The sequence below is a fragment of the Dermacentor variabilis genome, chromosome 1 (genome assembly GCF_050947875.1).
Source record: "Dermacentor variabilis isolate Ectoservices chromosome 1, ASM5094787v1, whole genome shotgun sequence".
Classification (NCBI taxonomy): domain Eukaryota; kingdom Metazoa; phylum Arthropoda; class Arachnida; order Ixodida; family Ixodidae; genus Dermacentor; species Dermacentor variabilis.
Genome location: NC_134568.1, coordinates 154,796,914 through 154,940,407, shown reverse-complemented (window position 1 = coordinate 154,940,407; position 143,494 = coordinate 154,796,914). Strand labels below are relative to the sequence as shown.

Sequence of the window (143,494 nt, the reverse complement as noted above, 5' to 3'; positions counted from 1 at the left end):
TGTCCTCTTTGGCCATTCTTATCGCTGCCCCAAAGAGTGCAATGAGTATTAAAATCTCCAACTAAAACAAAAGGCTCCGGCAACTGGCCAATTAAGTTTTCCAGGTCTCGAGTATGAATTGGGTATGGGAAGGAATGTACAATGAACATATGCTGACAGTCTTAAATGATAAAATCAGCCTCGTACAGACTATTTAATAGAATGTTCCGTTTGGGGATGCCACCTTGGACAACAATAGCGATGCCTCCTGATAGAGGGCTGGAGTGCTCGCGATCCATTCGTACGACAGTAAGCCTTTAAGAAAATATGTATTTTTGAGGCCTAAGTCCGTTTCTTGAAGACAGAATGCTACTGGCAATAACTTATTTATAATGTTTTTGATGTCACCTGGATAGTGGATTAGGCCTCTGCAATTCCAATGAATGATGAAAGCCATTTTCATAGAATTGAAAAAAATTATTTGTGTGTGAGTCGTAGGTGACATGTATTAAAGAGTTGATTACTCTCATCACATCACATCACTTTATTACCTTAAAGACCCCCTTTTAGGGGGTATTACATAAGGGATGGGCTAACAAATGAGGGCGGTAAGGGCGGTAACCGTTCAGGTTACCTGTCCCTTTTTCGGCGAGGTTACAAGAAGCGTGTCCTTCTTGGCGAGCTCCAAGGAGCGCGGATCTTTTGGTGTCAATGACGCCGGGGTTTTCGGGTCGACCTTCAACGCCTTGTCTGAGGCGCTGGAAGATCGAGAGTCAGGCTCCGAGACGTGCGTCTCGGGCCGTGGAGTTCGGTTCAACTTTGGGCCCTGCGGCACTCCGGTCTGCCGGCCCATCTTCGATGATGATGGAGCAACACTGGCTGCAGCCACCAAGGGGGCGGTTGGAGTTTCTACAGGAGTACCAGACGTGGACCCTGTAGACTCCTGAAACCGGCGTGGCGCTTCCCCCTGCCGCGTCACACTGGCATAGCTCACTTGAGGCAAGTGCCCTAGCCTTTTCCTTGCTTCATAGAATGAGATCTTATCATTTATAGTGATTGTGATTATTCCTTTTTTCTATTTTCCAGCATGGGAAGCTCCGTGAGTAAGCTGGATAATCGCTCTTTCAATTGACACATAGTGCGGGAGCATTGCAGTTATCAGACGGATGGTCATTGGCCCTACATTTCGCGCAGGTTTCTTTGCCTCTGCATGATTCTGGTGCATGCCCGAACTTCTGACACTTAAAACATCACCTCGAGTCCGGTATGTATGGTCTGACGTTGATTTTCAAACATCCTGCGTCAAGTGAACTAGCTACAGTGCTGCTACCAAATGTCAATATCACATGTTTCGTCGGGATCTGTTGGTCATTTCATCGTAGTGTGATTCTTTGTACCTTAATTACGTTTTGCTCCTGAAATCCTTCAAGGAGCTCTTCGTGACTCAGATTCAGGAAGTCTTCTTCTGATATAATTCCCCTGCTTGTGTTGAGTGAGCGATGTGGACAGATTGTCACTTTAATCCCACTGATACTGGTGAGTTCAGTGAGCTTTTCAAGTTGACCTTTCTTGGCCCGTTCAAGGAGGATGTATCCGCTAGCCATCTTTAAGACTATAACCAGGTCCAATCGTGTTTGCTAGGCATGTAGAAACTAGGAAAAGTGACAGTTTTCTTTCGGATGTGTTCTTTCGGCCTTCAACATTTTTTTATGCTGTCCATGCAACGCCGACCAAAACAACACCCGGCGCCGGAAATCATTCTCGATTTTGTCTAGAATGTCTTTTTCACGCACGAAAAGACATCGCAGCACGTACATTGCGAATTCGGGCTGGACTTCGCGGCAACGCCCACGCACCGGGAGTCACATAATGCAAGGAGCCCCATCCGAGCACAAAGTTTCAAGTGTGTTTTGATGGCGAGAGAGCTCGTCCCGGCACTTCGCGGAGGCCGCGGAATCTACGGAGCTCATATGGAGTTCAATTCCGAAGCTATATGGATATAAAGTGCTCATAAACTTTTGATGAGAAAGATGCATTGACATTTCTGAAGTCGTGCTTTACATTTTCGGTTACGGAATTTTGTGGGTTTAATGTTGTTATAAACATTTGACGCCAAAGGTGCATTGACTTTTCAACAGTCGTACATCGGAACATGCAACGAGACCAGCCAAATCAACACACTATCAGTCAAGTTGACAAAGCACGCAGCCAAGTCGGATGAGATGAAGCGTTGTCGCGGTTAATTTGTGACGTCATATGTCAGAGCGGGCTGCAGCGGTGGCGTAGAGGTAGAGTATCCGCCTCGCGTGCAAGAGGACCGTGGTTCGAATCCTGGTGCCGCGCAATCTTATACTGATGGGCGACTTCAATGCCAGGGTAGGCAAGAAGCAGGCTGTAGGCAAGTTAGTGGCGGAATATGGCATATGTTATAGGAATAGCAGGGAAGAGTTATTAGTAGAGTTCGCAGAACAGAATACTATGCGGATAATGAATACCTTCTTCCGCAAGCGGGATAGCCGAAAGTGGACGTGGAGGAGCCCGAATGGCGGGACTAGAGATGAAATAGACCTTATACTCTGCGCTAACCCTAGCATCACACAAGATGTGGAAGTGCTCGGCAAGGTGCGCTGCCGTGACCGTAGGATGGTAAGAACTCGAGTTAGCCTAGACCAGAGGAGGGAACGGAAGAAACTGGTGCATAAGAAGCCGATCAATGAGTTAGCGGTAAGAGTGAAAATAGAGGAATTCCGGATCAAGCTATAGAAAAGGTATTCGGCTTTAACTCCGGAAGACAACCTTAGTGTTAAAGCAACGAACGACAATCATATGGGCATCATTAAGGAGTGTGCAACAGAAGTCGGCGGTAACTCCCTTAGACAGGATACCAGTAAGCTATCGCAGGAGACGAAAAATCTGATCAAGAAACGCCAACGTATGAAAGCCTCTAACCCTACAGCTAGAATAGAACTGGCAGAATTTTCCAAGTTAATCAACAAGCGTAAGACAGATGACATAAGGAAGCATAACATGGATAGAATTGAACATGCTCTCAGGAACAGAGGAAGCCTAAAAGCAGTGCAGAAGAAACTAGGAATAGGCAAGAATCAGATGTATGCGTTAAGAGACAAAGCCGGCAATATCATTACTGATATGGATAAGATACTTCAAGTGGCTGAGGAGATCTATAGGGATTTATACAGTACCAGTGGCACCCAAGACGATAATGGCAGAGAGAATAGTCTAGAAGAATTCGAAATCCCACAAGTAACGCCTAAAGAAGTAAAGAAAGCCTTGGGAGCTATGCAAAGAGGGAAGGCAGTTGGGGAGGATCACGTAACAGCAGATTTGTCGAAGCATGGTGGGCACATTGTTCTAAAAAAACTGGCAACCCTGTATACGCAATGCCTCATGACCTCGAGCGTACCGGAATCTTGGAAGAACGCCAACATAATTTTAATCCATAAGAAAGGGGACGCCAAAGACTTGAAAAATTATAGACCGATCAGCTTACTGTCCGTTGTCTACAACGTATTTACTAAGGTAATCGCAAATAGAATCAGGAACACCTTAGACTTCTGTCAACAGAAGGACCAGGCAGGATTTCGTAAAGGCTACTCGACAATAGACCATATTCACGCTATCAATCTGGTGATAGAGAAATGTGTCGAATATAACCAACCTTTATATATAGCGTTCATTGATTACGAGAAAGCGTTCGATTCAGTCGAGACCTCGGCAGTGATGCAGGCATTACCGAATAAGGGTGTAGACGAGCCGTATGTAAAAGTACTGAAATATATCTATAGCGGCTCCACAGCTACCGTAGTCCTCCATAAAGAAAGCAACAAAATCCCAATAAAGAAGGGCGTCAGGCAGGGAGATACGATCTCTCCAATGCTGTTCACAGCGTGTTTACAGGAGGTATTCAGAGACCTGGATTGGGAAGAATTGGGGATAAGAGTTAACGGGGAATACCTTAGTAATTTGCGATTCGCTGATGATATTGCCTTGCTTAGTAACACTGGGGACCAGATGCAGTGCATGCTCACTGACTTGGGCAGGCAAAGCAAAAGGGTGGGTCTAAAAATTAATCTGTACAAAACTAAAGTAATGTTTAACAGTCTCGGAAGAGAACAGCAGTTTACGATAGGTAGCGAGGCACGGGAAGTCGTAAGGGAATACGTCTACTTAGGGCAGGTAGTGACCGCGGATCCGGATCGTGAGACTGAAATGAACAGAAGAATAAAAATGGGCTAGGGTGCGTTTGGCAAGCATTCTCAGATCATGAACAGCACGTTGTCATTATCCCTCAAGAGAAAAGTGTATAACAGCTGTGTCTTACCTGTACTCACCTAAGGGGCAGAAACCTGGGGGTTTACGAAAAGGGTTCTACCTAAATTGAGTACAACGCAACAAGCTATGGAAAGAAGAATGATGGGTGTAACGTTAAGGGATAAGAGGAGAGCAGATTTGGTGAGGGAACAAACGCGAGTTAATGGCATCTTAGCTGAAATCAAGAAAAGAAATGGGCATGTAATGAGGAGGGAAGATAACCGGTGGTCATTAAGGGTTACGGACAGGATCCCAAGAGAATGGAAGCGTAGCAGGGGGCGGCAGAAAGTTAGGTGGACGGATGAAATTAAGAAATTTGCAGGGACAACATGGCCACAATTAACATATGACCGGGGTAGTTGGAGAAGTATCGCAGAGGCCTTTTCCCTGCAGTGGGCGTAGCCAGGCTGATGATGACGTCACAGAAAAAATATCAACATTTTTTTCACCTGCGCCAAAGCATCCATGTGTAGACACTAAAGCCAGCAAAGGTAACTACGTTCTTATTTATTTTGCTACTTTGACTTTTATTCGCGAGGATACATTGAGCCTCTTCGATTTTCCTGTTCTCTCTACCCGCGGGCTGCCAGAGCCAGCCAGCGCGCATGCGTTTTTCTCGTGTTGCCCCGACCACTGCATGGCGCACTTCGGTGCGTGTTCGTTTTTCTCTGGCCGAATGGCTTTTGTTAGATACGGACCGTTTTCCTGGCATCACTCGAGTTCACCAGACCACATCGAATCGCCATCGCACCCAATTAAGATGCGCAGAAGCGCGTCTAACACGTCCCCAGACCTGTCAAACAAGTTGGCGACCCCCACCCGAGGCGCCGCACGTCCAGACAAGTTGGCGACCCCCACCTCGTGCGCCGCACGTGGAGCTATTGTCCCACTGCTTGACTCTTTCCGAAAGTGCAACGGGAGCCTGACACGGTTCCAGGTAATCTGGGTCCCGAGCGAAGTTGTTTTGCAGCTCTCAAAGGCCGCTCGAAAACAATCCCCATCAGCCGATTGTGACGGCACTTGCAAGCCATGAGGCGACGCCGGTGGCAAGTCACCCTTCCTACAGTGGAGCTCTCGAGCAACCCCCATCCGCCGATTGTGACGGCATTTGCAAGCCATGAGGCAACGCCGGTGGCAAGTCACCCGTCCTACAGTGGAGCCCTTGGAGCAACCCTCATCCGCCGATTGTGACGGCACTTGCATGGGCGCTTACCATTGGAGGAAAATGACGACACCTGAGCGGGCTCGACGACTGGCCAAAAATGACGTGATCCCGAGACACCGAAGGGGTTAAAAGCGAGACAGGGGGCCAAGAGAATCATTACTTCATTCATCTCTTTCGGGCTTCTTGTCACGGGCCCCAGCGTCCGATTTGCTGCCGGCCATCAATGACCTTATGACTGTTAATTACTTCATGTTTTTACTGTAAATAACGTAAATAAACCTTTCGTTTCATCTCAAAATCCTCCTCAACGTCGGCCAACTACCGCACACAACCGCAAGATCCAATAACTGGTGGCAGCGATAAGGATGAACCTTCGTCCAAAGAAGCCCTGAGGAACTGGAAACAACGAAGAAGATAGAGCCTTCGACCCAGGGAGTCCTGAGGAACCGGGAACAGCAAAGAAGAAAGCCTTCGTCCAAAGAAGTCCTGAGGAACTGGGAACAGTGAAGATGAACGAACCTTCGACACAGGGAGTCCTGAGGAACCGGGAACAGCGAAGAAAGAGCCTTCGTCCAAAGAAGTCCTGAGGAACTGGGAACAGCGAAGAACAACGAACCCTCGACACGTGGAGTCCTGAGGAACCGGGAACAGCGGACCGATGAACCAGATGGCATGGTGCTGCATCCGTAAGTGAGCGCGTGGTTTTTTTCCTTTTGATTCACCAGACTTCAAATTTTTGCGTGTTTATTTTGATAGTTCTAGGAATCGGGAATTTGGTGCGTATTGTGTGTTTGCACAAATTATTTAAGGAAAACAGTCCTAACCACAGTCGGGGCAGCGGCCATGGATCTTAGAAGGTTGACGAAGTCAGACTTGTTGTTGCGCCACGAGTTGGGAGTTGAGGCGGACGAACAGATGAAAAAGCCAGCTGTCATAAAGGCAATTCAAGATAGTGGCAATGATTATGAAAGCATTAAGATTGCTTGGGAGGTGATACAAGAGATACGGGAGCGTGAGCGTCAAGAACGTGAGCGTGAGCGTCAAGAACGTGAGAGTGCGCTTGAGCGTGAGCGAGGACGGGAGAAGTGAGCGAGGAAAGGACGAGAAAGAGATGGCAGAGCTACAGGTTGGACTTCAGCAATCGCGTCCAGTGGCGGGCAGTGAAGGGGACAACCGTAGCAGATAAAGTGAGGTCGAGCCATGTCGAATGGACCAGTGGATGAAACCGCACAAGGTTGGAGAGGACATTACCTTATTCTTGGTTCATTTCGAGAGAACTTGTGAAAGGTGTAATTTCGCTCAGGGCACCTGGTCATAGCGGTTGGTGACTTTACTGCCTTTTGAAGCAGCGAGCATAGTCGCAAAATTAACGGGAAGACTACGGGAAAGTAAAGGCAGCGCTATTGAGGAGGTACCGAATTTCCCCGGAAGCATTTAGGCAGCGATTCAGAGAAGCGAGCAAAAAGAGCGACGAGGGCTACTCAGAGTTCGGGTACGGTTTGAAAACAAACCTTGTTGAGTCGCTTAAGGGTGCCGAAGTCTACGAAACTAGAGACAAAATTATAAAATGTATTTGTCTCGAACAATTCTACCACAGCATTCCACAGTCAGTGAGCTTTTGGGTGCAGGATAGAGAGGCCGTAGACACGGTAGATAAGGCGGCTCGACTAACTGATGAGTACGTGATGCGATGAAAACTCACTACCGACGACGAGCGTTCAAATGGAAGGGATCATCCGAGAAGGTATACCCACCACAAAAAACAGACACAGGTAAAAGCTCAGGAAGGGAACAACCATAAAGGAGCTAGCAGTTCTCCGGAGGTGGAGACAAACAAGGTTGATGCGCGAGAGTTCGAGAAGAGGCGACCGGTTCGATGTTATCAGTGCTGTAGTGTCTATTAACAGCTTTTAGCCAAATGTGAGTACTCGGTTGGCAACCTGAAAAAAGAGCATGGGTCTTGAGCAATGAGTGCGTATCACCGTGTCACTCCAATTTAATCAATCAAACCGTATCCCGGTCTACGGGAACACTAAAATGGTGTCAGAACTGTTACTTGGTCTCATGTGAGTGCCAAACCAACAGTCATTCCGTCGTATCAGCCCTCAGCAGCAAGCGGCAACCGGCAATCGCAGCCATGGCACACGCGCTCCCTCCCTTCCCAAGTTTCGACCTTCGCGCCACAGACGCCAACAATACTGCTCACGAATGGACCAAGTGGATAGAAAGGTTCGAGAACTTTCTTTTAGCGTGTGATATCACGGCAGATGCACGCAAGAAAGCGCTCCTCCTGCACTACGTCGGCGAGGAAGTCTACGACATATTTCGCTCCCTCCCCGACAGCCCTACACAAGCTGCAACAGCTACAAGCACGACCCAGACCATACAGAGCCCATCGATGCCAGAATACGATGCCGCACGAGCGAAACAGAGTGCATACTTCGCCCCGCGAGTGAACTCGACATTTGCTATCTACAAATTTCGCCAAGCCCAGCAAAATGTTGGTGAGCCACTGGACTCCTTCTACGCGCGCCTCCGGCAGCTCTCTCGCCACTGTAACTTCGAGAACGTCGACGCTGCAGTTCAGAACCAAATAATCCTCGCCACAACGTCGTCTCGCCTTCGCAAATATGCAATTCACTTTACCAGACTTACTTAAACAGGGAAGAATGCTCGAGGATGTCGAACGGGATGTATCTGAAAACGAAAAGAACGTCGATAGCAATGCGGCGGTGCTCGCAGTGCACAAGGAAGGACTGCACCATGGCCAACACCAAAGAAACGGCCGAGAGATGCCACGACAAACCCATGAACCGCAACGACCTCGTGTCTCATCAGCAGACTGTCGCAACTGCGGCGGCAAGTGGCCTCACCAAGGCGGACGATCAAGTTGTGCTGCATGGGGCAATACATACAGGGCATGTAACAAGGTTGGTCACTTTGCACGATTCTGTCGTTCAACGAGACAAATGGTACAAGCAGTGGACTGTGACAATGGTCCAAACAGGAATTCACAGACAGTCTGCAGTAAGAAGAGTTTTAGTACCAAAGAATCTGCTGCCACCTGTGACACCAGTTCAAGCAGTGACGAGTATGTATTCGTTGCCATGACCTCACCTCAGGCAGGCCCATCTCCAAAAGTTATTGTCACTGTCAACAATGTGCCGGTCACTTTTATAATCGACCCAGGTGCAACAGTGTCAATTGTTGGCGAAAATAACTAAGAGCTATCGCCTAAAGGTGAAACTCCAGGAAACATCAATCAGAGTGTCCCCATACAAAGCAACATCTCCACTTGAACTTCTAGGCAAAGTCTCTGTTACAATGAGATACAAAGATAACTGCATTGAAGAGGACATCTTTGTCATTCGAGGAAACTGTGCACCACTCCTAAGCTTCACAGCAGCATCCAACCTGGGGCTTGTCCAGATCACATACCAAGTTAATGAGCATCATGGTGACAAGCTAATCGTTGAAGCATTCCCCAAGTTGTTTAGTGGAGTTGGAAAATTCAAACACCAACACATTCATCTTTTTGTGGACGACACTGTCTCACCTGTTGCACAACCACACAGCCGTATTCCGTTTGCCTTACGTGATGCCACAGAGAAATAACTTGAACGCCTCCTGTCAGAAGACATCATTGAGCCAGTCATAGGACCTACACCGTGGTTGTCCCCTGTGGTTATTGTGCCTAAACCGCATCAGCCTGATGAAATTCAAAGCGGCATTGACATGCGTGTTGTGAACACTGCCATTCAACGTGAACGACATTTGTGCCCAACAGTGGATGACATCATTGTTGCCTTAAATGGAGCGACAATGTTCTCCAATCTTGACTTAAAAAATGGATATCATCAGTTGGAACTTAACCCTTCATCAAGGCAACTCACCACATTCTCAACACATGTTGGCTTGTTTCGCTACAAACGACTGAACTTCGGCATCAGCAGTGCAGCTGAAATCTTTCATAACACCATACGCCAAGTGCTCAACGGCATCCCCAATGTACTGAATGTTAGTGATGATATTCTTGTTTTTTGGGCAAACAAAACAGGAGCACGACTTGTCCTTGGAAGCCGTTCTGCAGCGACTCCAAGAAGCTGGATTGACACTGAATGAAAAGAAGTGTCACTTTCATCAACGTGAACTGAACTTCTTTGAACTTAATTTTTCAGCTGATGGCGTTCGTCCTGATCCTAAGAAGATAGTAGCCTTCCTACAAATTAAAACACCGGAATCACCACAAGAAGTGAAGAGCCTGCTAGGAATGATCAACTATTCAGGCAGATTTCTGAGAAATCTTGTTGACCTCACACAGCCTTTACGTAAACTGACATTGAAGGATGTTGTATGGGAGCGGACAGAACGACAGCAAAATGCTCTTGAGAGCCTAAAGCAAGCCATGTCCAATGCCTCCACCCTTGCTTACTTTGACCCATCCAAACCGACAGAATTGGTGGTAGATGCAAGTCCACATGGACTGGGTGCTATCCTCACACAGCGTGACACTGCAGACATTGTAATGATAGCTTATGCAAGTAGACCGCTTACATCAGTTCAAAGTCGCTACTCCCAAATTGAACGTGAGATGCTCGCTGCTGTATGGGCCATGGAGCACTTCCGCCTCTACCTTTGTGGAGTCAACTTCCTTTTGCTGACTGATCACAAGCCTTTAATGAGCATACTGGGAAATCAAAGATCACCACCATCTGCCCGCATTGAGCGCCTTGCTCTACGCATTCAACAGTACAAGTTTGCTGTACAACACACTGCAGGAAGTAGTAACCCTTCCGATTACCTTTCCAGGCATCCGGTTCCTGAGACGAAAATGTGTTCCCGTATTTACAAGGTATGTCAACTTTATCCAGCGCCACAACATCCCAAAAGCCTTCTCGGTTCAAGAAGTCGCTGATGCAACGAAAGCAGACCAGCAGCTACAGTAACTTATCAGTGCTATCCAGCAGCCCACACTCACCAGCTGAGTCTCAGCTGAACTGAAGCCATTTGCATCTGTAAAGACAGAACTAACAACAACGCCAGAGTGCATCGTCCTTCGAGCAACAAGCCTCGTTCTTTCCGCTACCCTGCAGAAACAAGCAGTGTTGCTTGCCCACAAGGGCCATCAAGGGATTGTGAAAACAAAACAAATGTTAAGAGAAAAGGTGTGGTTCCCAGTCATGGATAAACTCGTGCACACTTTGATTAAAAGCTGTCTGCCATGTCAAGCAGCTGTTCCTCAAGCAAAGCAAGAACCTCTTGCCATGAAGGAACTACCCAGTGGTCCCTGGGAAGAAGTATCAGCCGACTTTTGTGGTCCCTTCCCAGATGGAAAGTACGCTATGGTGGTGTTAGATGACTTCTCACGATACCCAGTGACTTCTCACGATACCCAGTGGTACAAGTCATACACTCCACAAGTGCAAGCAATGTGCTTCCCTCCCTGCGACAAGTGTTTTGCCAGTTTGGAATCCCTGCACAGGTAAAAAGTGACAATGGACCACCATTCCAAGGCAAAGAGTTTGCTGCATTCGCAAACGAATTAGGATTTCGGCACCATCGGATCACACCTTTATGGCCTCAAGCTAATGGCGAAGCTGAACGGTTCATGAGAACATTGAAAAAGCATGTTAACACTAGTCAGCTTAAGAACACAGATTGGAATGTAGAGTTCACTTACCTGATGTCATACAGGTCTTCAAAACACTTGACTACAGGAAGATCACCGTATTAACTGCTGTTTGGCAGACCGATGAAAAATCTTCCGCCTTGCTACGTTGAAGCTGCTTCGGAAACGGAAGACGTAACAAAGTTGAAAACAACTGTGCTCGAGAAAAGGGCATACAACAGACAACATGCTGATGCACGAAGGCACGCTCAACCACATCGTTTCTGTGTTGGTCAACGAGTCTTGTGCGAGCAAAGACAGACACGACAAGTTCACTCCGTACTATGATCCAGACCCTTATACCATTGTCAGTGTTCATAGATCACAAATCAAGGCATCGAGAGGAAATAGAGTAATAACGCGCAACTCAAGTTTTTTTTTTTCAAATATGCCAAATATGGCTCGACGATTCACCAGAAATGATGTGACCCCGTGGCACCGAAGGGGTTAAAAGCGAGAGACAGGGAACCGAGAGGAGCATTCCTTCATTTTTCGGGCTTCTTGCCACGGGCAAGAAGCCCGAAGAAGCAAGAAGCCAAAGCCCTTCGGGCACAATTTTTGGGACATCAGGGCGTAATCCTTTATGAAAAAATATATATTTTACTTGTCTTGACAGTGCGTAGCGTTCAAGAATTCGTTTGCAGCATCTTTCGCCATGGCAAAATGCAGTTATTATTCATGTATTTGATCCCTCGACAAATTCCATAAGGAGGACGCCAAACTGCAACGTGAGCCCCCCTGAACGAAATTTCTGGCTACGTCACTGACCGCCTCTATAGCCTAATGTATATATACCCAAGGCTGAATGTATTAGACACGGTTAACCCTAGCCGCCCGGAAATTTGGAAGTAAGAATAAGTGAGTAGAAGAGATGAAAGATTGAAAGTGAGAAAGAAAAAGATTGAAGAAGGGTACAGGAAAAGGCGACTGCCGATTTTCCCCGGGCAGGTTAGTCCGGCGGTACCGTCCATGTGAAGCGGAGGCCAAAGAGGTGTGTTACTTTCGCCGGGTGGCCTTAAAGGTCAGAACACCCAGCATCAGCTCAACCCTCAGGATCCCCTTTGTCCCAGATACGGCTAAGCCACGCCCGGCGACACGCGGGAGGGGCCAATCCTCGTGTGCCCTGCTACGTGGTGTCGCAAGGCAACAAACGTCTGCTGACGCAGACGCCCCTGCGGGGGCGCGTACACAGGAGGTTTCTTTTCAACCCATGTGTTTCATGAAACTCTGTTGCTAGTCCCAGTGTGTTTGGTTGTGTAATTTCTCTCCTCTTGTGTACGCGTCTTCAAAGGCTGCGTTTTGCCGTTTTTCAAGCATTATAGGTTGTTTGCGAATGGCATGTAGCCAATTTCCACTCCGTCGTCCGTAGAAGCCGACTTTTGACCGCAAGACATTTCGAAGCGCTACCAAGTTTACTGCTCTTATAAAATATAGGTGTCCAGGCTGCCGGCCATATTTGCTACGGAATTACCCAGTGATAAAAACATATACCTAAATATTCTTATTGCTACAGATCTACGTCATCAAGAGCACAATTGCTTTAATAAAGCAAACCTTTCTATTAAATTTTCTAACAATTACGTAGGCACAAAACTGCAAAGTACGACCACAGCACAGTTTCAAGAACTACCAGGATGCCGGCTATTTTCTTTACAAAATTACTTAGTGACAAAACAAATGATACCTACTAAATATACTCATTGAAAAGTCATCAAAAGCACGATTCCTTTAATTAATAAAGCAAACTTTTCAAGCCTTTATGTGCCTATTTCCTTAACAATTACGTAAGCCCAAAATGGCAAAGTATCGCCATCTCGCGCATTTACGTGATGATGATGATCGCGTGGCGTACGTACGTTGGACAGATTATCGGTGGAGTTCGGCATAAAACAGTTTCGTGTTAAAAGTTAGAGATGGAGCAAGATGAAAGAGGGTTGAGAGAGATTGATTAACAGGCATTATGCGTGGCGTCTACGAAAATGGACAGTCACTTTCACTAGAAAACAACATCTGGAGGTAGTGGTAGAATGCAGAGCTAGCCAGGAGTTCGAGGGAATACGACTGCCGGCGGGTACAAAGCAGAGCTGCATAGAAAACATCTGGAGGTGAGTGGTAGCATGCAGAGCTAGCCAGATGTTTGAATGAATGCGAGTGCCTGCAGGTACAAAGCACAGTTGCATATAGAACACATCTGCAGGTGAGTGGTAGCATACAGAGCTAGCCAGAGGTTCGAAGGAATACGACTGCCTGCGGGTAAAAAGCAGAGCTGCATAGAAAACATCTGGAGGTGAGCGGTGTAAGATTTGGAGTCGGGCTTGTAGGACGATCGGAGGAACTTGGGGCGACAGGACTAGGCGAGCAGGATTTATTTACTTATTAACATTTTAAACATGGGATACATTTACACAGTCTAGCGTGACTCCCAAATGGAGCCCGCAAGACGAAGCATACAGCAAACGAGCACACAGCTCACGAGTACATTGACGAGCACAGAGCACGACGACGAGCACACACTAGCCGCCGACAACACCTGGTTATATCCACTTCGTGTTCCCTAGATCCCTAGGTGAGGCAAAACGTTCGACGTCATCGTAAACAAGCCGCCTCTCTGTGGGACGTTTTACAAAAACACACGCACACACAGGTTTCAGTGTCCCCTCCGCGGGCAGACGACCTTTGCAGCGCAGTCGTCGTGGTGTCCATTGTCCTGCGTCCCCGTAGCCAGGTGGTCACGCCCGACCCCAGCCGGCGCTTCTAAATTCCAGAGCGGACCTCGTACAGTGGCCTCCGCCGCGGTCCATTGTCTGGTGTCGAAAAGCGCATGGGGAGGTTCCGCCAATTACCTCCCCTCGAGAACTCCCCTGAGCTGACCCCCGCCGCGTGGCTGCCCGTTGTCCGCAGTTCTCTGAAGTAAGTTCATGGTTGGTTAGCGCTGTCCTCAGTGGTTCTCTGCAGGGCGCCACCACCCCGGATCGATCGAGGCACTTGTAGCGGGCTGAAATAGCTTTGAGAGCAGTACCCCTGCAGGCCGATCCTAACAGCGGTAGCATGCAGAGCTAGCCAGCTGTTTGAAGGAATACGACTGCATTCGGGTACAAAGCAGAGCTGCACAATGTGCTTTTGAAGTGTAACCGCACACAGCCAACCGACTAGTCAAATTATCCGCCCCCAGCGTGTAATACCATCCCGATAAAATCATATTTTCGGTGCTGAATAGTTTATCCTATTACTTTTAGAGGTGCTGATTCATGCACACTCTGGCGCCATTTTTCTGCGTGTGTGCATTTGTGCGTGCATGTGTCTCTATGTGTGCATGGAAAAATAAGTGCGCAGTGAACTTTCGCTGATGAGCAGGAAACACGGTGGACAACGTCGAACTGAGCTGGTTTTTTTTTTCTATTGAAGGTGTTGTTTGTTGTTCGATGTAGCCGAACGATGAATTACATCCCAGCTCTGGAAACGTTCTGCAGATTTGTTTCGTTGTTCCTCTAAGCCCTTTAAAGGGGCCCTGCAATGTCGTTTGTGGGTCACTATATTTGCTCTAAAGATATATATTCTCAGCTTGTCATAGAACACAGAGCAAAATGAATTATTAAAATTGATCGACACAAACCCAAGTTATCGGTATGAGAAAATTCAAAATAGAAACAAAATGGGATTCACCCTACACTCACTATTTGTCCATTTCACTCTCCTATGACGTCATGGTGCCGCCCGATGGCAGCAGGGTATTAGCCGAAGTCGGGGCGCCATGGCTTCCAAGCCTACACCAAGCGGCTGTTGATGGCGTTTCCTGTGGCCTCCGCGTTCGGGCGGCGCGCGGTCCAATCGTGGCTCAATCTCAGCGACCATGACGTCACTTTTATGGTTACAACAGATTCCGTGAGGCGGCCATAGCGCGCTAAAGTGTTTGGCATGTGATGCGTCATTTCTGTGGTTGCATCACATCATCCGTGGCTCTGCGATACTCAAAATGGTTGTAAAACGCAATTCGCAAGTTCCGTCGCCTATAGGTGGCGCGCAAGGGACTCAATATGGCGCCCACAGAGACTATAGGAATCCCTGAGCACACGGAGGAAGGAAACTAAGGAGACGCCCTGACGTCACTCTTTGTGAAGCTAAGGTGAAGCCGGAAGTTGGCGTTGCACATGGCGTTGCTCCGCCTATCGGGCCAGCTCTCCTCTCTTGTTTACATTTCCCGCGAAACCACGCCGCGCTGCGCGCAACCGTGCTGCTCGTACCCGCGCGCTCCGCAGCAATACTAAGCAATCGTTAGCACGTTAGCATGATTCCGCCAAAGAGGGCAAAATTTCCCGCGGATATTCCTTCGTCCGTAGCCATTCCCGTGGCGCGGTGCATTGCGTACAGCGTTGCATGCGCGCTCATTTCACGAACTTTAGTTCCTCCTGTCTCACCTGGCCACAGCAACATCCGGTAGAGCACGGTCCAGATAACGCAGCGCAACAAAACACAGAGACCAACGCGAACCTGCCCGCACGGCGCCTTTGCCAGGGTACGAAACCTACGGAGCAACACGTGTGAGCGCACAGAACCATAACAAAGCCGCCATTGTGGCCCGAAAGGCGTGGCCGCTACAGCAAAGAAATAAAAAAGCAGCAAAAAAGAGAACCTACTACGTCATTTCCTCCACACTTTTCTCCTAGCGCGCGGAGGGGGTAGGGCCTCTCCTCAGTTTCCTTCCTCCATGCCTGAGCACATGTGCGTCCTTCACCTCAGCTCGTATTTGGCTTAGCGCTTCAAGATGGCCTTGCCTTTTTCACAATCACTGTCGCTAAGTGACATCATGCGCAACATATATGCCTCAGAAACGCGGATACGGTGCCTCATTGGAGGGGAAGAAGTCACAAACGCCAAGCGCATTATTTGTTGCGGCGTGAAGGCCTGCAGTGCATCGTCTGTCGCTTTCCAAGGGCTTCGCCTGCAGGCGTCACATGTCCCGCAGAAGCCGCAGGGGCTGGAATTTATTTGTAACCGCGAAGGTTCTGTCAAGGTGCATTAGCTTGTCTTTCACCTTTTTCTTCGTGCTAATCGCTACGGCCCGCAAAACCTACCTTTGGCGCACTGCCGTTTCTCGACAAAGAGCAATTTTACTGCTCTGCGATGTTCTCGAGCTCCTTTCACGTAGTGAGTTGTTATGAGCAGGTATTTATATTCGATAATTAGAGGGAGGATATCACTAAGGTTATCACAACTGCGGTTTTTCAGACGTCTTTATTGAACGTCGCCATGCTAGCGCATACAGATGTAAAGAAAGCTGTGCCGGTTGTTTTATTTTTCGCTCGTGCAGTTGTGTTATCGTTCGAGTGAGGAAGAGTCACGACAAGCTTTTTGTGCTCACGTCGCGAATTCAATGTCTTTTTTTTATGTTGTACCAATCTTGTTTTCGGGGCCACTGTAGCTGCAAAGCTTGGTAGCGTGTTGACGCACGGGGTGCAGCGACAACGAAAACATGTGTTTCTGGCGAAACGAAACACCGTGGCAACCACACCCTACAAGTTGATGCAGGTGAAACCTGAGCAAATGCTTCCGACGCTCGCCCACGTACTACATATACTCGGGATCAAAGCCACGTCGTTATTCGCAGTGCTGCAATACACTGTCGCAAGCTCTATTGTTATAACGCATCGATTCTCCGTAGAAAAACAAATAAAATAATGTACATCAGCAAAGAATTTTCGTTTTATTAACTACGTGGCTCCAGAAGAAGTCACAGCCGATGAAATGACTACTGCGCTTTCATCGGTGGTGTGACTGGCTTGCCAATCCGCAACTTGACAACCCAATCTTTCTTCTTTGTCGTATCTTTGGGGGGATGAATGAAGACTCACTTCAGACGCCACAGCTCTGTTGGCGTGTTGCAGCACAGCATATACGATCTTGCACAAAGGATGCGTAAAAACAAATAAAGCCTACTGGTTGCCGTGAAGAAAGCAAGCAAATGCGCTACCGCCGTGCCGCCTGCGGTTGCTCCAATACTCTTTGAAAAAAATTCGCCGATGGCCGCGGGGTGGCGTGACAGTCTACGGAACTTGCGAATACCGTAACTTTTTTGAAGTACTCGCGTGGGTACTCGCAATATGGTTATAGTGTACTAGAGTAGGCGTAGTGGGCCGAGGGGGAAACGCGGGCAACGCGCGCTTGAAGCAGAAAATCCGGAAAGCCTTTGCGTCCGCGAGGCGGCGCCATGAAGCCTTTCACCTTAAAACCACTTGAGAGAGAGAGAGAGAAGGGAAGACGGAAAGGCAGGGAGGTTAACCATACTGAGTCCAGTTTGCTACCCTACACGTGGGGAGGGGAATGGGGAGTGAAAGAGGGAGAGAGAGAACTTAGGTGTAGGATGTCTATAGTCGGGCACTCAAGTCTGTTGCCCTCAGGTAGCGAAAAAGCGCTCGAACTGCTTTCTGGGCCAATGAGCTGTGAGGCCAGGCTCCCAAGATCTTCGCTGATAATTTATTTCACCTGGGGCCCGCCGTGCTGCGGTGCTACAGCCGCGCTCGCACGTTGGCCTGTGGCCCGCACTCGTCTACGTATTTGTGTTGTTCTGTGTTTTGTGCGCGCATTTGCTATTTCGTGTGCAGTTTTCTTTTTCTCTCACTGATGAGATGACATGACGAAGCCTCGTCGGAAGAACTACTGATTCGCTCCCGGTTGCAGAAGTGGGTATAGCGGTGTGACGAACGCGCCGAAGTTGTTTGGTGTCCCCGAGGACGACGACAAGGCACTGTGTTTGGAATCGGAGCATTCACCGTGCTGATAAGCCCCTGGAGCTGACTGACGCTGTGTGTGAGCTACAGTTCGAGGAATAGTACGTATTTCGAGACTATGTTCACGTCATTGATGGAAACGCAGTGCAGATACCACGTGGAAAGCCCTCGCTTTCACCGGACGCAATACCGACCATTCTGCCGAAATTAAGTTCCCAAGTGCCTGTCGAAGGTGCCAGCATGCGAAAGACCTCCAAGAAAAAAAGGTGTGCGCAGAACCTGCAGTGTGTGGCTCGTGTAAGAAGCCGTGCTTGCAATTTGATGAGCTTCAAACGGATGGGCCGGCAAACGACGTGCAGTACATGCCATTTGACTTATGGAATGTGTCTCAATGGACAGAGCAGTGCGCTGCTCACAAATTTTGCAAATATAGTGGTGCTGCTTATGTTCACGCCTCTTTTAACAGTCAGTCTCACGCTGTCATGATCGAAAAGACTGTCTTTATAGACTCCGGAAGTACACAAGGCGACGTTGTCTGATGGACGTATGTTTGCCGTACGTTAATATCAGAACCACTCTCGCACACTATAGAAGAAGCAAAACAGGTGCTGCATGACGGTTTTCGTCCTGTTTTACAGCGAAGCTGGCTATGGCTAGCATCCCGGGATTTCTTCGTGGCGACGTAACGTCGACAGAAAACTATCATCATCTATGGCTCATACCTCCGTACGACAGAGGCTACAAGCACTTACCGAAGTGAAGCGAACAGTGCATACATTCTCTGGAATCACGCATACAACATACAGAACAGCATACCTTTTAACAGGGTGTCTACCAACCGGGAAAACCGGGAATTCTCAGGGATTTTCAGTAGTCTGGAAAAACTCAGGGAAAACTAAGGGAATTTGTGCCTCTATCAGGGAAAATTAGCTGTAATTTTATTGAAAGGGTCGAAAGTCGCGGTAATACTGGCTCGAGTAACATACAGGAATCTTAATTAATCGTCTTTGACGTTCTGTCGTCGGCCGGAGGAGTTGACAGTGTACAGTCAGCGACCGACTTTCTGGATTCCCGATAATTTTGACGGCTTCGCGGCACCACCACGTACCCCATAGAGTCAATGTATCAGAACGTCTGAAATTTCTGACGCAAGAACTCTTCGCCGTCCGATTTTCCGGGTGTTTTGCCGTGACCACAGGTCCGAAACGGCATTAATTAAAGCCACCACCGCTGCCATTTTGATTACCTCGCCGCCTCGAACCGGCGCTCTCGCACGCAGATCCGCTGGCAGCCGTAGCTACCACTGCGGCAATGCTAGGCCTAGCTGCTTCGACCTTCGCTATGAAGCTTCTTGCCGTTGGGTGCCGTGCTTTTTATTGAAAGAATTCGCCGCTGTCAGTAATGGCATGGACTCCGCCTTTGTGGTGGACTCCGCCTTTGGAAGCACGGTGCGTTGTATAATGCCTGTTCCCGAAAGTCAGCTTCGCCTCTGTACAGAAATATTACTTGTTAAAGCATACGCAAAAGCATTCCAGTGAAGCATAACAAGCCTGGGAAGGTGCTATTGCCACGTGACACAGCGTATTCCTTAATTGTACACACGTGCACCCGGTATTTCCTGTCACAGTACGAGCACCGATATGCCTATAATACGTGTACCGACCGGCCTTCAGAGTGTTTTCGAATGTGCCTGTGGCGGTTTGAGCCCTTAAGGGCAGGCAGTAAATGACATGCATTTATGTTTTCCAACTGGCCGATTTTTCGGACGTTTTCGCCTTCCCTAGGGAATTCCAAAATCAGACGTGGACTGTGCATCTGACCAAGAAGATGTTTCAAATGGTCCGTGGGACCAACGAGTGGGGGAAGGAGGACAAGAACAGAAAGGAGCTACGCATTAGGAATGAGCGGGAAAGGAAGCGTGCTGCCGCCGTTTTGAAGGAGCTTGAGCTCAAAAAACAAAGTGTTGGCTGATGCCTTGATGCAGGTGTCCCTCGTCCAAACCAAAATAAACTCTTAAAGCAGTGAAACACAACACTGAGGCGTCGTGCGCGGGCTAAGAGTTTGTCAGGACAGTTGAGGTTGACTTACGAGCTGTTGAGAGAGAATATCAATTGTGACAAAGTTCGGGCCTCATAGCACTGAGCTTGCTATAAGTTGATAGAAATAGCTCGTATTCGAAAATATTTGTTTCTGTATGCATCTCATTTTTATTCGTATTTGAGAATGTCCGACTCCATTTGCAATTTTTTTATACATTTTATTTGCTGTGCATTTTACTAACCCCTCCCTTCTATTCTCTTTTTGAATAACATAAACACTACGCCTTAGTATTCAAATTGGATTAAGTCGTTTTTTTATTTTTTATATGCTTACTAGAGAGTGACAGCACCAGGCGATATGGTTTCAGCCCGTCTTGACATAAAACAGAGTTCTGCATCACTCAGGGAATTTTTCAAAGGCACTCAGGGAAAACCTGGAAAACTCAGCTAAGGAATTTGGAAATGTCAACTTGCTAGACACCCTGTTTAATAAAGAACAAGCTTAAGAGGAAGCTTTAGCTCGATGCTCCTATTTCAATACATGTAAAAGGAGAATTCGTTTTTCTCGGCAACCATCGCACAAAATTTGACGAGTTGTGTTGCATTAAAAAGAAAAACTTAAAATCTAGTGACTGTTCATTTTGAATTTTCGATTTACGTCGTCAATTTTTTATTTAAAATTGGCAAAAATCGCAAATTTTCAGAAAACGAAACTATCAAGTTTACAACTCAGCAAGAAAAAAATGATATCACAATTCTGTGAATTGCACCTAATAGCACATCTAAAGCGGAAAAAGTTGATTTGTCACACATGATTCTAAAAAAAAGTAGCAATATGGAAATACAACTTGTGTAGAACCCTTGTACACAACGTAACGAATTCACGTAAGCTATAAATTGGCATATCAAATTTATCTGCTTTGAATGAGCTAATGGATGCCGTTTGCAGAACCGCGATGTCTGTTCTTGATGCAGAGCTATTAATTTGTAAATTTAGTGCTTCTATTTTTTCAAACTTTTCAATTTTTGAACATATTTTTTTTTTAATTCACACCCTAAATCGCTATTCTGCTTCCAACAGCCACTAGAATTTAGCTTTCTCTCTCAAGTGTAACAAATTTCATTAGAATCGGTCCAGCTGGAGGTTATCTCAGAAAAACGTTCTTAATTGCGTTTCACATAGGCCGCGTCGGAGTTGGGCCCGAACTAAAGCTTCCTCTTAAGGGGAAGCTTTGGAGAACGCGGTGGAGAGAATTCAAACACGTTTTTCCAGCCGGGAGATGAAGCCTCCCACGCGATGCATCATAGAGTTAAAATATATGCATATATAGATTTCATATAAGTAACCCTGTGTGGTATGCATGCATGAATGCATAGAGTTAATATAACCAATGAAGGGCCCGGGTGAAAGGCGCAGCAGCGCCACATGTACGTTTCTGGGAAAACTGCTTCACCGCGGAGCCTTCCCACGGTCCACTACTCCTAATCACTATAATATAGTGCGAACGTAAATCGTGCTATGGCTATAATCGTACATTACATTTATAACCAATCATCATAGCGGCGCTCTGCTTCGTCACATCCTGTCTATGAAGTACACAAAATCGCCGCATCGAGGCGAAGCCATCGGTGCCACTGCTACAGTGAACTACCACTGGTGCCACTCAGCAAGCTTTTCCTGGCGCGTTGCAGGGCCCCTTGCACCCGCATACTAAATGAACGCCACAGAAGATCTGTTCCGCTCTGGCGGCTTCACTGCGAGACCATATATTGGCCATATATTTTGCCGCGGGCGTTATCTGCAGGAAAACTGGTCACGTTTTAGACAAAGCGTAAGCGATAACACTGAATCAATTTTACAAAGGGGATCCTTGTCTTGTCGTCTGCTTGAGGCATGGCTTGAGGAATCCACAAAAATGACTGCCGTAGACTGCCAATCACTGCAGTGCGGGAAAGCAACTCTGAATCTATACTGTGAGTACTGTTCAGTTACTTCAACGATATGAATAATATACTTCATTATTTATTATCACAATAAGTTTTTCAAAATGTATCAAAGTTACAAATAAAAAATTCCTAGCTTCAACTTTGCGTGGCGACTAGCAGGAAGTTTTTCTAAAGTAGGCTGACCTAGCGGACGTCCGCCGGCACAGTGCTCAACCCTGTTATCGCATCAGATGCAATGGCGTCTGCCTATCAAGCAAAATCTTTGTACGATTTTGACAGCAAAGACAAGAGGCTGCTTAGCTTTAAACAGGACGAAAAATTTATTGTTATTGAGCAACTATGCAAGGATCCAAACTGGTATTATGCTGTGAGCGAGAAAGGGATAGCTGGATTTGTTCCGGTCACCTACATCCTCCGGGAAGAGGCGAGTGGCGTGAATTTCTTTTTTTTTTTTTTTTTTTTTTTGGCCGTATCTGTGAAAGGGGCACGTTTTGTTTTTTATTGAAGTGCTTCCAAATTGTGCGCGCTGTTTTGTTTTTTTGCGTGGTTTGTGCCCTGTGCAAAAATTGTCGCTCGCGTGACGGCAGTATGTTTCAAACTTTTCATGGGTGAGATGAGCCAGTGATGTCATCTCCTTTCCTTCGGATAGTGGTAGTTGACCACTGATTTCCTTGCAACTTTTGCACTACACAATCTGCAGAGCGAGCGAGAGGAGTTCCTGGAGCTTGTGGAGAAAGCACTCGAAGCGCTTCAAAACAGCACTTCGAGCCTAGACGAAGGAAACACCAGTTTCATGAGCTTGCAGAGAAAGGCCCTTAGGTACAGTAACGCTCTTTTGTAAGTTCCCTCTTCACACTTTTTACTTCTTGGCTATCACTTATTTTACGTGCTGATGTCACACGTTCGTGCTTGAGTTCTTCATTATCTTGTGTAGTTGTTTCATAATAATTCTGAGCGCATTCAGACTTCCAGCATGCACCCTGCCCTGCTAATTCAGTAAATTTTCCAGACAAATTAGATGAGATTCATAGCTACCTGCTTCCAAGATCACTGCGCAGTTATTAGTTATTTATCATTGCTATGTTATAAAGTAATTGTGGAAAATGCAGTGTGGAACGTTGTAACTTGGAAAGTAAGCAAATTCTTTGACAGCTTCTGAAAGTAATGACTATGCGAGTGACAGGGTACACAGTTGGGCTGCAGGTAAAGTTGCAGCTCATGTTTTACTGCAAGTGAAAAAGGCCCGTCTGTGTTACAAGCAATTTGTCTTTTTCAGACGACTGCATCACCTCAAAGAGAGTTTACGAAGTACATGTGAAGGTTGGTCATTGCTTTTTTCCTTAACTTAGTATCGCCTGCATGTGTACCTTTTCTCTGACACTTTACCTTCAGGCAAGGGCACTGCTAACTGCTGCTGTGCTGCACTTTTGCTCTGCTATGTTACATTGTTGCTTGTTTAAGGCTGTCTTGTGGTGCACTTGTGACTCAAACCACAAATGGATGCCTCTTTAGCCACTGCTGCATTTAGTGCCCACTAGCTGTCAGTGTAACTGAAGATATCATTCTGATTGCAAACAAATGCAGCTAAGCAGATTTGGTGTGGAGTTCAGCATTAACACCTGTTTGCTGTAACAGTAATAAGTTATGAACCCAAGAAGAGACTGATATGTGTCTAAAGACTTAGCTCTATGTAGTAATCACTTGTTACAACGAATGGTAGAACTTGTCAGTCATTCAAGCTGCAGGGTTCTACATACATTCATGTCCTGGCATGTCCATTGTGTGCCATTCGCTGCACAACTATGCATTTGCCACATGAGAAGCTTTGCTATGCAATATCCTTTCTTGATTCTCATATTGTAGATACTGAGCAAGTCTGCTGTTGAAATATATAAGTTGTGAGGAAATTGCAACAAAGAGAAAATAAAAATCTGAATGAAACTGGTGGCATAGACACCTGAAGGTGCTACTGTGGTTTTTACTGTGCACCACTGTTTCTGGGAAGTAGGATAAACACACCACAATACTTCTTTGCAGCTTTTGGAGGACATCAGTTATTTTTGTTCTGCTTTAGTATTTCAGTGATGAGGGAAGTGTCTGGTATCGGGGCTGCATGTTAATCTACAGCACATCACATTGATCACCAAGGTCAGGGCATTTGAGCTTAATGATTATGCTTGACATTTTTGGAAACACATGGGGTAACTGACTAAAGCTTGAAAGTAAAAAATAGTTTTTCTTTCTGTCGATTTTCTTCTCATTTCTGAATCACTTGATTTTTTTTTCTTGTGTAACATACACTCCATCCCACAAGTCATTTGCAGCACTACCAAAGGTACAAGGCACCAGAATATAGTTCCTGCCTTTATTGTCTGATTATTGGTGGTATAAGAGACTTTTATTTTTCCTTAGTATGTGATACGTGACCGCAGTACATGATACATGAAGTCCTTTGTGCTTGCACAATAAACAGACAATGTGGCACTGGTGAACACATCTCAAGGGGCATTCGGCCTTCCTAGTGGCTTAATAGTCCTGCAGCCTCTACAGTGCTGCAAATGACTTGTGAGATGCAGTATAGGTACAGTTGTTATATAGCCATGTTACAAAAGTAGCATTTGACTTCACATTTCATAAAATATGTCATTTTGTTGACAAGCATGGTGACCCCAAAGTTTTGCCATTAATTTTTGCTGGCCATTTGAAATCGCCTACACAGGTAGCTATAAGTACCTAGTTGTGCTTGCAACCTCTATTCATTAGTAATATTACATTTTGCAGCTGAATGCAGTTTTTGCAAAGTCAACGCGCATCCAAAAGAGTCGCTGCTACTGTGCTAACAAATTTAGATACAATAATCTGTAGGTATTGAAATGAGCTTCTGAAGAATGTACAAAAGTTAAGCTGTGGTAGCACAGCTGATTATACTGAACCATTACAGAATGACACCTGCTGCCTGCAAAAGTTAACCTAGCTGATGGCTACAGTCAAATAAAATCAGCAATCACAGTATACAATGCTCATGTAGGATGGTCATGTGGAATGTGCAATGTCTTTTGACTTAACACTACCTCAGTATATGCTGCTGTAAGCAGGTGCACGATAAGGTTAGAGAACAATTATGCCAGCACAGTCTCATCTAAAGCAACCTTTTTGCAATGTAGCAAATGGTTAGTGGAACTAAGTTGTGCAAGTTGCTCATTATGACTTATGGGAAGTGTGTATGTGCCCTAAAACACATCTGTAGGGGACCATTAAGTTGCAGCCAGTCGCAATGCATGCAGTACTTGGCCTGCAGACATTGCTTAAATCATGTCAGAGCAAAACGTGTAGCCACTGATCATATGCATTTACATACTATGTAAATATCTATTGATCGCGTTCAGTGCTTGAAGTCTCCCTGTGCTTAAGGGGAGCTACCATGCATACATGGGCTGTTTCTTTGTTCGTGCATGCATGTGTGTACAGCAGTAGTTCTTAAGATGTGCAGATTTTGTCGGTGTTTGAGTTACTTGAGTCACATTATCGTACTGTCAGTCAGTGCTTTATAATGGAAAAACCTCTTCAGAGTTCAAACATTGGCGTGTTTGTGCAGTGCACATTTTGCTACATGTTCATAACAGTGCAAACTGCTTTTGCATTGAAATAGACTTCATCTCATGCCTGACACCGCAGAAGCTTGTTTCGTCACTTTCTCTCAGCCTTCTGTTGTAAAAATTGTGACATACATCTGCAGGACACAGAAGAACCTACATCAACCTTCGGTATTGTTTCTCTATTGAAGCAATGTGACAATGTGGTTCAAGTAATTTATTCAAATCTGTCCCAAATGGAGTGCTTTCTATGTATCCATCCAGTTTATTGTCAGCTGCCTCAATTAATTTGCATCTGTTTATGGCCAAATGTGCTGGTAATATTTGGCACGGATCTGGCACTGATCTCTCTCTCTCTCCTCGGCGATCCAGATTTGATGGCCAGGTGAGAGTGCATCCCTCCCCCCAAGTTTCTACTGATGTTAAACACTGGTAGCATCCTTGTAGAGGTGATGCATCTGAAAGTTGCTTAACGGTAAACAAGTGGACATGTTTTGCAGTAACTGTTTGCAGTCCAAACTTTAGTGGCTAGCTGTACTCAGAAGTGGCAAAGCCTTATTTGCAAATTCTTATGCACCACTTACATACTTAGCACAGCAGTTTCCTTACTTTGCAAAGGGCAGACATGAGAAAAAGATTTCTATGCATTGAATTCTATGGTATTCACATTTCAGCACAAGCAGAAGGGAAAGGTGCATTCTGGCTTAGTGTGTCTTGCATTCTGTTCTATTTAGAACCAAAAAGATGTGGCATGGAGTGAACTGTTGACTGTCATTTTTACAGTGCCATTAGGCAGTGCAGCAGGGCTTTATGGATGAAGCATCTGAAAAACTTCACTTCCAATGTCAACATGGTTCAGGTTATCAAAAATTTGTTATGCTAAACTTTCTTAGTTTTGTTAATATTTGCTTAATGTGTCTTACACTGCCTTAAGCAGCTTGTTCTGAGAATAGACAGCTTTAGAATAGCGTTTGCAACCAAACGTAAACGCATTACGTATGCAACGAAATAGTGCGCTCCTCACTGCACATGCTCCGGACGTTATTGGGCTCCTGTGGTTTACGTGTGCTGTGATAGCATGCATTATTTGGCCAATTTATTGTTCATAATGTTTCCGGACGCTAAGAAATAGCATTGTCGAACATGGACGGCACCCATGACTCCCGCTTCAGCATGAATTCTCGTGATGGCTGCGCTTTGACTCGTGTTGATTGCCAGTAACTATTGAAGTGAGTTTTCGCTTTCTCTAAAATCACCTGAAACATTAGTTAGCGCATAGCACGTCCAATGTTTGAGATAGTTCGGCAATTCCGGCGCCCATAGGCCTAATGAGATGCATCAGCATAGCAACAACAGGATGGTTGCTAATGGATTGTCTTGGCTTAGATATGCTTGGTGTGAGGCACCAGACGGCACCCTGTTTTATAACCTCTTCCTTACATTTTGCATTCCTGTATGGTCAAACTAAATGTCTTGAAAGGACACGCACCGTAATGATCCGTAAAGGTGACTACGTTTCACATACATAAGGCGACAAACGCTATTCTAAAACTATTATCCTTTAGAATTGGTGTACCAACCATCTTCCGTGAAAGTTAATATGTATAGAAGGCTTAATATGCCTTGAGTTTAATTGTAAAAGCAAAGCTCCTTTCCTTGTTAATGAATTTTTGTCTCAAGGCATGTATTGTGGTATCTTTATAGCACAGTATTGTTGTAAAACTATGTGGGTTAATTTTTCTAACCTCTAAATCTCTGAATAAAGCAAATGGGTTCTGTAGGAATCCTCATTGTGGAGGAAATTTCATGGAAGAAATGTTGTTATCCACCTGAAAGTTACCCAAAGCTGCAAGGGTCCTCGGAATTGAAAGGAGCCTTGTAAGAGAACCTACATGGGCTTTTCTTGTAACTTAATACTACTTTCAGGTGGACAACTTTTGCTTCTGGATAGTTCTGTGGCACCCTTACTCAAGTTTAGTATAGCTTTCATGGTTAATCCTACAACTGTCACTTCTCTAAAGCTAACCAACCAAGACGTAACACTAATCATTTGTTTGGTCTTTCAACCACCTTTTATGCCAAATATTGACTGTCATATCCAAGCAGAACAGTTGTGGTAATCTATATGTTGTGGTGGCTTTGTGGCTGTGATATTCTGCAGCTGAGCAGAAGGTCATGGGATTTTGTTCCCAGCAGCAGTGATAACCACATACTGATGGGAACAGACTGCAAAATCACCTTGTCAAAATTATCAAAATTAATCTGAAGTCTTCCACTGAGTAATCTCTTATAGCCCACTGTGCAGCTTAAGGATGTGAAACTTCTAAATGTAATCTTACCAGTGGTAATCAAATGCTGTACACCATCCTTAGAATGCTAAACTGTTCTGGAGTGCAGGAGTTGGACCTTGACAATGTAGGCTTCCATGGACTATTGAGAATTGTATTTTTGAAACTTGACCTTTTAACTCCCAAGTTCTTTTCAAGGAAGTGTACTAGATGTACCAATTAATTTTTTTATTCCAAGAAATAATTGTTTGTTATATCCGTGTTTGAAAAATATATAGATGAATTGTTTCTCTTATACTTGTCTCAAATATCAATGAAAGACATCTGCTTCGAAAAAAAAAAAAACTTTCCCTTAGCAGACGTGTAAGGCTTGAGTGTAATTATCTGAGCAGATGATAACCAAAGGAATCAAAAGCATTGAAGAATATGTTCAAGTGCTGAAACTAAATTTGTGATACAAACTGGTTTGGCAAGCGCTACTCATCTCTAGCAAGCAAAGCAGAAGCATCTGTGGCCTGGACGGTTACAGCTCGTCTTTGGCGATATTGGTACAAATAGCTAGTACAGGTACAGCTCGGGATTAGTAGTTACAAGGGTTAAGGAAATCTGTTGCTGGATAGTTTGTTGAATGGATTTAATACAGTGGCACAAGCAAGAATTTGGTGAAGACCATTCACTTATTCTATCCTTAATGGATGTCTTTCTTATGCCATTGTCATCCCTGAAATTTGTAAACTTATTCATTGCCCAATGCTTTAGTCCTTGTGTTGCTGTCTCTTAGTTTGCATTGCTTGTGTTGTGTTATCGTCAGTTCTTTGTATGTGTGTGTGTACGTGTCTGTGTGTGTTTATGTGAAAAGTTGGTTTTTGTGTGCTGTAAACTTCATACGTGCATGCAATGTGTTATGTGAATGCATATCTGGTCTGCAGCACTATTACTTAACGGGGAGTGAAGACTTCTTCTCTACCATTGCTTTCTTTTCCTATTCATAAGTGAATGCCAAATGAATGGTGATCTAATTTTACCTTATCGAAAGTTGGATATGGTTGGTCCTGCATATTATATGGCTGCAGGAAGTGACGACTGACTGTGGTTACTATTCATTTGCATGTAATAGGCCGAGTTCTTGCTCAGGGATTTGTATGTTATACCGTAAGCTATTATGGGCTCATTCCAATAGCCATTCTGGCGGGTGATGGTGTCCGCCAGTGCCGCTGGTGTCCGTCACAGCTATCGCTGGGAATGAGAGAAAAAAATGCCCAGCTCTTGCCAGAATCGAACCCGTGCCGACTGCGCGGGAGTCAACTACTCTACCATTGAGCCATGCCAGCACTTGCTAGATTGCAGCACAAGCATGCCCTGTAAACGTGTCCTAGCGCGTGAGGAGACGCACGATGTGACATGTGCACTGCATAGCATCATTACGTGCTCATGTTGCATTGCAGTTGCATATTATTACATCAGGTGGCATGCCATGTAGCAGATGCAGAAGTAGCGGTAAAAGGTAGTTAGGGAAGGTTTAAAGAAAAAAAAGGTTATGGAGATGTATAAAAATTGCTATAATGAAAAAAATGTACGGCATACCTGATTAAATCAAGCTGGCTAGGTGGCTCTTTGTCACCGTCCTGTTTCAAAGAGATGCCAATAAATCATCTTCATTAACATTGTATCGTGCCACTTGTAATGCAATGTGAGATGTGCGCTGCATTGCGTCAATACATACACAATTTGTACTGCAGTTGCATATTATTACACCAGCTGGCACGCCATGTAGCATATGCATAGGTAGTGGTAGAAAGTAGATAGAGAAGGTTTGAGGAACAAAAGGAAGGTTAAGGAGATGTACACAAAAATGTTAGAATGAAAAACATGTATAGCATCCTTGATTAAATCAAGCAGGCTAGGTGACTGTTTCTCAGCACCACGTTTCAAAGGGAATCCCAATAAATCATTAGCATTATATTGTGCCATTTGTCAGGTGATGTGACATGCGCACCGCGTAGTGTCAATATGTGCACACTTTGCATTGCAGTTGCGTTGTATTCCACCAGGTGCCCGACATGTAGCGGTAGCATGCTGCATGTAGCTGGACCTGGTCAACTCAAGCAGGCTAGGTGACTATTTGTCACCACCCTATTTCGAACAAGGGTGCGATCGGAGATAGTTTTTCGGCGCGTTCGTTCGGTTACTGGCGTGCGCGATTGGCCTACTCCATGTTGACGTCGCCAGCCGCGGGGCGCGGCCGTGTTTTTGGTGACGTCAAAATGACGACACGCTCCTGTCAATCATCCTCCCACTGAGCATTTCGTCTGCTAGGCGCCGAACCCGACGGGAGCTGGGAAGTATGGAGCGATCATACGGCTTCGCATGGCACGTCTGGTGGATTGGATTGGATCCTACCGGCAGCTGTGGCATGGCACATTTGGATCTAATCCATAGTTTAATTTGAGAAAATGGCGCTTCCATTGGGAACTTAGGTTGTTGCGCTGGCGTTTCCAGAGGAAGGAGGAGAGCTTGTGGCGGTGCGAAACATGTTTGAAGAAATGGCAGAAAGTGAATTCCGGCATCATTTTTGTTTCTCGAAACAAATAATTTGTTGGTTGTACAGAGAAATCGACCCCATCATCGGTGCCAGCAAGCCACTGGAATGTTGTCGCTGCCTCTTGAAAAGTGCGCCACTCTTCCCGTCGTTTTTTTTTTTTTTCTATTTTCTTCTCGCTGTGCGCGACACCACCTAGGGACGACGCAAAGAAACTAATAGTTATAAATTGAAGTACTCACACATACTACTATTTGAAAGCTTGTTTAGGCTTGAGAAGAAAAAATGCATTTTTTTAGGTAAAGATTTCATCATTTATAAGACGAGACACATTTCATTGTGTAGTATAGTGTCTGCAAGCAGACGACAAACGACGGAAGTAAACCAAGTAAACTTCTGGGGAGGTCACCGCTTCCTGATTGGTTGCTCTCTCCGCCCCGCTGTCACAAATTTTGCATACTGCAACTTTGTGACGTTGCAGCAACCGAACAGAACGCGTATCGAACAAAATATCTCCGATCGCACCCCAAGATGCCAGTAAACCATTATCATCATCAACAGTATCATATCGTGCCATAGGTCAAGGGATGTGACATGTGCACCATATAGTCTGGATACCTTTGTTTACTCTTTGGTACGCGTTATGGCACCATCTCGCAAGTACAAACTGCTGCCGAAGAAGTGAATCGTAGAGCTAGTCGCGTGGCTGAAACCAGGCAGCGTCAGGCTCGGTAGACTGCTGTGCAGAGAGCAACACAAGCTGCAGCTCGCCATCGACGCAGGGAGCCAGTTCAGATAGTTCTTGTGAAAACAATGCGAAGAGACTTCGCTGCAGAGACCCTGTAATGCGTGGTTCCTAAAGTGAAGCTCCTATGAATCCGCTCCTCCAGCTTACGCTGTGACTGTGCTGCATGTGCCACGCAGGTCTGTGACATTTTTGGTCAAATAGCTTCATTTGTTCTTATTTTTACATTGTGCTTGTGTCTGTACAGGCATTTGTTTGCTAGTTTGTTTCATTGCATAGCACTGCTGCTTTCATGGCATATGACCGTTACTGAAGACATGATACAAGAGCTTGTGCCTTTGTGCTATTGAAGGTCATGATGGGGTGGAAAATAGTTCCAGGAATGTTCTTGCCAGGAATGATAAATTATGATTATTCCTGTCAGAAAATTATGCATTAAATAATTGTTTTTCCCTCAAAATTCAAAAGCTTTATCTCGTCTAAAAGACATGCTCTCACTGTCCTCTCAGTGAGAGACAGCTTTTATTGATTGTGAAATAAGGTGCGTAAATAGCACTAAAATAGTGGGTGTTATTCTCCTGCTGATAGGGCCACTGCGGGACACACCACGAGAGACTGCTTTGGGCCACCAGTCACCTAGTGACTTTCTACAGGAAGAATACTCGCGCATCAACTCAGACTGGATCTCTGAAAATCTTGCTGGTGCTGACCTTTGTTCTTTGGAACCAAGCCCACGGTCCCAGCCAAGCAAGCGATCTGCCTCATTAACTGCTGCTGTAGAGGATCCCCACCTGCCAACCCTAGCTGCCGAGCTGATTGAACAGGTAAACTGTTCAAACTAATAAGCAGAATGAATTATCTTGTCCATCAAACCTTTCACCCATGACTCGGGGCATTGTTCACTCATAGACTCGCGAAGCGTCATTTAAGAGCAAATGGTAACATGATGAAGCATCTCTAACATTAAGATTCAACATGAATAAGTTATTTTAGTGTGTTACCTCAAGCACAGCCTATTGCAAAAAAAGTAGACATTGTTGACAATAGAGAATACCCACAGAGATACATGGGGCTTCTTAGAAAACGCATGGGGAAGCTTATAGTAGGGATGAGTCAACTTGAAATTTGTGGGTGGGCCAACTTGAAATTTATGGGTGGGCCAACTTGAAATTTGGACATGGGCTCTGTTCCAATACTCGCCATAGACAGCAAAGTAGACAGCTAAGTGGACAGCATCCATCTTAAGTCTCGTTCCAATTCTCACAAAGATGTCTTGCAAAGAGAGCATCGAAGGCAAAAACGATGCAGGCTACTTGCCTGTCCAAACAAGATGGCGGCTGAGCAGGACGCTCGGAAAGCCGACAGGAAGGTTGTCTGCACACAAGAAAACGCAGGCATGCTATCATACACCCTAAATGTAAGCTACATTGTGTTTTCATAGGTTTGCAGGCGCAAGGACTTAAAATTCAGAACTAATGTGTGCTTTTCTCCACTTTTTCTTGTCGCTGCGAGGTGGTGTCACGTCGCAGAAGCATCTTCCACACGTCTTCCAGACAGCTAGAAATGCATTTCATTACACAGCCTCGAAGCTGTCTTGCCTGTTTCCTTAGCTGTCTATGTAGACTGTCTCTGACGTTGGCCAGAATTGGAACACACCCATGGGCAAAATTAAATTTGGGAAGGGTCCAGTTTGAAATTTGAATCTGGGCCAAGTTGAAATCTGGGGATGGGCCAACTTAAATTACGGGGTGGGCCAACCTGAAACTTGAAGGTGGCCCATATTGAATTTGGGTTCAAACGGTGATAGTGCGTGGCACGCGAGTATAGGAAAAACGACATAGTAAAGAGCGCTAATTTTCAACTAATCTTTATTTGCAGATGAGCATGATTTAATATGCACAGCAAACGGAAATAACACTGAAAAAGGTACACTACGTACTACTGCCGTTATTAACTATGACCAACTCACCCAAGCTTCTAACTTTGCATTTGGGAGTGGGCCAACTTGAAATCTGCGGGTGGACCAAGTTAAATTTGGGGATGGGCCAACTAGGGATATTAGGGTGGCCCAATGTCCAATTGAATGCTGCTGAGCATCATTCTAGTTATGAACACCTCACGGGCAAGCGAGTACGTTGAGATGCTTGGCGTGTTTTCATTGGGCCTTACTGAGGCACAGAATGCAGGCAAGAGCTTGCGTGGACAAGGAATGCACGTACAGCACAGGCTTGTGAGAGTGACAGCGAGGGTGAGATGGCATCGCAGTGATGCACTCTCCCCTCGCGCGCTACTGTGGCAGCTGGCATTCCCTTTCAACTGCTCTGCTCCGTCGAAGCGCGCTCGTGCCCTGCATTCCGGCTCAATTGGTACGATCGCATTGAATGGGCCGGATGTGGCGAGAAAAATCGGACATTTGTGCACTAGAGCCTAAGCATTCTTTGCCACTGGAAAGGCCATGAGTAGACAGGCATAAGGTAGGAAAAGCAAGAAAGAAAAACTAAGCAAAAACGAAGTCACAGCCGAGCCAAACAATGCTAATGCATTAGTAGACAATTTTCAGAATTTCTGTAGTTTTTGTGGTAGGATGTATCTTCTGTTACTCTAAGCAGCCATCTTCTATACATCTTAGCTGTACAGCCTAAATCAACCAATGCCATATTTTCCAAGCTGAGCTAAATGTCAAATTTGCTCGTACATGCCATAACAAGAGACTTTTGATTATCCTTGTTATGGGAGGCAAAAAGCAATAAAGAAACATTACACTCTAAGTGCAAACTGTAGCAATGGCCTATGGGCAGAGCTCTATGCACGATTTGCTACATCGTTGTGCAGAACCATCCACACACACATACGCACACATGTGCACACACAAAAATAAATAGCTTATATTTTTATCAATACAGTGTGTTTGTAAACAGCAGCATAGAAGATAGTTCAGGTGTTCTGCAACTAGATTCTTAATTTTTTTCTCTTACAGTCAGCATCATCAGTTAAGGGATTTATATTAAAGGGGTCCTGAACCACCCCTCAGGCTTGGTGAAAAAACAGTCTGTGGATAGCATACGCTGCTGTGAACATTTCTGCCAAGTGTTGCTGTTGTACGCAGCGCGTGGAGCTCTCGAGCACAGCGCGAAGTCACCTTTCTCTCAAACGCTCTTTGCATCGGAAGCTGGCTCCCTCGTTCTCTTCTGGACGCTGTATTTTGTAATAAGGCGGATTCCCAAATGTGGCTGCTATCGGCCAATAGCTGACGTCAGTCAAGAAAGGTGTTTAGATCGGTGTGCTTCTTCCTACCGTTACTGTGTATATATATTCATTGACGAAGTTCAATAAGCAGGCTGAAGTAAGCCAAAATGTGCTTTCGAATTTTGATAATTTAGTTACGTACTTCCAAAAGAAGCCGAATGTCGTCTGCTCACGCTTGGCGTCGGCCGCCCGTGTAGGAGTTAAACTATGGAAACCCTGCTTATTGGTGTCGTAGCCGTCGGGTCTCTCTAATTTAGACTTGTTTTGAACGCCCAACTTGACTCGAACCACGCGAAACTTGATGTTGAACCACACGTACGCTTGTCAGGACGCTCACTCCTGGCCACTCATGGTTAGGTTAGATGCCTTGCCAGACTAATTGATAGCGCTTCAAAAATGCGCAATTTGGTTGTGGCTACTATCCGTCAGTCAAGCTGGTGAAGGACAAAGGCAGTCTGCATCATGTAGCGTTGTCAAACTGTAGCATATGAGCACGAGCGTGCACTTAAGCCCTGTCGTGCACAAAGCAAACTCTGCGGTTGGCTGCATAGTGTAGATACCATGGCCGCCACGACGTGCTGCAACCAGTCCATTGGCTAAGTGCACTGCGGCTCGCTGAGGACAACCGTGTTTGGCTTACATTTGACGCATCTTGTGCGTCGAAATAGGAAGCAGTGGCATGTATGTTAACATCCAAAATCAAATTTGAACTGCACGCCGCAGTGACATTTAGAAGGCGGAGCATTGTAAGCACGCCCCGCTCCACCGTAGCCTTCGTAATGCAAGGTATTGAAGGAGTGGAGGCACCGGCATCGCTGTGTTTGATTGCCAATAACTCCGCTTCTGCGGAACACATTGAAGTACTTTTCGCAGCAAAGTATTTCTAAAATAGTCTATTTTAACTTCAGATGCATTTCTCCTCTTCGATAAGAAGTGGTTCAGGGCCCCTTTAAGTCCTTGTTACAAATTATGTACTGATTTTCTATAACATGCAATTCTTCAAGCATATTTTTAGATGCACTTTATGGAGCCTGGTGTTCTTGTACTGCTGCTAGATTGCAAGGATGCCTTACTTACAATTAGCAATAAAAAGATTTGTGTCCAGTCACTTTTGATCGCAGAGTAACCTTCGCAGTGTTATGTTTGTGTGCTTACAGGTTCGAAGCCAGACACAGCTAAGCCATAGCCTTTCACGAGTGGCCGTGTTGGCTGTGCTTCGCTGCCTTTCCACATCCTTGCCAGACTCAACCTGCCCTTGGGAAGCTCTTCTGGACAGTGTACTCAAGGCTGAGGTCTCTACTCTTTTTCCTATAGCTTCTCATTTTGGTGCTTGAACTAACCAGGCAGTGCTGAGTGAATAAATTTGGCATCTGTTTCTTATCCTAGGTTAGCATTGTTGATCAAGACGGCAAGTTGGGCCAGTTGGTGTCTTGTGTTGCACTGTAACGAACCTTACTATGAATAGCATTGTTGGGTTGAGCTGTGGTAGCTTTGCAGGCCAACAGAAACATGTTAAAGGTTTTGCAGCCATGCATAAGCTTGCTGTAATTGCCTTTTTTTATTCCCTTGAGCTGAGGCTTGTGTGATAATGCTACTACCTTACCTACCACAGGAGTGTGAAAAACCCTTGGTGGCCAGCCAGGATGGAGATAGGCTCCAGCTTATTTTTCGAAGGCTATGGAACTGTAAAAATGATGACCAGCAGCGCAGTTGGCCAATTCATGAGGATGAAGCACTCATCCTGGGTCTTCTAGAAGAGCTGTACACCATCTTGGTAAGCTTTGCACGCTAGTAGCACCACTTTTTGTTAGTCATGTTTACTTTCTTCAATAATATGTTACCTATGCTTAAGGCAGGTTTACATACTTATGTTTCTAATGTGCTGTACTGCAATGGCAGCAACTACATGGACATGCACTAAAGGAAAACTAAAGGGGAAATCGCATTCTGTGCTGAAAGGCAGGGATGGATGCTGTACATAAAAAATCATAAAACATTATATGAAATCAGTGGAAAGTGCAAGTAGGCTAGACAAACAGCAAACACAAGACTTAATTCATTGAAACATGCGTTTTTTGTCCTGGCACTGCTATCTGTTTTGATAATTTTTGCTTCCTGTCAATAAGACTGACTGCTTTGCTTTGCACTGCAGGGTGTCTACCAACCGGGAAAACCGGGAATTCTCAGGGATTTTGAGTAGTCTGGAAAAACGCAGGGAAAAATCACGGAATTTGTGCCTCTATCATGGAAAATTGGCTATAATTTTATTGAAAGGGTCGAAAGTCGCGGTAATGCTGGCTCGAGTACTGACAGGAATCGTAATGAATTGTCTTTGACACCCTGTCGTCAGCTGGAGGAGTTGCCAGTGTACAGTCAGTGACAGACTATCCAGATTCCTGATAATTTGGACGGCTTTGCGGCACCGCCACCACATACCCCACAGAGTTAATGTATCAGAACGTCTGAAATTTTCGGATGCAAGAACTTTTCGCCGTCCGATTTTCCGGACGTTTTGCCGTGACCGCAGATCCGAAACGACATTAATCAAAGCCACCACCGCTGCCATTTGATTACCTCACCGCCTCGAACCGGCGCTCTCGCACACAGATCCGCTGGCAGCCGTAGCCACTACTGCGGCAACGTTAGGCCTAACTGCTTCGACGTTCGCTATAAAGCTTCTTGACGTTGGGTGCCATGTTTTTTATTGAAAGAACTCGCTGCTGTCAGCAATAGCATGGACTCTTTGTGGTCCTCGCGATTGGCTTAGAAGCTTGGAAAGCACAGTGCGTTGCATAATGCCGGTTCCCGAAAGTCATCTTCGCCTCGCTACAGGAATGTTACTTGGTGAAGCATACGCAAAAGTATTGCAGTGAAGCATAACAAGCGTGGGAAGGGCCTATTGCCACGGGATACAGTATGTATTCCTTAATTATACACGCGTGCATCCGGTATTTCCTGTCACAGTATGAGCATCGATATGCCTAATACGTGTACCTGCAGGCCTTCTGAGCGTTTTCGAAATGTGCCTGTGGTGGTTTGAGCCCCTAAGGGCAGTAAATGACATGCATTTATTTTTTCCCACTCGCCGATTTTTCGGACATTTTTGCAGCCCCTAGGGAATATTAAAATCGGGCGTGGACTGTGCAACTGACCAAGAAGATGCTTCAAATTGTCCGTGGGACCAACGAGTGGCGGAAGGAGGACAAGAACCGAAAGGACCTACGCATTCAGGAATGAATAGGACAGGAAGCGTGCTGCCGCCGTTTTGAAGGAGCTTGAGCTCAAAAAACAGTGTTGGCTGATGCCGAGATGCAGGTGTCCCTTATCCAAACCAAAATAAACTCTTTAAAGCAGGGAAACACAGCACTAAGGCGTCGTGCCCGGGCTGCGAGTATGTCAGGACAGTTGAGGTTGACTTACGAGCTATTGAGAGAATCTCAATTGTGACAAAGTTTGGGCTTCATACCACTAAGCTTGCTATCAGTTGATAGAAATAGTTCGTATTCGAAAATATTTGCTTCTGTATGCATCTCCTTTTTATTCTGATTTGAGAATGTCCGACTCCATTTGCCATTTTTTTCGAAGACATTTTATCTGCTGTGCATTTTTTAACCCCTCCTTTCTATTCTCTTTTTTAATAACATAAGCACTACTCCTTAGTATTCAAATTGGATTAAATCATTCTTTTTTTTTCATATTCTTATTAGAGAGTGACAGCATCGGGCGATATGGTTTCAGGCCATCTTGACATAAAACATAGTTCTGCATCATTCAGGGAATTGTGCAAGGGCACCCAGGGAAAACCTGGAAAACTCAGGGAATTTGGAAATGTCAACTTGGTAGACACCCTGCACTGTCCAAATCTGCTGAACCACATGCTGTAAACTTTTATATCTTGTAGTCCAGTAAGGGCTACATCCATGTAAATGCCTCACCCATAAATTTGAATCTAAATATTTAAAAGAAAAAACAACTTTTATTTAGAAAATTACGCATGTATAAGTTGCACCTCCCTTTCCCAAGCGTGCACCACATTATCTTCCATTACATGGTATCGGTGTGATGCATGGACGTGTATCACACAACATACCGGGTTTATGTTTGGTTCATTTGTTGCTTCTACAATTGATAGTCTGTCAGTGGGAAGTACATCAGCATCGACGTCATCATGAAATTCTTATCCCAATGCCCTATGGCTCGTCCTGTCATACTTTCCCCCTGTGCACATACATTTGTGCAACATACACTGATTTCCATAGGCAGTACCTGGCCACTGTATGCCACCGATAATCATGCCACACATACTTTGTTACATCACCGATATATAAAAATTGTTGAGGGACATGTAGTTCTTATTTTTAATATTGATTGGCTTGTTCAAGATTGAAGAGGTAAGAATGCAAAAGATAACTCATACAATCAAAAAATTATCTCAAAAGTTTGTAGATTGTGAAAAGGAAGTAATTATTCTGCCTTCTTGTGGCTGCAACATCGGCCAGACAGGAAGTGTGCAGATGGAATGCCACGAGTACAGCTGCACATGCTAGCAACTGTAAGTCACAAGTAATCTGGTCAATCATTACAAGTGTTGCAACTCCTGAACACACTCTTGAATGCACCACCCTGATTGTTAACACCCTAGACAGATCGACAGGGGTTTCATAGAAGCTTTTAATACATTTTTAGGCAGATTTGGGCAGCAAGTGAAATTTCAGTCTTGTTGACAGGAAAGGAAGTCGCAATCGCACTGCTTTCTACTCGGTGATTTGTATCACCGAGTAGAATCTCGGTGATACAAATCTCAAGGGGAGGCGAAAATATTCGTATTACCATTTCGTATCCCCAAAAACGAGCGGAATCCGTTCCGAAACCATGAAACACTCACAAAAAAAACATTTATTTACGTGGAAAGAAGTCACGTATGTCCTTCTGAGTCTTCTTCTCCGCGAGGTTGGCCAGCAGAGAATTTTTGAAGCTGAAGAACTGGGCTGTAGGGTTCGCACGCACAGTCTCGGATGTCACAGCACGCCGCAGAATATCGAGAGCGTGCATAGTTTCGTCTGCCGACGGTGGTTGGTCATCACCATTTTGGCACTCATCTTCTTCATCGTCACTGGTCGAAATTCCAGGCTGCGACGATACATCCTCCACAATGTCTTCCACTGTGTGCAGACCACAGGTGACGAGATCGTCGTCCGCGGTGACGAAATCGTCGGCACTGCAGTCAACGCCAAGCTGGTTCCAGGCGCCAACCGGAATTGGATCTGGCACTTTCGAGGTGGTGGCCACTGTGGATTTAAAGATCCCACACTTTGCGAAACAATTCGCGATGGTTGCAGGGGAGACGCACTCCCAGGCCACTGCAATAAAATGCATTGCGTCCAAAAGGCCAATCTGCATATTTGTGTCCTTACGGTCAATCTTCGCAAGGAGGCGGCGCACCAACAAACCTTTGAAGTGGTGCTTTACGTTTCTGATAATGCCAGCATCCAGTGGCTGCAAATGACTAGTAGCGTTCGGGTGCAGGAATACCACTTTGATGCTCTGTAACGTCATGTGCTTTGGATGCGCCGCACACTGGTCCAGCAGCAAAACAATCTTTCTGTTCTTGCATGACATCCTATGGTCCAAGTATGTGACGAACTCCACAAACAGAGCCGACGTCATCCACGCCTTTTTATTGGCTCTATATGTGCAGGGCAAACTACTGGCGGCCTTGAAGCATCGGGGCTTTTGGTATTTTCCGATGACGGTCAGTTTCATTTTTTCTGACCCGTCAGCGTTGCATCAAAATAAAACCGTCACACACTGCTTACTTTTTTGTCCTCCCTGGCAGGCTTCGCCCTTGCAGCAGAGACTCTCTTCGGTCTGAATATTGTAAAACAGCCCTGCCTCGTCAATGTTAAAACATCGCGAGCATCATATCCCGCGATGAAAGACTGCAGCGTCGTTGCCATCCAATCTTCAACGACGGAGGCGTCAACCTTTTTCCGTTCGCCGCAAACGGTTTTGTAGGAGAGGTCATGCCGTGCCTTAAATTGGTAAATCCAGCCACCAGAGGCCTGAAAATTTTCAATTCCAAGCGTGAGTGCGATGTCCGCAGCCTTCTCACGCAGAACTTTTCCGTCAACGTTGACACCAGCCGCGGTGACCTCTTTAAACCATGTTAGGAGAACTTCTAACTTTACATGGTGAACAGTCTTCGCTTCTTTGGAAATTACGCCAGAGTGCTGCACATTCTGCATAATTTGGTCGCGCTGACCGACAGTCGTAGACAGTGTAGAAATTGGCAGGCCTTATTCCTTGGCCATGGCAATGCGCCTTTTCTTGGGCTCTTCGTCCACCTTCTTCAAAATATCCAGTTTGTCCTTCAAGGACAGTGCCTTCCACTTTCGCGACATCGTACTGATTGCAGTACCTTTCGGACTGACGCGATCAATTCTCGTAAAACGACACACGCAAACAACACGCTGCACTTCCGTAGTCGTCGCGCTCGAGGGAACAAAGAAGCAGGAGCTGCAGCTGGTATGACGATCTGCACGCTGGCTGTAGCAGAAAGACCGGCAGAACGGGCACGCAGGGTCGCGAGAAATGTGGAGAGGACAAGTCACGCCTGACCGGTTGGGTTGGCTGGTTCGCAGGGCGAACGGACCAATAAGCAGCGGCGCTAGCCTCGGGCAACAACAAAGTAAAAACGAAAAAGGTGAAGAGGCCGCCCCCAAAAACTAGAGAGAGAAAGCTTCGCTTGCCTCGTCAGCCTCCCTGCTGCCGCGGAATCCCAAGCCGGCACTGGCGCACGCTGCGTCGGTGGCGGCTCGACGGTCACGGTACCAAAGTTCGTATCACCCGGCGCGACGCGGAAAAGTGTTCGGAAGATGCGAATTTTGGCCCATTGTACAAAATGCTTTTGGGCGGGGGAATTTTACAAATTCGTATCACACTGAAATTCGTATCAGCCGGGTTCATATCGCTGAGATTCTACTGTACTACCGTGTTTGCGTGACGAAAAGCGGAAACACTACGTGTTAACCGATGCATACGCAGTAAGCTGGTATGGTTTATGCGGGCCAAAACAAATTATGTTCAATGGCCGCTGAGTTGGGGATTTGACTTAACTACTATTAAAAAGGAACTACTGTTTAACGGGGTACGGTTTAACGAGGTTTTTACTGAATAACAAACATACATATTAATGAAGTTTATGACCCACTTGGTGGCTTAGTGGCTGTGGCGTTGCGCTGCTAAGCACTAGGCTGCAGGATTAAACCTGGACACATTTCAATGGGGGAGAAATGCAAGAGTGCCCCGTGCACCCCAGGTGGTCAAAATCAATCTGGAAGCCTTCACTATGGCGGGCCTCGTGATCAAATCGTGGTTTTGGCATGTAAAATCCCAGAATTAAGTTTTTTTTTTTCATGAAGTTCACAAAATATTTATGTAACAGCAGCCTAGATTTCGGTTGCCATATAAATTTGTCTTATCAATTGGGTGGCAGTGCTCGGTGTAAATTTCAATGATAATGTGGGTCCAGAAAGTTAAGGCTCTGAAAAATTGGGCATTTTATGATAGATTCATAAAACAAGGCAGGTATGTAATATATATATATATATAGCAGCTGATACTCATTCCTGTCATTAGACAGCTTTAGTTTAGCATGTTTAGCGTAAATAGAAGGATTAAAATGTGCACATTCAGAACACTAAACGACCCATAGCGTTTAACATACGTATGCTATTGCTCACATTTAATGTTACTGTATTTGTGGGGTTTATGTAGTTTACGTAAAACATGGTGGCAGTCCAGGTCGGCCGCTTTGAACTCAGTTTGTTGTTGCTTTTTTAGAATTCACTTCATTCATAGCACATGGCTGTGTAAACAGCTTTCGCTTAGTCTCAGGCCACTTCGACGACAGAGTATTATGAATAACCTTTTGGAATTATTGAGATCACTCCTCATTTCAAATGCATCAAGGCCTAACGAGAGAAACCTCCGAGATGCCAGCGCCGCCGATCAGTAAAGTCAGGAGATAGGTGCAATGGCGTACCATATTTTTGTGTGTATAAGCCACCCCCACAATTACAACAGCCCGGAAAGAAAAAATATATATACTCGCGTTTAATCCGCAGAAAGAGCTGGATGCAACAACGGTCAAATTTTCGCAAAAGCAGTCTCCATTCGCGGATACACGACTCATCCACGTCGTATCTTCGGCCAACGGCTCAGTTCCCGAATCCTTTAACGATACTGTCAAAGGTGGATTCACACACACAGATGTTATCGCGGACGAACCAGTCACGTGATATGCGACGTGATTTGGAGCACTTCACCGCCAGCACTCGCACGCATTGCCCATGTGAGAACCCCTCACATGGGCAATGGCAATGGAGAAAATGCGACCAAGCCGAAAATCCCACCAGTGATTTGGCTCACTGCCGCTTCGCACAGACCGAGAGAGTGCCATGAGGACAGGTCACGTACGAGTTTTACAGCGCCGCATGTGTTATTCACTTATTAAATGCAGTATGGTTACCTGTAAAGAGAAGGAAAATTGGTGACCTTCAAAGAGGGGAGAAGGGAGCTTCAACAGGCAGGGGTGGGGGAGAGTGGGGTTCCCTAGGAGGTGACGAAACTGAATGGCAGAGAACCTTGCCTTGAGGTGTAGCTTCACGGCAGCGCGACGAGTGTTATTTAGTTATGGTTACGGTAACGCTATGAGTTCATGAGAGTGGCCTGTTGGGCTAGTTGGTACATGGTTATGCTAGGAGAATGCCAGCAAACTTGAGAGTAGGAAAAAATTGAGAGGCAGACATAGACAAAGTGACAGGAAGGTGGCTGGACTAACAACTGAACTTTATTCATGAAAACGACGTCCCCCAAGTCCGTACTGAACATGCGCAGGCACAACCAAACAAAAACACGGTCAACACCATATCTATACACGTCTACAGTTATCAAGAAATAATAGCTCTTTCTTGGTTAGGAACACAGATGGCGCGCTTACACACTTCTCGGGGCCAAGTTTATAGATGCGATAGGCTTCAATCAGTTCTCTTTCCTGCTGAGTCTTAGCCTTCGCCAAGATTGAAACGTCATTCAAGATAGGATTACAACCGCACTCCTTACAATGCAGCGGAAGATTACCTCCTGTGCCTGTGGGTACAGGAGGTAATCAGTTCAGTTCAGGAGGTAAGTTCAGTTGTTAGTCCAGCCACCTTCCTGTCACTTTGTCTATGTCTGCCTCTCAATTTTTTCCTACTCTCAAGTTTGCTGGCATTCTCCTAGCATAACGGTAACGCTAGTTTCATAAATCCCTCTATTGCGCTAACGTTAAACTGAAACTGTCTATTGTGCTTTTCTATGCATCCTTTGTGTAGGTCTTGCCATTGCAGCAAAACAAATTTTGTTCTGTTTTATGCTATTCTCAACCAAGCTGCCCGGTATGAAGCTTTTGCTAGTTCTGATGTTTTCTTTTCATTTTGTGCAGGTTGATGCTGATCCTCGAGTCTCCCGATCAGTTGTGCAAGCTGATGAATATGACTGTGTCTCAACACTAGCCCTTTACTATCAAATGGCAAGTATGCAGTTTTCTAGGTCTGCAGAATGTGTACTGCCGTGTGACAGCCTTGATTAAACTGGAATACTTTTGCGAGCAGTGCTTGCCATTGTTGTGCAAATTCTAGGCACTAACAGGTGCTTCGATTTCATGTAGCAGTGAGATTTGGCTGGCTAATGGATTATGCTTGGTGCTTGACAGGGCTTGTGTGATGTGTGTAGTTATGAGACTTGAGTCCTTCTCCATTGAACTGTTGTTGCTGTATTTTGGTTTGTGTGGCTGAATTGAACTGACAGGCAGATGTTTCCAGGAACCACGAGCCTCATTGCGTGTGTGGATGCTGCGAGTGTTCCTGACACTGTGCGAGCTGGACCTACAGGTGGTCTCACTGCTGTTACACTCAGTGCTACCTATGGAGCTGGCACGTGACCTCCAATCAAACACTGATGGTCAGAAAACAGCATCTTTGCTCTCTTATTAGCCACTCATATCTTACAGAATTGCACTATACCTCAAACACCATGTCAGGCATGTTGCCATTGTTAACTTATTACACCATGCATTTGGTACTTTCTGGCCAGAACGGCCCTTGTGCCATTAAAGCCCATTAATCACCACGTCAGGCATGGAGAGCTGCAAAACAGCACATTGTGTTGCTAATATGATGGTGGTGCAAGAATCGCCATAGACCAGCATTGGGTCTATGTGCAAAAGTTTGCCTTCCTAAGCCTAAAGCCTAATTCAGAGAATACAGTTGAACCTCATTATAACGAAGTCAAATCCAGCACAAAAATGCCTCCGTTATATCCAGGAGTGTGCAAATAGCAAATTTTGAGACTGAATCGAAGACAAATAGAATAGCACCAGAAGTCGGTCGGATCAGATATTGAATGCTTCTCTAATAATTTTTGAATAATCAACAGCCATTTTCACAGTTAATATAAAACAATGTTCACATCCTAGTATTCATAGCTCAAGCAAGCTTCTGTCATTGCATTGCATGTTATGAAGCATTCTTCATTAATTGCACAAATATAACATTAAGAACAAGTAAGCAGTTTGTTTGCATATACACAGGACTTTGGAAAGTATGAACGATTGCTGTATGTATGGTAGTCTGGCTCATTGAGCAATGTAGCGAGCTCACTACATAAGTGCTCATTTTTTCGCCCGTGTTGATGAAATTCATAGTACTTTTGCTCCAATTTTGTTTGTCAGTACACATCTGACATTTTAATATACAGTTAAACTGCGCTATAACGAAGTATTAAACTTTTCATAACTTCTTGTCCGTAGAACACTGTGTAATTAGAACCTCAGTATAACAAAGTGCATTTGTATGTAATTTCAATATAAAGAAATTTCGCTTCCGCAGCAAAGGCATGCCGAGATAATAAATGGCGACTTCTGTGGATGCAGATGGTCAAATGATGGAATTGCAAGCGGTTGTTTGCAAACGCACATCATAAATTGCGAGCTGTGCAACAAGAGTGACCGCCCAAGTGGAGCCACATCATGTTCCGTATAAAGTCCAGATGCGATAAGATCCTATTACTCCCCACACACTGTGTGCTTTAGGTACAACTGAAAGTGTGCAACGGAGTGGCACCTCCCCACGTGAGCAAAGGGAAAGAGGGGAGGGGAGCGAGTTCGCAGTAACGTGATCAAGCACATGTGCAAGAGAGGGTTGGGGCGGGGTGAATTGGCACGTGTCCATCGTGATTTCTGGCGAGTGTCTCGGCTGTGGCTGCACAAACTGTACACTGTAAGCTTGGCTGAGCTCGTATGCAGGCGCACACCCTACTTTAGAGGTAGATCTGCCACGTGTGCAAAGAATGGGGATTCCAAGACGCCATGGAATCACGTAAGCTGTCTTCCTGCGCATTTAGCATTGAAGATTGTGGGATCTTTAGTTTCGGTGACCTGTTGGAGCAAGAGGCAGATGAAGCATTTGCTCCCCGCTGCCGGCGCTTTTCATGATAGCGTCGTCCCAGTGCGGATGACACTATCAGCCACGGGGCCAGAGTGCACGTGAAAGCATGGCTGGCTTCGCTTAATTCATACCGCTGATGTGAAGATATCGTTGACGTGGCATCAAACCGAATTATTCGTTGCTGACTCCCAAATTCATCAAAATGAACTGTTTTCTCATTCAAGCTTGCTTTTTTCGATTGCCCAATCATTCAGAAAATTTTGCAGCCCCTTGTAAGAAAAATCGATCGGTGACTGTACTTGTTCACATAAAAGTACAGTACAGCAAAATTTCGATATAATGAAGCAAATTGCCGATTTTACCTACTTCGTTATATCGAGGTTTAACTGTATCTGAAAAATACAGTCGAACCCAGTTATATTGCACTCGCAAAAAACGCCTATCAGTTCGATATAAGGCATAATTTGATATAAGCCTGCTAAAGAATTGGAAGTCATATAAGCACATACCATTTATAAAAGCATTGTACTGATGAAACTAGCTTAGTTTCACATGAAATAGTCCTGTATCTTCTCCTTGGACAACTTCGCTGCCTGCAACAGCACACTTCTCCACATTGTCTAAAGAGTCAGTGCAGCTGAGGCCGCAACCTTCCACATTCGTGCAAAAGCGCCGAACTAGTGCGAGTGCACCAATCACCTCGGAGGATGTGGGCAAAGGATCGTCATTGCTTTCCTCATTGTGCCCGCTATCACTTGTGCTTGGCACGATGTCTGCGATGTAATCTTCGTTTTCGGGCTCTCCCATGGTCGCGACACCATCATCCACAATCATAATCTCGTCAACCGTTGATCCGTCAACAGCTTCCGGAAATTCTGACAGCTCGCTCCAAACTGTAGCGACACCGCCAATGACTTAGTTGCACTCATAAGCATTTTCAGTGTCATCACTGGGCACGCAGAAGCTGGCACGTCTAAAGCAGTTTCGGATGAACCACTTGTACACGGCCACCTCGACGTCTTATACACGGCCGTGCGTATGCGTTGGGTGCCACAGGCACCAGGTCATTTGTCTACTTTAGCCCTAATCTCCTTCTTATTCTTCAAGATCGTGCTGAGAGTGCACCTCGGAATCTTGCACGCTGTAGCGACATCCGACTTCTTACTGCGTTCAACACGATATATGATTTCGAGTTATGATTCTGCCGCTTCTTGCTAGCCATCACGGCAAAAGTGCGGGAGAAGGCCGACATGGCACAAACACAACGAACGAGAAAAGCAGCGAGGCAACTCGGACTTGCACCATCTTGCACAATGTGGGCGCAAGAGCCTCTGATTGGCTGTCTGAGCAAGCGCTGTGGATGGGCCAGGATCATTTTTTGCAGGGGGTGCCACCAACTCGCCCGATGCGGCGTGGTCACGGTGAGGAGAGCCAGGGAAGAGCGGGTGGATGGAGCCACGCCGCTAGGCTAAACCACTCTTGGGACGTGTTGGCGAGTTTCCTCGCCACTGCGAGGAAAAGCCAACTTCTGACCCCACTCTTGCACTGCTTGATATTCGATGTAACGGGAATCACTGCTATTTGTGTTTGATGAAAGCATAATTTTTGCTGTATATACTCATTGTAACTATATCGTGTTCAGAAATTGTTCAATATACAGGATAATTCTATGTAAACGGGTTCGGTATAGTCGGGTTCGACTGTATTCATATTTACATATAGTGACTATTTGATTTGTTATTAGAAAGTTTTGAATATTCACAAACGCCTAGTTATATCCAATTCAGTAGAACACCGTTGATACATTTTTAAAGGGACCATGAAAAAAACCCATACCAGCCAGGAAAACGTAACCGTGAGGAAGGACTCAAATCACCGCAGCACAACGTCAGAAACAGTCCAAGTGGCTGCCAGTGCACTTATTAGATGTTTCGGTGCTCGTTCTGTGATCGGGAACGGCACATGCAAACATTTATAATTGAGGGACATGTGCAGGTGTTCCGTGACAGTGGCCTTTACCGCAGTATTTTGTGTACGCTTCACCACATAACACTGTTCTACTGCGCCGAAGCTGACTAAAGAGAATCGGCAATTGTGAAATGCAAATAAGACCATTGCAGGCCCCAAAGTAAATGTAGCCTTGTAATTGGCATACTTGGCCCAGTGTGCGTGGTTCCCAGTAGGCTTTAATCGATGCGCACTTTTTCAGATGTTTTGCCAACTGCTGTGTGCATGCTTTCTCCCAATGTTTGGGCCACACCTGGCTTGTGCAACTTTGTTTGTTGCAAACTGTGGTCGCTTTTTGAAACAAATTGGTAGCTTGTTACAATGAATCGGTCGTTTGTTGCAGCATGCATGAGCCAATTTCTCCGTGCACTATTATATTTACGTGGCGGCCACATTGAAATGAGTATTTCGGTGTCCGTGTCTTGTTACATCAGAAACCTTTCTGTAATATGGGTGTCTTGTTGTTGGCCTATTTCACTAAGCTTACTCCTTAGCTTAATCAGTGTGCAGCATAATGCATTCACAAGGTGGGCTTCACTTGCTGTAATATAATGTTTATAACAGCAAAACCACTATTAAATTATATAATAAAGTAGAATATTGATGACAAAACTCACGGGGTTACTTAAGATGTTGATATCATACAAAGTACATATCATTAAGAAAGCTGAAATTTGTATGTTTAGCCAGCAGAAGGGCATTCACACAATCTTATTCACAGTTGAAAAGGTCCTGCATAGTAGGAACTTGAAGAGGAAGGAGCAGGAGGACTTCAATTGCCTTTCATAATACCATCATCACCAGAAAGAAAAGCTACCTAATAGATGTCACTCATTCTTGAACTTTGGTGCATTACGTACAAATTCCATTTTAGTCAGGCATGTTGTATTTGCCTGATTAATAATATGTATGTGTGTTGCATGTGATTGCGCAAAGCAGTTTAGATGTTTGGTGGTTTCTGCCTCTACACTATTACATTTCTCTGCTCTATTTAGTCGGCACTTGGACAAACTTAGTATAAAGGAGCAAAACGTACATGACCGATTGGCCTGAGCACCCATCCATATGTGCACGCACACAAACTCAGGTGAAAGTGTAGCAGAGTGGCAGCTGATCTATTAGCCCTCAAGAGAAAAAACTTAATTTCTGCTGACTTATCAAACTTGAATGCAACTGCCAGAAACCACAGCATAAAATGATGTCCTTCAGTAAAGCTTGAATTCCCACATACCTTTGAACGGCATAGGTCACTTTCAACTTCCTTCACCAGCTTGCCATTTCAGCTGTACTGTTTCTTCAGGGGCTTGCTGCCTTAGAGTTCAAGTCAGTAACACACCACACTCGGCTGCAAACAACCGCACATAATTCAGTCATTTGACTACTGGTGCCTGTGTAACCACTTCCACTAGAGGTGTGTGAACAGTAATTTTTGAGATTTAATCAAATACAAATCAAATATTGCCAGAAGCAAATTCAGTTGAATATTAAATACGTTTCAATAAGAAAATGGGCAATATCATTGTTAATATACACATTTATGAATATTTACTAGTAGTCGATTTAAAGACGAATCGAATAGGACAATACTTGATCTAATGTGAAATTATCAAGTAATTCTAGACCCCTAATTTCCACTTGCCTTGGTCTTTCTTCACCGCAGCATAAATTTTTTTTTCATTGAAATAAGGGTAAGCACACATTGGTTATATTGCGCCTAAAGATATGTGGAATTCTATGGACATCAAGTTATGAAAAATTAGACAATTTGTTACATTGAGAATTTAATTGCATTGAAGTTTATGTCAAGGTTTAAGTGTGATAGGGTTATAGTATAACACCACTATTTAATAGTATGTTTCAAGATGCATACATTAAAATGCTGTTTTAAATATACTCGCAGTCATTGTATAGTGTAAGTTTAAAGAATGCATTTTAATGTTTTCAATCTATTTCTGAGAAGCGTGCAATGATTTTCAGCAAACTCTGAACTAAAGATTATTTGCATTTTAAGTCTGAGCTTCCAAAAATGTTGGTTCATTTTCATAAACTGCCGAGGACATCTCTTTTATACTATGATTCTGAAGTGAATTGTGCACATTTATGTGCACTTTGCAAATATTCTGTAGTCTTGAAATTAAGTGAATCCTTTTCCTAACTTTAGCTCCATGGTTGCTGTGTTGCAGACATAGAGCGAATGAAGTATACAGCTCTTCTTCTGACCGTCATCTTCTCTACTGGAGAAAAGCCGCCGAATAATGTTTATGGTATGACCTGTTTTCTCTTATGTTCTTTTTCTACAGAGCTATAATGTATGCAAATTTATTAAAGACATTTAATTTCACAAGGACTTTACAACTTTGAAGCATATAGTAAAAACCTTCTATGTACCTGCATAAAAAGTACAAACTGTTAAAACATAGCTGCAACGAATCCTTGACCCAGTCTCTATAGAGCCTAATGTATTGGCCAACTGCTTATGCCATAGTGGCTCGTCATATGCCTGCCAGTTAGTGTAAACCACAATCCCTTTTTACCATGTAAAGGTTAACTGCACCGCCTTGACTCGTGGCATGGCTGGCGCCATGCTATGCTACAAAATGTCTTCCGCCTTTTCGGAAGGTGCAGAGACTAGTCTACCAATGATTCCGGCTTCGACCTCAGTGCATTGATGTCTGTATGGATAAGCATTGAAAGTACATAAGGTGTGGAAGCAACCTCGGCAAAGAATATAAGCATTGACAGGTGCAGCACTTCAGCTTAGTTGGGTTCCAACCAAGGAAAGCAGAGCTGTAATACTCCACCACCACATTGCATTGCCCGGAAAAAAAAAAAAAGAATGTGTTGTAATTTTACTTTTCTAGATCTCAAAATAGCTTTAACAGGTGACGTAGTATCAAAAGAAATGAATTTGCTTTCGTGATTGAAATTAAACTTGAAAAGCATTCTAAAATGAGCAAATGTGCTACGCTATAAAGCGGAGAGTGCAGAAGATTATTAGCTAACTCCATGGCTCTCTATATATACACCCACCATGGTGTCTTAGCAGCTGTGGTGTTGCACAGCTAAGCGCGAGATCGCAGGATGAAATACCAGCCGCCACGGCCGCATTTCGATGGGGACAAAATGCAAAAGCACCCGTGTCCCGTGCATTGGGGGCACATTAAAGATCCCCTAGTGGTCAAAATGAATCCGGAGTTCCGCAATATGGCATGCCTCATAATCAAATTGTGGTTTTGGCCCGTAACACCCCAGAATTCATTTCTCTGTATTTACAACACCGCACTGTAGATTGCCTCAATGCTCGCCTCCGAGCTCCAGTTTACCTGAAGCGTATACGCATTGTATGCCTCTGTTGAAGCTGAGGTCGCCACACTAAACTTCACGGCCGTCACAATTCTTCCTGTATGTTCTGTTGTTGAGGTTTACATCTTTGGAGGAATTGTTCGTGACTCATGCATATGATGGGCCAGGGTACTATAAGTTTCACCGTGTCATCGATAGCCTGAACCTCCGTATAGGATGAATTTGCCCTCATACAGAGGCACAAAGTGACCACAGTTACTGAGCAGTGCGCATTGGTGTTCAAGTGAAGACCACTGTACCATTGCTTGTGTAAACCTTTGTTTGATTATATGACTGAAAGGAGCACTGACACAAAAATTTGAAGTCGAGATAACTTATGAGATCGATTTAGTTGGTCACACACACATCGTCTATAAAATATCAGCGGCGAATATCGCTTAGAACATATTTAAAATCAATTTTAAAGTACGTGCGCCCAGCCAACCGCAAAACAGAGCACCTCGCGACATTGACATCAACCGGGATTGTAAATAGCCAAGAAAACGCTACGTCATGTGGCTACGTCACGAATTTTCGTTGGCTGCCATGCGGCTTACATGTGCTCTTCTCCTCTGTTGTTGCTTGTTCTAGCTGTTGTACTCGTAGTGGGACGCGCTCCATATCGCTGCAACTGCAGTTTTTGTCGTGTCCATCGGGATATTTCCCACACTATCAGCTTGACTGCGCTGCCACAACGTTCAACGCCGATTTGTTGTGTCTTACCATTGATTGTGGCCGATGCGAGGGTTTTGTTGAGGTTCGTCCTCGCCATCGCCGGCCGCAATATCTGAGTCGCTAAGTGATTGGCCACGTCTAAAGCGCGAGACACATGGCGCGATTTTCTGTGAGATCTGTAGTACGGCGCGTCGTGTGCGACTTGCCGCGTGCGGCGATTCGGGACACATGGTACAATTGAGCGAGCGGTGGCCCAGAACCGGCGTCCCTGTGTGGAAGTTCGGAATCCTGCGTAACTTCGAACAGAAAGTGAAAGCAACCGTATTTGCACAGCTATCTTGTTTGAAACAAACGTCTATGCGAGCACTGTAGACGTGTTTCCGCAAGGCCGCGTTAGCAGTATCGGATCCGTTGACAGCCGCCGATGGCCAAGAGCCGGCAGGCACAGCTCGCTGAGCCATCGAATCGGACACCGGTTGCGCTTGTGACACGATCGCTTGCAGCTCGTATAACGAAGCGCCTATGTTAGTCGGCACAACGTGTACACAGTTATGTCACGCTTAAATTGCAGCACATTTGATTTCTTTGGCGCCAACAGAAGCGAACGAGCATGCCAAGCAAGCTTGCGATCGCTGGGAGACGATGTAGGCCTAGCACGCCGGCCGTCTATCTGGGGCCGAGGGTACTTGCGATGCGTCCGCAGCTCGTAATAAAGCACCTAAATTCGTCAGCACAATCAATGCCTGAACATTTATGTTTCTCTTAAGTGAAAATACGGTTAGTTTTCCCGGAGCCGTTAGTAGCAATGAGTAAACAGGCCAGTCAGGCGAGCCGCTTCGTATACAGACGATTGCTGGCGCGTCTGCGCTTACCGCGTCCGAGTAGAAATCACGCCAACGATTTACTATTTCGCACAACGTTTTTTAACTCGCACTCTTTCGAGGTCACTTTATTCTAGGAGTTATTTCGTGTCAGAAACAAATTGTAGCCCATTTATGCGCCGTCGTCAGCGGCGAAAGAGGCCCGCGTTTCGACCAGAAAAGAAAGAGACATGATCGGAGCGGCGAGGCGCCCGCTCGCCGGCCCCGCCCCGCCGGGTCTACCACGTGGCCATGACGTTCACGCTACCGGCGCTGTCATTGGCTGCGGTCGTCCGACCGATGCGGCAGTCGCACGACAATACGTCATGGCTTTTTGCGAACACGTGACCACTTTGTTTACACTCCCGTTTGCCCCATCTTGTTGCTCTCTGGAACCGAAACTTCGACTGGTCGCTACAAAAAAGACTGCAAATAATTACCTGTCGCGCTCTGAAGTAAATGAGGTTTCGTGCCGTGATTATTGGTTCATTAACTACTTATTAAAGCAGAAAAAACCACGTGGATTTTTTTTGTGTCAGTACTCCTTGAAGTTGCTAGGTCATAAAAAGGGATACGTTCCAGTGGAGCTGCTTAGTGCAGTAGTTGACAGGCAGTACACTACAGGCATTGCTCTTTGAGGCCTCATGGCTTCAGTTTTGAGTGAAGAACTACCTACAAAAAGAAAACTGCAAAAAAGCATAGCAGGGATAACATTTAATTGATAACTCTGCTCAATGAGGCACATTCAAGAGCTCTTTGGGAAAGATTTGTGGAGATGACACCATTTAATGCAAGGCACATTCCACACCCATATTTAAAGTATAGTTCAGTGCAGTTTCAGTCCTCAAACAAAGATCTAGGATAAACCTAAATTGGACATGGGTATCAAATTCTTATTTCTAGGCTAAAGCAGATATGTTCCCAGTAAGGAGAAAAGGGCTGCTTACTAGGAAAGTATTGAGATCATGAGTGTGGAAACGATACTTGAGAACCTTGTAACGGTACTGCAAGGAGTGCACAGTACTGCCCGCTTGTGATGAGTTAATAAAGTTCAGTGCATTCGTGTTGTGAAATCTCTGCGAATATATGTCCTATTGATAATCTTGCTGATTTTCATGCAGAGCATGTGGGTGAGCAGTTTGTGACATTCCTGCTGGACACAATCGAATCTGTTGAAATGGAGGAAGAAGTTGCAGAGCTTTCACTGGGCTCACTTCTCTCTCTCAACCTGCACCTTCAGTCTGAAGCAGACAACTTTGTTCTTCAGACGCTAGCGACTCGCAAAGATGCCCGGGCACTTACCGAACGACTCATGCTACTTGTCAATCGAGAAGGTGGGTCCACCGTGCACTGCGGTTCTAGTGCTACAGTTCCTATTACCCTGACGCAGCTGGTGCATGTGAAAGGTATAGTGTCTGTACCCTTACGTTTCAGTGCACAAACTTCTAGCTTGTTTGTCTCTCGTATGGCAAGCCTAAAATCGCTGTACAGTAGACTCCCTTTAAGACGAACTCCAAGGGATCATGAAAAGTGTTCGTCTTATCAGAAGTTCGTTTAATCAGGAGTGCTTCTAAAAATGGTGTGTTGAGCATGCAGTGTGTGTCCAAATACCTCACATATATTAGAACAAATGAATGAAATGGCCTTTCAGGGAAAAATTAACTGCAATATGAGCATTTATTGCACTACTAGTGGTGTACTACACATTGCCCTAGTAAGGCATCAGGCACTGTTGACTGTTACCCAGTCTCTTTTACTTTTTTTTTTTTTTGTGCCTGTCGAGAAAATTGCCTGGCTGCTACAAATGCAGACATCTCACTTAATTTTCTAAGATATTCCTCAGTGCCCTCGCATTGTTCGAAAAACTCCACTAAAGTATCCAGGCAAGCGTCAGCTGCATTGCAGGTCACTTCTGCAGATTCAAGCACGACATCCATGCTGTCATCGTCAGCAGCAGTTTCTGATCGCAGGTCAAGCACTTCTTCAATTAAAGCTTCAGTGTGTCAGCCCTACATGTTCGCACACCTTCATCAATGCTGACATGCACACTCATGTCAATGGAGACACCCTTACTGCTCAGCATAGAAACAATGCTGCTCTCCTCCAAGTGCACAGTAGAGTCCTCATTCATAGTATTGCAGTCATTCTGCACTGAGCTGTCTCTAGGCACAATAAACCCTGCATGGTGGAAGGCATTGGCAATGGTCACTTCGGTAACCTGCCCCCAGGCACTTGTTAGTAAGTGGACAGCGCTTAACAGGTTCACTGTGTACTCTTTACCGCTCTCCATACAAATTAGCATCCTCTGCAACAGAGAGCGACGATAGTGCCTATTCAAGCTGCTGATTACTCCCTGGTCCATGGGCTGTAGCTTCGCAGTTGTATTTGCTGGTAGAAACTCCAGACGGATGGCAGAAAGTCCGACGACATGACCGTGCCCGGGACAGTTATCAACAACAAAGAGAACTTTTCTCTTCTCTCTGGAAGCGATAATCCATCTCCTGAAGCCACTGCTCGGAAAGTGCTTGCGTCATCCACGCTTTCAAATGAAGCATGTACGTGATCGGCAGCATTTTTATGCTTTTAAAGCAGCGTGGTGCTTCAGACTTCCCAATCACCAGCAACCTTAGTTTGTCAGTCCCAGTCATATTTGCACCCACGAGGACAGTCGCCCAAAGCTTGCTGTGCTTGCCCGCCATGCAGTTATCACCAGCAAATGCGAGCGTTTTGTTTGGAAGCAGCTGGTAGAAAAGGGCAGTTTCGTCCACGTTGTATATATCTTGAGGGTCATATTCTTCCATGAGGTCATTCAGTTTGTTCTGTCTCCAATCACTGCAGGCCATTTCGTCCACTGCAGCGGCCTCACCGACAACGCAATGAAAGGCCAGTCCATGCCTTCTTCAGAAACGGTCGAGCCACCCATCTCTGCATCTCCACATTCAGCCGCAGTGCAATTTCTTCTGCTTTCGCTTTCAATATGACTCCATTCACTGGCAAATTTGCACCGCACGCTCTCTTTACCCAAGCAAGAAGAACGTCTTCTCAGGTCTTCTCAGTCTTTGTGCATAGCTGTGCGCATCCTTTTACGCTTTGGCGCAAACTCACCATCTTGCAGAGCACTGGTAATCCACGCTTCGTCTTTCACAATACCACTCGCGGTACTTTTCGCGATGCCGAACTTGCGCGCAATTTCAGTCTTGAAAGCCGCCTGGTGCGAACTTCGGTCAAAACTTCTATCTTCTCGTGAAGTTCAAGCGGCTTTTTCCGAGCTGTTGGCTCTCTCTTTGATCACACATGCAGGTGGCACTCGTATGATCAAAGAGAAAGAGAAAGTGGCATCTTTTCTCACCCTCGCACACATTCACTTGCACCTAACGCACATAGTGCACGGCACGGGACGCGATAGGATCTTATTGGACTTTAAACAGAACATGATGCAGCTCCCCTTCACTGGTTGCTTTTGTGGTGCGGCACGGGATTTAAGAGGTTTGTTTGCAAGCAGCTGCTTGCAATTCAATCATTGGACCATCTGCGTCCTCGGAAGTTTCCATTTATTATCTCGGCATTTCTTTGTGGCAGAGGTGACTCGACTGGAAAACTTTATTATGGTCCTGCAGGACGCACTTAGCGCGTAGCGAGCATCTCCCACATAGGGACCAACAGGGAGTACCTGGCAGCCGCTTCGCAGGCCTGCTGGACGGCCCGTTGCTGGTTGGCAAGTAGTGAGGTTCTGAGGGACTTCTCCCACTTGTTTGAGGTAGAGTCGGGAAGAGCGCTTCTACACTTCCAGAGCATGTGTGCAAGTGTCGCCGTGTTTCCACATGAGGGGCACCTGTCACTGGGGTACGCGTCGAGATAGAAAATGCAATTTGGTGGGGTTTAGGTACATGTGCATCTGTAGTAAGCGCATAGTGTTAGCACCTGCGGCCTGTTAAGTTTCGGGTGTGGTGGCGGAAAGATGCAGCACCCCAGGTAGAAGCGTTTTGTGATTTTGCTGTACGTAACGAGCGCGTCTCAGTTGTCCTATAGCTCGACGAGATTGGGTTGCTCGAGAACGGCGCGGTCGGTATGCACGCACGCTGCGTCATGAGCAATCTCGTTGAGGTTGGGCGGGGGCACCTGGCACCCTCCCAAGATGGGCAGGAAACCAGATGACAGTGTGGTGCTTGAGGGTGCTCGGAACTGCGCTACGGGGAATGCGTAACGCCTGGTCCAGATGCCCCGTTTGTAGGCTTTGACAGCCAGTCTGGAGTCGCTATAAATCACTTCCCTTTGCCGTCGAGCATGACCTGGGCTATGGCTACTTGCTCTGCCACCTCAAAGTCACGGGTGAGGATCGTGGCAGAGTTGAGGGTCCACTGCATGGATGAGACCGCGACTGTGGCGAAGGCTCGGTTTTTGCAGTAGGCAGTGGCGTCCGCGAACGTGACGTCGTCCACTTTCATGTCTATGCGCTAGAGAAGGGCAGTTGCCCGGGCAAGGCGCCTGCTTCTGTTGTGGTCAGGATGCATGTTTCACGAAATAGGTGTGATCGTGATGAAGTCTCGGATCTCGCGGGGAACAGGCGTCAACTTCGGTGGATCCCTGGTCATCAAGGAGAAGAAGCGGAGCTTGCGCAGAATGTGGCAGCCTGCCTTGGTGATCGTGAGTCGGATCACTTGTGTTCGCTCCTGAGCCTCGGCGATCTCTTCTAGTGTGTTGTGCACGCCGAGCTCGAGGAGTTCCTGCGTGGAAGTTGTGATCGGAAGACCGCGGGCCTGTTTCACTGCCTTTCGAATGAGGGCGTTGAGTTTATTGCACTCAGCGCATATCCAATTGTGCATGGCAGTGACATAGGTGAAGTGGCAGAACAAACACATGTATGAGACGGAGCAGGCTGTCTTCTTTGAGGCCGTAGTGACAGTTGGCCACTCTGCGTACGAGTCGTATGGCATTCTCCGTCTTGACCGTGAACTTCCGCACCGTTTGGGTGTTGGTTCCGCGGGACTCAATGATCATGCCCAGCATCCTGATGGAGTCTGCCTTGGGTAACAGGTACGGCTGTCGCTGGTATAGAGAGTGGTGTTGCATTGAGCCAGGGGTTTCCACCCACTGCACCCTGGTGTTTGGACAAGTACAGCAACAGTTCCGACTTGGTGGGGAGACCACTGGAGACCAGTGTGTTCGAGGTAGGACTCGGCGGTTTCGACGACCTCCTGCAGGACGGATTCGATGAAGCCATCCAACTCTGCAGAGCTCCAGATAATTATGTTGTCCACATAAATGGTGTGGTTTAGCCCGTCGATTTTCGAGAGTCGTTTGGAGAGCCCAATCATCACGAGATTGAAAAGTGTCGGCGAGAGGACTGATCCCTGGGGGGGCGTGCCCCGCTGTCCAAACTCGACTGCTTCCGACACAAGGTCTCCTGCATGTAGGATAGCCTTGCGCCAGGTAAGGAAAGAACGGAAGTGTCATAGAGCCGACGTCCAAGCCCAAGGTCGCCTTCAGGATGGATGAATGTGCGATGTTATTAAGTGCCTTTTCTAAATCAAGGCCGAGTATGGTATGGGTTTCCTGAGTGTTTCCTCCGTCAGGCATCTGACGCTTGGGAGTAACATGGTGCCTTGTGTAGATAACTCGGGTTGCAAGCCGATCATGTGGTGTGGGAGGCACTCGTTGTCCTCGAGGTATCGACCAATCCTGTTGAGGACATTTTTGGCCACCTAAACCACGCACGACATGAGTGAGATGGGGCGGAGGTGATCTAGGCAAAGACGCCTTGCCCTCTTTGGGAATGAAAATCGCGTGGGCGAGTTTCCAGCCGTCAGGTAGCTTGCCTTTCTTCCACATTTCATTGATGGTGTCGGTGAGGAACTGCAAACTATATAATGTGGAAAAAAACTAATGTATCAAAAAATACAATTTTATTTGTTTTAAGGCCCCTGTGCAAGGAATAAGTGGTCGTTTTGTTGCTGCATGCACTCCCGCTTATGTGCAACTAAGTACGCCTGTATTTCTGCCAGTTTTTAGCTGTCGCTGTACGCCAATGTAAGGACTTCAAAGGCTCGTGTCAGATCCGCATGTGAACGCTCCGGGAGCACACGGCAAATCATCATCAGAGTCACTGTTTGATGGTGGGAGAACTTTCTCATTTATTTAACATCATCGTCCAGTTCGGCACACGACAACGCCTTGCTGTTGACACCTGCAACGTCTTCAAATGTAACGCCGGCAGAAATCGGCACACCGCAGCCTAGCAGGTCATCAATGATATCCGTATTTGAGCTCATTGTAGTAGGCGCCAGTTCAGGCTCTTCAGTTCCGGAGTCGGGCTCATTCGGACTGTGAGGGCATCATTGCTGCCGTTTGACACAGCCTGCCGATAAGTTCACGAGAAAGACTTCTTGGAGCCAGCAGGGCGCTGTATGGAATGCAAACTAAACAAAGAAGCACAGAATGGCGAGAGCAGGTCATGTGCGTGGTTGCCGGAATATGCCAGAATAGGATGGTGATGATCGCAATGTTGATGCGACCTATGATTTGGGCAAAGCCTTTAAGATTGGCATTTGCAGTTAAATCTCTGAGGCATAGTGCTGCGACCAAGGCAAAGCATCAGTCATCACCAACTAGTGTGTAATCTCTGAAGCCATACTTGAGGTCTCGCATCTCAGAGGCCATACTTGGTCTTGTCGAGGTTGCCAGGGCAGATAATGGCGGCAGAGTCAGCGTACGCTACAGCTAGAAGTCCGGATAATCAAAAGTGGAGCTGGCGGCTGTCCGAAATATCAGTTTTCATTGCACATTAAAGGGACCCTGAAACGATTTTGACGATTTTGTACAGTGTACTGAGTCGTTAGAGTAGGTCCTTCTGATAATTAATTGATGCATCTAAGTGCTCCACATAAAGCGTGTAATTTATTATAAAGTTTTAAAAATGTACATCGCTGCCGATCGCAGCACACTGCTCAGCGGAATTTTCAGCCGCCCTTACCCATATGACGTAAAGCACCCAATTGACGTCAGTAGGGCGAGCTATCCGATTGGCTGCCCAGGGCACGTCATCAATAATTTTTCACCTTTATAAGGAACAAATGATGTTCGTAATAGTTGGAATGTTAATTTGTTTCTATAAAAGAAAGTAACAGAAAGAGAATGCACAAGAACAATTTCTCGCTACACTTATCATATTTACACAATTGTAAGTCTACCTATTTTTTTAAATTTGAAAATCTGAAGGGGGGGGGGGGGGTCGACTTGCAATTGAAACCAAAACATGGCACTGCCAAAAAAAGGCGAGACCAACAAGATATCAGGGGAGCTACAACGTTGTTACTATTTTATGTTTGCTCTATGGCCCTACCCGTAGTTTGGCCCTATGGCCCTACCCGTAGTTCGGAAGGGTTTTTCAACATTCTTTAGGGTTTTACAGTGCATGCAACACTCATGGGGGGTGTCGATGGTCGATGGAACTGCCGCTGTTCCATTCACGGCGGCACTCCCAGAATGGCACCGCTTGTAGGGACCAATGCCTCCTTTACTAGATGCCTGCCGCGTCGCTAGTTTTCCCATTGGAGCGGAGGTTCCTGTAGTTAGGGGTAGTCGCGGAGAGACAGCGCTCGCTGCCATCCCTACTTCCTGTTGCAGAGGAAGTGACGATTACTAGGCTGACGCGCGCTCGACCAATGGCTTGACGAGAGACTGAGGGTCCTGCCTCCGGGATCACAACAGACGCCGCTAAAATCTTGGAGGCAGGAGAATGTGATTGAAGTTTGGAGCAGCCGCCGCAAATAGCGCTCGCAGCTGACCTGGGTGGAGAAAAGGAGAGAAGGAGAGAGGCCGGAACCAACTTCTCAGTTCACGCGGCAGGCATCTAGTAAAGGAGGCATTGGCAGGGACTATCGGTTCTTTATTCAATGGTCGATAGTTCACGGAAGAGCAGACGCCGCTCACATGTTTCTATTTCCCTGTAGCTTATATAGGTGTTCTATGGTAGCTTTTAGTTTGACGCGTTCGACTCGACTGCCGGCCACGTGCTACTTCCATGCTTCCTCAGTCGTCACGAGTGCTCCGAGCCCACTAGACATTTGGCCCTATTTCACAGCAGCGTTCAAGAGGGCTGCCATTTTTTACGCCGAAGAAACAAATCACTGCTCAGCGGGCCTAAAGTTCGATGTTTCCGAACGGTTGGTGCGACAGTGGCGACTGCAGCGAAGCAAAATTTTCACCTGTGACGGCAAGCGAAGAATTTCCCACGGGCCGAAGTCAGGATACTTTCCAGAGCTGTAGGCGAAGCTTGCGAGGCTCGTTGATGTAGGTGAAGCTTGTAGAGTACGTCGCTGAAATGCGTGATCGGTCTTTACCAGTGAAGTGCGACATGGTCATGAAACAAGCTCAGATCTTCGCCTTTGAGGACCTGCTCCACCGTGAGTACCGTATTTACACGATTGTAAGTCGACCACTTTTTTAAAATTTGAAAATATGAAGTGGGGGGTCGACTTACAATCGAAACCGAAACATGGCACCGCCAAAAATGCGACACCAACAGGAGCTACAACGTAGTTACAATTTTATATCTGCTCTATAGCCCTACCCGTATCTTTTCACTATCCCGCGTGTTTGTTTGCTTTCGTAAGGGTTTTTCAACATTTTTGAGAGTTTTACAGCACATGCAACACTCATGGGGGAGGGGGTGTCGATAGTTGATGGAAGCGCCGCTGTTCCCATTTGTGGCGGCACCCTCAGAACGGCGGCGCTTGCGCGGAGTATCGGTAGTTCATGGAAGAGCAGACACCGCTCGCAGGTTTCTCTTTCTCTGTTGAAAAGCATTGGCATTGGTTTGATGCGTTCCACTTGACTGCCGGCTACGTGCTACTTCTATGCTTCCCCAGTCATCATGAGTGCTCCAGGCCCACTAATTGTTCGGCACTCATTCACAGCAGCGTTCAAAAGGGCTGCCATCCTTTACGCCGAAGAAACAAATCACTGCGCAGCGGGCCGCAATTTCGATGTTTCTGAATGGGTGGTGCGAGAGTGGCGACTGCAGCGAAGTGAAATTTTCACCTGTGACGGCAAGTGAGAAATTTCCCACATGCCGAACTCTGGACGCTTTCCGGAGCTGTAGGCTAAGCTTGCGGCATACGTCGCTGAAATGCACGGTCGGTCCCTGCTAGTGAAGTGCGACATGGTCATGAAACAAGCCCGGACCTTCGCCTTAATTTTAAGGCCCTGCTCCGCCATGAGTACAACGAGTGGCTGGCGGCGGTAGACTGCGAAATTACGCCAACCGGACCTGTCAAAAGAGCCTCCCTGACGGCTGCGTGTGGTTGGGTGCATTCGGTGTGGGCTGCTGTTCCACAAGATGTCCTGGTGCGGTCGTTTGCCAAATGTGAAATTTCGCTGGACCACGACGCGCTGTGGGACCGCAGCAACGGTGACGATGGCAGCACTAGTGAAGACGAGTAGTCCAGTGACCATATCAGCTATTAATAAATTTTCATTATCGAATGTGCCCTCGGGTATGCTCTCTCTCTCTTTATTTTTTTTTCCTGTCACGTGATATGGGGGGTCGACTTACATTCGAGTCGACTTACAATCGTGTAAATACGGTACAACGAGTGGCTAGCGGCAGAAGACCGCAAACTTAAGCCGACCTGACCTGTCAAAAGAGCCTCCCTGACGGCTGCGTGTGGTTGGGTGCATTCGGCGTGGGCTGCTGTTCCACAAGATGTCGTAGTGCGGTCGTTTACCAAATGTGGAATTTTGCTGGACGACGACGCGCCGTGGGACAGTAGCAGCGATGACGATGGTATCACTGGTGAAGACGAGTGTTCCAGTGACCATGCCAGCTACTAATAAATTTTCGTTATGGAATGCGCCCTCGGGTATGCTCCTTTCTTTTTTTTTTTTTCCTGTCAAGCGATGTGGGGGGGTTGACTTACATTCTAGTCGACTTACAATCGTGTAAATACAGTAAGCACTTCCGGCTCACAGCAAGCGTCGTCTGCTTGTGTTACGTGCTCCATTTTGACGAGAGCTCCGCGGTCAGAGTCGGTCTCAGTCTTTTCGTGAGCACCATGAATTGTCTTTGTTGCGTTGTGGGCTGCAAGCGTAGCGACTCGCAATATGTCAAGCTGCAACATCGTGTCCCTCTGCAAGGCAGCAGACGAGCGGACTGGCTGCAGCGCATCGGACTGGCGTTATTCGATCGGCGCCAGGATTTGCGCGTTTGAGGCTGTCGCTTTACACCAGAAGATTACTAACGCAATAGCGTTTCGTGAGTCTGGTATTCAGGTAAACGCAAGCGAGGGGACAGGGCCTGGCCGCTTGACCTTGCCGTTTCACAAGATGAGCAGAAGCACAAGCATGAATGATCTGCACGGTGCAGCCACCTGGTGGCACAGAGCTCAACCAAACACAGTAGCAATAACGAAGTGTTTTCTTCTTTGCTGCTGGTGTAAATTTTTCGCAGGAGCGTAATCGTTAACATGCTGTTTTTGTAAATGTTTAAAATGTTTTACGCTTGGTTAGAGCAATATTAGCGCTTTGTTTGCCTGGTTAAGCTCTGTGCCAACAAGTTGGCTGGACCGTGCAGACCGATCAGGCCGCTCACGTATGTCTACGCTAAAGTTCCTTCATCAGCTTGAGTTTATGCCTCAAGCCATCTGCCGAAAGGCCCAGCCCGCCTGTGGTTACCGGAATACCACACACGTTCGGCGCTGCGACAGAATGCTCGCAACGCACGCTACTTCAATAGCTCTCGCTTGGGGTCGACTGCCAAGCAGCTGCCGGAGAGGTTGGAAAGGCTTTGCGCGCTCACTCCTAGAGAACTGGAAGTAGACGACACGACATGCCATCATGACGCATAGCCAGTAAAGGCGGAGCTTAGCCCCAATCACGCGACGAACGAGTTGAGGAGAAAATGCATGGCTATGGAGGAACGTAACTTGTAATCGTCCGTAGCTCTCCCAATATGAGACGCCTCACACAAGTTGTAGTGCAGATGATTAACTTTAGCTGTACCCTACGTGTCTGCAAAATTTGTCCGAACCGTTTCAGGGGCCTTTTGAAGGGACACTAAAGGCTAATACAAAGTCAGTGTGGACTGTTTAAATACTATCCCAGAAACCTCACAACGCTTGATTCATGCCAAGAAAAGACATCGTTTACGAGAAAATTGCATCTGAAGGGTCCGAATCCCTTTTACGAAGTTCAAATCTCCTGCGGAGTGGTGACGTTGCACACGCCATCACCACCTTTGCTGCCTGCCGTCGGTGAGTAAAACGGCACCCGACAGATGGCAGTACCGAGTCAAGACAAAGCGGTGAATTCACCGCTGCTGCTTTTTGGTCAAGTGGTGTTGAGCCTTCGGGTATCTCGCGACATCACATAGAAGTTGAATTCTCTGCTACTTGCAGTTCTTGCAAGTTTTGCGAACCAGCAAAACCAGGGCAGCACAACGCGATCAGGAAAGTGCTGAAACGCGAAAGCGTGGCCGGCGCACAGTCGCGTGCAAACGAAACCTTTCGACTGTGCACGTCATTGTCAACAGCAATTTCAATGAGTTCTTTTTTCTAAAAATGAAATAGAATTGGACAAGTAGCATTTTATTTCATTTTATAATACTTTAAAAGAATGTTTCTTACAACGAGTAGTTGAGCACTAGTAACAGAATTAAACTGAGCAGTGCTGTCGTCATCGGGCAAGTGCTTGAATGTATCGGAGGAGTCTCTAATCATGTCCTGCATTTGCCTCAATTCCTCGATTACTAAGCCTCTCTTCGCAATAATATTGACGTCTTAGAGATTCTCGAGCACTAATCTATCACTTTAGCTTGGTTCAGTATTCGCCTTTAGTGTCCCTTTAAGTCTATGGGACCACTGATGGTGCCGCAAAGCTGTCCAAGTTACCGAGCATGTCCGGATTATGGTTGTCCGATTTACCAGTCGGCGACTGTATATGGCGAATCAGTAAAACAGAACAAGGCCTGACCGGTCTAGGATGCAACCGGAAATGATCCCAATGCATAAGATAATGTACGTGGACAAGGGTTCGTAAGATAAGGAAGAGCATCACACTTCCTGCGAGGCATGCCCATTTGAACTACTTATTTCTACTTTTTTCCTCTGTTAAAAAAGTGCAAACAACAAGTAAAGAAGCAGTTGCCGAACCCATCTCTATTTGTTGTTTTTCTTTGTGATTGGTTCCCTACAATGAGGATTCGTAGATACAAGTTTGCCACATAATTTGTCAGTAGCTCTCTTTGGCATTACCTGTTCCTGTGGGTGATTTCGCATGCTTAAATGGGATGCTTTTGTCTAAAAGGGAGACCATTGTTTGTGCTCATCGTTTATAAATGTTACCAGGAAAATTGCAAACTTTGGGCTGGCCAGCCAACAAAACTCCCAATTTCTCCCCAACAACTGATTTTTAGGACTTGCTCAATAATTTGGACGCCTCCGCAGCACCGCCACGTACCCCATAGAGCTGATGTATAAGAACATCTGAAATTTCGGACACAAAAACTCTTCGCCATCCAATCGTCCGCACCTTTTACCATGACCACAGGTTCGTAAGGACATAAGTTAAAGCCACCACCACCACCATTTCAATTATCTCGCAGCCTCAAACCGGTGCTCTTGCACACCGGTCCGCTGGTAGCCATAGACACAACCTCGGCAAAACTAGGCCTAACTGCTTCAACGTACGCTGCCAACCTTCCAGCTGTTCGGTGCCATGTTTTTCATCGAAACAATTCACCTCTATCAGGAAGGGCACCAGCTCTGCCTTCGTAATCCTCGCCGATGGCTTCGACACGTGGAATGCACAAGTTGCATAATGCCTGTTCTCCAAAGTCAGCTTCGCCGCACTCACTTCTCGCCTTTTCCCACCTACCGCCTTACTCCCGTGACTGGCCGCTGGGTCCTCTTCGCTTCGGGGAGACACTTCACGGAACGGCCAGCGGCTCCGTAAAAACAACGCTTAGTGAATCTTCACCTAGTTTCATCAATCTTGCTGTACAGCTACCAAAAGGTGCGTGGAGGCCACTCTGCAAGTTTGGTGACCCTATCGCCGAGCAAACCCGACTTATCAGCCAGAGAAGACTGACACACCGTACAGGCCACGCCAAGCCAGGTGCCGAGAGCCCAGAATGACGGAAGTACACGTCGAAGGAACTACCCTCCCGGAGGAGGACTACATCCCAGCAGACTGGACCACTATCATCGGAACCTATGAAGGCAAGTCCCAGTCAAAATCCCCAAGGGAGGATATGACCGGGGTACACGGAAAACAGAACGCATGTGAGGAACAACACACCGAAACGCTCCCCGCGTCGACGTGGCGTCCGAGGTACCGCCCGGACCCGGCGCAGATGCATGCAATGCAATAAGTCACGCGTAGAAGTCGTCAAATGGCTCCATTGTCGCAACATGCGATAAAGGTAGTTTTCCACTCACAGGGAGGCCTCTTCTTACCCAAGATTCAGCCGCAGCTGCTGCTCCGCTGCCTCTGCGAAGCGGCTAAGATACCTATAGGAGCAGAAGTGCAACTACGCGTGCACCCAACGAACAACACGTGCACAGTGGCCACCACTAACCAGGAAATAGCCCTTAACCTGGTTAATGTCAGAAACATTACCCTAAACGCAAAAGCGTATGGGGTTGCAGTGTACATAGTCCCTGCGGCGGACACAGTACGAGGCGTGATTGCTAATGCTTTTTGGGATGAAACTGAAGAAGAGCTTCTACAAGATCTACAAGCGAGAAATCCAGAAGCAGACATCCTACTAGCAAGACACATGGGCAAGTCTTAAGTCCATCCTTATAACCTTTGCTCAGGGACCCATCCCCCGTAGAATTATTTACTTTGGGGGAGTGCACCTGTGCACGCCATATAGGGCGCGACCAGAGGCCTGCACGAACTGTCGCGCCCCAGGACACAGACATGATGTGTGCCCACAAGAGAAAATACCGAGATGTCCAAGATGCGGCGAAGATCACGGCGAAAACAGAAGGCGTCAGTGCGTGCCCCGATGCATCCTGTGCGGCGGCGAGCACCTTACAGGAACAGGATGGTGCAAAGCAACACAGCGACAACAAACAACGAAGCCTTCAGTTCACAAGAGCACAACCGGAAGATGGCAGCTACATCCCCAAGATTTCCCAGAGTGGAATCCATCAGCCCCTACGAAGGCCCCCGAGGAGCTCACATGGGCAGAACGAATCGCCCGTAAATCAGCCCCCCGGGACGAGGAGTTGGCCCGCCTTCGAGAGGAGGTAAGAGGCTTACGACAGGCCATCACCCAACCTAACCCCTCACCCATTACCCAAACTATCACCCAGCCCTTGCACCCACTTCCTGGTCACTCTTTATCCCTAGACACTCAGAGTTCATGTCCCGCAGAAACCTCAACCTCCACACCACATACAAAAAAGAAAAGTTCTTCCGTTGTCAGACGAAACAGCTGAGATTGACCCATCAGACAAAACAGCAGAGATGGAGGCTCAGTTTGAAGCCAAACTTGAGGCAAAATTAACAGCGAAACTAGCAGACTTACAACAGCAGATGCGCGATCAATTTCAGCAATTCCTAGAAAATCATCTACAAACACTCAAGGCTCGATTTCCAACACTCGAAACTCGTATGGACTGCCTCATTGACGAACGCTTCAAAATTTTAGAGAACTAGATACCTTCTGTACCCAGCTCAGCACACAAATGAGCTTAATGGTGGTGGAGGCAACCAACCAAATGCAGGCGGCGTCCCTACCCCAAATCACCCACCCCCCTTCCACTTGCAAAACTTCTGACCAGCAAAATGGTAGGTGATTCACCTAAATTGAAGACTGCTCCTCCCTTTTTAAACCTCTGGCATTGGAACTGTCGTAGCATACGTCGTAAACGACAAGCGCTAATCCAACTCATACTAAATTAGGGACACCCACCAGACCTAATTCTGCTACAGGACCCTAAAATTAGTGTTTCGCTCCCGGGATATACATCTTATCACTCACCAAATGATACTGCTCCAGTTGTGTCCACCTTTATCAAGCGATTCATAAGGCACACACAACTTACATTCCCACACAAAGTCCAAAACGTAGTCCTTGAAGTAATCCCAGTTGACATCCAACAGTATTCCTTACTCATCACCAATATCTATAATCCACCGAGCATGCCAACAATGCGCTTCGCTAACCTAATAGCGCAAATAACCGCAGCGGCAAATAAAACACCAATCATAGTGGCCGGAGACTTCAACTGTGCACACATCGACTGGGGATACCAGAAAACTTCCGGCAGAGGGGAGGTTCTTATGACACAAACTCAGCAGTCTCAGCTCACGGTGTACAATGATTTCGATTGCCCCACCAGACAAGGTACAACAGGAATGATGGACACAAGTCCAAACCTCACGATGGGCAGATGCATCAAGAATTTGGAATGGAATAGGACAACACATACTTTAGGCAGTGACCACTATATTATCGAAGTTCAAGTCTCAGGTCCCCAAGCGTCTCGTACAAGAATAAAGCATAAGCTAATCAACTGGGATAAATTCAGAAAACAAAGGGAAACAAACCAAGAAACTGGGCCGGTGGGCGCGCGAACCTGGACAGCACAGGTCTTCGAAGACCAAGCGGCGTGTACCAAGGAATATAGCCCAGAACAACAAGTCCCCGTTATGGACTCAAAATTCGCCCATATGATAGAAGCACATGAAAGTCTCATGAAACGATACGTTCAGCAAAAATGCAATAAGAAGCTCCAAAACAAGATATCTGAGCTTGCAAAACAATTTCAGAATTATAGCCAACAACTTTGTAGGCAGAATTGGCAGCTGATATGCGAAGGTCTCAGAGGATATCTCAGTACCGCTCGAGCATGGCATCTTTTAAAACATCTAATTGACCCCATGAAAGGTCAACAACATACTAGAAATATCGTCGCCCGACTAACACACAACCATAAATACGACACGCAGGTGCTACTAGACATATCATCAGAAGCCAACAAACACTGACACCAAGGACAACATAGGGGAAATTACTTGTGCTTAATAAATGAAATAAAGAAACGATAAATTAATGGAAATTAAAGTGGATGAAAGAAACAACTTGCCGCAGGTGGGAACCGAACCCACAACCTTTGCATTTCGCTGCTACTAGGTGCTACTAGAGACACTCAGGAGCCTACACACATCGCCGAGCCCTGCAAATCCCTTACCGGAGTTCGCCGGCCCACCTAATACTGAACTGGACAGAGACATAACTATACAAGAAGTCCGAGCAGCACTTCATAAACTCCGCAACACCACGCCAAGCGAAGATCGCATAACAAACGCCGCTCTTAGGAACCTCGATGACAACTCCCTGCGAGAACTTACCAGTATCTTCAACAAGCATTGGCAGAGTGGCACACTGCCAAAGGAGTGGACGCATGGAAGGGTTATTCTAATACCCAAACCCCACAAACCTCTTACACCAGAAAATATGCGCCCCATGTCCCTTACCTCTAGCTTAGGCAAACTCTTTGAGCAAGTCATCCTAGCTAGACTGCACAGCCACATGGAAGACACCGGTCAATACCCACACTCAATGATTGGATTCCGATCTGGCCTATCCACACAAGATGCCATGCTTCAACTCACGACAGCTATACTGGACCCCCTCATACCTACGCACACCAAAACGGTACTGGCGATTGACCTCAAGAAGGCCTTCGACAACGTCACCCACGAGGCTATCCTAAAAGCTATGTTATACCTAGGCGTTGGCCAACGAGCATACAACTACATAAGGGCTTTCCTGCAGAATCGAACGGCCAGCATGTGCGTAGATAACCTTCATACACGCCGCTACACTCTAACGAATGTAGGCACACTGCAACGCTCCGTGCTGTCCCCTTTCCTTTTCAATGCAGTACTTATTCGCTCGCACGGAAGCTGCAGCAAATTCCCCATCTTGACCATACTCTGTACGCGGATGATATCACCCTTTGGACTACGTATGGATCAGATGCCCAAATCGAAGAAACACTGCAAACAGCCGCAATGCTAATACAGGACGAAGTCACCAAGGTAGGCCTCACCTGCTCACCGGAAAAAGCTGAGCTTTTCTTGATCCCGCCAAAGGGTAAAACGTATCATACTCCTATCAGAATCTACGTGCACAATTGAGAGGTCTCACAGGCCCACACTATTTGAATCCTGGGCCTCTACCTGCAACAAGATGGCAGAAATACCGAAACAATCAAACGTTTAAAGAGCACACTAGCAGCCACCACGCAGCTAATACGCAGAGTAACAAATAAAGCTCACGGTCTGCATGAATCAGATACTCTGCAAGTGGTACAAGCTTTTACCATGAGTAAAGTATTGTATTCTGCCCCCTATCTTAGCCTCAATGCAACCGAAACCCAAACAATAAATTCTATAATCAGGCAAGCTACCAAGGCAGCGCTCCGTCTGCCCAAAAACACCAGTAACGAACGCCTGGCGGAGTTAGGTGGGCATAACACCATACAAGAACTAACCAAAGCACACCTACAGGCACAATATCTCCAATTAGCCAGCACCCCTACCGGAAGACATATACTTTCTAAACTTCAAATTAACATTCCTGCTAATCATAACTCCCTAAAAGCCCTTCCCATGGCAATTCGTCAAACGCTACGCATTCGACCGCTCCCCCGTAACATGCGTCCCGACCACGGTGTAAGAAGTATACAAAGAGGTGTTGACACTCTCCCCTCGCAGCGTGTGAGAGCGCCGCCCGCTCGCGGCCACAGTATGTTCGGGGGTAGCGAGCCAGGAGAGGGGGCGTGGTCACAGCCGACGTAGAGGGCGCTGTGAAATGCGGTCCCAAATCGTGGAGAGCTGCCAAGCGCGTGCTGCGCTACCTCGCAGTTTTTGCTGGTGCGGCTGCACTTCCTTGGTGTTTTGAACACGTTTTTTTATTCCCGTGTTTGATGGCCTTGTGTTTGGCTTTTCTCGCCATGGAGGCTCACCTCTGGTGGGCATTGTGCAGACGAAAGTAGCAGCGCTTTCTTTTTTTTTTTTTTTGAGACGTGTTTGCAATGGGAAGAAAGTGATCCATCCCGAACTGCAATTCGCGCTACCGGACTTGCACAGAGCGTGTGCCCCTATTCAAAGCTCCGTCCGACAATGTTCATTTGGAGCAGTGGCTTGTGCGATTCCGAGGGCAGACCGGACTTTGACACCTACCGACCATGTCTGCGCCAAGCATTTTTCAGAGGACGTGATATCCCGGACATATTACGCGAAGCTCAATGGAAAAGTGCTGCTTAACGCCGAAAAGAGGCCTGTACTCTCTAAAGACGCAGTTCCCACCTTATTTCCAAATTGCCCAAAGTACCTCACACGGCCAAACAGACCTCGAAAGAAGCCTTTTAAGAGGGAACCGCGTGGGCGAGCACCCAAGTGACGCCGGCCGAAAGTCGACAAGAATGCAACGCAGCGTCTGCAAGCTTCTTTGCCCGCTGCGACACCTGTGGACTCGGAAATAGCCTTGGAGCCAGCGGCTAAGCGACATCATCTTCAATATGCTGGGAGAAGGAACTTCAGTGTGGCTTGATAACAAAAGACATGTTCCTCACCAAGAGCACATCTGAGGACCTTCGAGTCACATCAAAATCCACAAAAGAACTTTGCAATGCTCTCCTGCACGATTACAATTTTAAATATGTCTTGACAAGCAAGATGAATAAAGATCCAATTGAATGTTTCTTTGGTAAGGTAAGATTGGCTGGAAGTCAGAATGACCATCCGTCAATGTCTACTTTCTTGCAGCTGTACCAGACATTATACATTTACACCCTCCTCAAGCCTCCTAAATTTGGCAACTGCAGAGTAGTTGAGGGAGAGAAGCCGCTTCTAGACATATCCGATTTCAGGGCCCTTATAAACCCGAACAATGTCACATCAGCAAATGACTTCGTAGATGTGGTGAAGCAGAAACTCGACAGCCTTATCTGTGTAGAGGACTGGGAATGACTGGGAATGAATGCGCCGGACATGCCCAACGTGTTTTCGAAGAGACCAAAACCCCGTGCACTTCAGCTGCTGCCACGCTGCTGCGCTACAGAACTTAGATGCGAAATCGCTGTGCTTCTTTGCCCGTTCCCACGGCCTGACACAGGCAACAAGCGACACCGCGTCTTGAGAAATGGCCTTTAAGTGCTTTGCGCTCTGCATGACATTAACTGCTGTACAGCTAGCAGATACTTTTGTATCAGTAAAGCATTAGGCCTGACACACGTATGATTTTATTACATGTAAAGCACTTTCTTAGCGCTTTCAGTTGTACTCACGCTACTAAACTCGAAAATCGAGCGTGGGCAGTGGAATCTCAAGGCGCCAGCCCACTGATCTGAGCCCGCTGGTCGCGGCGCCATCTGTCGTCTCGCAGTAGAACTACAGGGTGCGCCCCGCCGCGGCCGAACATACTATGGACGCGCCGGCGGGCGCAGTGTCAACACCTCAGTATATTCGTACACCGTGGCCCCAACCAAAACCGCGAGCGACGAAAAGCCAGAGCAGCAGCCCTTCATAAACGGTACGGCGATGAACAGAATGCAATATGGGTAGATGCTGCATGTGATCAGCACGGAGCCACAGCGGTTGCTTACACACCGAACACCCCTCCCTTAATACAGGAACTACCCCCGGGAACAGACTCAGAGGAAGCGGAAGAGATCGCTATAGCACTAGCGCTCGGCAGCTCCAATGCTACCTACATCCTGAGTGATTCTAAAACTGCACTGCTAAATTATGCTAGGGGCAGAGTTCACCCTGCCACCTTCCACATACTGACCCAGAACCCTCCCTTCTCCCGCAGCGCTGAGCTCATCTGGGTGCCCGCGCACTTGCGAAACCCTGGCAATGAGGCCGCCGATTCTTTAGCCCAAGGGTCGAGAAACCGGGCACAGGCGGACCTCATGGGGGGTTTCTCGAGGGAGCGTGCATGTACCTTCGCTGACTTCATCGCGAATGCTCGTGCCGAGAGGCAAATATACCCACCCCCCCACTCTTCCCTCACTACCAGGGAGCAACACTTATGGCGCCGCCTGCAAACGCGCACGCTACCTACTCCATCCCTCCTATCCCACTACCGACCTATCCCCCCTTCTTGCCCTCTGTGCAATGCGCCGAAAGCAAACCTCACCCATATACTCCTGGCCTGCCCGACTTCTCCTCCCCCTGGTGGGCCGGTACCACTCCAAACCTGGGAGGACTGGGAGACCTGACTACACTCCATGAACCTGGCAAAGCAGAAGATCGCCGCCAACCGGGCTGCCAACGTCATGGACATGTTAAACATGAACGTTTGAGTGCAGTGGGGTCGTGCGGGGACCCAGGGGGCCTGGGAGGACCCAAATACCTTTGCAAAATGAGGTTTTTTCCTCCTCCTCCTCACCGCACTCCAGCGGTGTTACACTGTGAAGAATACCAAGAGTGGAAAGCGGCAACTGTTGCAGGACACAGTAGATGTGCAGTCAAACCCACTTACCGTATAATGATGCTGTTTTCAACAATATATCGGATATAACAATGAGCAGCCCATGCACCGTCAACCTTTTCAGGTGTTTCTATGGTAAAATAAACCACTTGCTACAATGCTGCCATGCGGGTTATCGGTTATAACAATTTAATCTGGCTACAGGTGTGTTCTCCAAAAGGAAAAAGGGAAAAAAACGAGAGCCCCTTTGTCACATCCGCCTTTGTGCAGCGCATACTCCCTGGCACACCTTTGTCACATTGGCTTGAAATGCATGGTAACATTACCGTGTGATCACGTTAGCCGTGCAGAACATGTGTTAAAGTGATCGAGCATGTGCAAGGGGGGCAGAGGGTAGGGGGCAGGAGCGCATGCCAGTCTGTCCTCTCCCCCTAGCGTCCATCTCCTGCTTGTATGCAGGCCACGCACCGTATCTTGGAGGTAATCTGCGGCAAATGCAAAGCGCGAGCCGAGACAGTTCGTTCTTTAATGCACATATTGTTCCCGCGCATCTAGGGTTGGCGGTCGCATAATCTCAAGTTTCCGAGACATGGTGTGAAGCGTTCGCTCACATTGGGACAGCAAGTTTGTGGCCATCAAGTGATATCTGTTAATGCTTGCTGGTGCACGCATGACACTGATAAAACCAAGAACCTTACTTAGTGCAATTGTCTGTTTGCTGTCACCTTCAGTGCTCCACTTTGCTGGCAAAACTGACTGTTCTTTTTTTTCCTCTGGACGAATATTCAGATCTTTTTACACTATTGTTCTGGGTTTTACACTATTGTTTGTGGGTGCCGGCTGCAGGCACCAAGTGCTGTCAGCCCTGGTGTCCCAGATTTACGGCACCACGCAATGCAACACATGCAAATCTTGGACTCTGTGAGCCATATCGATGCATTGCTCTCAGTGTGATCTGCACCACACACACTGGCATTCATAACCAAACCACGCTTTTATGACCGCACCGACTTATGATTTGTTTATAAGTGCTTACTGACAAGATACAGTAAAAGCTTGTTAAATACACAACTCGTTATTTTGAAATTTTGGATATTTCAATGTAGCCGCCGCGGTCCGTTCGACAATATATTGAAAGCAATATGTGACTCATCGCGCTAATTCACACTAATATCCGCATCGCCACCAATAATTCAAACACCACATCATCGTGGATGGAGATAGTGCTAGTGCACAGGCACACGTTGGCGAGGCTGGTGGCGCTGCGTGGACCGCATAGCTTTGCTCTTTCCATCTGCGGCCCTTTGTTTAGGCCTAACTGGAGAGAGACGCATTTGCGCCTGGCCAAGCACGGCCAATGCCTCTGTTGCAGGTCGGTTCTCTCCCTCTCTCACAACCTCCAAGACAAAAATGCAAATGCGGCACTGCGCATTTTTTTCTTACTTTTTTTTTCTTTCATGTTACATATTGGAGGTTATGCGCTTTCTTTACGAGGTGTTCTGCCGAGAAGCGGCATCAGGTAATGTTTAAAACATGGCGGCCGTGACGTTTATCGCAGCTCGCAGTACCAAAAAGCATAGCCTTTGAGATTCGTGGTCGTTACTCAAAGGGAAGCTTCAGGATACGTGTTTGGACGCCACCTATACGTATAGGTTAATTCAGCGGCGTGCTGCCGGTACAGCTACAAGAGTACAACAGAGGCCAACATCACAGCAGGTTGTGCATTTCGCGAGTACATATTAGAGCACAGCTCTTGCTCCTGCGGCGAGTGGCGGCGGCAGTGCTTCTCCTCTCCTACCTCCCTTTCTCTTGCTTCTCCCTCCTTGTTGGCTCTGAGCCGTGCTTCCTCAAGGACTGCAGAAGACAGCGCTAACCTTTCCTTTCTCAACACAAACCACTTCTCTCAAGGAGGCTCGAAGGAGCGTTCATAGTCCGACGTTTTCGGTGCACGTCGCTTGCGGCCAGTCACACTACGCCGCTTGCGCTGCATCAGCCAAAATGCCGTCCCCTCTTCGGAGCATGCGCAGAACAATCCCCAACCCATGCGCCGCGTTGAACGGTTGTCTGTGACCGTCGGAAAAGCAGCCTGGGCACCCTTTTTTTTTCTCCGCGCCATGCATTGAGGGTCGGTACGACAAACGAGCAGATGGAGCAAGAGCCATCTCGACGTCGGGCACGTCGCACCACGTTGGCTGCATCCCGGTTACGTTGGCTGCGTCGGTGTGTCAAACTATAGACGTTGTTCCCGCCGACGTGTCATAGCGTGTGTGCGCTGATATATACATGCTTTAACCAAGCAATTTTTTTCTGACTTTCATTAGTTAGAATATTGTATAATTAGAATTTTCGTAGCATCTCCCTGGAATTCGAAAGGATGAACTTTATTGTACTATCCACCAGGAATGCTCTTGGAACTTATGAAGTTGTTTTTACTACTGAAGTTTTAAAACCTCGAATTAACAAAATTTGCAATTTAATAAAGTCTTTTGCTGCAAGTGCAACTTCGTTATATGGAGGGTTGTCTATATAACAATTATTCGTTACAACAATGGAATTTTCTTGGCACTTAAATTGTATTATAATTGGGTTCGACTGTATTCCTTTTAGCTGTTTCGTTACCGCAAAAAAATGGTCGTTTTTTATATGTCTCGGGAAAAATTTATTTACAACTACAAATAATATCCCAGCACACATTGCAGCATAGCATATTGTGCATAATGAAATGCTCTTTCGAAAAACATACATTGCTAAACGAAAAAAAATTATAAGGTAAAACATAAAAATTCTACAAGTGCCTGCCATTTTTGCTGCGAGTTGATAAAAACAATAATGAAACATGCTCTCTACAAAAACGTTAATATTAAAAGAAATTCAGTATATTCGAAAGATAAATAACCCAGGAATAGTGTCTAATTAAATGCTCAGTACACAGCCGTTCTTCGGATACAAAAAAGAAACTAAGATCAGTTCATCGCTCATGCCATGCAGTGAAGCAGTTCCTGGATTTTGTGAAGCATAGGTGCACTGTGCAATTTTCCCACAAAATGTCTGGTTTTTGTTGAGCTTTGCAATCGTCGTAACGCATTTTGCAGTTCCGCCTTATCGGCATCTTCTGAGGATGGTTCGATGAGAAGTCCAAGGAACATACTTCACCAATTCGTCTAGGGTCATGCACCCCTTCAAGGACAAATCGTTCACAGCATAGCTGGGCAACTACAAGATTATGCATCCAATCATATCTGTTTGCATTTTTGTAGCTTGTCTTTATCGCCTCTGCAGAGAAAAAAGAGTAGAGAGAAATCCCACGCCGGTTGTAAACTGTCTTGCACATATGGGTCGAGATGTGCGACGGGCGGCCTTCTTGGCCTGAACGGAAGTTTTTTTGCTGCCGATGGCAGCACATCATAACCAAGCGAAGTATGCACCATGTAGGTAATCAGTAGAGCGCTCATGTCGTGCAAAAAAATCGGCAGATAAGCACACACAAGGAAGGAGACCACTCAAGGCAGTAGAGAAAACTCGCCGGTGAACAGCTGCGGATGTTCCATACTGACTCAAAACATTGTCGCCGTCAGAGCTTGAATCTGCTTTCCTGTCATCTTCAGAATCATAACTCCAGCCCTCCTCACTAAATTGAAGTGCAGATGCAGCATAGTTTCTCGAGCACGACTCGTGACACAGCCGCGCGGGACGCCGCCATGGGAGCAACTTTCAGTAACAGCGCCTTGCCGGAGTTTTACGAGAGAAGCGAAACCTAAACTCTTGGAAACTGGTTGAAAATGCCAGGTCCACATGTTGGACATGCAGCAGACATTCGCAAATACACTTCGGCGGAACAAAACGACTCGGGACTCCAAACCAAAGCTCACTAATGAACAGCTGGCGTAATTTTCGATTAATTATCACCGCTCAGCACTTTTGGACTGCAAAGCTGGCGATATAATTAAATTCTTTACTTGATGGGAGTCATTTGATTACATAATTTGGATGCTAGTGCAAGGTAATCGTGAGCGGCGTGCTTTTTTCTCAAGTGCAGCAGAAGGATACAGCGACACCTCTTTTTGCTACAACATATGCACATTAGTTTGCAAAAAGGTCCGTCAGAAATCACAACATCGCCGGAGCACAAAATTTTAAATTGATTCTGAAAGTGCAGTGCCTGTATTAACTACTGGATGGCCTTAGGTGGATAAGAAACAGCTCTAACATGTCGAAATCGGCTATCTAAATCATCGATCACCGGTGATCGATTTGAATAGGCGTGGTAACAAAAGAGTTAAGGAGAGACCTTCCTCGAAACAGCTTTTTTTATCATTTGTACTAGACTTGAAGATATAGCTGCTTGGAGAGCTTTTTATGCCGATTTCAAATCTGCAATTAGGTTTTGTGTTGCCACTGTAGTTATGTTATACTCAATGACAAATTATAGCAATCTTTACAGACACTTTTTTATCTACTATACTCACAAAAAGTATCATGTTGTAGCTTGTTTAGCTACAGAGTGCCAGTATCTAGCCAAAAATTAAAGTTTGAAAATATAGTTCACTATCAATTTTTATACATTTGAAACTAAATAAAACAGATGTGAATGTAACAAATATGTTAGGAGTGTGCAAATAATTTAAAGGTTAAATAGCGACTATTCAATTTGAAGACCAAATTGAATTGTACAAGGCTGTATTTGTTATTCAAAAGTTTCGAATATTCGTACACCCCTATAATATATGCCTATAATGAATTTCGCATATACCATATTTACTCGCATAATGATCGCACGTTTTTGTAAAAAAAAATTGACGGAAATTCAGGGGTGCGATCATTACATGGGTTAAATTTTCCGCGAAAAAACCATTTTTTTTTTCATCCCGTGTTTGCTGTGGGATGACAACAGGTCAGCAAGCAGGCGGCTGCCGCTGTAACAGTGCAGGACAGCAAAACAAAAATGGCGGCCGGCGGAGCAAGGCGAACGTGCAGAACGCTATTTTTTTTCCTCTCGTGAGTACATTACGTGCATTGAAACAATTTCTTCTGTATCAGTAATGAATAATATCGTTAATATCGGCAAGTTTGCGACAATAGCGTAGCCATGTCCACTTTGGGGGGGGGGCAGAAACAGAGATGGGCGCGCTTAGCTGCCAGTGACAGAAACACATGGCAGAAAACTGTGGCATTTGTCTTCACTACTATCCTAATATAGAACGTTTCTGCTAAGTGTGGATGAATATCTTAGCTGTGTTACAAGCGTTGGCATATGAATAGGGTACACTTCTAACATATCAGCGTAAACGTGCCCACTATCATTGCCGCTCCCAATTTGTTGCGTGCCCACAGTTGCAGACGAGAAGAATCGAAAGGCGCCTTTTTTGTTGTTGTTGAAGAAAACCATTATGAAGCCTACAAATAATAAAGCCAAGGCAAGTTTGGTTGTAGCTTTTCTCATGGAAGTGCGGAAAGTAATGGAAGGAATAAAATAGGGCACCTGCTTAAGAATGTTTGGTGCGTGCAGACCGCTTAGTATGTCTTCAAGAGTCATTCGCATAGCATTCAACAGTATTCGACAGATGGTAAGTGCGATCATCATTAGCTAGACTTGGCACACGACATATCGCTGCGACGAGTTCGGGGTGCTATCATTACACGGGGGGAAAAAACATCGAATTTTGATGACAAATTCACGGGTGCGATCATTATGCAAGTGCAACCATTACGTGAGTAAATACAGTAATAAAGCTACTTTCATGTCAACTGTGACTTCGTTATGGCACAATTCAACTTCATATGAATTCCTGTGTGCCACTCATCATATCATCTCTGCCTAGCTCCTGCTTACCGTCTGTAAATGGTGTGATCAACATCCATAACGATCCTTACTCATTGAAGTTCTGGGCATCAGCCTATTTTTATGTCCACTGCGGGGTGAAGGCCTCTCCCTGCGATCTCCAATTACCTCTGTCTTGCGCTAGCCGATTCCAACTTGCACATGCAAATTTCCTCATTTCATCACCTCACCTAATTTTCTGTCGTCCTCGACTATGCTTCCCTTCCCTTGGCACCTATTCAGTAGCTCTAATGGTCCACCGGTTATCTACCCTATGTGTTACATGGCCTGCCCAGCTCCATTGTTTCTTTTAATGTCGACTAGAGTATCGGCTATCCTTGTTTACTCTCTGATCGACATCGCTCTCTTCCTGTCTCTTAAGGTTACACCTAACATTTTTCGTTCCATAACTCTTTGCACGGTCCTTAACTTGTTCTCGAGCTTCTTTGTTAACCTCCCAAGTTTCTACACACATTCTACACGTTGTTGGTCTTGTTGGTCTTGGTCTTGGAATTGTACTTACCAGTATTCAGTTGTTAATTACAAAAACTGTTGCGTGCAAACGATGGTTTTTCACAAGCTCAGTGTAGAAGTGAACAAAAATAAATGTATTATCTTTCATATTTCATTCGTCCAGTGTTGCCCTAAGCTGCTACCAGTGGGAGCAGCGCTTTAATATTTATTGCACTGGTGCCCACACTTTCTGATGGCCTCATTTCAGGTGTGCATGCTTACGCCACTGGCAGGTCAGGCAAGAGCTGAGCAGTTCTCCCAGATCTAGTCTTTAGTGCGGAATAAAGAATTCACAGCTATCAGAAAATGAAGATGGGTCTGTAGCTCTTTCACAGAAGTCTCAAGACCAGTTGTGTGTGGGGTGGGGGGTGGGGGGGGGGTGTTAGAGAAAGAGCAAGCATCCTGAGAAAGTGAAGTATGCTTCAAGTTGGAAGGAGTAGGCGGCAGTGCTGCCTATGGCAGAGTTGACCTCTCTTGATATTTTCTTTTTCTTGCTTGCTTTCCAGATCAAAAATTTGTAAAACAAACATATTGCATGGTTACATTTTTGTTGATTGTGAAGAAAAGCACTGTAATTCTCATCAAGCCAGCTTTGGCCTTGTGCATCTTTCACTCGCGTGCATTTTCTTGTTTTGCTTTGTTTGCCAGCATATTTCTGTGTTACAAATGTTCTTAAAGGGACACTAAAGCGAAACAATAAATTAGTTTAGACTAATGAAGCATTGTTTGAGAACCCTGCAGGCAGTGATTTCAAAAAAATTGTTTGGTTATTAGATGAGAAAATGAAGGTCCAAGTATCAGTATTTGAATTTCGCGCCGAAACTCCAGCGCCGGTACGTCAGCGTGACGTCAGGGATACCAAAGTATGTTTTCGCATTTGGGCTGCGTTGGCTGAATAAAGGTTCCAGAAACTTGCCAAGTTTAGTATTTGGTTCCTTTAGAAAACAATGTAGTCAATCTGTACCGCTCTATATATTTAGTAGGTCCTAGAAGATGCCATCAAAATCCAAGACGTCACAGCCCCCAGGGGCGGGAACATAAGTAGGCGTCGCCACCCGTATTTTGTTCTTGCGCTTTTTCTGGCTTACCAAACGTCTTATCGTTGCAAGAGTGGTGTTTTTGGTGTTGTAGTACGGTAATTTACTGATGCAGAAGAAATCATTTTTCACTTTAAAGTCAACTTGTTTCTAGTTAACAACTTGGCAACAAGTCTTTTTTTTTTCAACATTAAGGATATATTTTTCAATTTCTTTGCCAATGTAGGCCTCTTCATTTGAGTTTTATGTGCTTGTTAACAACTTGCTTTATTTCCCCTTCTCTCTAAATGCCATATGGCTTAAAGGTATTGTATATATCTATAAGAAATATATACATAAAAGATACACAAACTGCATGCTATTCCAACCAAAGTGAAAAAGTATCATGTCACATCCGTGTCAAAAATCACTGTTGCATGCTGTTAGTCAGCAAGGAAAACACATTTGTGGAACAGATTAAGACAAGTACTCTGATGTTAGCATTGTTTTTGGAGTTGAGGCATCTTGAAGACTCTAGTAACACTTGCGTCCCCCTTATCTATTACTCCTATCTATTAGCTCTCTATTAACTGTACTTCCAACTTGCATCATAGGGCCCCTTTAAGAAGAGGCCACCACTGATGCTCATTAGACCGATTTGACCTTCCTGATATATCTCCCGTGCAAAGAGCTTGACATGCTTCTCTCTTTGTTTTTTCTCCCTGCAGATGACCCTGCTCGAGTGCTAACCCATGAAGTTGCAGGAGTTCCCAACTCAGTGCTGAAGATGCTTGCTGAGCTCTTTTCAGACAGCACAACAGCTGAACTTTTCTACTTGAATGATGTTGCTGTCTTGGTGGACATTGTAGCCAGGCAGCTAAGTGACTTGCCACCTGGTGATAAGGTAAGCTGTAGATGGGCATTCTGCACTTATCAACTAGATCTACTTGTAGCAACCCTTACACAGAAGGCACAAAGCTAGAACAAACAGTACAAGACACGACAGTGCTTTTCGTATGTCTGATGTTGGCTGTTCTGTTCAGAAATTACTGGTTGTCATTTAGCTATGTCTCTGAGTCACCAGCTGCAAGTTTCTTTTCGACACATGTTTTAAGGTTGCACCTTGTGCAATTGTAGTGGTGATTTGTATTGGTGATGATGCCAAAAGTTAGTGCAGCCATTAGGCAATTCATTACTCCATTGGCAAGGTATCTTTTAGCTCATTCTTTAGTTCACAGGTTTCATGTTGAGACCTCAGACCTGTAACCTGTGAATTCACCTTGTCATTGCCTTCACTGGATACTATGCACACCTCATTGACCGTGGGGACAACTCAGTGTGAATAGTATATTGCCAGCTGCCTGAAACTCTGCAGCATGTCTCTTGTGACTGTCCTCCATATGTTAGAGAGACAGACATTGACCTCTGTACTGGCAGGCATATCAGAAGGCCTGCATTATCAGAAGCTTCTATTTTGAGTGTGTGATATGACCTCGTGGCAGCAAAAACACCAAGTGCTGTTGTGGATTATTTGCTGGATTTGAGGCTTAAAAGGACCACTTTGTTATGTGGCAGTTATATAATATGGATCCCTTCTTCCTGTCCTCCTCCTCATTCTTTTTGTTCCCTTTCCTCATTCCATATTGCAGACTGGAAGTCCAAAGCATTCTAGCTCAGGCCAAGAGCTCTGCTTTTCCTGTAAATTTTCTCTGCCCTAGCTGGTGTTGAGTAGTGTGGAAAGTGATGCAAAGAACATTCACTGACTGCATCATTATTTTGAGGCTGTTATATGAGACTGTTTCCAAATTGATAAGGATAAGGGATATGAAATGTCATGGCTGTATACAAGCAGGATGAAAGACAGAGTGAAGATGAAGCAGGAGAAAGCACCTTATACATAGGCTGAAGTTTACTAACGGATGTGAATTTAAGAGCTACTAGTGGTCTATGGACTGCTGACTTGTTATTTGCAACGTTTAGTGCACTTGCAGACCATTTTCATTCACCTATACTTCCTGAGTCAGTCTGAGGTGTTACACATATCCGTTGTTTCCACTTGTGCAGCATGCAGTGCCTCCGTGGCACCATTCATTTCATGTGAATGCGTCCTGTAATGTTTGGAGTCGGGCATGAAATAGATGGTAGCTGACCCATGCCGTCGTCCAACTTATCCACGCTGAGGGCATTGTTGAAGGGAAGGACTGCTTCTCATCGAGAACGAAGAATATGGGTTTATTTACAGTAATTACTTGAGAACATTACAGTTCATCAGTCTAACATGACTGAAAGAGGAATGCACACTTAGCAGCCGCACAACAGCTGCTTATAAACACTCTGCCCTCCCTAGATCCCTAGGTGAGGGAAAAACAACCGTTCAACCTGCTACCAATTCGGAGCGTTCAATGTCATCGTAGCCGACCCGCTTTTGAGGGGTGAGGGGTTTACACACACACTTCCGCACAGGTTTCACTGACCACGCTGAGGTGAACGGGTTCTCTCAGACACGTGCCTTGCCCCAAACAGGCGCCTCTTTATCCCAGTGTTGACTCCGCAGACACTGGCCGTGGCAGCTGTCCATTGTCTGGCATCTTCAAAGGCCCGTGAGAAGGCCCCGCAAAGCATCTCCTTCCAGGAATTCCCCCTGCTTCAGTGGAACCGTGACGGCGTTGGCAATTTTACTAGTTGGTCCGCCAACCGCATTTAGTCATAGCGGCGCCGAGGAGGAGGTGTGCGGCACACTGTCGTCCCTACAAAAGGAGTTGCCGCTGCAGGTGGGGAAGGCTTCCATGGTCACTTCGGGGAAGTTCGCCATGCTCACAGCTGCGGCTGGCTGGGAAAATTTTGTAGGTCGGTACCCTTGCAGGCCATTCGTTACAGCTCCTCCATGGCCTGGAAAATCTCAACTGGCCAGTGCTGATGACCGCTAGGCAGAAAGAGAATGGCTGGTGGCAAAGGGGGGGGGGTGCCTTGACTTGCAGGGACCAGCTGTGAAATGATGACACCACCCCAAAATATCCAACAAGGACAGGCAACTGCAGAACGAACCCCACAACACAGCTCTGCGCAGAGATGACGTATCTTAGATCTCACTTTAGGCTCACTAGGCTTCAAAGAAAACATAAGTGCAGAAACAAAAAATGCTGCATTTCGCTACTACAATTTGGAAGGAATTTCGTGCTGACAAAATGGGCAATCATGGAGGGAGTCCTGCTAAATGAGAGGGGATCTTCTTTGTTTAACAAAATTAACAATAACAACCCCAAAATTTAGGCGGGATCCCTAAACACAGAATTCAAATTAGCCTGCTCAAAACATCCGCATTGCTATGCAACTTTCCCTTATATCTAACGGAGAAGTTGCACTCTTGGAGAGTGAGGCTCCATCGGAGCAAGCGGCCATTTTTGTGTGACATTTGATTGAGCCACGTCAGAGGACAGTGGTCGGTCTCGAAGATGAACCTCGCTCCGTACAAGTAACACGACAGCTTCTGGGCTGCCCAAACTAAACAAGCACATTCCTTCTCTGAAGCGCTGTAGGCCTTCTCTCTTACAGTTAGTTTACGGCTGGCATAGAGGATGGGATGTTCCTCATTATCGTCGCCGACCTGACTAAGCGCCACGCCCATACCTCTGTCACTTCCATCATACTGAACTATGAATTCCTTTGCGTAGTCTGGCGCGCGAAGCACAGGACGAGAAACCAATAGCGTTTTCAAACTTTGGAAAGCATTCTCTTTGTCCTTATCTCAGTGCACGCTATTCGGTGCTCTTTTTCGGAGGACATCCGTTAAAGGACTTGCTATTTGCGAGTAATTCGGAATGTACCGTTGATAGTACCCCACAAGTCCCAAAAATGAACGAATGTCTGTTTTCGTGCGCGGCTGTGAAAATTCTCCAATCGTAGCTATTTTCAGCTCGGCCGGCCGTCTCGTGCCCTGGCCAACAACATGGCCCAGATAAGTAACCTGCGAACAGCCAAACCTACACTTTTCCACCTTTATTGTTAAGCCAGCTTCCCTCAACCGTGAGAACACCTGTTTGAGGTGCGATACGTGCTGTTCCCAGCTGTCCGAAAAAATTGCTACATCATCAAGATATGGCAAGGCGAACTCCTGCAAGTCTTTTAGGACAATATCCATTAACTTAGAGAAGCTAAACGGTGCATTCTAGAGCCCGAAGCTGACGGCGAGAGGGCGAAAAGTGCCTACAGGTGAGGTAAATGCGGCATAGCGGCTGGAACTTTCTGAAAGAGAAACTTGCCAGTATCCCCGCATGAGATCTATAGTTGAAATGTATTTAGCAGCGCTAACTCTTTCAATTCATTCCTCAGTGTTGGGTATCGGGTACAGCTTATCCCTAGTGATGGCATTTAACTTCCTGTAGTCAACACACGGACGAGGGTCCTTGTTAGGGGTTTCTACCAGTATTAGCGGTGACGTGTAGTCACTCTCAGCAGGCTCAATAACTCCCAACTCTGCCATGCGCTGTATCTCTGCCTCCATAATTTCTCTCTGTCATGGAGACACCCTGTAAGGCTTTGATCTTATGGGTTCGGTTGATGTCAGCTCTATTTCATGCTTCCAGAAGAGGGTTATAGCGCCGAAAAAACACAACACACAGCAAGCGAGACGGGACAGGCACAACTTCCAACTGTTTATTCACCGCGTATGCGAATGAATATAAGGACAAAAAAAGATTGGTAGCAAGAACCACACATGCGCACGAGGTTTTTACAAAAAGCAGATAAAGATAGGTGAGGTACACACGTAGCTTACGCACGTGTATCTAAAAAAGCAGTTTCATTCTTATAAATGGAGATAGATGGGGCGCTAACACAATCGCTACAGTTTCTTTCAATATAGAAGGCCTCCAACAGTTCACGGGCTGTCTGGGCCTTACTTCTGTTTAAAACCTTTGCTTCTTTCAGCCTTGCCACACACTTAATCTTCCTTTCTTCTCCGCAGGCTTTACAATGATGCGGCAGGTGAGAACCAGTGCCATTTATTAAATCCCGATTATGTTCCGCTAATCGGTCGTTAATACAATGGCCGGTTTGTCTGATGTACTTCTTTCCACATGTGAGAGGTATCTGATATACGACTCCCACGGCACATTTAACAAGCGGAGCTGCATGTCTCTTTTTACAGTCAGTTTTGTTTACCTTGTTGGGATCAGTTTTAAGCACAAGCCAGCCAGTTTCTTTGGGGCGAAAAAAACCACAGGAACCTTATATTTTGTCGCCACATGCTTCAAATTGTGCGCTACCTTATGGGTGTACGGGATGACAACCGGTCTACTTTTGCTTTTGGGGACGTCATCTTGGTCGCCCTTCTTTGTACTTTCTTTTTCAATTTTCGCAGCAAGGCTTCAGCTACTCCGGTTAAGACCGAGGTTGGAAAGCCTGCTTTTTCCAACTTCCGAATCTGGGTGTAAAAGCTTTCCTCTACCTTATGGCAACAAGATTTCTTCAGCGACGCTTCCAGGCACATCTGAGCAATAACCAATCTTAATAATCGATCTTAACCGGAGTAGCTGAAGCCTTGCTGCGAAAATTGAAAAAAGAAAGTACAAAGAAGGGCGACCAAGATGACGTCCCCAAAAGCAAAAGTAGACCGGCTGTCATCCCGTACACCCATAAGGTAGCACACAATTTGAAGCATGTAGCGACAAAATATAAGGTTCCTGTAGTTTTTTCCGCCCCAAAGAAACTGGCTGGCTTGTGCGTTAAAACTGATCCCAACAAGGTAAACAAAACTGACTGTAAAAAGAGACATGCAGCTCCGCTTGTAAAATGTGCCGTGGGAGTCGTATATCAGATACCTCTCACGTGCGGAAAGAAGTACATCGGACAAACCGGTCGTTGTATTAACGACCGATTAGCGGAACATAATCGGGATTTAATAAATGGCACTGGTTCTCATCTGCCGCATCATTGTAAAGCCTGCGGAGAAGAAAGGAAGATTAAGTGTGTGGCAAGGCTGAAAGAAGCAAAGGTTTTAAAGAGAAGTAAGGCCCAGACAGCCCGTGAACTGTTGGAGGCCTTCTATATTGAAAGAAACTGTAGCGATTGTGTTAGCGCCCGATCTATCTCCATTTATAAGAATGAAACTGCTTTTTTAGATACACGTGCGTAAGCTACGTGTGTACCTCACCTATCTTTATCTGCTTTTTGTAAAAACCTCGTGCGCATGTGTGGTTCTTGCTACCAATCTTTTATTGTCCTTATATTCATTCGCATACGCGGTGAATAAACAGTTGGAATTGCACCTGTCCCGTCTCGCTTGCTGTGTGTTGTGTTTTTTCGGCGCTATAACCCTCTTCTGGAAACATGCACCAACTAGCCCCCCAACAAGTATTACTCAGTTATCTATTTCATGCGTTATTAATTCGGTTCTACCTGGCCGATCGCTGAATCTGTCGAGATATTCCCCTAACATCCCTTTTAGCTCATCGAGGTGCTCGGGTCTAAGAGCGTGCGACCTTACCGACTGTTTTACTGACTTCTTCTAGGCTTATTTCAGAGTTGGAGGTCGCCTTATACTCATTAACTTGGTATTAGTGTCATACTGCTCTTTGATGGTACAGTTAACCCTTTGAGGGTCAATGACGTAAATATACGGCGCCGCGAACAATTCCAAAAATGGTCAATGCCGTATATTTATGGCGCCGTCTGTACGTTTAAAAAGCGCGCCAATTTCCTAACTTTTTCTTTTCTGTCATGTGCTGCCACTATGTGGGGATACAGGGAATTTTTTTCGCGTGCCTCCCTCTCTCGGTTTTCGTTGGATGGTTTGTTTTAGAGCTAGTTTGCTCCTGCGCGTCTATATACTACCGCTCGAGCATTTGCGCGCGCGCAGGCGGCGGCGGTTCGGGTTTTATACCGTGGGCGGTTTCGGCTTCTTGTGCTTGCAAAAATGATTGCTATCGCGTTACTAATCACTCAAAGCGCTACCGCCTCTTTCTGGCTCGCTTACTGCTCACAGGGGTGCACATAGGAAGGATGCCGCCTTGCATGCGTTTCCGTTGCTTTTGTTTTTTTTTACACTTGCGAAAACTAATTGCCTCTGGTTGGCGATAAGGTGAAGATTAGTGGAAGCTTGTCACATGTTGTGCTTTTTTGACGGGCACACAACCACACAGTTTTGAGTGTGTGCACCTACACAGTTCGATTACGCTATGGATGTACATATTAGATATTAGTGTAAGAGCAGGAACATTTGAGTCTTGCGAAATATTCTCGTGTGCGCATTTGCAAGGCCTTGAACTATGTGCATGAAGGTGCTTCAAATTTTTAATTCTTATAAGTTTATTTCCTTTATTGTTGTTATTCATGAATGAAGAGTACATATATACGAATGCATTATATTTTTTTCTTGCTTTATGGTCACCCTAGAAAAATTACAGTAAATTTTTTTCGAAATAAGTCCCTAAGAAGAATTGAAATCTGCAATAAAAAAAATCGGCCCTGGGCGGTCGCATATGGCAAAAAAAATCGACCCTCTAAGGGTTGACTCCGCTCCGCTCTACGTACGGCTTCATTAAATTGCAGTGGTATATCCTCGCCCCCTTCCTGCGGCCTGGTTTACCCGAGCACTGGCAGGCGTCGCATGATCTTAGAGTTTTCTACGTCTTTGCAACAGTCAGGCCAGTAGTATTCCATAAGCAACCTTTCCTTTGATTTGTTTATTCTTAGATGGCCTGACCACCCATTTCCATGACAGAGACTCAAAAGGTCCTCCCTGTACTTAGTAGGTACCAATAACTGATCTAAAATCCTACCCTTTCGGTCTCTGTAGTGCCGATACAACAATCCTCCTCTCTCTTGTATCATCACATTGCGCCTAGCAATGCCTTCTTTAGCTGTGTGATGCAATTTAGCTAAGCTGTCATCATTCTTTCGCTCAGCTTCCAGTGACTCTGTCCACGCGTAAGAGCTGATCAAAGTTCTTTGAGGCCGGAGATAGTAACGACCCTGTCTCGCTTGCGAGTGCGTCAGCTGGCTCTGCCTGCAGGCGTGAACTTTGACATCCTAGTGATCCGCTCTCATTGAGCTGGTCAGCTGGCAAGCTTTCCTCAACCATTTTTTTCGTCCCTCGAGCCTAGCTCGAATTCGGTTACTGAAGTTACCTCTTTTGCTGCTTCCGCTGGAGCAGCTTTTGCATTTTCAACCGAAAGCGACACGATTTTCCGAGCTTGGCATCGCATCAACGCCTGTACTACGCCCTCTCCCAGTTCAAGCCCTGTCCCGCAGTAACTGATCCAAACGATTTGAAAAAATGTAAGGGTACTGCAGCGACAAAAATTTGGAAACTGCAGCCTCGGTCACTAGCTCCCCGAACGGTCCACTGATTTTGACTTTGGCCATGGGCTGACACACGCTGTGTTCTTCTACAAGCTGTTTAATCCATGCCACTTCTCCAGTGAAGTCATCTACTGTCACCTAAGACGGATGGACAATGTCCATTGTGGTGGCACTGTCTCGCAGCACCCAGCATGGTTTTCCATTAACTTGCAGGTCGTGAAGATATGGGCTTAAAAGTTCTATATTCTCGTCTTTTTCATCCACGTAGGAGAAAACTACGCTAGGCTTCCTGCAGTTTACAGCGATATGTCCCAGTTTGTGGCATTTATAGCAGTGGATTGGTCTAAAAGATTCGAATTTTCTTTTCTGCTCTTTTTGTATGGTTTTCTCGTTGGACTTCTCCTCGCTCTTTTCTGAGGGCTTTTCCTCCACGGCTACAGGCTCCGGTCATCTAGTCTGCAAACCCTTTTTGAACGGAAATGGTTTCCGCAGTCCATTTCGACCGTCCCCATTTCCGTCCTCAGTGTTCAGCGTTGCGTACTCTTCGGCTAATTCAGCCGCCCTTCCCACAGTGTTTACATTTCCTCTGTCTTGCACCCACAGCTTCACAGATTGGGGGATGCTTCTGTAAAACTGCTCTAGACACATGCATTCAATAATCATGTCTTTGCTCTCGTACGCTTCCACGCTTTTCAACCATTCGACTAGGTTGGCCTTTAAGCTGTATGCGAACTCCAGATATCCCTCGCTGTCCTTCTTGCCTGTGCTTCTAAACCTTTGCCAAAAAGCTTCGGCTGAAAGGCGGTACTGCTTCAGAAGACTAGCCTTGACCTTCGCATAATCATATGCATCTTCCGCACTGAGTCTGGCGATTACTTCCGCAGCCTAACACGGCAACTTAGACAGCAACCACTGTGCCCAGGTACTCAGACCGAAGTTCATCTTCTCGCAAGTCCTTTCAAAATTTCCGAGGAACAAGCCTATGTCATTCCCGACCTCAAATGGCTTTAACAGCCTGTCCATGCGGTATGATTCTGCCTCACTTGATCGTTCCAGAGCCCCTTCACTTCCTTGAGACCTCTCCAAACGTTTGCTTTCAAGTTCAAGTTTCATTTTTCTTAACTCGTGATCTTTCTCGCGTTCCTCTCTGTCCCATTCTTCTCTCTATCTGTCCCGTTTCTCTCTTAAAAAGTTCCAACGTGATTTCAATGTCTTCCTCACTGGCCTGTTCGGAAATTAGCTGCAGTAATTCCAATTTTAGCATTTTCTTGCGTACCTCTAGGCCCAGTTCCTCACCAACAATCAACAATTCGTCTCTCAGCAGTGTCCTTAACTCCTTGATTGCTGCTTTACTGCCTTGGCGCTGCTCATTGTACCTACCTAGGAAAACACAACCTAGCTATCAACAATCTAGCTTCCCTACTGATCTAAACAGAACAACCACAAAATGAAGCCTAGAGAGTCAAAGCAAGGACCATGCACTCACCGCAGACACAGCACCACGTCGCGAAGTCCATCTCACCGCTGTCAGCCAGTTGTAATGTTTGGAGTTGCGCATGAAATAAATGGTAGCTGGCCCATGCCATTGTCCAACTTATCCACGCTGAGGACCCTGTTGAAGGGAAGGACTGCTTCTCATCCAGAACGAGGAATATGGGTTTATTTACAGTAATTACATGAGAATGTTACAGCTCAGTCTAACATGGCTGAAAGAGGAATGCACACTCAGCAGCCGCACAACAGCTGCTTATAAACATTCTGTCCTCCCTAGATCCCTAGGTGAGGGAAAAATGGCCGTTCAACCTCCTGCCAATTCAGAGCGTTCAATATCATCGTAGCCGACCCTCCTTTGAGGGGGGAGGGGTTTACACACACACACTTCCGCACAGGTTCTACTGACCACGCTGAGGTGAGCGGGTTCTCGCAGACCCAGTCTTGCCCCTAGCAGGCGCCCCTTTATCCCAGTGTTGACTCCGCAGACAATGGCCGCTGTGGCTGTCCATTGTCTGGCGTCTTCAAAGGCCCGTGAGAAGGCACCGCAAAGCATCTCCTTCCAGGAATTCCCCCTGCTTCAGTCAAACCGTGAAGGCATTGGTGATTTCACTAGTTGGTCCGCCAACCGCATTTAGTCATAGCGGCGCCGAGGAGGTGTTGTGCGGCACACTGTCGTCCCTACAAAAGGAGTTGCCGCTGCAGGTGGGGAAGGCTTCCATGGTCGCTTCGGGGAAGTTCGCCACGCTCACAGCTGCGGCTGGCTGGGAAAATTTTGTAGGTCGGTACCCTTGCAGGCCATTCGTAACAGCTCCTCCATGGTGTGTCTGCCCACACTCCCTGTATTAGTTGGGAGGTTAAGGAGAGGTGCACCTCAGAGATCTCTTTTCATTAATAATAAAGGTAATAGGATGGAATGTATGCATAATATAGAGCTTATTCTCTTAATTTTAATATTATTTTAGTTTCTCAATATCTTATTATTTTTCTGTGCCACCTGGAAATAGAAAAAGTAGTCTCTTGTGAGAGGTTTCAGCTTTGTAATTGGCCTAGAAGAATGGTGTAAAATGGGCTAATTACTACAGTAAAAGCTCGTTAATTCATTACTTGTTAATTTGAAATAGCCGCCGCGGTTCGTCCAGGAATGTATTGAAAGCAATATGTAACACATCCCACTAATTCACACTGAAAACTGCACCGCCACCGATAATTCAAACTACACACCATCGTGGATGGGGTTCCCGTGCTAGTGCACGGGAACACATTCGCGACGCTGGCGTTGACGCACGGGCTGCGCAGCTTTGCTTTTTCCATCTGCGGCCCTTAGTTTAGGCCTGACTGGAGAGCGACGCATTTGCGCCTGGCCAGGCATGGCCAACGCCTCTGTTGCATGTCGCTTCTCTCCCGTGAGGTCCCGTATAAAGCTCATGGGCAATAAAATCATTGCCGTGCGCCATATGCCGTATGTGTGAGCGAAAGCGTGCAAGGGTGAGTCAGCGAACGCGGCTCAATCTCGCATGCGCAAGCGAGAAAGGCGGGGCAGATGCGCACCCTCTCCTGTCGCGCGCGGAGGGAGGGAGGGAGGCACATTCTTCTCCGGCGGCTGCTGCTTACGGCGCGGCCATGCAGGCACCGTATCTTGAAAGCAATGTGCGACGTGGCCAAAGTGCACACCCATGTGGGCCTCATCTTCAACACGATCTGCAACGTTTGCAGAGTGTGCATAATGCCAGTAGCTTCGTATGCGATGTGCTTTCTAGGTTTCGTTCGCATTGAAGCGAGAGCTGTATGAAGGCCACTTCGCTCGCTGCTAGTGCCGCGAATTCCTCACTCCAGCGTTTTTCAGCGAATTTCCGCGGTCATTTGTTAATTTAGTTAGTAAGCAAATGTTTACAAATTTACACAACCGATAAAACTACTATCCTTATTTCGTATAGCGATCACAATCGATGCTTCACTTTTCAGGCGAAACTGCGACATTTTTTTTTTCTCTCCGTGCCAGTCGGCATGATGAATGCAGTGATGGAGCAAGAACCATCTTGACGTCAGGCACATCGGACCGCATTGGCCGCATCCAGTTACGTTGGCTGCACCAGTGCTTCGAAGTATTGACGTTGTTCACACCAACGCGACGCAGCGTGTGTGCGTGCGTGCTAACGCCATGTCAGACTATATATGCACCTTACCTGAGAGGCTTTTTCTCTTTCTTTAGTTCGAATTTGTATAATTCGAATTTTGATAGCATCTTCGTGGACTTTGAATTAACGAGCTTTTACTGTATCTATAAGCAAATAATTGGAAGCAAGCTGCAAAATTATTTTCTTTCAACTTTATTATTCAAGAAAAAAAGTGTGTCTGGACGATAGTTACCAAGAACATTCATGAATGGTTTCCTAAAATTAACATGACAAGGTTGCTGTATATTACAGTAAAGCACTAAAGACCGTATTTACTTGCATAATGATCACACTCGCATAATGATTGCATCTACAGCGGCTGCATTTCGATGGGGGCAAAATGCGAAAACACCCATGTGTTTAGATTTAGGGGCACCTTAAAGAACCTCAGGTGGTCCAAATTTCCGGAGTCCCCTACTACGGCGTGCCTCATAATCAGATTGTGGTTCTGGCGTGTAAAACCCCATAATTTAATTTTTTTTTTAATGATTGCACCCCTGAATGGGTCGAAATTCTTTTTTTTTTCTTTCCCGCGTAGTGATCGCACCCTGAACTTGCCGCAGCAATATGTCGTGTGCCAAGTCTAGCTGATCATTATCACGCTTACCATCTGTCAAATGCTGCGCGAACGACTGTTCAAGACATACCGAGCGGTCTGCACGCACCAAACAGATTCTTAAGCAGATGCCCCATTTCATTCCTTTCATCACTTTCTGCACTTGCAAGAAGAAAAAAAAATCTACAACCAAACTTGCTTTGACTTTATTGTTTATAGGCTTTATAATGGTTGTGGTCAACAACAACAAAAAAGGTGCCTCTTGATTCCTCTTGTCTGCACTCATAGGTACGCAACAAATCGCGAGTGGCAACCACAGTAGCCACGTTTACATTGACATACCTGCCAACCCTCCCGATTCGCCAGGGAGACTCCAGATTTTTTACTGAACTCTCCAATTGTACAATTGCTGTCTTATACCTCCCGAAAAGTGGTCTTTGTTCGCGCAATAATGGTTTTTGCGAAACCAGCACAGCTGAATCTACAGCCACATCGTAATTGTCAGCATCACCAACAACGGCCGCACTGGCACCATCGGTATCATCGACTAAGCATTTGACTACGGTGCCTAGTAAGCCAACCAAAGCCAGAGCCAATGTAGCTCTTGCATTTCAGGCATGCCTTCCAGCATGGTGCATCTTGTTGCTGCTCCTTGTGTATATGATTAGTGTTGGCTAGGCCGTCTGTGTATGGTGCACCGTGTAAAGTTTGAATTTTCGTGTGCTTGATGCCATGGCGCTATCAAAGCACAAGAAAAGGTATTTGCAGAAGTTTTTGCGATCTTATACTTCTGAATTTCCATGCTTTTTGACATCAAGAAAAGAACATTTTGCATATTGTACAACGTATGGATGCGACGTCAGCATGTCTCATGGTGTCAAAGGCGACTTGAAACTGCACGTTTCCATGGCGAAGCAGCAAGGCAACATAGTGAACCTTCTCCGGAACAAGTGCGACGACAGTGTCATACATGTGGAGTGCCTGTTTACGGGATTCCTCGTCAAGCACAACCTACTCCTTAATGTCAGCAACTACGTTGGGCCTCTTCTACGGAAAATATTCCCAAAATACGACGAGGCGAAGCGCTATGGATGTGGACACAACTTTGAAACACAACTCTGAAGAATGCGGAGGTGGCCAACCTGAAATTTATTTCACAGGCATCGCTCTCGAGTCTTCATTTCTTTATTCCGAGTTTCCCTCAGCTGCTGCCCCGAGATTCCAATGAATCTGCTGAAGACACTTTAGATGCTCTCGAGGCTGAGTATGCCACACTACAGGCGTACAGCCTTCCAGAGGACATTCTGAATGAAGAAAGGTGGGACGTGCAGTGGTCTATGGTTGAAAAAATGAAAAACACTGATGGAAAACATGTTTCACTGAGTTGCTAAGGTGATGCTGGATTACTTGTGATACCGCATAGCAGCGCAGAGTGTGAGAGGATTTTTAGCACGGAGCGAAAAAGTAGGACTGAGTTCCGCTCATCAATGTGCAACACAACCCTCCAACACCTGCTGCTAGTGAAGGACCGTCAGTCTGGACAATGTTTTGAGCAAAGCTACTCCGACAAATTTTTGAAGTGAACAAAGTCTGCTACTGCAAGGTCCTGCAAAAGTACTCATCGAACACTGCCTGAAAGTTTGAACGAAACCCCCTCCCACCGGAAGTTGAAACAGTGAATGCAACCCCCCCCTCCCCATTGGCGCAAATAGAAAGTATCCCAATTTTTTATCTCGCCAGGTTGGCAGGTATGCATTGATACGTTAGAAATGTACTCATTCATACGCCGACGCTTGTAAGACAGCTAAGATATTCGCCCACTCGTAGCGGAAACGTGCCATATTAGGATTATAGTGAAGACAAATGCCGCAGTTTTCACAACATGCCCGCCATGTGTTTCTGTCACTGGACTTCTTCTATTTTCCACTTCTGGCTACCCGCGGGCTGCCAGAGCCAGCCAGAGCGTCTTCGATTTTCTCGGGTTGCTCCGCCCACCGTGCTACCCACTTCCGCCAGGCGTTCGTTTTGTTCGGGCTGGACGGTTCTGATGTGATGGGCGCTTGCCACCATCTTTGCGGGGACTTCACGTATTGCAATGCGGGTGCTTGAGGACTTGAATTTACCTCGCCCAGCCAACTGTCTACGGTTATCTTTGGATTTCCTTACTTGTAGCGTTATCTTTTTAGGTGCTAACGCACCATTCTGCATTGCAAAGTGGTGTGATACAAGCAGTGGTGAACCGTTTGAAGCTTTTGTGTGTGTTTATGTGTGTCCCCAAGGCTTCTTTGCGGCGGTGATCAGCGCGCCGCGCTCTCATGCGGGCATGTTATCTGCATCGTGTTCCACGCAAGTTGTAGACGCTCATTCACACATATTGCGGTAAATTTTCGGTTCGTCTTTCTCTGGTGGTGTTCCTTTTCACATATCTCGCGTATGTATGCGGAGATATCTCCTTTTTCTGCAGTTAGCGAAGGCGTTGCAGCTAGCCCGTATTCGCTCCGTCTCTCCGTCGTATGCTTGGGTGGCATCTCGACACTGATATGTGTCCGAACTGCAGGCCGTTAATGTAAGAATGCACTGGTTAAGTAATAGGCACACGTACATTGGCTTATTGCTCTCATGATCACAACCAATGTTGTTTTTCGTGTGAAACTTTTCACTGGTCATAGGCGGCGTGCATTTTCACACGGCAGCCACGTCCCCAGCTCCTTAGGGTCAAAATGAGAAGCACCATCAGCCACGACAAACTTTCTGAAATCGAAGCCCAAGCAGGTCGGCACGAAATTTTATGCGTATAACACGTACCTGATATCCTGCTTCTTCATGTCTTGTGAAGTGATGACACAGCGCCAACTCATCAATGGCTCTGGTGGGTGACGTGATCGCTGCGAGCAGGGATCCTCGAGCTATCGCTTTCGAGGATACAATCACTTGCGCATAATTTTGCGTCTTGTCACCTGACGCGTCGGAGGCCATCTGTTGCGCTGCACAAGGTGATGTTTGCCCAGTGCGTATCCTGTGCTGAGTCGCACAAAAGTGATCGTATCCCTGAATGCAACTATATATTTTCAAGCTGGCAACGCATAAGTGGGCCGACTACGCCGAGCGTGCGCCGGCCTCGGTGTGTATTGCCATGCTGGTAGCATGTTTACATTTGGCCAGCTGTCCCGGCGTTCTACTTTGCAAACTTCGGGCAGGTTCAGGTTGTCTTGGGATCCCAGCCCACGTGACTTCCTATCAGGACTGGAACTAGCTGGCCACCATCTGGCTGCCAGCGGGCTGCCAGAACTCCAAAAATCGAAGAGGCCCACTGGCAGCTGAGCGCGCCCGTCTCTGTTTCTGTCCCCTCAAAGTGGACATGGCTGTATTATTGCTGCAGACTTGCTGATGTTCACGATATTATTCATTACTGATATGGAAGAAACTGTTTCATGCATGTACTGTACTCAGGGGAAGAAAAAAAAAATAGAGTTCGGCCAGTCCAGCTTGCTCCGCTGGCCGCCATTTTTGTTTTGATGTCCCGCACTGTTACAGCGGCAGTTGCCGGTTTGTGGACCTGTTTGTCCGCAGCAAATGCGGGATTAAAAAAAATTTTTTTTTTCTCTGAAAATTTACTTTGTGTAATGATGGCACCCCTGAATTTGCTTCAATTTTCTTTTTGAAAAAAAAAGTGTGATCATTATGCAAGTAAATACAGTACTTGCATTTTTCAGAACCTTGTCCCTAATGTACTCAGTTCCTGAGACATCTCTACAGGCACAGTAGAAGGCTGCAAGCAACCATGGTATTGATACGTGGGTCACATCAGCCCATACTTTGTATACCCATTGGCTTAGCAAGAGATGCCACTCTTTACAATAATAAATTAACCTTTCCCCCGGAATTAAATGTGATCTGCTTTCCTTATATGTTAGGTACAGCACACTTGATCAACTAGGCAACTGGTGTTCCATGGAGGCTGGGCATTATCCTATTCAGGCCCCTCATACATTATGTAGTTGAATCTCGTTAATTTGGACACACTAAATTCGAACTTCCGGTTTATTCGAACTGACGCTGTGGTCCCATCAAAGTTATGTGTATTCCAATGGGCGAAAACGCCTGGTAATTTTAACGCGCAAGCATTTGTGACGGTTAATTGGACTGCCCTCTGACAATGCTCTTAGCAACGCACAATATGCGGCGGCGCCCCCGACCAGCATTGCTCCTGACCGCAATTGAGGAAAAGCTTAGGAGACTCCTCAACACCGTGCGCGAGGTTCCGCATAAAGTCCAAGGGCAATAACACCGTCGCTGTGGGCCCTACGCTGTATGCATGAGTGAAAGCGTGCGAGAGGAGCCGACAATCGCGGCTCAGTCTCGCACTAGTGAAAGAGGCATAGCGAGGAGGAAGTGCACCATCTTCATTTTGTGCGCAAGGCACCCAACGTTGTGAGGCACCGGGGGAGGAGGACAGAGAGGGGGCGGCGTTTTACTCCGGCTGCAACTGCGCATGTGGCGGGCTGTGCAACCACGCGTGGCCGTATCTTGAGAGTGTTCTGCATAGGGGGCAAAGTCCAGGTGCGTCAGCAGCTCATAGCTTTGTGCATGCTGTGTGTTCTCAGCGCTCACTTTTCATTGAAGCGATAGACAGCATGAATGTCGCATTGCTCGCTGCTGGTGCGTTTCCTCATGCCAGCATTTTGACATTGAATTTCTGCCGTCATCAAGTGAGATGTGTTCATTTTTGCTTGTGCATATATGGCACCATGCTTGTTAGTTTTGTTAGTATGCATACGTTTACAAGTTCGTACAGCTGCTAAAACTACTATCCTTGCTTCATATACAGGGTGTCTACCAACCGGGAAAACCGGGAATTCTCGGGTATTTTGAGTAGTCTGGAAAAAGTCAGGGAAAACTCAGGGAATTTGGGCCTCTATCAGGGAAAATTAGCGCCAATTTTATTGAAAGGGTCGAAAGTCGCGGTAATGCTGGCTCGAGCAACAGACAGGAATCGTAATGAATCGTCTTTGACGCGCTGTCGTCGGCTGGAGGAGTTGCCACTGTGCAGTCAACGACCGACTTTCCGGATTCCAGATGATTCGGACGGCTTCGCGGCACCGCCACGTAACCCATAGAGTCAACGTATCAGAACGTCTGAAATTTCGGACGCAAGAACTCTTCGCCGTCCGATTTTCCGGACGTTTTGCCGTGACCGCGGGTCCGAAACGGCAATAATCAAAGGTACCACCGCTGTCGTTTTGATTACTTCGCCACCTCGAACCGGCACTCTCGCACGTAGATCCGCTGGCAGCCGTTGCCACCACTGCGGCAACGCTAGGCCTAGCTGCTTCGACGTTCGCTCTGAAGCTTCTTGCCGTTGGATGCCGAGTTTTTTATTGAAAGAATTAGCTGCTGTCAGCAATGGCACGGACTCCACCTTTGTGGTCCTCGCGATTGGCTTAGGAACTTAGAAAACATGGTGCGTTGCATAATGCCGGTTCCCGAAAGTCAGCTTCGCCTCTGTACAGAAATGTTACATGGTGAAGCATACGCAGAAGTATTGCAGTGAAGCATAACAAGCGTGGGAAGGGGTGCCTGTCGCGGTTTGAGCCCCTAAGGGCAGTAAATGACACGCATTTATTTTTTTCCAACTGGCCGATTTTTCGAACGCTTTCCCGACCCCTAGGGAGTTCTAAAAATGGGTCGTGGACTGTGCAACTGGCCAAGATGCTTCAAATGGCCCTTGGGGTGAACGAGTGGCAGAAGGAGGACAAGAACAGAAATGATGTATGCATTGAGGAATAAACGGGAAAGGAAGCTTGCTGCCACCGTTTTGAAGACGTTTGAGCTCAAAAAACAAAATTTTGGCTGATGCCGAGATGCCCGTGTCCCTCATCCAAACCAAAATAAACTCTTTAAAGCAGTGAAACACAACACTCGGGCGTCGTGCACGGGCTGAGAGTATGTCAGGACAGTTGAGGTTGACTTACGAGCTGTTGAGAGAAAATCTCAATTGTGACAGAGTTTGGGCCTCATACCACTGCATGAGCTTGCTATCAGTTGATAGAAATAGCTCATATTCGAATATATTTGCTTCTATGTGCATCTCCTTTTTATTCGTATTTGTGAATGTCCGACTTCATTTGCAATTTTTTTCGAAGACACTTTATTTGCTGTGCATTTTACTAACCCCTGCCTTCTATTCTCTTTTTGAATAACATAAACACTACTCCTTAGTATTCAAATTGGATTAAGTCGCTTTTTTTATTTTTTTCATGTGCTTACTATAGAGTGACAGCATCAGGCGATATGGTTTCAGCCCGTCTTGACATAAAACATAGTTTTGCGTCACTCAGGGAAGTGTGCAACGGCACTCAGGGAAAACCTGGAAAACTCAGGGAATTTGGAAATGTCAACTTGGTAGACACCCTGATATAGCTGTCCACTAATTTGTTATCGAAATCGGTGCTTCACCTTTTGAGTGAAACTGCAACTTTTTTTTTACAATGACAAGTCTGAACCGAAAGGTACCGATGGAAAGGTTATCGGAGATGGTGCGTCACATCCGATTCTGTACAATAAGATCGGCCCTAAATACAAGGACATGAAGGTGACACTCGGTACCTCATTCTTATCTTTTGCATGCAGCAATGCTGCAACAGAAGGGAGCACACCAACATGATTATGATCAACGGCAATGACTTCGTCATCTTCATAAGACCAGACGCGTTAATGCAGGATGAAGAATGTAAACGCAGCTCTGATCTGTCAGCAGACAAAGAAAAAAAAGCATGCGAGCATGCCGAGGAAAGCAGCGGCGAAGGCCCAGTCTGGCCTCGGCAACTCTGCTGTGGCAGTCTTAGGTGGCAGTAAGGAGGCTTAGGTGGCAGAGGTAATTAGCATCATCCACCAAGCTGGTGGTAAAGCAAATCTGCTTCCCTCCCGTCCCTCCTTACAAATGTGCTCCCCTTGCCCTGCCTCTCAACTCTTTCCTAACTCCCTCACCTTTGATAGTCTTCGCATGCACCCTTAGCCTGCTCCCTGAACTTTCGTTTTCTGGGAAGTGAGCATTGGCCAGCGCGAGCTGTTTCGTGTTCCTCGCTCGCTGTATGCTTGTGTGCCACAATATTTCATGGCTCACACTGTTTGTGCATCGTGCTATGGTGCACGAGTACTTATGAACATGTCCTCCTCTTAGTTTGAACTTCTTTTAATTTAAACAAATTTTCGGGCCCCTTCGAGTTCGAATTATCGAGATTCAACTGTACACTAGCAAGGGCCTCGATTCGGTCCTCGGAAACAGAAACCGCTGAGGAGGTGGCCATCGCCATGGCATTATCCTTCACAATAGCCAATACCACAGTCAGCCACTCCAAAGCAGCTATCAGAAGATTTGCAAAGGGCTTAATTGCCCCCTCTAACAAACAAAATCATAAGCGAAACCAAAAATCCTAGAACGGTGCAGCTCATACGGACACCAGCCATATGGACACCAGCTCTGCCCGGCAATGAAGCTGCCCCTAAGATAGCTTGAGGATTCATTAACTGAGCGACAGGACAGCTGGGGGAGGGGTGAGGGTGGAATGTCTCGTTATATACCACAATATCCTACGATACTGCAGACTACGAGGGCACTGTATCCAGCAGTGCACAAATCCCTAACCAAACAACTAGTAACCTGGCAGAGACTGCAGACTAACACTTTTCCTAATCCGTCACTAACAGACAACATTTATCGTGATAAATACAGTAAAACCTTGTTCATTTGACCCTCGTTAATTCGTAAAGTCGGATAATTTGGACTCGTGCTTCGGACGGCGTATGCATAATTTAATGCAATAAAACTCTCATTAATTCGGACGTATTTGGCCATACATCGGTTAATTTGGACAATTCTCGGAGCTCAGCAAATGCCATAGCACCAAAAATGTGGGGCGCAAAAAAGCAAAAATTGCGTTAGTGTCCACCGTAATGAAGCAGCGGAGTCCGCAATGCCAGAGCACTTTGTGCCTATTTGTGCCTCTAAAGCTTTTATTGCATTTACTGCCGCGCATAGCACCACGTTGGCTGCATGCTTTCATGACTGCATAGTTACCATACATGATCGCGTCGATAGCAGCCGCGGTATCGTCCACAGTGGTTGCAGCAAACACTTTCGCATTGGCTCTGTGAGCGTGTCGGCAGCGTACCTTTATGACTGCATAGTCGCCATCCATGATCGCATCGATAACGACCACGGTTTCATCCGCATTTGTTGCAGCATGCAGTAGTTTCATTTTGACTTTGTGCGTGCATCGCCTGCATGCTTTCAGAGCCACAAGGTCGCCGTCTTAATCTCACTGACAACAGCTGCAGTTTCGTCCAGAGCGGTTGCATCAAACAGTAGTTTTGTTTTGACAAGCTTTCAAGGATGAAGAGCACCGACTACATCGCTATGGGCGGTGACCAGCACTGGTGAAAAAAATCATCGGGATGTGCGCGCTGTTGTAAAAAAAAGCCTCTCACATGAAGACGCGTGCCATGGCTGTGCTGTGAAAGAAGTCACAAGGCCTTCACCACTGCGAGTGCTAATCATGCATAAGATGATGAGAATTGCAGCTTCCGCACTGCTTTTGTGCAAAATAGAAATGGAATTGGCTTATTCATTCAGCGAATAAAAGCGTGTTGATGTGCCAAACATTTTATTGTTTTCTTGATCCCCTCGATAATTAGACATTCATTTAATTGGGACATTTTTATCGGTCGTGAAATCCGAATTAACGAGGTTGTACTGTATGCTAGCTTATGTGAGTGGAACACGATAGCATTCAGAGATCCCCGACTGCTTCTCACGCTTCCCAGCAACTGCAGCGTATGTAACCTTAATGTGTATCGGGAAACGCTCGTGGCGAACGCTATGCACGAAGGCAAACTTTCTGGTCGAAACCCGGCCTCTTGCATGGGCCGCGATCCTCTTGCATGGGCCATGATGCGGCTGAGGTGAGCGCCATCTGGAAGTGTTTTAAGCAAGTGGGCGTGTCGCTCTGTGAACTCCGAGATATTTATTTAGAACTCCGAGCAAATGGCGGACGCCGTCTCCGGTCTGTGCATTGTAGAAACACTGGAAAAGGGGTTTGTTTGAGTTTTCGCATAACAGAATTATGTTTTCTCATATTGTAAAATATTCACTTTGGCTCATATTCTCATATTTGATATATTCTCCTATTGTTCATCTAGTAAAATTCTGTCTCACATATACAGGCAATCTTTAGACTGGTGTGCTGCCCTCAGATTGGAAGATAGCAAAGGTCATACCCATATTTAAGTCAGGTAATAAACATGCACTGGAAAACTACCGTCCAATATCATTAACATCTCTATGCTGCAAAATGTTAGAACATGTAATTGTATCAAATGTCTACAGTCACCTGGAAGCCAACAGATTTTTCTTTTCTAACCAACACAGATTTCAGAGAAACTTCTCTTGTGAAACTCAATTACTAGAATTAACAACCGATTTGCATGCTAACATGGAAGAGGACCTACAAACTGATTGTGCTTTTCTAGACTTCTCAAAAGTGTTTGACCTCGTACCACATTGCCGTTTTATTTTGAAATTATCTGCTCTTAAATTAGATTCTCTTACACTAACATGGATTCACAATTTCCTTTCTAATCGTCAGCAATTCACAGCAGTTAATAATTTTTCCTCTCCTCTTTCGCACATTACTTAAAGTGTATCACAAAGCAGCGTTCTTGGGCCATTACTATTTCTAATATACATTAATGTCTTACCAATACCATTTCTCACACGTGCGCATTTTTGCTGAAGACTGCATTCTTTATCGTTCCATCAAATGTGCTGATGATCATACAACCCTCCACAAAGATCTAGAACTTGAAGCTTAATGTTTCTAAATGTAAAATTATCTCTTTTAGCCGCAAGCATCCTAAATCTACGTTTTCTTATCACATAAATAACATCACTATTTTGCATGATACTCAATATAAATATCTTGGTGTTGATTGATTGATTGATTGATTGATTGATTGATTGATTGATTGATTGATTGAAAACTTCATTATTCCACCGAGCTGGGGTGCCGCCTCTTAACCTACACGCAGGTAGGGGGGAGGACGAAGCAGTCCCCATTGTTAGATACGGGACCTTTTCCTGAGCCTACTTCGAGTTCACCAGACCGCATCGAATCGTGTCACAGCTAATTGGGGAGCGCAGAAGCACATCTACCCCATTCCCAAGGCGCGGCATGTGCAAACGAGTTGGCGTCCCGCACCTCGTGCGCCGCAGGTGGAGCTATTCACTGCTTGACTCTTCCCGAAAGTGTAGCGGGAGCCTGGCATGGTTCTTTCTTCTTTCGGCTTGCTCGGGCCCTGCGTGACATTACCTGTCACGCAGGGCCCGAGCGAAGCTGCTTTGTAGCGCTGAAACGTCGCCCCCTTCCGCCTATTGCGACAGAGCTTGCAAGCCAGCGAGCCAGTACCGCAGAGAGAAGTAAGCGCTCGGACAATTGGGGTCCAAGGAGCGACCCTGTGCGCCGGGTGTGACACAATCGCACGGGCACCTACCATTGGCCGAAAATGACGACACCTGAGTGGGCTCGCCGATTGGCCGAAAATGGCGTCACCTGAGCGGGCTCACCGATTGGCCGAACATGACGTGACTTCGAGACGCCGAAGGGCTTAAAAGCCAGAGACCGGGAGCAGCAAGGAGAGCATTCCTTCATTGATCTCTTTCTAGCTTCTTGCCACGGGCCGCAGCGTCCGATTTGCTACCGGCCCGTAATGACGTTATGACTGTTAATTACTTTGTACTCTCACTGTAAATAATGTAAATAAACCTCCAGTTTTCATCCCGACGTCCTCCTCAACCTCGGCCAACTCCCACACCCAACGGCAAGGTCCAAAAATCTGGGGGACAGCAATTGGGATTGTCCTCCAAATCCTGACAACTGCTGGCAGCGGTGGGATCGTCTCAAAATGCAACAAGTGGTGGCAGCGCGATGGATGAACCTTCGTCCAAAGATCCAACAACTGGTGGCAGCGCTACGGATGAACCTTCGCCAAAAGATATCCTGAGGAACCGGGAACAGCGAAGAAGAGAGAGCCTTCGTCGAAAGAAGTCCTAAGGAACTGGGAGTAGCGAAGAAGAGTGAGCCTTCGACCCAGAGAGTCCTGAGGAACCAGGAACAGCGGACCAATGAACCAGATGGCAGGGTGCTGCAACCGTAAGTGAGCGTGTGGTTTTTTTCCTTTTGATTCGCCAGACTTCAAATGTTGAGTTTATTTTGATAGTTCTAGGAATCGGGTATTTGTTGCATATTGTGTGTTTGCACAAATTAAGGAAAACAGTTCTAACCACCAGTCGGGGCAGCTGCCATGGATCTTAGAAGGTTGATGAGGTTAGACTTGTTGGTGTGCGACGATTTGGGAGTTGAGGCGGATGAACAGATGAAAAAGCCAGCTATCATAAAGGCGATTCAAGATAATGGCAATGATGATGAAAGCATTGAGATTGCTTGGGAGGTGATACAAGAACCACGGGAGCGTGAGCGTCATGAACGTAAGCGTGAGAGTCACGAACGTAAGCAAAAGCACGAGAAAGAGATAGCAGCATTGGAAAAACCGATACAATATTTTCAGCAGTTAAAGGAACAAAGGCAACGCCTGTCTGAAAATTCTGTAGACGGTAGAGAGCAAAAGAATGAGGAAGTATCTAGCGGATTTTCGCCAAAAGCCAATGAGAAGAGTAGTACCTGTAAGATTGGCTGCACATTCATAGGTGAACGGAAAGGACTAGCCGCTAACGATGCCTTAGTGGCAACAGAGGCTGTTAAAGGCCAGAGTGAGAGCGACGAGGTGCTGTGCCAACAGAGGACTGTAGAGACAGCTAGGCCAGCTGCGAACAAATTGGCACAGTTACCGCGCGTGTGCATCGCATCTCATGGTATCGAGGTCGTTAGTGAGGTACAGGGTACTGTTGACCCAACAGACACGAGCACCCATGTCAGGTCAGATCTGTGTGCCGAAGTGAAGTGCCAGCTGGACGATGCAGTTGAGGGTAATTCTCAGGATTGCGATCTGCGTAGCTCAAGAGAATACAACTGCATTGTTCAGGGATTGGTGCAGCTCTCCGCCAGTCTAGGTAGCCTACATAGGTATGATTCACTTATTAATCATTCGGACTGTGCTCGTGAGACAGCGATCGATACCGACGGGCTGTGTGCCGATGCACAGCGTGAGCTGGGCAATGCAGTAGAGGGCAGTTCGCAAGAGTGCGAGTTGCATAGCTCGAGTAAAGCCTGCTGCATTGTTCAAGAGTCGGTTGAGCTGTCTGCCAGTCGAGGCAGAGAGGGTGTTGATTTAAATGAAAATCAATCAGACTGTGCGGGCAGGAGACCGATCTGGGCTGACGAAATGTGTACCGGCCAGCACGAGGCACGCGAAAGCGGCATGAAAGGGAATTCCAAGAGAAAGCGCCGCAGAAAGAAGCGCCGTAAAGATCGGAATGCGGTGGCTAATGTAGCGAAGCCAAAAACGGCGACGGGCGCGAAGAAAAGAAGGGTGCGGTCGTCGTTGACGATGTTGACGCATCCAAAATATTCGAGCCACCGGTCAAATAGAGACCGAGAAGCATGTTCTGCACGGGCACGGGGAAGTTAAATTCCTCGTCGTTCCGTCTTTCTTTTCGAGGTTCAGCGTATAGGGCGAGGGAGCGCAAGGTGGCAAGATGAAGCGAGGTGATGGGGACTAGCGACGCGGTCAATCGAGTTCGTGATGAAAGAGGGGCGCCAGGACGCAAATTGGCAGGAGACCGTAACGTCGGGGAGGAGCTGATAGTGAGTCAGCCCTTTTGTTCCTTGATAGCTAGTGTAGCTTTCGAACCGCGACCACCTCGAGTATGGCTCAAAAGTATGAGTCAGTTGTAAATGCTTGGAACGGGAGGCCAAGAGAGCTTCCGTAGTAGTGCAGGATGTTGTTTTGTTTTATTTTTGAGCACTTGGAAATTTTCGCGATTTGAGATTAGGATTTCTTTCAATGTGTAAGGTTTGAGCTTTGTTTGTGTTTTTGTTCGAGAAGCTCAGAGATTGGAAAGGTGCGTTTTAGGTAATCATTTAGTCTCGCGAGGTGTTAATTAATGAGTACTTATAGGCTTTCTTTTTTTGTGTGTGTGAATAACCTGAGAGTCAAGGTTATCGGTGAGAGGCCTATCGTGATGCACATGTGTATTAGTTAACCTTCTTTCTTCTATGCGTTTTTTTTTTTATTTTCTAAGGTTAACCGCGTAGGTTTTCAGTAAGTGCATCATTTGCACTGAGAAGCGTTCTTAGTTTCATTAGCGCGTGTCCTGTGTGGACGGAAGGAAGCTGATTTATGACTGGGTTGCTCGTGTGTGTTGAGGGCAGCCGTATTCTGACTTCTCAATAAGCGTGCGTGGAACGAGTTATTAGCAGAAGCGTTTTTTTAAGGGTTCTACGGAGTGCGTAAGTTACACAAGTGTAGTTCGTTTAAGGTACATGTCCTGTAGGGACTAAAGGAAGAAACGTGAGTAAGCGTAATGAAAGGTTTGCCTACGACGCAAGTACGCGTTCTGAATAGTGACCACAAAGCTAGAGCGCTTGTGATTACGTACTTGTGAAGATGGCCAGACTGTTCAGTGGCAACAATACGTGAGATAAGTACGCCACTACGCTAGGGTGAGAACAGGCTGTTCGCGAAATTAGGCCACTTAAGTTATGTTCGGCTGTTTTCATTATTTGTTTGCAACGACGACCCTTTGTTTTGCTACAACAATTACACTCTGGTCTTGTCGGCATTCGGGGAGAAATGGATAGCGGTTTGGAAAGGTGGTTGGAACTGCTTTGTCTAAATTGGGGAAATAAATGATCAGGGTTCATTTTGACTCAGTAATAGCCTGGCGAGTCAGGGGTGAAGAGCCTGCGCTTACACGTGGTGCAGCGCTGTGTTGTTTTGTTTGTTTGACGTACGTTCTCCAGGGCCCAGTATCCCGAAGTTCGTCAAACGAGGCTCGACACCAGTACCCTGCCGGTTCTTTCAGCGTTCCTCATGGCCAGCGAATTGATTTCACCAGCCATTCCGAACTTCCGGGGCGAAGAGGAGCTGTTAGATACGGGACCTTTTCCTGAGCCTACTTCGAGTTCACCAGACCACATCGGATCGTGTCACAGTTAATTGGGGAGCGCAGAAGCACATCTACCCCATTCCCAAGGCGCGGCACGTGCAAACGAGTTGGCGTCCCCCACCTCGTGCGCCGCAGGTGGAGCTATTCACTGCTTGACTCTTCCCGAAAGTGTAGCGGGAGCCTGGCACGGTTCTTTCTTCTTTCGGCTTGCTCGGGCCCTGCGTGACATTACCTGTCATGCAGGGCCCGAGCGAAGCTGCTTTGTAGCACTGAAACGTCGCCCCCTTCCGCCTATTGTGAGGGAGCTTGCAAGCCAGCGAGCCAATACCGCAGAGAGAAGTAAGCGCTCGGACAATTGGGGCCCAAGGAGCGACCCTGTACGCCGGGTGTGACACAATTGCACGGGCGCCTACCATTGGCCGAAAATGACGACACCTGAGCGGGCTCGCCGACTGGCCGAAAATGGCGTCACCTGAGTGGGCTCGCCGATTGGCCGAACGTGACGTGACTTCGAGACGCCGAAAGGCTTAAAAGCCAGAGACCGGGAGCAGCAAGGAGAGCATTCCTTCATTGATCTCTTTCGAGCTTCTTGCCACGGGCCGCAGCGTCCGATTTGCTGCCGGCCCGTAGTGACTTTATGACTGTTAATTACTTTGTACTCTCACTGTAAATAATGTAAATAAACCTCCAGTTTTCATCCCGACGTCCTCCTCAACCTCGGCCAACTCCCGCACCCAACGGCAAGGTCCAAAAATCTGGGGGACAGCAATTGGGAGTTGTCCTCCAAATCCTGACACCGTGCATTGAGGACGGTGAGTCTTCACAGCCTCAACGGCCAGGCAGATTGCTCGACACTGGTTGTCTTCAGCCTCGCTCTGGAGCAAGGCCTCCCAGGCTTCTCTACTGCCAATCGTTTCCTTGGCTCCTGGGGAGCCAGCACACTCCCATATTACATGGTCTAGCGTACCTTTCTCCTTACAAATTTTGCAGGGGGCATTGTTATATTCCCTCGTCTGAGTTAAGTAGATCCAATATGGTGATGTATAATTGTTTCCCTGAAGGCGCCGCCAAATGCGAGCTTCCTTCAGAGAGAGAGACCGATGCGGAGGCAGAAAAATTCTTCTTTCGGCTTTGTAATGATCTACGATTTCCCTGTACGTGGTGATGTTATCTTTGATCCCTGGAACTGGCTGCTCTAGAGTTGCCCGGTGGTAGAGTGCTTGGGCGAGCTCGTGAGCAGCTTCATTACCTGGGACTTCTTCATGGGCCGGAACCCAAATACAAGTTATGTCCCTCCTAGGAGGGTTTTTTTAGTAGAATTTAGAGGGCCTCTTCCGAGATTCTCCCTTTGCTAAAATTTCGGATAGGTAATTTGCTATCGCATAATATGACTCCCACTTTTGTACCCGCACAAGCCAGCACTACTGCAACCTTCTCGGCTGTACAGGCGTCCCTCGTGCACGCGGAGCACGCTATCTTAACGCACCTGCTGCCATCAACCACCGTCGATACCGCAGCCCCATCACTGCCGCAAGCGGCATCCACGTACGCTACTTTATGCTCCAGTGTGTTTTTAAGTTTATTTACTGGAGCCTTAGCCCTGTGAGCTCTCCTCTCTTTGTTGTAGGTAGGATGCATATTTTTAGGTAGGGGGGCAATTCGGAAGTGTTTACGCACGTCCAACGAAACGTCTCCTGTCGCATTGGATTCTTACCCATTCCATGATTTTTCTCCCTGTTTTGGACTGGCCTAATCTTTCCAACTAAGGCACTCATACTGCCTCAATGAGCGCAACTAGCGTGTTGTGAACCCCCATTTTGAGAAGGAGGTCTGTCGATGTCAAGTCTGGGAGCCCTAGGGATCTCTTAACGCTCTTCCTAATGATCGCATCTATTTTCTAATTTCTTCTTGTTTAAACACAAGATACGGTGTGGCATACGCTATTAGGCTGGTAATAAAGGTTGCATGAGTCTGAGAAGGCTGTTCTCTTTGAGGCCCCTGCCTTTGAGTGCAACTCTCCTAAAGATCCCCGTGACCTGCGCCGCGTATCCCTCTAACTTCTTGATTGTCAAGAGGTTTTATCCATTTATTTATATATTATCCATATACATGCCCAGAATTCTGATTTCCTCCACCTTTGGAACCTCATTTCCATTTACGAAAACATTGATGGGTCTGCTGCTCCCAGCGTGTCCCCTTTGATGTTTTGGCTCAATGATTAATAGCTCCAATTACTAACTTCTAACTAAGAACCTAACTTCGACTGTTTCGTGGTCAACACACATTGCATACATATACGACAATGCTTCGAGATCATTTAGGGCACATAAGACGCAAGTTGCATAATTCTACTAAAGACATTCGTAAACTAGCTTATCTAACATTTGTTCAACCTCAGCTTGAATACACCGCATCCGTCTGGTCTCCACATCAGAAATACTTGATCAAAAAACTCGAATCTATTCAGAATAGGCTGCATGTTTTGTTTCATATTGTTATGACTACAGTATAACAAAAGCATAACACAAATTAAACTCAGCCTCTCACTACAGCCCTTGCATGATCGTCGTGATATAGCCCTGCTATCATTATTTCATAAATATGTCCATAATACAGCGCCATCAGTTCTGCCTCTTGAAACTCCTCATTACAGGTCACACCGGCTGTACAATCAGTTCAATTTCATGTGCATCTACGGAAAGACTAATTCATTTAACTACTCTGCTCTTCCAAGAGCTATTCGCCTTTGGAACAATCTTCCTAATGTCATTGCTTATGAGAGTGACCAGGAAAAATTCCGGCATCTTCTAAAAACGCATTTTTCAAGCTCTACATAATCTAATGTGTTACTTTTTCTTGAGTTTCTCGTTATTATTGTGCTGCTACCCCTTAAATACTGTTTTGTTATAGCCATGTATTGTCCCACTCACTTTGTAAGTCTATTGGTTATATTTTACTTGGTGAAAGTTTCTTGTTCACTGACCTCTCATATTCAAAAGCATTCGGTTTGTCTTTTGTACAATTTTAACACCACATTACTGCATGTTAGCGCATTTCTCACACTGTATTTTTTGTATATGTGTTCACATATGTATTCTAATTATTGTGTAATCATTGAGTGTACTCTCCTCCCTTACACAATGCCTCTAGGGGCCTGTAAGGTATCATTAAATAAATAAATAAATATTGAAATTACAATCTGAGAGCTATCATGTCTGTAGGTTGTGTGTAAGTCATAGTTTACTATTTTTCTACGTATTTTAGCTTGAGAAATTCAATTAGTTCGGTGAATTTCTTGTGTCACATGAATGGCCTGGGTATGTGTGGTTCGAAAATCTTTTTACTGAAACGACATCCGACACCGGACACTGGGCACCGACGCGGGACGCCGCCTCTGACGTTGGGTTTTCTGCGACATGGGCTCCTGAATGCTATCGCGTTAAAAACACCTGTCCAGCTTAGACTAAGCTTGCTTGGTAGGCTGTTGGTGTAAGCACTTAATTTCTAGTAGGCTCACCTGTAACTATTAGCTACAATGGCACATTGCCAATGGGCATTTGATTGCTAGCACTTTGCCATACTAATGCTATTAAGTTGTAGCTGAAGGATTACAGCTTATCTTGGGCATTTCGTGGATGACTGTCATTTGTTGGTGCTACTGAAGCAGTAATACCGCATAATTTTCACAGTGAACAAAAAAGGACCAAGGGGCTTGATTTTGTGTTGGACTAGACCACATAATGCAAATAGAAGATGGAGCCAAAGGAAGCATTAGGGAAATTGCCTCTGTGTGTGTGTGTGTGTGTGTGTGTGTGTGTGTGCGCGCGTGTGTGTGTGTGCGTGCGCGCGTGTGCATGCAAGCGTGCGTGCGTGTGCACAAGTACTGCTGTCTCCATGTGAGTTGTAGCAGGGGTGGACTCATACAAAACTTGGAAGATACAAGAACCCATTTGCAGAATATAACAGGTTAAATGGTCACACAGAAGAGGTAAAACAGGTTTACAGAATGCTAACAAAAACTAACATGATATATATTTTATCACTTCTGCAGAAAATTGTTCCATGGGCAGTTGTCTAACGGGTCCATCAAGCTTGTTCCACAATTCAATTGTTGACTAAAGGAAAGAAAATTTAGAGCAGTTCAACTGCAACTTAAGTGAGGCAATGTTCATCGAATCTGTGCACCTGGTTCTGCGCACAGAGTTGGTGACGAAAGATATAGGTGCATAGACATGAACAGAAGAACTTGCAATCTTTAGAAGCATGATAAGACGATCACATTTGCGTGTCTGAGCCAGCGACTGTAGGGATAATAGTAGAGCATGCGAGGAGGGTGAGAAATGACGATCGTACCTGCCGTATATAAATCGTATCGCTTTCTTTTTTTTTTTTTTTTTTTTTACAGCTTCAAGTTCATCTATGTAGCATTGATGGTGAGGGGACCAAATTATAGAAGTATAATTGAAATGAGGAAAGCTAGGAAGCGGGGTGCGAGTAGCAGTGAAGATCGTGCCCGAAAAGCTGCCCGTAAGCGGTGGGCTCGACAGGAAGATGGGTGCCATGAAGTGAAGAATGCAGCGAAGCAACGCAGATACCATACCAGTAAATTGGATGGGCACAATGATGTGTATGCAAAATTTCAGAAGGACTTTCTGGACAGACATTTCAGATTAAGTTGTGCAGTATGCGGCAGACTATTGTTCAAGAACAATTTTACTGTGATTGGTAATGTTCGAGATGTCGCAAAGTGTGAGCGTAATGCAGTTTTGACAGCTACCTCAGCTTCTGACTTCGCCAGCTGCTCTGTTTAACTGTGCCGATGGAGCGCTAATGGCCGTGGCGCACATCGATCATTTGGTGTCACAGGTGGTTGCTAACAAGCCGTCAGCTACATTTCTGCACCTGCACAAAGAACCAAATAGGCAGTTGGTGAGTTGCGTGGGCTGGTATGAGGATGCCACGTGTAGTGCGTACTGCTGAAGAACAAGCTGCTCATGAGGCCCAACTTTGGGACCGCAGGCATGAGCGAGAGCAGCAGATGGCATGAACCAGTGAGGAACATACCATGGAGGCTTGCCCGTAAGTGGCGGGCTTGAGCGGAAAGCCCCCCAGATCACGAAGCAATTAATGCGGCGCAACAATGGAGATACCACGCTCGAAAGGCTGATACTTGTATGGTGCGGATGCGTGATTCCGTCGAGACTTTATGGACAAAACATTTGGCTTCATTTGTCGTGTGTGTGACCGATTGTTGTTTGAAACCGACCTGTTGGTGATTGCGAGCATTTCTTACCACGATGTTTACAGCTGCGCTGGTCATACACATATACATGGTTGAATGGCCTTGAATTTTTTGTGTGTACCTCTTTACAACAATAATATAGGCTTGACATTGCGTTACACATGCCATGGAAAGTTAATCTGCTTGTAAACTTGTCTTTTTCACTTGCAGCGACGGCTTCTGTATCTTTCCTTGGTGGAGCACTTACTTGGTTCCACTCAGTATGAGGGTCATCGTCAAGTAGAGCTTCAACGCTGCTTTGAGGGGGCACTCGCACACGATGAGTCATCAGCTGAGGAAAAGGAGATTGTGCGTCGCATTCAAATGACCTGGCCTCAGTGGTTTCGTACAGACTGAGCCAGCAATCATTCTGCGTGACCTCTACCAAGACTGTTGGCAAGCCTATCTGTAAGGCTGCATCTTCAGCAGCTGGCCCATCCTGCTGCCCCAGTTTTTGTTTGTTTTAACATGCAAGTGATTGGATTTTCCTGTCTACTTAAAAATATGGTTATTTAAATTTGTTGTTAACTTCTTTTTTTTTTTTTGCAGCAACTGGGTTACTTTTATTTCCTTTCTTTTCTTTTGGTGGGGAAGGAGGACCAAGCTTTGCCTATATCCTTCCCTTTCAACCCCTCTCCCCCTTCCCTTTTACAAAGATTTTCATAGAGGTGTCTTTCAGTGAGTGAACTATGCCAAAAATCACGAGAAAATACTGCACAATACTGCTGCAGCTACAACTTCTGTGCCTTCAGTTTCTTCTTTTTTTTTAATGAAGGTGTGTCATCTGGCATCTTTTATGTGTTTGCTTTATGGCATATTTATTGCTTTCTTTTAATTAGTCTCCTTGCATCTGGTAAAATACTCTCAATCAAGTAATTTATGTGGTGGTCATGCCACATGCCTGCTCTTAGAGACAATATCATTATATCATTAATAGGCATTGATCAGAGAAGGTAAGTCAATGAAATAGTATGAGGTATTGTGCAGCTTTGTCTCCTGTATGTGACAAAGACTAGAGTACGGTAAATATATTTGTATTGTGATATATTGTTCAGTTCATCCATTGGCTTTCTTTCTTTTTGTCAATTTGCACATTTTTCTTTTTTCCTTTGTACTGGGTAGACGTGTGTAATGACCGCATTCATGCAATATCCACACTATTAATTTCACAATGAGAAGTCTTTAAAAGAGCATTTGTGTTACCTACTAGTGACTATGTGCAGGCCAAATTACTGAATTTTAAGCTTCAGTTGCTATATCTTTTTGCAGCAAAATATAAGCTGGTGCTTAGCCATATATAACAGTAGCCCTAGGAAATCTGTTGGCCTTTGTAAAAGTACTTGTAAGTAAACCTTCTATCATTTAATAGCCATACCTTTGTTTCTGTCAAAAATTTCATACACACATCTGGCTTTTACTTACATTGTGGAAAACATGAGTACAAATAGTGCATCCAACATTGAATTGTCATTTTCCCTCTGTACTGCAGGCATCCAGTCATACAATGTCAGCGAGTCAGCTACATATTGCTCTATGTTTACTGTTATTGTGTATATGAGGCACAAGTTTGAATTTACTTTAATTCGTTATGGGGTATGATTCATTGTGGCACTGCTTGCAGTATGTATATATTTTTGGGCATCAAAAGATTTTTTGTTTCTTAAGATGGATATGGGAATCTCTTGGGTGCTGAATTCCAGAATCATAAGAAGCCAACAAACACTGTGACACCAAGGACAACATAGGAGAAATTACTTGTGCTTAATAAGTGAAATAAAGAAACGATATATTAATGGCAATGATTTCTTTATTTCATTTATTAAGCACAAGTAATTTCCCCTATGTTGGCCTTGGTGTCAGTGTTTGTTGGCTTCTTATGATCGGGCCCCTCGGTTAACCCCCTTTCTTCTCGTAGACTACCTGTTGGTTACTTGGAATCATAAGTACTGGTTTCACAAATACTTTTACTGCAGACATCACAACCTTAGGGTCTAAAACTATAATCATTTTATAAAATATGAGACTTGATTATATTTTTAGAATAACTGTGGTTAAGACTTTCCTTTCTGTAGCTGGGTCAGCCATTTAGTCAGTATATGAATGATGAAAATGGTCAGACTTAGTGAAACAGGCAGTTGATATTTAACATAATTACATCTTTTGTTTGGCTAGAAACTTGTCAAAGTTGGAAAATGGTTGGGTAGGCGCTACAGTTGGTAGAATAAACAACATTTTCACATTTGCATAATTGAAATCCTGCAACAGTGACTTTGCACAGCTGCAGGAGCAGTTCCCAGGTTACTAGCATTACTTTGCCATCCATGCATGGTTGATTCTGCGAGTGAGGCCTCAAACCACTGCAGCACAAGTACATCATGCCTGCCATGCAAGTTAGGTAGACACAGCTGTCATACAATTACAGAACTCCGTGCTTGCTTTGTTGTGAAGCATTCTTCAAACGCAAAGGGAGTGCACCTAGCACAGTTTTTGACAAGGGCCAAGCCAACTTGTGATGCAGCAGTGCATTTTGCTTACATCTTCTGTGCCCTGCAAATGTTTTTTATAAACACCATGCAGTTTTTTTTTTAGTTGAAACATATACTAAAGAACACCTGTTGCAGATAGCACAATTCTGTTGCATCAGCTGGATTACTTAAATAAATGGACATCACTTGTACAAAAATTGCAGTGTGATGTTAATTAACAAAGTTTTGCTAAATGTCATTATTCACTTTGGAGCACATGTAAGGAACATGCCCCACTCACAGAATTGAAGCTAGCCATGGAGTCATATTCATTGCAAGAAACATTGTTAGCACTCATCAGCACTGCAGTAAACTTAGTGATGACAGGTGTTAAATGGAACATGAATGCATTTTGCCATCTATTTTGAGGACTGATTTCTCACTAACTGGTGCTAAGCATGGGAATTCTGCTAGGTGGATATGACTACTGCTTGGCTTCAGTTTCTCACTTGTGATGTGTGCACAACAGTAAATAATTACAAAGTTTATTAGTGAAATCTTGTTAATTATATAAAGATATCACTTCTCTTTATCATACAATTTCCACATCTTTAAGTAATCAAGCTGATGTAACATAATTGCGCTATCTGCCACTGCTAGAAAGACTGTCTGGTATGTTGAAGGGTCAGTGCAGTTCTTCCGATACAGAAAATGAAGAGATTAAAATTTTCATTACATCCCAGATTTTCAAAAATCAAGGTTTGTTGTGTCAATATTCAACTGCACTTATTGTTGAGTGCCAGTATTGTGCAGGGTGTCCCAAGTAACTTGAGCCAAACATTAAAGATATGCAAATGCCACTTAGCTGGACAGAATCAAGGTAATGTTGTTTTCCGTTGCTTGGAAATACTCACTTTCTTTAATTCTGCCTAATTAGTTAATTAGCTGTAATTAATTAATCAACTTCTCAAATATTATAATTAGATGAAAAGTGTCAGTAAGAAAATTGTAGAGCGACATGGAAAACACCTATTATAGCTTTCTGTTCCTCAATACGTGCTACATAAAAGTTTTTCCGAACATTAAATAAGCCCAGGAATACATGTAAAGTGCCTTGAGCAGCCAGTCATATGGCAATTTTGCGTGCATTTGCGGGCTTCTTTCACGCTTGGAAAAACACTTTTATGTAGCACGTAATGAGCAACTGAAAGCTGTATCAGGGGTTTTTCATGTCGCTCTACAATTTTCTCAATGACGCTTTTCATCTAATTATAATATTAAAAATATTAATTAAGCCTAATTATCTAATTAGGTGGAATGAAAAAAATTGTTTGAGTATCTTCAAGCAACAGCAAACATTAAGTTTGTTCTGTCCAGCTATGTAGCATTTGCATATTTTTAAACACTGGCTAAAGTTAGGTGGGACACTCTGTATAAATGCTGTTTATAAGGCAGCCGTAAGAAGGTGGCTCTTTTGCTGTTTTTTAGTACTGAATTCAGTAAAAGGAGATTCTGTATCCTACAGCAAAATGCCATTGATGCGACAATCATTGGCTCAAAATAGCTTGTGTGATCCCACTTTATGCATCTGCCTTCCATGCACAATTGGAAAGTGACAGTGAACAGCTGCATATGGCATGGAATGTAAATGGCATGATGATGACAATCACATCTAAGCTAGTCAAGGCAGTACATTTGCTGTATTTCAGCAGTTTTTACCCCTGTTTTGTTGGTGTGCAATTACGGGCCAAGTGTGTAGACTAGCATATACATGTAAGCTCAGAACACTGCAAACAAGCAGCACTGATACCTCAGCTAATTGGTGTTATATGTCCGATTTCTTTTTATGTATGTCTGTGTCTTGTTTTAAAACACAGTAACACAAGTGAACAAAAAGAAAAGTGATACACATTCAAAGCTGTTGTGTAGGGCATTGGTGTTTTGCACTAGGGCAATATTCTCGAGTGATCACATTCAGAGATACAAATGCAAAATTTCATGTGACTCGACACTGAATGTCTCAGCATGTAGGACCAACAGTTTCTGGCACTGTGCAACGACAGGCAGCAGCTGCGTATGGTGCCCTCCCCCTGTACATGGTGCCATGCAGGCCCTATCTTGAAAGTAATCTGCGATAGGGACAAAGTGCTGACAGCTTAGTATGAGCTGTATTCTCGCCACTTCATTCGCATTTAAGCGACAGGCAACACAAAGGTAAATTTGCTCGCTGCTGCTCCTGCACTTCCTCGCGCCAGCATTTTTGACAGCGAGTTTCTGCAGTCATCGAGTGAGAGGTGTTCATGTTTGCTTGTGCACGTGTGACACCATGCTTGTTAATTTAGTTAGTTAGCGAATGTTTACAAGCTTATACGGTCTATAAAACTACTACCCTTAGTTCGTGTAGCTGTCTAATAGTTTGCTGTCACGATCGATGCTTCTCCTTTCTGGCGAAGCTGCAACTTTTTTTAGTGCATGCACAGCGTGCAGAAGTAACTTTTGTTCTCCGTCGCTCACACTCTGCTGTTGCTGTTTCTATTGAATATCATGGTCACCTTTATTTCAAGGCAAAATTTGTCATGGTGTGCAATCTCCGTCTGTGTTACCCAGTGGGACAAGGTTGCAACATACTTGTACATTTCAGAAGAATTGAATCAGTTGCACTTGTGATTTGGGCACTTTATCTTGTGTTGTTTCCAACCTGAAAAAGGTGCTGTGTATAGAATTAAATATCAGAAGGTTTATCTATTTCTTTCCTGCTCTAGATCCGATGTGCTGATATTCCATAAATCAGGGTGTCTGCCAACCGGGAAAACCGGGAATTCTCAGGGATTTTCAATAGTCTGGAAAAAGTCGGGGAAAACTCGGGGAATTTGCGCTTCTATCAGGGAAAATTAGCTGTAATTTTATTGAAAGGGAAAGAAAGTCGCGGTAAGGCTGGCTCGAGTAGGAGGAGTTACCAGTGTTTAGTCAACGACCGACTTTCCGGACGCCCGATAATTCGGACGGCTTCGCGGCACCACCACGTACCCCATAGCGCCTATGTATAATAACGTCTGAAATTTCGGATGCAAGAACCCTTCGCCATCCGATTTTCCGGACTTGTTGCCGTCATGGCAGGTCCAAAACGGCATTAATAAAACCACCACCAACGCCACCAAACCGCAGGAGGTCTAACCTTTCGCTTTCTCTCTCCATATATATATATATATATATATATATATATATATATATATATATATATATATATTGCCAATTAATATTACAAGAAGTGAAATAGCCTGGAAATGCTTCTGGTATAAGTATATTTAACCGACAGGGGCCTATTTATCAATTACACATGGTGAACCACGGGGCCAGAAAAATTAGCTGAATTTACATTTATCTCTTGCAACTATATAACATCTCGATGATACAGGGGCAAAAGGCAATGAGTGCACCCACAGTGGTCTCGGATCTCACCCAGTAGCAGCAGTATAGCGTACATAAAAAGGCACATTTGCTACAAAGAATTTAAATAATTCAACAAAGAATTGTACTTGCTATTTAAGTCTACAACATAAATGTATCGCTAGTTTATGTAATAGTACTGCCGAGGTTATAGGCGACGACGTACAATCAACATAAGTTACTTGCAATATTCACACACACAAAAAAAATGGACTCGCCATCCCGGCCCTGCGACAGTGGACGTCCAGCGAAGCTGCTAAACACTACCACTACAACTGCTGAGGGGGGTATGCAATGCCTTAGTACTTTATAACGCCCCCCCCCCCCTTCCCACACACTCAATTTCCACCAGATTTGATGTCTGTAGAGTTCACAGTTATTCTAGGGCAATGGGATAAATTTTGTTTGCAAAACACATTCATAAAGCTCCGAATAGCTTACATGCGTAATATACTAAAAATGTCATAATTAGTTCTTTATCTTTGAAGTTTGCCTACATATTGGTGATAATGCGCCCTTTATTTTCTCCAAATATAAACAAAATGTATTGTTTAGTTCATGGAGGACATCGCTGAAACAAAGACGGAAGGTGTTATGACGCATGAAAATAAGGAAATAAAAACGACGGCTCATTATTATTTACGCTTTTAACCGGACCAGGAACGTAAATTTTTTCACACATTGCAGTTACAATGGCCCCCCTCCACTTTCCACAAAATATGAACCTGTTGTAAGCTACAGCTATGTCGAGACACCGGGAAGCACAGTTGATAGCGGCTATATCACACACTCTATTGCTTGAATAAGAAAATTTTTACAAAGGCTGTATTTGATCCAACCATTTCGCACAAGAAGTTTCCATTGGGCACCACCAATTTTCGCTAAATTTGGTCTTGGCGGCTTTTATAGTGCTGCCAGAGCACCGGGCTCAATTCTTCCGCTCTCGTTAGACACGCTCAAGCACGCTGGAGTGCTTGCATATATAATTTATTACGAAAACCATCTACTTTGAACTTCACCTCCACATCACCCATTAATTTGTCCTTACAGTCACTAAACCTAACGAAGCTGCCTTCATTAGTTCAGTGAGGACACCAACAGAAACCAATATATCACGCATGACAAAGTAAGAACAAAAAAATGAGGGTTCAATGATTATTCGTAATGCTTCTCGATAACCCGGAAATATTAAAACTATGCGACATATTCCACTTGAAATGCTGCCTGTTCCTTCGAAGTATAAAATATCTTAAACTCTGTTGGGACAGTAGCAGTCGCGTGATAATTTCGAACACTTGTTCACAATTTTTTGATGCTGTATTTGATCAACATGCATGTACCATCGCACATAAGCTTGGCGTATTGTTCCCCTTATGTTCGCACAATTTTATCTCAGTTGTTATTGTAATTATGCACGCGCAGCAGCCTGTCTTACAGCGCTCGTAAAATGGACTAATAAGGCTGTGGACCACTTGCATACCTATTCTAGTTAAAAATGTGCATTTAACCCACCCATTTGGAGCATTGCCTACACCGTATCTATACCATGCCCCTAATTTCCCCTAGAAATAAAGATGCCTTGTTTAGCTCACCAAGAACACCGGAGAAACAAACTGCGAATCTCGTAATATCCCCTTCAGTCACGGCATAACATTTGCGAACGCAACTTATTTTTTGCCATTACTGTGTAGTGGTCACAAGGAATAGACAGTGAACATTAGGCTTTGAGTAAATTGCACATTCGGCTTTCTTAAGGTACACCCATTCCATTTCTCAGTGAAATGTATCGCTTCAAACGACCGCTTTCACGAAGGCATTGCCCTCTTTGACGTCCCTTGAAAGAAGGTAATGCCTTCGTGAAAGCGAAGTGGGGGTTTCGATAGTAATTGCAAAAGATTATTTCTTCCCTTGATGTAATGCTTGGGCCCAATAATTAATCTTTGCAAGTAATTTGAGCGGGCGATTCAATATATTTATTGACGAAACATAGCACGACTCACTGTACAATTAATTAATATTAGTTACTATGTATTCACAATGGGTCACTATAAAATTCAGAGGCATTCTCCCGCCTTGCCTTCATATGGAATCTCCGGCACCTTGGGATAAAATTGATACAAATAGCTCATCTTGGAAAATATTAGCTTCTCTATGCATCTCGTCTTTATTCGTATTTGAGAACGTCTCACTATGAGTTTTACGCATTTTTTCCAATATATCTTTTTTTTTTTTTTTGCTGTGAATTTTACTAACTCCTCCCTCTGTTTTCTTTTTGAATAAAATAAACACTACCCCTTACTATTCAAGCTGGATTAAGTAGTTTTTTTATTTTTTAACATGCTTACTAGAGAGTGACGCCATCGGGCTACGTGGTGTCAAACCGCCTCTTGACATAAAACAAAGTTCTGTGTCGCTCAGGGAATTTTGCAAAGGCACTCAGGGAAAACCTGGAAAACTCAGGGAATTTGGAAATTTCAACTTGGTAGACACCCAGAAAAATGATACTAAAATCAAAATAGCACTGCAGTAATGAGCCTCAGCTAGTTAGATATGGCAACACAAAATATTACAACCGTCCTCTTTACCAAACCATTGTCTACTGCATAAACCCGTGCAAGCTGCAGGTCAAGACTAAAAATATGTAATATCAGCATAGGATGCAACATGATACAGCCATGTCATTTGTTACCATGGTGCTCATGGTACCAACGTGCTCATGGCACGTTCCTCATGTTGCAATATTGAAATAACTGATACCATGAGTACCCAACACATGTGCATTTTTGTTTAATGAAATGCATTTGCCAGTATGATCAAACTTTGCACCTTTTAAAGAGGCTGATGAATACCCATTCACTGGTAGAAGATGATTCTGTAGCCATCTTGTATTCTTGGGATACAAGAAAAATAGTTGTCCTAATCATTTTGGAGCTCATTATCAAGTTTTGATTTGTTTGCAATGATAGGGTGAACTATAGTAGAACAGCACTAGACTTTTGCTTTACTTACCGGTGCTGCAGAACAGTACACCATCTTTTACGCTCAATGTAAAAAGAATGCATGATACACTTATGGCTTCAATATGGCTTGAACCATATTGGTGAAAGCAGGCAAAATTGAGACATACATGCAGATTCACAGGGGGAAAATGAAAAGTAAATTGAATTTTAGGGTTTTACATGCCAAAACCACAATCTGATTATGAGGCACACTGTAGGGAACTTCAGGTTAATTTTGACCACCTAAGGTTTTTTGTCGCGCACCCAATGCAGGGTACACAAGCATTTTCTTGCGTTTCACCTCCATGGAAAGGCTTCCGCTGTGGCTGGGAATTGAACCTGCGACCTCGTGCTTAGCAGCGCAACGCCATAGCCACTAAGCCACCAGGACAAAAGGGTGTGAGGTGGATTAAAGTGCTTAGTAGGTGTTTACCATGCATGTCAGCTTTAGACCATTGAATTTGTCTTAGATATTCTCTATGGTGTAAGGTGTAGTCTTGTTTGTTTCTATTTACTGGTAAGCCTACTGATTGCTTGAATTGGACAATTGGACTTAGATTAGTAGGAGAGTGTACTCTACCAAAGTAGTTTTATAATACGTCTGAGAATTACTTTTTTTTCTTTCTCTCTCTCTCCAAGGCTGTGTAAAACATTTGTCGCATACCTTTTTCCTTCGTCATTGTATACCTTATACCTGTATTTTATCTCGTAAAATTGCAACACAATATATTGCGTGTGGTGCTCGTCCAGGCATACCTACAGGCACAGTAGAAGGCTGGAAGTAACTATGGTATTGATAGCACATGAGTCACATCAGCGCATACTTGGTATACATGTTGGCTTAGGAAAAGATGCTGCTCTTTATGGTAACAAATTAAGCTTTCCCTTCAATAAAATGCAATCTGCTTTCCATATACAGGGTCCTGAATATTTGGCTGCACGTGTTCAAAAAAAGATTTTGCGCTCACCGCTGCACTGTTCTTGCTCAAAGTTTGCAGAACGACTGCATTTTGTCTTCGACTTCGTTTAGTATAACACTTATACTTATTAGTCACCTGTTTTTTAAGACAAAAATGAGAAACTGTTCTCACTTATGGGAAAAATTGTCTGAAAAGCCAGCCCTCACACAGACTTGTCTCGCCGCCTGCCGGCAGCAGCAGGAAGGAGCTGCTGCCACCTAAGCGGACGATTTCAAGATGCCGTTTCATCTGTTACGCAGCTCCTTCCTGCTACTACCGGCAGGCGTCTGTGCCAGGGCTGGCTTTTCAGACGCCATTTTTCCCATAGGCGAAAATAGTTTCTCATTTTTGTCTTAAAAAACAGGTGACTTATTGTGCCAAGTGTTATACTAAATGAAGTTGACGACAAAATGTGATCGTTCTGCAAAATTCGAGCAAGAACAGTGCAGCGGTGAGTGCAAAATCTTTTTTGAACACACACAGCCAAATATTCAGGACCCTGTATGGAGGACAGAGCACACTTGATCAGCCATGCAGTTGGTATTCCAGTTTGGTTACATGGAGACTGGGCATTATCCTCGTGAGATCCATCATACATGATTTCACATTGGCTTCAATCTTTTTCAGAGTTCATTTGAAACTATTTACATGAAATATTACATGATGCCTGTATAGAAATGGTTTAGTTATATTCTTGCCAGCAGCATTAAAAAATATTGACAGTAATTGACATAAGCCGTTGTCACAAACATTGAAAATTTAAAAGCTACCATGAAGTGTATCTTGAATACCACGAAATGACACGAAAATCCAGGATGCAACGCAGACAAGGCAATCCACCACAAGTCGTTGCATCTTCCTCTGTTTCCGTAAACAGACAGTTTTTGTTATATCAAATGTGAGGAGGTGGTCGCTTTGCCAGCTTACCTGTTCATAACATACCAGTCTGTAATAAGAACCAATTTGCAATGTGTTTATGCCCTTGAGCTGTTTTTGAGTCTCTGGAGGTTAACTAAAGAGTGATCTTGTTGCATAGGTTGGCATAACATGGTATTTGGGATTAGTGAAGCTATTTCAACTGCTCATGTGCTGCAGTGCCTCAGTTGCTATAGCATTCTGCTTCCTAACATGAGGCTCTGCGTTCAATTCTCAGCCACCATGGCCTCATTTCACTGCAAGCTGAATGCAAAGATGCTCCTGTGTTATGCTTTAGACGCACATTGAAGAACCACCGGTGGTCAAAACCAATCTGGAGCACCCCTCCACAGCAATATCTCATGATCCCTGTGTTGCTTTGGGGCATTAAATCCCATAAATCAAGTGGCCATGTGACAAACTCCAGCATGACATTTTGGAATTTTGGTGCTATCTGCACTCCACTGCTACTATAGCTGCTGTAGGGAAAACACGGGAAAGCCAGGAGATAGTAGACATGTCCCAGAGTCTAAGCCCTGATGAAGGTGATCTCCTGAAACATGTCAAACATTTTGTTGCACGAACAATGCAGTAAACGAATACAAACTCCACAAAGATATAACAGTTTTCAAGACGCATGCGCATCAAGGAGTTCTTTTTCAATAGGCCAGACATAGGAAAACAGGATAGACACCCTCTTAGACCATCTAGCATGTGGACACCAGAAGCCAAACAGCGCCCAGACCTTGATTTATACATAAAGTTAATCTCAAAGAAAATTCTAGACTCAGTGCGACATTGGCAGAAATGCAAAAATTTTTCTCTCGCTCTGCACCAAACCTTTAAAAAACTCACGGAAAGAAATGATATTGCAATAAAACCAGCAGACAAAGGTGGCAGTATCGTAATCTGGCCTATAGAAAAGTACAAGAATGAGGCGTCCAAACAAATGAGCAACCACACCCATTACAGAAAACTCGACTGTGACCCAACTTCAGACTACAGCAATACTGGGCAAAGCACAATAGCGGAGCTCCTGTCCAGGGAACTAATCATGCAATCTGAATATCGCTTCATGATGCCCAAGAACAAAGAAGCAGGCTGCTTTTATCTTCCTAATATACCTAAGGTTCCCATAAAACAAATATTTACAGCAGAAGTCCCAGGTCGGCCTATAGTGTCTAATAAAAACACACCTAGCAAGTCGCAATCTAAATTCTTAAGTCGCCACTTGTCAAACATCCCCACCACCCTCCCATCTTTTGTTCAAATCATGCCGCACTTTCATCGAATTATAGATGGCATCAACACCAACTAAATCCTTTCCAACCATGCTATTCTAGTCACTGAATGTTTCTGCCCTTTACACTAACATACCCATGAGTGAAGGAATTGAAGCCGTATCAAAATCCCCCGCAGTCAATCCCCAAATGCACGCTCCTGAAGTTTACCTGTCGCTCCTTAGGTTAGTTCTCACGCTCAACTATTTCGAATTCAGTTCTATTCACTACCTGCAAACTTTTAGCACTAGCATGGGAACACCATTCGCTGCCACGTATGCATTCTAGAACTGGTACAGCGCAGCATACAAAGGAAGAGACAAGCCGAGCCGGCCAGATAAAGGAACAGAGCGGAACAGGAACAGAGCAGTGCTCTGTTCCTTCATCTGGCCAGCTCGGCTTGTCTCTTCCTTTCTACGTTGCACTGTACCAGTTCTAGAATGCAATACCAACTCACCCAATCCTCAACCCTAGTGCACGTATGCAAGCATTTTCATGGGACAGCTTGAAGCAGACTTGTTAAAATCCTATCCCACACCTATCTGTATTACATTGACGACATATTTATAATGTGGGAACACGGCACAAATGCGTTAACCAACTTAATTAGCCATCTCGGTCACTTTCACCCAAGTATTAAATTTAGTGCTCACCACTCTCCTAATCAAAGCAACATAATTAACACAACAGTCTACATAGAAAACGGAAAACTGAGAATGACACTTTACCGGAAACCTATGGATAGCCAGCAATATTTAGACTGCAACTGTCGTCACCCCCGACACTGCAAGCAAGGAATTTTTGTCGGACAAGCAAAACGAATAAGAAGAATCTGCAGCGAAGACAATGATTATATCCACCACCTAAACGACCTTAAACAACGCTAGCAGAAACTATATACAAGTTCTTCTCGACGGAGCTTGTGACGTCACGTCAAGATTGGAGAGGCAGTCGGAATTGGCTAAGAAACAGCCTGCACCTGAATCTGAGAGACCACCAGCTTTTATAACATAATACTCTAATGCCCCCCCAAACATAACTTCCTACGAAAATACCACCCAATATCATCAAGTAACGAGCGTCTGAGAAAAGTGTTCCATGATGTATCAAGGGCTACCTATCACCGCAGCAGAAACTTTAAACACATCTTAGTGCACGCAAAATTCAGCCAACATCATTCCCCTGTAATAAAAGCATGTTGTCCCAGGTGCTAAACCTGCTGTTGACGTGCCGGCTGACACACGGCCGTGTCACCAGTGATGTGCATAGCACCCCTTTATTCTCAATTCTATACCTTCGCCGCTAACACACCTTTGGTCATTGCCTCACCCACCCGCCTTACCCTTTCTCCCCTTTACAAGAACCCTACCTATATACAGTCGAAGCCCGCAATAACGAAATCCCACGACTACAAAATTCCCATGACAATGAAATATTTTCTTATTCCCGGCGAACGCCAGTAGGATTCAGTGCATTTCGTAATTCTCGACAACGAAATGTCGCTGTACTAAAATCCCGCATCAACAAAATTTGGCGAAACGTAACCCTCATATTACCTACTCGCACAAAACTAGCAGGCTCCAAAATGTGCTCAATTGTGATTGCACTAAAATTGCATTAAATACCACCACATTACACTTGCGTGGGTGCTGCCATTTTTCTTTATAAAAAAAACCAAGCGCCGGAAGCAATCACGCTGAAAGCACGTCATGGCCACCATCTTGTTTGTTGATCGCCTGTTCAGCGCCTCCTCTAAAAATAGAGGAGGCGCTGGCCCGTTTCAAGCGGCAGCATGTTCCACTGACATGTGACGATTTTTGCACACCTGCTGCAGTGCGTAATGTGCGCCTCGGCGAGAAAAATGCAGCAAAAAACAAGGAAATCCACGGTCCACTGACATGGAATTGTTTATGGCACTTGAGATGGCGGTCGCAGCATGGAGTGCCACGCATCGGGCTGTGATTGAGCAATCGTCTGAGAATACGCATTCTTTGCTTCAAGAACGCTGGTTTTGGTGCCGTATATACGAGATACAATCACTTTCGTGCTCGGCACCAGACGCGTCGGTGTCTATGGGCGACAGCATGCATGGAGCGCTGCTGCTCGGCGTTCGGTGCCGAGCTACGCAAAATCTCGCAAAAGTGATCGTATCTCCGAAAGCAACTGACCAAGGATACTGCTCCATGGCAGTGCTGCCACCGCTCATTGACGCATGCGGCGCACTTTGTACATTCGGCAATGTGGTTCTATATCCTCGCAAGCTTGCCAAAGTAAACTAACAGAATTCTGACAGTAAAGTTTCATTCTGTGATGCATTACCTATCTGTGCTGTCTCATTTTGCAACAACGAAATTCTCGCGAAAGCGAATTCTTTCGCATTCCCCGCCGATTTCATTATTGTGAGGTTCACCTGTATACTGTGACGAGGAAAGCATAAGTCACATTGAAAAAGACAAGTCCACTTGTCAACACATTGGCTCTCGCTTTTACCTTGTTCTCATTTTGCTCATTGTATAGCTGCTATAAGGAGTTAAGGTTACTGCCATCGATTCTGCAAGTGTCATCAGGATTTCTTTTAGTCTTGTTTGCATACTGTGATTTTAATATACTTGTTATGGTTGCAGTGAAAGAAACGGACTCTCATTATTCTTTGTGTTCCATTGTTTCGTATGTTTGCTGCTTGTGCACGGATGTTGCTTGCTGTAAGGAAAGACTGCTAAGTAGAATATCATTTAATATGCAAGTTCTGTACGTTTGTATGTGCCATGCACATGCGTGCATGTTTGATCTTACTTTTAAGTGTGAGCAAAATGGACTTGCTGCAGCCATAGTTTAAGAAAGAGAAAGGAAGTAGTTTATTTTTTAATTACTAATTCGATTGACCTAAAAGGAGCAGCATTTAGGATAGGGCAAGCTAGAAAGACACACACAACTGTCGGTGCTTTGTCTCCCTAGTCTGTCACACTCTTCAAAGTTTTGCCAGTACACCAGGCAGTCCCTTTGCCTGTTGTTCAGCAACTAATGAGAATGCCTCTCGCAGTGTCTGCAAGTTAGTACTCTTTGCCAGCAATTATTTTACCATGCTAGCTGCAGCAGTGATGAAATATGTGGGTTGGCATAGGCTTTGTTTACCTTGACTGGATGACCTGGTATTCATTAGACAGTGTACTAGCTATGTGTCAGATACAGTGTTCCTATGTTGGCAAGAGCACCTTTCTAAACATTTTAAACATAATGTCCTTTCGTTAACATTATTAATTTTCTGTACTTCAGGTGGGCGGAGGGGTTATAAAACTGTGTGTAATATTCACTGGGAACACTTGGCATTGTAGTAAAGTCGTGGAGGAAGGAAAGCTTAGGAGATGCCCCAACCAAGCCCGGCTGCATTGAAAGAATGTGTGGCAAACTTTGCATGTCTTTTTTGGGAAGGAGCACTTGGTCCAGTAGGCTGACAGGTGTGTTGTCATAGAAATTGCACCTCAATCACCTAGGTTCTCTGTGAGGTGCAAACGCACATAGATGTCAGTGACAACCGTGATGTGGCACTCGATGCATCTGTGCTTGCACTGCATCTGGAGCCAACTTAGAATTCAATCTATATGTAACACTGGTAATGTACAGCCTTCATATGCAGAACTTTTGCTTTGACAACGCCTCTTGCAGTGCCAGAAGTTTGGTGCAATGCTAACTCAACCTCTGTAACATGCCTTGCCAGCATGGAAGAAGTGAGGCGAGTGGGCAATGAGAATTGGTCGGTGGGGCCACGGGGGAGGGCATTACAGAAAGGACAGAATGAAAAGTAGAGGGAAGGAGGCCTACCAAGCTTATGGGGCCTTCACATTTTGCATGTAGCTTCAGTAAATGGACATTGGGACCTCTCCTGTGTTGTTTTATTCCTCCGTATTTTGTTGTGAACATGGCATCTTGCATTGCAGTCTTTAAATGTGCTAATGAATATTTTCCTATTAGAGTGAACAATCTTAAATGTTCACTAAATCTTGCATTCGTTGAGCAGCTAAAAGCAAACTTTTGCTGGCTATACTTGTGTAGGATGACTACACATTCCATCTATACTCTGCTCACGAGTGCAGCAAAGGATTGTCTCGTAACCTTAAATTCTCCAGATGAGTGAAGCCTAGCCAGTCTAAACCCTACTCCAGTACTTCTCGCTTTCCTGGCTTGTCTTGACCCATCTTCACACTATTGCCAACCAGTCCCACTTGGGCAGTCCAGTGAAGTGAGACAGTGGTCTTTGTCAGCCCAACCTAGCCTCGGTTGCAGACATATGAAGCCTGCAGCAGTCGCACTACCAGAGCAGGCTGACCAAGCGAATGTCCATAAATATAATGAGCGTGTAGGCCATATGTAGAGTATGTGCAGTGAAAGAAATTTGGGAGCTGTTTTCTTATTGTACAGACATACTGCCTTTCAGACTGCTAGGGACCCCACGTATTGTAATGTATACCGACCGCAATACCTTCTCTTCTTATGCAATGATGACATTTGTAATCTGTGAAAAATAACCTTGACACCAGTCTAGCATCCTAAGAATGTAAACAATTAAAAATTGTGCCCATTTTTTCCTTATACATATATTAAGCTCATTTCACAAAGAACTGAAAATCTATTTGTTTCATTTACAGGCAGATTACTATTGCATTTCATGTACTTTGAAAGACTTGTGAAAAGGAGCTGTGAATGGATGCTTTCAGCTTTCGTCCCGTTATTGTATTGAAAATTTGACAGCGCTTATTAAACAAGGTCTAGTTTGCAGAATAACACGATTGTTGGATTTGCAGTACTTCAAATGACTCCATTTTGTGTGCACAATGTGCCTAGAATAGCTCTAACCATGAGCATTCCTTCCATCAAGGCCCAAGGCCTTAAAATGTTGGATTATTTGTCTTGCTAGTAGAAGTGAAAAATGTTATGTAATGTATTGCAATTCTTGTTTTGCTTTTTGTTCGAATTCTTAAAACTGGCTTTCTATGTTTTGCTTGGCATGAACTGGTACAACATATTCTTGAATTGTAGCGCGAAGTGACTCAGAGAGAGACTAGAAGCAGACAGGACGAGCACTAGTCTGTATCTATCCTTTCTATCCTTTCACGGTACAACATATACCACCACTCATATTTTTTGGTGCATCATAAAACCTGTCACTGGTTGCTGCAGAAAGATGCTGGAGCTAAGCTTATGTAATATCGCATTTATGAAATGTCACTGCAGCAATCTAGTGTCTGAAATTGTTCATCATTTTGCTGTTGCAGGTAATATTGCAGGTGACGCAGACTAGCGTCGGTACCTGTGTGCAGATATTTGTTTGGCAGTGATGTATTGCTGCTTTACAACTTTGTGAACATGATGAAAGCTGAGTGGAATTAGTCCAAGTTTGTATCCTGCTCTTACAGAGCACTTTTGTTTAGATTTTCTGGATTGCCTGCAAGAAGCTCAGACTATGTACGTAGCTTTGGTGCTCAGACTATGTACTTAGCTTTGGTGCTGTTGTGGCACATTGTGGGCAAGCATGAGGGTACATCAAGTGTGTTGAATTGTACACATTGCCATTGTGCAGCTAATAAAAGCAGTTTGCCTGTGGCACAATATTCAACTTTATACCTGCAGTTTTCAGTAAGCAATTCAACAAGAATTCCGACATCTATACCACTGTTCTCTTAACAACCTTACCATGATAAGGCTGCATTTATGCTTCCATTTTTGTTGTAGGTACTGTGTAAACATACATAGAGAACATGTACTCTGTCCCTTCCGTTGGAAGTGTATATGAATGAATACCTTCATCTTTTATGTCATTTTTGCTTGCATATATTTGCCCTTCTGCATCTGTATCACGAGTGTTACCACTTTTGTTCTGTGCCATGTTTTTGCAGCTACTATTTTATTACAGTAACTTAAAAGTAGCAGTTATCCGAAGTACATCTCTTCACCCTAATTCCCATAGGAGTTTATATATAGAGTTCTCTACCTTCCTATTCTACTCAAAATAGCTGTAGCACTTAAACATCTATTTTATGTCAGTATCACAGGATCTATGTATTGAGTAGCATAAAGGATTTTTAGCACTGTTCCTACTGCTTTGTTTTCCCCCTCCACAGACACATAAAAGCACCTTTTTTTTTTTTTTTTTTTTGTAGCATGCATGAGAATGACGGATGCCTTAATCACTTTTATAAGGCTATTATTATATGCAGGGTTGATGCTCTATTCTAGTCTTTTAGCATGTCTTCTGTGAGCAGCTGCATGTAGATCATCATGGATATCTTCACCGGTGGTATTGCAAAAGTGTGCTGCTCATGTGTTATGCAATGTGCCTATCATTTGCGTAATACTATGTGAACAAGCCGCTTTCTGTAGTTGCTGTTCATCAGATGTTTAGTTCACAAGTAAAAAATTCTGCAAAAATTTTCAAGCCTTGTGTGTTCTCACATTCATTAATATCCATCATTATGAAGTGTAGTAAAGTGTTGTAATAAAGCGTATTTATTAGAAACATACTCTGGATTGTAGACATCACATTGCCACTAGAGATCCTGTGTTGTGTGCAAGGATTTGGGACACCTCATCTGGTTGGTGTAAATCATTGTTACTGTTTCACTGGTTCCCAAACTAAGTTTCAAAGAATGGGAGATGTTTTGCAGGCAGCTTCTTGCTGTTTTAGCTTGGGGAGAATAGATCGTTTGTGTACACTCAAAGTAATGCATGTCCCCTCCAGTTTTATTGCGATTGCAATTACAGGGATGCTCCAGGCGCATTTTTGCTGTCGCCGCGCCTCGTCTGCTGTATGTGCGAGTGAAAGCACGCCAGGGAAGCCGACGGTCGCGGCTCAATCTGGCGCGAGGGGGAAAGTGGAGAGCTAACGCGCAGTCTTCCGTCGCGCGAAAGGCCGTGAGTATCCATCAGGCAACAATCCGCCCCTTTCATGGCGCGACGGCGCATGCGCCCTGCCCTAGCGGATTAGTCGCGAAACGTTTTGGAAGGGTCGCGTGCGTGGCCAGCGCGCTGGGAAGTCCCCCGACAAAAAAAAAGCGTTCAGACGCGCGTTGCTGCAAACACTCGTGCCGTGTACCACGTTGAAACTCTACTGGTAGCTCGACATTGGTACGGTGCCGAAAACATGCGTAGCGTAAGACTGCAACTCCACTTTAAAAGAGAAACCGGCCAGGGCATCGTCCGAGTTGTCGGTACTGCACCGTGAGCCAGGTAGTTGCCGCCTTTCATGAATGATTCGCTCATTTAACCAAAAAACCGTGCGTTACACTTGGGCGACACTTAAGTACATCACGTTACTGACGAAGTCTTCTTGCAGCATCGGTCCTCACTTGCTGGTGGTGGCAGCGCGTTCCATACTGCACGTACTTGTAAGGCCCGCAACACTGGGTCGATACGAGACCGACAAGACGCTCACACCAATGATTGACCGACTATTGTGCGTCACTGAAACCTCTTTATCATACCAGGTCGACAACGACGCAGCCGACAAACGCGAGTTGTACTGCGACAGGCTTTCTTGTCGAAGGCACCGACAAAATCAGTGTGCCCACCATCGTTCGACCGAACCCTGCGCGATCGGCCATCGAACCGACAACACAATAGCGGCAGCGTCTTCCCATTTGTATATATAATTAATCGAAATTAGTCAAGCACGCCTACCAAGTTGAAATGCACAAGCTTTAACCCTCTCAAGCCGTATCCACGAAGGTTGAGACAATGTCGATACTGTTCAGCGAAGGTTAACCTGGCGCCATCGAGTTCGTGCACTCGCTACCGGCGGACCTGAACTGAAATGTAAGCAGTTAGGTCGAACGAAGCTGTTTTTACAGTTCAGTTCTGGCCTTAGCGATTTGAAATCAGCTACACTTCACTTCGCACGGCGCTTACACAATAAGCGGTAAGCGGCGACACAGCACTGTACCAACATCTGTACATAACCGTACCTGTAGGCTGTCGACCGCATTCGCTACATATATGGGTGGGCCTGTACGTGTTGCTTTGCCGACACATTTCTCAATTTCAGAGATGCACTGTTTGCCTCTGCGTCAAGTGGCAAGCAAGAGACAGTGTATTCGGTATACAGCAGCACAAGCAACCGCCTCGCTCATTTAAACCAACGCCATGTGAGCGATGGCATCCGCGCATTTTCGTGAGAGAACAACATGGCCTACAAATAAACACTTGTGCGAGCACAGTTTTCTCTAATAATGCTCTATGGCACGCTAAAACTGTGTGATGGAGTTAAAGAAAAGCGAGAATGAGTTAACAGGCTGTAATATGTATCAGGATCACAGTTGCCGTTTAAGTGGTTCGGCGGCTCATATTGACTCGTCTCGGGGTGTAACAACATGGCACATATGCGCAGATATGCATGTTTTGCTACATTTTGGCACTATTTCATATCAGCAATGGACCTTTTACACAATATTTGACGATGACAACGACCTGCGGCTGTAGATGTCGATGTAAACAAGTGCACCGCTTTAATAAATCCAGCCCAGAAGGCTGCGCTCGAAATTTTTTTGAATATGCGAAACATTTAAATAATGTGTAAAAAGAATACAAAAAGTGATGTCCAAGTGCAGAACTCGGTGACAAATCCCAAGGCAGCCGTGCCGCCAAATGGAACTCAGCGTGCCTTTATCGGCCACACTGTTTGCAGAACAGCGCACTCAGTCCTGCTCACCCAGTAGTCATTGAGTGCTACATGGCTTCAGGAACAACATGCTGTCCCCATGAAGCCATTAATGATGAGTCGCGATCCATGAAACGCACAACCGACGCGCACTCAACGTGGGCGCAGGTACACAAATTAACCGGCGAAAGCCCGAGGGCCCTTCCAAAATGTTTTCAGCGGCGTGCGGCAGAGGGCAGCACAGGAAAATGAAAGAGGCGGATTTGCTATCGCAATCGATGCTTCGCCTTTCGGGTGAAACTGGCTTTTTTTATCTCACCAATACATAGCTAGCTGTCTCTTGTCTGTCCACTTTTCTAAAAGTTTCCGCAGCGACAGTTCAGGCCAATGACATAAACTGTAACGCCACCACAAGGCTTCACCCACTCTGACCACGATGGCAGTGGAGTGCTCATTTTTGAACACCACTACATGATGAAAAAAAAAAGAAACTAGGTAGTAAAAATTAATCTGCCGTCCGTACTATTGATCAGATTGGTATGTAAAACATCCTTAATTTGTATTTAAATGGCCCCTTGCCAGGTGTTTGGCAATATTTAAGACAATGGCACGCGCTGACGATCATGTCTGCAAAGTGTTGGAGCGCTGCGCACTGCGAAAACAGCTGAAATTTCAAGCCTAAGACCTTATTCAAGTTTAAATTTACTGTACAGGGAACCAGCGCAGGAGTTTCGAGCTGCCTCACAGCGCCCCTTGCAGACATTGTGCGCATTGTTTAGTCCTACAAACAGAAGAAAATGACCAGCAGCGGTATCGTGGGGGACGCGTGCAAAAACCGTGAAAAATAAGTTTGAAGGCCATCGTTATTCCTGCCTGGTTAATTGCCACAACTAGAAAAGCCGTAATATAGCATCATCATTGTATTATTTTTCGTGAAAACTACAAGCATTAGCGATGGTGATGTTGGATTCAGGCAGGCGCGATCGCATGCTGTTTCAACTATTTCTACAGCTTCTCCGGCAAAATATCCGTGTGGATTTGATTTTATTGAAAGCGAAAATGGGCATTCTAATGCAAAAAAAATATGTGTTTTTAGTACAATAACAAAAGCACCGCCCAAGCACTCCGTATAGATGGTTAACCAGTGAAGCTGAAACGTGCGGCCCCAGTGTTTAGCACCGGATTAATTCCGACGGTTCATTAAACGATGGCTTTGTAGGCTGCCGGATCCTCGGTACGTAGTACTGCTGCTTGCGCTCGGTTGCACGAGCCTGTTGTGCCAGGGCTGCAACATCGGCACGGCGTAGACGAGCTCGTTCCCAGTTCTGCTCGCGGCGTTGCTTACTGAAAGCTGCCTGCTCCTCAGGAGTACGTATTCCGCTTGGCCTACACATTCCAGAGCCGGAGAGAAACTTCTGCGTGCGCGCTCGGTTGCGACAGAGAGCAACGACGTCACTACTGGCGCAGCCAATCGTGCGCCTCTTCTTTTTTAGCACATGCGAATGGAGTTGCGCCGGAGGAGCTTTCGGCGTACATACGACAGACGGACGGACGAATCGGCTAGCCATATACAGCTTCGCTGTAATATATACAACCAGCAGTTTTTCGGGGGCGCTAAGTGTAATATTAGTGCCAACCGGTGTACAAATGACCACTGGGTTACCAGCCGTGTGTGGTACATTTGACAGTGCCTGGTGACAAAATGAAAAGGAAGAAAATGAGAATGCTAATGATACACACGCTCATCCTCTGTGTCATTTGTGCAGAAGCAGAGTGTGTACCAACCGGGAATTCTCGGGGAACTGGAATAGTCTGGAAATACTCCGGGAATTTGTGCTTTTATCAGGGGAAATTAGCTTTAACATTATTGAAAGGGAACGAAAGTCGTGTTAATGCTGGCTCCAGTAACAGAGGAATTGCAACGAATGGTCATTGACACCGTGTCATCGGCACAAAGTATTGCCAGAGCAGTTAACGACTGATTTTCCAGACGCCCGATTTTTCGAACATGCCCGATAATTCGCACGGCTTTGCGGCACCATCACGTACTCCATATTGTCACGTGGTGGTGACGTTGAAGAACATAGTAGCAATACTGTGAAAGACAAAACTAACTTTTATTGGGCGAACCTGTGCCCACAGAAACAGGCTACACTTACAGCACAACGATAGCGGCGAACACGGTCGGCGATCGTCGAAAATCTGATCAGCGGGTCAAGCGCGCCGGCTTTTATACATCAGTCGTCGAATGTTCCAGAGTAATCGCTTGGACCCGCGTGCCTTCCACAAAGTTCTACATCATTCGCGTCCCGCACACATGCGATCGGATTACACAAGGTTCGGTCACAGACAGCGGATGGAAGCGTCGATAACATTCCAGAAACTTCCGATACATGCAGGCGCGTCCTGCGCTGCGCGATAACATTTGTTAGGCAGTGAAACGTGTCGGCCGATCAAGACAAACAAGTACACGTGTCAATACCCCCCTCTTAAAAAGCGTCGACCCGATGCTGCAAACGAAAGTAATAAAGAAAAGCACCCGTAGCAAAGAGAACAACAAAATAAGGAAAGTTCGTCAGCGTCCGTGAAAGGGTTTAAGACGCACCACGTGGACCACTTCAGATCGTGCGCGGCGCCGCTGTGAATGTGAAATGCCGTCTGGCACGACCTCATAGTCCAGTGCGCCAATACGTCGGATGACCTTGTAGGGCCCGAAATAGTGTCGCAACAGTTTCTCACTCAGTCCTCGTCGGCGTATCGGGGTCCATACCCAAACACGGTCGCCGGGCTGGTACTCGACGAAGCGTCGTCGGAAGTTGTAGTGTCGGCTGTCGGTACGCTGCTGGTTCTTGATCCGTAGGCGGGCGAGCTGTCGGGCTTCTTCGGCGCGCTGGAGATAGGTAGCGACGTCAAGATTCTCCTCGTCAGTGACGTGCGGCAGCATGGCGTCGAGCGTCATCGTCGGGTTCTTGCCATAAACCAACTTGAACGGCGTGATCTGTGTTGTTTCTTGCACCGCCGTGTTGTAAGCGAAGGTTACATACGGCAGGACCGCGTCCCACGTCTTGTGCTCGACGTCGACGTACATTGCTAGCATGTCGGCGAGGGTCTTGTTCAGGCGCTCCGTGAGACCATTCGTCTGCGGGTGGTAGGCAGTTGTCCTCCTGTGGCTTGTCTGGCTGTATTGCAGAATGGCTTGGGTGAGTTCTGCTGTAAAAGCCGTTCCTCTGTCGGTGATGAGGACTTCTGGGGCACCATGTCGCAGCAGGATGTTCTCGACGAAAAATTTCGCCACTTCGGCTGCGCTGCCTTTTGGTAGAGCTTTAGTTTCAGCGAAGCGGGTGAGATAGTCTGTCGCCACGACGATCCACTCATTCCCGGATGTTGACGTCGGAAACGACCCCAACAAATCCATCCCAATCTGCTGGAATGGTCGGCGAGGAGGTTCGATCGGCTGTAGTAATCCTGCTGGTCTTGTCAGTGGTGTCTTGCGTCGCTGACAGTCTCGGCATGTCTTGACGTAACGGGCGACGTCGGCGGTCAGATGTGGCCAGTAATACCTTTCCTATATCCTCGACAGCGTCCGGGAGAATCCGAGGTGCCCAACGGTTGGATCGTCGTGCAGGGCGTGCATTATTTCTGGACGCAGCGCTGACGGTACAACAAGACGGTAGCTGGCGCGGACTGGTAAGAAGTTCTTCACGAGCAGGTTGTTTTGTAGCGTGAACAAAGACAACCCGCGCTTAAATGCCCTAGGGACAACGTCGGTGTTCCCTTCCAAATACTCGACGAGGCCTTTTAGCTCCGGGTATGCTCGTTGCTGTTTAGTGAACTCTTCCGCGCTTATTATTCCAAGGAAGGCGTCGTCGTCCTCATCGTCTTGCGGCGGGGATCGATGGGGGCGCGTGATAAGCAGTCGGCGTCAGAGTGTTTTCTTCCGGACTTGTATATTACGGTGACGTCATATTCTTGCAGTCTGAGGCTCCACCGCGCCAGCCGTCCTGAAGAGTCCTTTAAGTTAGCTAGCCAACACAACGCGTGATGGTAGCTGACGACTTTGAATGGTCTGCCATAGAGGTAAGGGCGGAATTTTGCTGTAGCCCAAATGATGGCGAGGCATTCCTTTGCAGTCGTAGAATAATTGCCTTCCGCTTTTGACAGCGACCGGCTAGCATATCACCCGTTCAAGTCCGTCTTTCCTCTACTAGGACGGCACCGAGGCCTATGCTACTGGCGTCAGTGTGAATTTCGGTATCGGCGTCCTCGTCGAAGTGTGCAAGTACCGGCGGCGACTGCATGCGTCGTTTGAGTTATTTAAATGCGTCGGCCTGCGGCGTTTCCCACTTGAACTCGACATCACATTTGGTTAGATGTGTTAGCGGCTCCGCGATGCGTGAAAAGTCCTTGACAAAGCGCCTATAGTAGGCGCACATGCCAATTAAGGAATCTGCGCACTGCCTTCTTGTCGATGGGCTGCGGGAACTTTGCAATGGCAGCTGTCTTCTGCGGGTCGGGGCGGACTCCAGACTTGCTGATGACGTGGCCTAGGAACAGAAGCTCATCGTAAGCGAAGCGGCACTTTTCCGGCTTCAGAGTGAGCCCTGATAATTTGATGGCCTCTAATACTGTCGCAAGCCGCCTAAGGTGATCGTCGAAATTTCCGGCGAAGACAACGACGTCATCCAAGTAAACAAAACAGGTCTGCCACTTAAATCCTGCTGACACCGTGTCCATGACGCGCTGAAACGTTGCAGGCGCCGAGCACAGTCCGAATGGCATGACCTTGAACTCGTAGAGGCCGTCTGGCGTGATGAAGGTGGTCTTTTCGCGATCTCTCCTCGACTTCTATTTGCCAGTAGCCAGACTTGAGATCCATCGACGAGAAGTACTTTGCGTTGCAGAGCCGATCTAATGCGTCGTCTATGCGTGGAAGCGGGTATACGTCCTTCTTCGTGATCTTGTTAAGTCGACGATAATCGACGCAAAAACGTAGGCTTCCGTCCTTTTTCTTCACCAAGACTGCAGGAGATGCCCACGGGCTTTAAATTTCGACGGCTGGATGATGTCGTCGCGCAGCATTTCGTCGACTTGTTCTCTCATAGCTTCACGTTCTCGCGTCGAAACTCGGTAAGGGCTCTGGCGGAGTGGTCAAGCGCACTCTTCGGTGATTATGCGATGCTTTGCGACTGGTGTTTGTCGAATGCTCGATGACGTCGAAAAGCAGCCTTTGTATCGTCGGAGCAGACTTCTGAGCTGTTGCTGCTTAATCATGGGGAGACTTGGATTTATGTCGTAGTCTGGTTCGAGAACTATGGTCGTCGGGGTAGATGCGTCGGGCAGAATCCGAGAGAACAAAAGCAGTACTGGTTTCCAGAATTTCCTCGATGTACGCGATCGTAGTGCCCTTGTTGATTAGTTTAAACTCCTGGCTGAAGTTTGTCAGAAACACTTTAGTTTTTCCTCCGTGCAGTCGAGCGATCCCTCTTGCGACCCAAATTTCACGGTCTAGCAATAGACGTTGGTCACCCTCGATGCCGCCTTCTACGTCGGCAGGTGTTTTGGTGCCGACGGAAATGACAATGCTGGAGCGGGGCGGGATGCTGACTTGACTTTCAGGCACGCTTAAGGCGTGGTGACTACGAAAGTTCTCCGGCGGTATCGCACGATCTTCCGACAGCGTTATCGACTTTGACTTCAGGTCGATGATTGCGCCGTGGTTGTTCAGGAAGTCCATGCCGAGAATGACGTCTCGTGAACACTGTTGGATGATAACGAAGGTGGCAGGGTAAGTCCGGTCATTAACGGTAATTCTTGCCGTGCAGATTCCAGTCGGCGTGATAAGGTGTCCTCCAGCGGTCCGAATTTGAGGGCCTTCCCATGCAGTCTTAACTTTCTTCAACTGCGTGGCGATGGGTCCACTCATGACGGAGTAATCGGCTCCTGTGTCTACTAAGGCGGTGACTGCGTGGCCGTCGAGAAGCACATCGAGGTCGGTGGTTCTTTGTCTGGTGTTGCAGTTGGGTCTTGGCGTCGGATCGCGCGCGGCTGCGTCGTGTTGAACTGAAGCTGGAACGTCGCGTCGTCAAGTCGTCTTTCGTCGGTGTAGTCTTGGCTTCCTGACTTCGTCGGGACGGCGGCGTGTCGTTATTAGGTCGTCGAGATGGTCTCTTCGTCGTCTTCGTCAGCGGCGGAGGACCTTCGTCAGTTCGACGGACAGCAACCGCACCTCCATCGGTTGCTGCTTTTAGTTTTCCGGATATGGGCTCGCAGAGCGGCCCCGGGCTGGGTCGGTGTATGGTCGGTGCTGCGGCGACAGGTAGCGGCCTGGTGATGGCGAACGGGACGGTCGTCGAGGGCTCCATGAGTAGCGCCGAGGTAGTCGGCGATATCGCGAGGTCGTTCGCCAATCTGTGGTCGCGGCGCGTTAACGGCGAACCCTCGGAGTCCCATCTCCCGGTATGGGCACCGGCGGTAGATGTGCCCGGTTTCTCCGCAGTGGTAGCAAAGCGGACGGTGGTCGGGGGCGCGCCAAACGTCAGTCTTCCTTGGAATGCTGCGTGGGGTGAAGGGTTGGCGTGCTGGCGGTGGGGGTAGTGGTGGACGACGGAACTGTGTCGTCACTGGGCCCTGCCGTAGGCGCGGAGGGGGAACGTGACGTCGAGCTACAGCGGCGTATGTCATCGCTTGCGGTTGAGGCTGCACCGATTCAGGGGCTACCCCGAGTTGTTGGAGCTTCTCCCGTACGGCGTCAGCAATCGAAGCCACTCGAGGCTGTGATGACGGGAACAGCTTCTGGAGCTCCTCCCGCGCGACCGCTCGGATAGTCTCGCGTAGATCGTCGGTGGCCAGTGACTGAACTCCGGCGTAGCTTGTCGAGTTCGTGCGGCGGCTGAATTGCCGGTTCCGGATTTCCAGTGTCTTCTCGATGCTAGTGGCCTCGCGAAGAAACTCGTCGACAGTCTTCGGTGGGCTTCGTACCATTCCGGCGATAAGTTTCTCCTTTACACCACGCATCAGTAGGCGGACTTTCTTTTCCTCGGACATTTCCGGGTCGGCGTGGCGGAATAGGCGGCTCATTTCTTCTGTAAAAATCGCGGTGGTCCCATTAGGCAGCTGCACTCGGGTTTTAGGAGTGCTTGGGCTCGTTCTCGGCGTACGACGCTTGTGGATGTCTGCAGGAAGCCGCTTCTGAAAAGGTCCCAGGTCGTTAAGGTGGCTTCTCGGTTCTCGGACCACGTCCTGGCAGCGTCTTCCAATGCGAAGAAGACATGTCGCAGTTTTTCGTCGCTGTTCCAGCGGTTAAATGCAGCGACTCTCTCATACGTCTCCGACCATGTTTCCGGGTCCTCGAATGTTGAACCGCGGAACGTCGGAGGCTCCCTGGGCTGCTGCAGCACGATGGGGGACGCTGGGGCTGCCATTAGGGTTGCCTTGGCCACAATCTTCTTGGTCTTCTCAGGTAGAAGTCCGTGCTTCGGGGGCAGCTGTTGAAGACGGCGTCTTGCTCGATTGTCCGGAACTACGTTGGTGTTCTCTTTGCGGTCCGGGCTTGGATCACGGCTTGTAGGGGGCGTCCGGTACATGAACGAAGAGCACCTTCACCAGATGTCACGTGGTGGTGAGATTGAAGAACACAGTAGCAATACTGTGAACGACAAAACTAACTTTTGTTGGGTGAACCTGTGCCCACAAGACAGGCTACACTTGTAGCACAACGATAGCGGCGAACACGGTCGGCGATCGTCGAAAATCTGATCTGCGGGTCAAGCACGTCGGCTTTTATACATCAGTCATCGAATGTTCCAGAGTAATCGCTTGGACCCCCGTGCCTTCCACAAAGTTCTACATCATTCGCGTCGCGCACACATGCGATCGGATTACACAAGGTTCAGTCACAGACAGTGGATGGAAGCGTCAATAACATTCCAGAAACTTCCGATAGATGCAGGCGCGTCCTGCGCTGTGCGATAACATTTGTTAGGCAGTGAAACGTGTCGGCCGATCAAGACAAACAAGTACACGTGTGAATATAGTCAATGTATATTGCCCTGACTGCAGGTCTGAAATGGCATTAATCAAAGCCACCACCGCCGCCATTTTGATTATCTCGCCGCCTCGAACCGGCACTCTCGGCCGCCGTAGCCACCACCGCGGCAACGTTAGGCCTAGCTGCTTCTACGTTCGCTATTAAGCTTCTTGCCGTGCGGTGCTGTGTTTTTCATTGAAAGAATTCGCCGCTGTCAGCAATGGCACCGACTCCGCCTTTGTAATCTTCGCGATTGGCTTCGAAGCTCGCAGAGCACAGTGCGTTGTGTAATGCCAGTCTCCGAAAGATAGCTTTGTCTTAGTACAGCAGTGTTACGCGGTGAGGGTTAACAAGCGTGGGAAGGGGCAATTGTAAAGGGGCACAGTATGTATTCCTTAATTATACATCCGTGCACCCCGTCTCCTGTCACGTTACGAGCACTGATATGCCTAATAAGTGTACTGGCAGGCCTTAAGAGCTTTTTCGGACGTGCCTGTGGCAATTTTAGCCCTTAAGGGCAGTTAAAGACATGCACTCATTTTTCTCGGACTGCCCGATTTTTCGGATGTTTTTGCGGCCCCTAGGGAGTCCGAAAAATCGGAGGTTGACTGTACAACTGATCAAGTGATCCATGGGGTGAACGCGTGACAGGAGGATGAGAACAGAAAGGACCGACGCACTGAGGAATTAACCGGAAAGGAAGCGTGCCGCCGCCTCTTTGAAGGAGCTTGAGCTCGAAAAACAGTGTTGGCTGACGCCGAGATGCAGGTGTCCCTCATTCTAACCAAAATAAACTCTTTAAAGCAATGAAACCCAACACTGAGATGTTGTGTACGGGCTGAGAGTATGTAAGGACAGTTGAGGTTGACTTTCCAGCTGCTGAGAGAGAATCTTTTTTGTGACAAAGTTCAGGCCTCATACCGATGAACTTGCTATCAGTTGATGGAAATAGCTCATATTCAAAAATATTTACTTATGTATGCATCTCCTTTGCATTCGTATAGTTCGACTCAATTTTGAAAGGGCTTTACCATCTTTCTCGCTGTGCCCTCTGTTTTCTTTTTAAATAAAATAGATATTACTCCTTCAAACTGGATTAAGTCATTTTTTTTATTTGAACATGCTTACTAGAGAGTGACAGCATCGAACAACATGGTGTCAGCCTCTCTTGACATAAAACAAAGTTCTGGCTCATTCAGGGAATTTTGCAAAGGTGCTCAGGGAAAACCTGGAAAACTGAGGGAATTTGGAAATGTCAACTTCGGGCGCCAAGGTGTCTCGCTGTCAACAGCGAGACACCTTGGCAGAGAGAGAATAACTTTATTTAATTGGGGAAAGGGGGATAGGAGGTTAGGAGCTTGATGGGTGTGGCCCCAAGTCCCGGGTTCCACTGGCTTCTGCCGCCAGCCGAACGTGACCCAGAAGAGCCTTCTGCACCTTCGGGTCTGAGCTGGCGAGTTGTGCCTTCCATTGCTCCAGTGTGTTAGTTAGATCATACCTAAGGAGGTATTTAAACTAGGCGATCTATTTTGGCATCCCCATGAGATGTGGTACACATACAGTGGTGAGTCGCTACACCACGGACAGGCATGCCCACACATCATTGGGAAAATTTTGCTTAATCTTAATTAATTTGGGTAGACCCCTGTTTGAATCCTGCGATCTATTGCGTCATCTTGATAATTAGATGTGTGTGTGTGGGGGGGGGGGGGGGGGGAGCGCCGTATCTTTGCTACATGCCGCGCTGGTGAGCGAGAATATCGCGTGGTGCCGTGCGTACCGGATCGTTGTCTTCCTCCTCGTGACGGCTTTCCTGTGAAGTGGCGGGTTGTGAATGGGAGGGCGATGGTCGCTCTGCTTGGTTCGTGAGCTCTCGAGCTAGAGCGTCAGCCCTCGTTCCCCTCCAGGCCTGCGTGTCCCGTGCACCAGACCAGTCTGTATGTAGGTCCGTTCGATTCGCCTGCACCACTGTGAATTAGTTCACGGTGGTTCACGAAAAGTTCAGAAATTGTGCAGCTCGATTTCTGCGGTGCAGGCACAGTGCGACACTCGAAACGAATGCCACGGTGCAGGTGCGGTGCAGGCGTTAAGTCCGACTAACCTGCATGGAATGCGTATGTTTGAGAAGTCCTGCACTGCTGGTATGTCCGGCTACTGGGGCGCAAATACACACCACACTTGCGTAGACACATCAGACGTGCGTAAGCGGAGTTTTAACGGCGCTCGTGCCCGTGTGCTGCGTCGTCTGCTACGCCGCTGCTTCGCGCCTGTATGCCTGCACCAAGTCGTCACCGAAAGTGGAGTGGGTGCAGCAAAATCATGAACCAGCCCTGTACCTTTCCTGCACCTTTTGAAACGAACGCGTGGTTCAGCGGGCGCCATTGCTGCAC

At 46.1% G+C, this 143,494-nt stretch overlaps 1 protein-coding gene and 1 pseudogene across 2 annotated transcripts; both read left to right on the top strand.

The window, feature by feature from the left end:
• The first annotated feature begins 7,613 nt into the window (after nt 1–7,613).
• Nucleotides 7,614–8,402, top strand: LOC142588111 (uncharacterized; annotated as a pseudogene).
• A 13,669-nt stretch (nt 8,403–22,071) lies between these two features.
• LOC142587114 (NCK-interacting protein with SH3 domain) lies at nt 22,072–114,030 on the top strand. Of its 2 annotated transcripts, none has more exons than XM_075698013.1 (12): nt 22,072–22,279; nt 22,556–22,674; nt 23,132–23,175; nt 31,609–31,844; nt 35,424–35,558; nt 35,879–36,040; nt 43,751–43,837; nt 44,130–44,268; nt 49,943–50,023; nt 53,758–53,970; nt 81,167–81,342; nt 112,538–114,030. In XM_075698013.1, exons 1-12 carry the CDS (start codon nt 22,091–22,093, stop codon nt 112,721–112,723), a joined length of 1,767 nt encoding a protein of 588 aa, XP_075554128.1. In that variant the 5' UTR covers nt 22,072–22,090; the 3' UTR covers nt 112,724–114,030. The 2 variants fall into 2 exon arrangements, with proteins under 2 accessions (XP_075554128.1, XP_075554121.1); XM_075698006.1 differs by having other exon boundaries at nt 22,556–22,692.
• The last annotated feature ends 29,464 nt before the right edge of the window (nt 114,031–143,494 follow it).

Bases quoted from the DNA above. Each gene is read 5' to 3' on its own strand.
- LOC142587114 (XM_075698006.1), top strand. From the start codon at position 22,091: ATGGCGTCTGCCTATCAAGCAAAATCTTTGTACGATTTTGACAGCAAA. The intron at 50,024-53,757 runs GTATGACCTGTT...ATTTTCATGCAG, and splicing joins GCCGCCGAATAATGTTTATG to AGCATGTGGGTGAGCAGTTT. The intron at 81,343-112,537 runs GTAAGCTGTAGA...TTTCACTTGCAG, and splicing joins ACTTGCCACCTGGTGATAAG to CGACGGCTTCTGTATCTTTC.